Raw genomic sequence first — 144,179 nt, 5'->3', positions numbered from 1 at the left:
TAAGCAGAATCTTTACTTTCTAATTAAACTTAATGAACGCAAAAATCAATAATGTTCACTTTTATAAATTTACTGAACAAAAACTCTTACAGAATATTTAAAAGATACGTTATAAAGACCACTTTTACGTATTTTATAAGCAATATTCTTTATAATAAAAAAAATCCCGTTAAAAGATAATTAATACCCTTTAAAATACACAAACTATATATATATTTAAAAACATGTTAATCTTTTGCGCTATTTTACGAAATAAAATACCGGATAAGTAAAATAAAAAGAATACAAAAAAAGTCCGATCTTTTTATTTTTATAGTGTGACTGCTGCAGTTTCACACACTATTGATGCTGCAGCAGTAAGAAAAAATAATAGTGACCGGAAATGTAATGAACGGAAGTAACAGAAAAAACTTCTGAGTACCGCGATTTTTTTCAAATGTCGACGTTTCAAGAGCTCTCCTAATCCAAAAAACACAAAAGATTAGAAATTTCCGGTAGATGTTTATTCTTACGTGTGTATGTCTGTTGTATTTTTATTAACATCTTTGGACTTGCTCACTATAAGAACTTCAACAAATTTCTGTATACGGTATAAAGTGATGGCATTAAATTTTGAAACGAGTTAAAAATTCTGAAGTGACTTCCTTGTACGCCTATTAAATTAATTACACATTTTTTAATAGGAAAAGTACATAAAACTTCATTAAAAACTTTTGATATTTATTTCTTTTTTTGTTAATATTGAATTATTATTCATCGTACAACCTTTATTTAGAATGAGAGATTAATAATTCTTATTAAATCGATATATTTAAATTAAAAAAAGTTAAAAAAAAAAAGGAGATGAAGTCTGATTCGAACCTATGTGTCTTCCCCTAAGATCCAAATATTTCATTAATTAAAATTTTATTCGGCTATAACTCTGGAACCAACGAAAATAAATACCACTTATGTATATCGTTGAAAGGCTCTCAATGAGGACATATTACTACAGTTAAGAAAAAGTACAAAATCCAGTTTTTTGGGGATTTTGGGCATTTTTTGGACACGTTTGGTTCAGTCGATTGTAATAAAAATGGGAGGTGCACAATTAGATGTTACTACAGTCATAAATCCAAAAATTCCAACATCCTACAGCTAATCGTTTTTGAGTTGTGCGAGATACATACGTACGTACCACATGTCACGTCGAAACTAGTCAAAATGGATTCAGGGATGGTCAAAATAGATATTTCCTTTGAAATCTGAAAATCGAAATTTTTCGCGATCGCAACACTTCCTTTACTTCAAACACGAAAGTAAAAAAGAAACTGATAGTTTTCCCTTTTCTTTATTTTTTTATTTTTATAGTAGTCGTAGAAAACTGATCTTTGTTACAATGAAATTGTTTGAAATTCCAAACTTTAAGTTAATCAGACTTAGAAGTGAGTGGGATATTCAAGATTATTTCGAAATAGATTTTGTCTAATGTATCAAAAACCCGGAGCCAAAAAAAAAGAGTTAAAATATGGCAAATAGTATTTTGCTATATATATTTCAGTTTTTACCTGATTTAACCCCACCCCCTCGATGAAGAGATCATCACATTCCTTACATTCAGAATGATTCATGTACTTTTACCGGTGCTTTCTGATCTCATTATACTTTCCTTTCTTTCTCTCTCTCTTTCTTTTTCCTGTTTAGCCTCCGGTAATTACCGTTTAGATAATTCTTTAGAGGATGAATGAGGATGATATGTATGAGTGTGAATGAAGTGTAGTCTTGTACATTCTCAGTTCGACCATTCTTAAGATGTGTGCTTAATTGAAAAACCCAACCGCCAAAGAACCCCCGTATCCACGATCTAGTATTCAAATCCGTGTAAAAATAACTGGCTTTACTAGGATTTGAACGCTGGAACTCTCGACTTCCAAATCATTTGGGAAGACGCGTTCACCACTAGACCAACCCGGTGGGTTGAGCTCATACTAGTTATACTAGTGAGTGGTCATACTAGTTATACTAGTGAGTGGTTATACTAGTGAGAATAATTAAAAAAAGTTCATATAAACATGGGTAATGAAACGCTCTGTTAACGAGTTACGGCTAGCGAAAAATCTCGCCCTGGTTCTTGGACAAAGAGCGAAATAAAACCGTACTGAAATTCTAAGTAACTCAAATTAAGGAAAAAACTTTATGGCTTTTGACCTGACAAATTGAAAAAATAGATTCCAGAACCATATCTTCAGTAGTTTTTATAATATCCGAAGTAAAACGAAAACGTTTGACATTTAAAAACATGTTTTAAACGTGTTTCGGGGATCAAAACGACAACTAGAATTTAAAAAAAATCGCCTAACACCAATTTCTAAGGTAAATAGATTACTTGAACCCTCGTAAAAAAATGAAATTTAAATTTTAGCCAAGGATAACTTATACGCTTACTTCGGTGGCTAACCTCGTCTAATTAAGGTTAAATATACAAATTATGTATGTTATTCTCCAACACTTGAGGTGATTTATCAAATTCACAGCATTCAGCATGCACAGATGGTGAAAGCTGAATAAAAATATTTTTAATGACGATAGGGATAAACCACCTGAGCATTTATTTGTATCGTTACAGTTCATCCACGCAGTTAACGTATTCTATATATCCTAATTGGCTCTTTCAATTTATGAAATGTCAAAAATTTGATTAAATTGTTTTATAAATGCGGTGAATTTGATTAATCGCTTCCAACGTTGGAGAATTACATATATAATTTGTATATTTAACCTTAATTAGACGAGGCTAGCGAGCGAACCAAGCGTAGGTTACGTGTGACTTAAATTTATACTTCCCGTTTTACTTCCTTGTACCAAGTAAAAGAAGTATTGTGTGATCGCGAAAAATTCCGATTTCCAGATTTCAACGAAAATAACCATTTTTACCAACCCTGAATCCATTTTGACTAGTTTGGTGTGACGTCTGTACGTACGTAAGTATCTCCCATAAGTGAAAAATGATTAGCCGTAGAATGTTGAAATTTTGGATTTAGAACTGTTGTAACAACTGGTTGGCATCACCTCTTTTGATTGCAATCGACTAGACAAAGAGTGTTCAAAGAAGCCCAAAATTCAGAACAGTTTGGATTTTGGACTTTTTCTTAACTGCAGTAATAAGCCCTCATCAAGAGCTTTTCAACGATATATCATAAGTGACACTTATTTTCATTGGTTCGGGAGTTATATAGCTAAAGATAATTTTAATTAATGAAATACTAATAATCTTAGGGGAAGGCACATCGGTTCGAATCAGACTTCATCTCCTTTTTTTTAATTTAAATATATTGATTTATTAATAATTAATAAATTGTTAATAAAATAATAATTAACTAGCAGTTAATGATGTTAAAGAACAATTTAGATTCGGAGTAACAGTACAAGGTGAAAAGATAAAGATGCTACGATTTGCTGATGATATAGTAATTCTAGCCGAGAATAAAAAGGATTTAGAAGAAACAATGAACGGCATAGATGAAGTCCTACGCAAGAACTATCGCATGAAAATAAACAAGAACAAAACAAAAGTAATTAAATGTAGTAGAAATAACAAAGATGGACCACTGAATGTGAAAAGGAGGAGAAAAGATTATGGAGGTAGAAGAATTTTGTTATTTGGAAAGTAGAATTACTAAAGATGGACGAAGCAGGAGCGATATAAAATGCCGAATAGCACAAGCTAAACGAGCCTTCAGTATGAAATATAATTTGTTTACATCAAAAATTAATTTAAATTTCAGTAAAAGATTTTTGAAAGTGTATGTTTGGAGTGTCGCTTTATATGGAAGTGAAACTTGGACAATCGGAGTATCTGAGAAGAAAAGATTAGAAGCTTTTGAAATGTGGTGCTATAGTAGAATGTTAAAAATCAGATTGGTGGATAAAATGACAAATCAAGAGGTATTGCGGCAAATAGATGAAGAAAGAAGCATTTCTTGTCAGGGTTAAGTATAACTTTGTATTTAATATTAAAATATTTATAAAATAACTATTTTAAAATTTGCAAAAATAAAAATTTATTAGGTATATTTTAATGATTTTGAAAACACTAATATCATCATAATAGTTTTAATATAATTTTGTACCAGAAATTACAAAAATAGTTAGCAGTTGTTCATAATCAACATTAATTGTTTTTTTATTTTAATACACCTTGAATGATATTTTATAAATATATCAAAAAAGTGATAGTCCAACAATGATTTTCTTCGTAACCTCTTAATAGGTAGCATGAACATCTTTTTACATCGTTTTAATAATTTATAAAAACGAGATGAATCAATCTTTTTCCAAAATAGATGGATAACATTTCCTTTCTTCTTTCTTCTTATAATGTATATTATATATAATTTATAGATAGGTCATTTTGTAAATTTTTATTCAGACTTTATGAAATTGGCCGATATATGGCATGTTTTAATTTGTCGTTGGTAATCATTAACGAATTATCAGTTAATAATAACCGAAGCAATTCGTTTTATCCTTCATCTTAATATCTTCAAAACTAACAAAAAATTGAGATGGGGGCCCACCATCTCAACGTGAATATCACGTTGTAAACTGTTGCTTATGTTTAATATTACTTTTGATATCAACAGTCGGTAGTGTTATTATTTTTTATTTGAAAAGTCAAAATTATAGTGAAATTTGTTGATTTTAAACCATTTTTTATTTAATTAATTATTTAATGTTAAAATATTTATAAAATAAAAAAACTATTTTAAAATTTACAAAAATACGAAAAATTTATTAGCGTATTTTTATGACTTTGTATACATTAATCATTATAACAGTTTTAATATAATATCGTACAAGGAATTACAGAAATAATAGTCGCTTGTAATCAACATTAACTGTTACATTTTGAATGATAGTTTACTTTATAAATATTTATGTCACAAAAGTGATAGTTCAACCGTTATTTTCTTCGTAACATAAAAGCATTTAATTCAACGCCTTTCGTCCCGGCCTCGTAATAGGTAGCAATTCATACACTTTTACACCGTATTAATAATTTATAAAAACAAGATGAATCAATTTTTTTCCAAATTAGATGGATAAAAATTCCTTTCTTCTTTCTTCTTATAATAAATATTACATATAGTCAATAAATATGTCATATTATAAATTAAAACATGCCATATATCGGTCAACTTTATAAAGTCTGAATTATAACCGAAGCGATTCGTTTTATCCTTCATCCTAATATCTTCAAAACTAACAAAAAATTGAGATGGGGGCCCACCACCCCACCTCACTTAATCCCACCCCACCATTATTGTTATGGTTCAACCATTTTTACTGTTATTATTTTTTTAAGTTATCTAACTTTTATATAAATACCTTTTATTATTATTCCTTATTCTATTTCTTTGTTGTTATCTTTAACGATTCTTTTTTTCTTGAGTTTATTTAATTTCGATTAGGATTTCTTTTTGTTGATTGTATTCCCCTTTAGTTCAAATTGCAGTGGATGTTTTGGTGTTATTTCAGTTCTCTCTTTATCTGTGAACTTTTTCTTCTGGAATTCTTTTTTTTCTTCTATATATTTCTTTTGATGTAGTTTTTAATAGATTTGAATCGGGTAGCAGAGATCAGGAGATCAGGTGTAATTCTATCAATAACTCTAATAGAACTGAATTAAAAATTAAATAACAGTTGCTTAGAAACTGTCTAAACAATGCATAAATATAAATTATCTATATAAATAAAAATGTAAATGTTCGTTTGTTCACACACACACACGCGCGCGCACACACACACACACACACACACACACACACACACACACACACACACACACACACACACACACACTATTTTTCACTTTTATTTGAGGCCTAATAAATTTTTTCTGACAAAAGATATCGGCATCAATGAAACACATATCGATTCGTAATGAATAACAGTATACAGTAAAAATAGTTTTTTGTCAATCTGAATAGCCTTTTAAGTGAGGGGATTTTTATAAAACGTAGTTTTTACTGAATCTCTTTCATTTATACTAACATATGTTACTTTATTGTGCGAGTGAGTACGAGTGAACTGCAGTAAGTAACTTACTATCGCAAACCGGCGTTCCGTTGGTAATATATTATTTCATTATTTTTTCAAAATACATCGGTTTTTTTTTTATTCAGTGCGATTTTTTTCACATATTGGGCGTTTTTTTTAAATTTGTGATTTTTTTTTATTTGCCGTAATTTTTTTTTTATCGAGACAATGAATGACGAACACATTAGGTTTGCTCTTGACGAAGGACTTTCAGATTATGACGAAAATGACAGTGACGACCTTGAGGGCTTGGACGACATCAAAAATACTGAAATTAGGAGTAACGATTTTTCGGAACCGCATCTCCTGAATTTTAGTAGCGACGATGATGATCCAGGTCATTCGATTAGTGATACTGACACGGAACAGAAAATAAATGTAGCCGGTTCAGTTCTACATCCACATGCTGAAGGAAACGGTAATATATTTCATGAAATCCATTATCGTTCTCCAGTGCAGTTGGATGTTGAAATGCAACCAGCTGTTGATTTTCCTCTCCAAGATGAGGAACTTGACACGGCGGAGTTACAAGAAAATCCAACTGACCGGGCTCAAAATGACGAAACAGTTACAGATGACGAAGGTTACGAGTTGAAAGGTCGTCTGCCGGTTCTTGGAAATCCCCGGTTAGTTTGTACCGATAGGTGTAAATATGACACACTAAACAGTTTGCCTTTTACGGGTCCGGAACCAGGTGCATTTGTAAAGAATCCCGACCTTTTGGCTAAATCCGCTCCTCATAAGAGAGGTCGGCCTAAGAAGCGTCGTAGGAATTTACAGAATGTGCCTGAATATATTCCTGATCCCCGTATTCATGGGCAGACGCCGTTTGCCGTATCTATGTTGTTTTTTGGGGCTATCCTTGAAAAAGTAACATCACAAACTAATTTGTATTTTCAAAGCCGTAGACCTGATAGACCGTTACCTAAGGACAGAATTCAAGGTGACGTTAGTCTTGACCAGACGAAACGTTTCTTTGCAATCATCCTGGAAATGGGTCATACTGTAAGACACACTTTACAAGAATACTGGTCGACTGACGAGGTTTCACATTTCGCTTGGTTTGGGAATACATTACCGAGAACTGTCTTTCTTCATATTTTGAAGTATTTACACTTCGCTAACCAGGATCCACCGATAGAATCAGAAATGCAAACTGGTAACTATGACCGTCTCTGGAGAGTACGCGAAATATTTGAAATTGCTCGTCAGAAATCTCGTGAACTCTGAAATCCACGACAAAAAATTGTAGTTGATGAGGTTTTATGCGCCTACAAGGGTAGAGTCTTGTTTCGGCAGTATATACCTAGTAAACGAAAGCGCTTTGGGATAAAGGTTTACAGACTTTGCGATAATTCTGGGTACACATTCGATATGAATGTATATCTCGGGAGATAACGAGAGGAACAAAATGTGAACGAAACGATTACTGAACGTACAGTTATCGATCTAATTGCAGGTTATGAAAATTGTGGATATCATTTGTATATGGAAAATTTTTTTTCATCCCTGCAATTATATCGACGACTGAAAGATGTGGGAATTCTAGCTTGTGGAACAGCTCGATCCAATCGTGCTGGAATGCCAGCTGAATTCACACGAAACAGACGTAAACAATTAGGTTTGACCAGACACCGGTTAGCCTGTCGTACGACACTGGATGGAATATCTTGTATTCTATTCAATGACAAGCGAATGGTAACACTTCTGTCTTCTATTCATGGGCCTGCTGAAGAGGGTAAATACAGTGTAACAATTCGCGGTACAGAAAATGTCGTGAGACCTGTAATGATTGTAGATTACAATAATTATATGGGGGCTGTTGATCTATCTGATCGTCTGTCTTCAAGCTATTACTTACATGACGCATGACAAAATGGACGAAAAAACTTTTTTTCCACATTTTTGATATGCTCCTTGTCAATGCTTATACGGCTTACAAGTCAGTCAATAAGATTGAGAAGAACCAATCCTTCAGATGGTTTCGAAATGAGGTTTTGAAAGGGCTTGTTTCATCATCTCCTACGAGATTTTCTGCACGAGGATCTTATGTAAGAAATCGTGAATTTTTACGTCTTGAAAGTTGTGAAGCAAGACATTTTCCTAAACGTGAGGGAACAAACAGTTTTAGACAATGCGTTGTGTGCTCGGCAAACGGAATTCGCGTAAGATGAGCCTGGAGGTGTGTGGCTTGTGAGGTACCACTCTGTATAGACGGATGCTTTCTCGTGTATCACACATGCCAAAATATCACCAACTAGGGGTAAGAGCTTTTTATTTATGAATTTACTATCTCATTTTATTTGTTTAGGTTATTTATTATTTGTCTTCTATTTCATTCTTTTGTTTTTTTTGGGGAATCTCCCATATTGCGATTTATATGTTGGTGTAAAAACTAGTGCGCGCTCGTAATTTCTTATTTTATATATTATATATATATAATATATATTACGATTTTATATACATAGTAACATAAAAAATACCTGCTGTTTGTACCGAATAGCTTGTAATTACTGGGGTAATTATTATGCGTTTCATGAACTCTATTGCCCCCCCCCCCCCGTGGCGTGTAACAGCAATACTCTGTTGTAAAAAAAGTTTTTTTACGTTATAAATGCTCTAAGGAAGTCTTATAATTTTTAAAATAAATTTTACATTATATGAAACGCTAAGAAAAAATAAATAACTATAAAAATTTCTCGAAACTGATATGCTAATTAATCTGTAATTTATGACACGGGTTTTTCATCATATTTTGCCCAACTTTCAACCGATTTGCTTGAAAGTATTTTTTTTTAATCAGCAAACTATGTTTCATAAACACAAATCAAAAAAAAAAATTTTTCGCTAATAAAAAACGCGGTAGAAATGCGCAAAAAAATTCTGCAATTAAATTATCGTAATTTTTGTACGGTTTCAATTTTTTTGTTGTTACAGGCATAAAAAATATCCAATCGTAAGGTTTTTTTTGTCAGAATCTGTTAAATCTCGTTAATATACTGTAATTTTTGAAAATTTTTTCACAAGAAGGTAGCATAAGACTATGAAGAGAGGCAATCAGATACCAACATATTTTTGCGGAGCGCTAAGAAGCGCGGAGCATTGTGATGGGAAAAGGTTAACTAAGGATTAGCTAAGTTTTTAATCCGTCTTATAAATTCATCATCTAAAGAACCGATAAAGCCGGTATTACTTTTTAACATTTAACTGTACGTTTTGACATCGGTTACATTTACATTTATTACTTTCCTATTTTTACGTACAACTATTTCATTCAAAATATTAAAACGAATGCGATGACAAGATAACGTGAAATGAGATCAGGAAAACAACATTTTCATCAGTACGACTCCCGTGAGATATAAAACATATATAATATATTGACACGCACGGTAGGAAACGTGTGTTTACGTTGATGTATTGATTAGTCGAGATGGTTTCTACTCTATTTCCTTCTTGACCGTCTGCGAGGGGTCATTTTAGAAGATAATGTGCCCTGTCTAAATCACGAATTAGGTGGTTATCATTCACCATGGTCCTTATCAAGAGCTTCACCGGTTATAATACGTAAGCATTTTGATCGAAAGTTTAACGGATTAGAAAATATAAAAAGGTTGATCTGAATCGATAAGTTGTTATTAAAACATATCGATTCAGATCAAATGGATAATTGTTTTTTTACGGAAAATTACAATTTTAACGCAACGGATACCGTTTACTAAACAGAAAGAAAAAGTTATTCTCATTTATTCACTAGAAAGTTACATTTTATACAAATTTTTGAAATAATTAAAAGATAAGAATATAAAATAAAAGGTTTACAAAAAGAATAATAATAATAACTACACAGATACAAATAATACTGAATGGTAATTGAAATAAACTGCAGAAAAAGATCTTTCATAAAAATAAAACTACATAGTCATTTCGATTATAAACGATCATCATCAGTAAACACTAAGAAAAAGTATACATAAGATAATAAGTAAAATAATTAAGCGAAAAGAGAAGAAATAATAAAAACGAAAAAACCCACTATCAAAAGAGTTTTTTAACAATGGCTTTAAAAAAAAGTAAAATTATTCAAACAAATAATACATTTTAAGCAATCCCAATAGAAAGTGAACTTTTTTCCTAAAAGTATCTGAACTACTGAAACTTCCTCCGCCTTCCGGCGGCCGAAACGGATTTTTTTTTTCTTATTTTGTGCTTTATATTACTGAAGCGGATGTTATATCTAAACAAAATTTTCTATAAATAAATAGGTTAAGTTTAACCTCTGTTTTCTTAAAATTTAAGTTTATTTCGCTCCTTTAAAATTTTTTTTCTTGGATACACATTTTTTACTTTTATTATTAAATATTTCTTTAGTATTTTTCTTCAGCGCTAAAAAGAGCTGTTAAAAATTAAATTAGCTTATATTAAAATTAAAGTAACTTTGGCATTTATTTTAAATTCCAGATCCAAAATGAGAAGCAATTTTTTTCGTTACTCGTATAAAAGTTATACTTTATTTCCTCAATATTTTTATACAATTTTCTTTTAAATTAATTTCTTTATTAGGGATAACTTTATAGATAAATTTTTCCTAAATTTTTCTCACGGATTAAGGAAGATCCTAAATACAAAATATTTTTTTTATTCGAAATTTGTGAATTTTGATGCTGGACTCAATTATTTTGGTAATCGCTTGATTCGCGTAGCCGGGAAAATCAAGTAATATTTTCACAGCTCTTTTTTTATAAACGGGTTTTAAACATAAATTATTTTCCGGTTCATAAAATTGATAAAATTTAAAAAAATAAAAATAATAAATTTTCATAGCGTTTTTTTTGTTTTTTTTTAATAATAAGCTTTTTTTAAAATTCCTCTGAAGAAAATCAAGATCGGATTTTTCGTGATATCCCCACTCCCTTAACGAATCTTGAATAAATTAGTACGATCAAACCCGATATATTTTGCCCCAGACGTTTGTTTGGTCGATCCTGAGATTTAAGGCTAAAAGGAGTGCCATTACCTACGTAGTATGCACATATATATTTTATTTTGATCTAGATGAACTAGTCGGATCCTAAAAAATAAAGATTTGCAAAAAAATAAAATACCGATACCCCGTCTTTGAAACGATCACCGTACTTTCATAGCTATTCTACATTTAAATATATCAATTCCATACCAGACTGCAATATCCTCATCTGAATTATTACATTGTAATAAAGCAATCGTTAAGATGAGTTAAATTACATTCTTTAAAAAACATATCTGAAAAAAAAAGATTATAATTCAGTTTGTTTGTAATATATTGTGAATTATAAGATTTAACACGCGCATTGTAATTATGCAATATTAAGGAGGTTTTTTTGTAGAAATTTTGTTAAAAAGACGGAATAATCCTCTGTTGAACTGAAGCATAATTAAATAAAATTTTTATCCTGATCGATTCATAACAACACATTATAATAGATGATTTCATAAACGGTACTCGTATACTATTCCGTGTAAAAAGAAAAGGAACTGTGTCAGCCTATGCCGGATGAATCGTAGAAAGCCAAGGTAAAACCATCCAGATTAGCGTCACAAAATAACCGTTTACATGTATTTATATTTTAAGTTTATTAATAAGAAAGTGGAGATTGAAATTCCTGGGTCGTGTGTACAGAATGGACGAACAGCGACTAAATAAACAGATTTTCATTAAAATCTGTGAACAAAAGAGCGACTTTGGGACCTACAACTATGAAAAAAGAATTACAGAACTTAGGGATCCGTGAACAGGAAACGAAAGATAGAAAGTTAATCTGACAAAAAATACGTAAAATTGAGTTAGAAATGTGCGATGAAGGAAAAGACATACCAAAGTGAAACGGTCAAAAAAAAATAAATGCCAAACATATATAAAGAACAAAAGAATGTTGAAGGAAATGAAAAAGAAAGCGGAAGAAATGACATTTGTGTGGTTTGTAGTCGGCCTAAATGCAAAAAATAAAAACATGAAATAATGTTATGGTATTTTAATGGAGATACAAAGTATAAAAAATAACTAACAATTTAGAAGGCATAACGAAAATTATTTTACTCCATATTTACGTACATATTAATAATAAGCTGAATAAGGTGCAGAAAATTTAGAGTTTTTTAAACATTTTCAATTATTATTTAGAAATTTATTTTCAGAATTAATATTATGTTTTAGTAAAACAGAATATTTTAATTCTATTTAAAATAAATTGTCGGGAGAAGTTTTAAAACGATTTGGTAATCTATTTAAAATCGCAACAGAAGCATAAGGCCCTTTGTCGTAAGCCAAAGTATTGCGCTGAGTTACATGAAACCGGTTCTAATATCGGCTATAGATCTGATTACGAGATCATGGATACCGTCGTTCTTTGGTGGTTGGGTTTCAATTAACAACGATCTCAGGAGCGGCTGACCAGAGACTTTAAAGAGTTTAGTTCATTTACATTTATACACGTCATCCTCATTCATCCTCTGAAGTAATATTTTACGGTGGTTCTGGAGGGTAAACAGAAAAAGAAAGAAGTTCTTTATCGGCATTAACCGGTCGGGGTCTAGTGGTGAACTTATCATAGTGAATCATTTGATTTCGAAGTCAAGAGTTCTAAGATTCAAACCCTAGTAAAGGCAGTTACTTTTATACGGATTTGAATACTAGATTGTGGATACCGTGTTCTTTGATGGTTGAGTTTCATTTAAACACACATCTCAGGAATAGTTGATGTGAGACTGTACAAGACTACACTTCATTTACATTCATACATATCATCCTCTGAAGTAATAACTTACAGTAGTTCCAGAAGCTAAACAGAAAAAGAGAGTTCTATTATCAGATTTGATAGCACGGATATTGTTATTTTTTTAAAAAGGGACTATCTTTGGAAAAGAATGCACATTCATAAATATAAACTCAAGGATAACTAAAAATATTTCATTTTCTAAATATCAATCTACACGATTCATATTTATCGTCGCCAAACAATTTTCTAACAGCCTATTTATGCATTTTGAAAATTTGTTTTAACTTTTTAGGGAAACCGTAAAGAGGTTTACTATACTTTAAAATTCAATATACATAAGTATAGTACATATTTAATAATTGTCAAGCGTAAAGTTTTATAAAATACTTCATACGTGTTTACTTTGCCGTTTTTAATAAATTATCAAACGATTTAAAAAATCTTAGCGCCGATTTATTTAAAATACAGACGGTTCAAACAGCGACACAATCTCACGGAAGAATGTTTTATTCTTTAGTTGCAAGTTTAATCAGGTAAAACGGGTTACAAAATGCAGCAGAATATATTCGTCGCCTCCCGATACATTAGACGTGCCAGTTACGCCCAGACCCAGAACGCCTTCACAGAAAAGTAGTTCTCCATCAAGCGGCAGAATCAAGAGACAGGGAATGCGATAGACGCAGCCAAAAGCGCTCGACCGAAAACGGTAGCATCAGAAAAGTCGATCGACGTGCAAGCTTTATATTCTGTTAGTGCCAAGAAATCTGTGCGACGTCTATCTAACCGTTTTGATCTTTTTTGGTAACGCCCGCACGGCATGGAACAAGCGTTTAAAGATGCGTTCACGCAGAATTGCTGCCGTTCACGAGTCGTTACCTGAAGACACTGGAAAAGGTGTAGCTTTCTGTCAGCGGTTCACGTCATAACTCGGACGGGGATGAATTGGACGATCGGTTTCGATCCGACGAGGCACGGTTCCAGCAATACGGAACTACCATGAACGCACAGAATTCACGCATCTCGCGTACGGAAATCCACATCGGTGCACTAGTCTCCTCTCCGCGGACAAAAAATGGGAGTTTCGCGTGCAATCGAAACAGCAGTCGAAACTTCATACATTCTTTCCGGCACTGTGAAATATGAGTGCTACATACAGACGGTGCAACAATTTGTAAACACTATACCTGCAGACCGGATAGATTACACGTGGTTTTAATAGGACAATGCTACGGCTCATATAGCCGACTTTCTTGTATCGGTGTTTTCGTGCACAATAGATTTCGAAGGGATTGTGGCCCCCTCGGTCTCCTGATTTATCCTTTCCTGACTTTTTCTTGTGGGGGGATACCTTAAGGATGCCGCTTACAAAACTCATCCTCACACCGTTCCTGAATAGCAGAGCGAAATTAAACGATGTGTCGCGAAACACATCGTTTAAAACGATGTTTTAAACGAAAAATATCTATTTTTCGAAGCGAATGAATTATCAACCCCTCGAATTACAAACCGGTTTATTTCAGTATATTTTTCTTCAATCTAATGTTTTAAGTAGATTTCAAAAGATAGCTACGTATTGTAATGGATACAATGATTTGATTTCAGGAAAATTTCGACATATCTTGGCGTTTCACAGCCTCAGACCCCAAAACCACCGTCAACTCAAAATTTTATATATGTATATTTCAATTTCTTGTGAACACGATAACTGCCGTAATTTTTCAAATTGTTCCTTAAAACTAACCCGTCAGAAAATCTCGGTCTAGTTCGTTAACGGCCAAAATCGGATCATGGGACTGGAAATGGGGGAGGGCCTTTCGAAAAAAACAAAATATCGCTGTAACTGTCTTATTAAGTAAAATATCGAAAAGTTTTTACTATTCTTTGGATAAGGATTTTTTTAAACTTATCTAAGTAAAGTTTTATGATATTACTTAATTTTATATTATTTTAATTTTTTTACTGATGCCTTTCCCTCAAAAATTATTGCATACCAGCACGAAGCCGACTAAACTATAGCTGATATTCGCCCTGAATTTGGTCTTTTTACTCTGTTCATCGCATCGAACGGTTATATCGTGTCATAATAAACGTAAAGAAATCAACTTTATATGTTATCACTTATATATCTTGCACGACTTGTATAACACAGAAGTCACAGATCAGGAATTTATAATGTAATAACTTGTTCAAACGCTTCTTCATTCTGTTTAGCGCTGGTAAAGAAGCAATCGATGAAAGACACGATGATATCGTCGTTTCCAACTTGTAATTCTGTGTTTTGTAATTCATTTTTTGTGAGCAAGCGAACAGTGAAACTAAAATCGGTAGATGATAATCTCATGTTCATACTAATATTATGAGCGCGACATGACGCCAGAAAATCAGAGAGAAGTGAGCCATACAGATTCAGATGATATTATTGAACTGAAAAACGATTGTCGCAACATTTCGGGAACAAAAGAATCTACTAACAGAATTGATGGAGCTTGGGACTGCAGCGATATCAGAATCTTATTATGAATTGAAGGATGTTAGACAAATCAAACGGTGCAGGCTGCTCTCTATGGCTGTTATTCGTCTGAATGAAAATGCATAATCTTACCCTGTAGGCCACTTAAAGACGTTAGTTGTGGGTTCAAGTTGGAGATTTTTATTATCCGGACATGCTTGAATACCTTCTCTTTATTAAGATAAAGATTGGTCTGTTAATCGGTATAATGAACTTACAAGGTGCTCAGAAATGGACGGGTGGTGGATTTCAAAATTCATTTCTACAAAAGTCGGTGTTGCGGTGCAACAAGACTCTCGGGTCCACCAGAGAGTGGAAAGCGACTAGACGAAAGTTTAGGGCAGATATGTTTGTAAGATATAGCGATCCAAATAACAAAATATTTAGACAACGTTTTTTTTTTTTATTACCAGAAATCATAAACATGCTACATTTGTCTATACATTGAGGAGCAAGGACTTTTCACGATAGCTTTAGATTTTTACTAAAGTAAAACTTGCCGGTTTTAACCGTTTGTCCTAACATCGCATAAGAGCCGAACAATTTTTTGTAATTAAGAATTACATTAAACCCGATTGAAGTTTAGATATTTATTTTAAAATGCGATAGAGGAACCGCAGCCGATACGATATTTATTTTTTTTTTCTACTTGCTTAGGAAAATTTTAGTATGAAAAAAAGTCAATAAAATAATTATAGACATTTATATATGTCATTTGCTCATTTGCCGTAAACAAAGGATCGAATGCGACAAGATACGTGATACAAGTCCCACAAGACGGCATTGCCGTTCTCAAGAAAAAAGCATTTCACGACGGGCATAATAAGGAAAGCGAGGGCTGAAGCGATTACCCGTTGTCTTCTACCCAGAGTAGGCCACCCCACTAAAACGCAGGAAATCTTTCACCTGTACAAGCGACACCTTCGCTCTGTTCAACACTAGGAGCGGTCGCGTATGTAAATCAATATTCTTAATGAAAGCGAAAGCAATTTTATCTCTTGCATCTGTTGTGCTTTATATGCATCACCGCATTTTGATTGCGACAGATTATGTAATTAAACAACTTCTGCTAGGTCACAGATAATGAATCGCAAAACGTACCTCACAGTCGCGAACAGTAACATCATGCGATGCATCGACTCCATGTACGAAATTTAAACCGTCACTTGACCTAAACATTCTCCCATCTAGCAGCCAAACGTCAGTCACCAGATGCGTAACAACAGAAGAGTTTTTGTAAAGTTTTCATATATAGCCCTATCCTTTTTCACAAATAAGTCACACTGATATCTATGACTAGATGTCTAACAGAAATTAGATTTTAAATAATCTCAAAACTGTAACCGATTTGTATAACAAAAACAGTTTACCTCATTTTGTTCTAAGTTAGTAACCCACCGGGTCGGTCTAGTGGTGAACGAGTCTTCCCAAATCAGCTTATTTGGAAGTCAAGAGTTCCAGCGTTCAAGTCTTAGTAAAGTCAGTTACTTTTATACGGATTTAAATACTAGATCGTGGATATCGGTGTTCTTTGGCGGTTGGGTTTTTTCAATTAACCACACATCTCGGAAATAGCCGAATTGAGACTGTACAAGAATGCACTTCATTGAAACTCATAAGCAGCATCCTCATTCATCCTCCGAAGTATTATCTAAACGGTAATTACCGGATGCTAAACGGGAAAAAGAAAGTTAAAATGTTCTAAATAAGTAATCGTTTTCTGTATGTCTGTCCAAATACGAATCTGAACTAGAATAGTTGAGAGAACTTCCGAGAATTAATTATAATTTAGATTTGTCAAATGAAAACCCCAAAGGGTGTAGCATAAAGTTGCTCGCTTCCTTAGGTTTCCGGCCTCGCAGAGGATGGCTAAAGGAGTTTGTTGCTCTAATAGACAGAGTGAAACCCGGATGGCTAGGGGCCGGTTTGGGCGTTTACTTCACCAAGGTAGGCGTTTTGGCATCGAGCCACGGTTAGTTTAGTTATTCGTCTTCAATACAGAAGTAGAATAAGTTAGTAATTCGGCGATGGAGCTAAAGTGCGGGAGGGTGAAGGTTTCCTCGTTCCCAAAAACGAATCAGAACAGAGTAAGTTAGTGTTTGTTTCTTGTTAAGATTTCATAATTGTCTTTGACAGACTGAGATGGATTTGGATATATGTTGAACAAAACTGTCGTTGTTGCAATAATCATTTATTAAAGAAGTATAAGAATAAAAATTTAGATGTTTCTAGTAAAGTCGAATAAAACTTTATATATTAGATAACGATGTCTAGTTTGAACCTGAGTTATGGAAACGGTTATTTTGTTACCTTCGGTCACAAAATAACCATTTTCCTGTTATATAATCAAAATTTCCCATAACTCAGTTAGGCGCGTGGATCACGCTTCCGCGAAACGGTTATTTAATTAGTTGAGAGTTTCAAATAAGAGTAGATGAGCAAAAATTTGGAAAAGCCAGTAACGAAAGGGATAGTAAAGTTGAATTAAAACACTGGAAATGTCTGCCCAGGAATTCGCATCGATGGTATCCCGACAGAGGCCAAACTAATACTGTGATACGTAATCAAAGTCAGAGGGTCTATAAGACGATCTCCGGTAAAGCCCATCAGGACTAGGAACGTAAGGGGTGTTATGGCGTCCGGGATCTTCCTCTACGAGGGTCAGGATGTACGTGAATGTATTTATGTATTTTCAACTTTTTCGAATGATAATAATTTTCGTCCATAATCCCTAATAAGAAAGTCGAGGAAATGGACTTTTACATTACGGTTTTACGTTACGGGTTTTTATCTTACTGAAAAATAAAACTTTTGTTTTATACGAATAAATATATTTGAGTCGACTACAAAAACCGTCTCGCTTGCCTGTTACTTATGAAGATAGAAATAATTAATTTTGTATTATATTTTCAGAACGGATAGCTTTTTTTTAAAGTAACAATGCAAAAAGGAAAAGCTTAAGATTGTATTGTAAATATTAATTATGACAGTCGTGTAATCATTGACTTTTTTCTTAGAGAAAGTAATTTACTCGGCGTTTTAAAATATCACTGCACGAATAATAAACGTTTAAAACTTGTGATTATCTCGATTTAAGTTACTACTTAAAAAATTATGAAGTTATCCAAATAAATTTAAAATTAAGCAGTTTAGATGGTAAAAAATACGTACTTACAGAACCATTTAGATCGTTTCAAATCATATAATTCACAACAAATATCGGTACAAACACACAGACATGTTTACATGTATATTAGGTACGACACAAAAATTTGAGTGTAACTAGTTTTCTGTGAAAATATGAATTATTCTACTGTTATTTTTTACCGCTCTTATATTAACTCGCTCTTCGACTATACGTGAAATTCACGGTACGGAACCTTCCGATCGAATTTTGAAGCCCTTCCGCTTAACCATTCGCTTTGTAATTTTTCATACAGGTTTGCTCCTGATAATGACATATTTTAACAATATTTACAAGTCTCTAAGACTCCCCTAAGCTGCTAACTGAAAAAAAAATGCCTCTCGAACTTACGCAACCTCGTTTACATGCATATTTTCTTAGTGAAAGAATTATCCGTGTTTAATTTATCCATTAAACATGAATAATTCGTAACATGATATTGTCGTTTCAATCGATTAGATTGAATGAACGTATTTTTTCTACCGCCGAGAAAAAAATTCAAATTTCATATAATCGCTCAAACCTGTGCGCTAGTGCAGCTGTAAAGTATCAACTTTTGAAGACTAAGAAGTAGAAATGAAAAAATAAATAAAAACAACTTTTTTAAAAAACAGTGTTATATTAAATGAACTAAAACATAGAAATTAAAAAAAAAAAATTAAACACATTACTCTTAAATTAAACGTGCTAAAAGGTAAAAAATAATTTTAGGACGATATCTCAGAATGGATTTGACAACAAGCTTTGATGATGATATGTAAGATTATGTGAAAGTCATAGCTTCAAGTTAAAAATTTGATGTTTTTGTCAATTTTTTCATACGCGTGATGAATGGCCCAAAGAGTGGGGTGCCCATGTTAAAGTACAAATCTTTGCATTATTAAGTAGTATATTAATTATTATAGTTTTTTTTTTTTTTTTTTTAATTAATATTGGTACCAATTTTAGGCAATTTTAAAAATGCTCAATACAAAAATCTATTTCAGTTAGATTTTATTTATCCTAGCTTTAAATTATTTACATTTTGTTACTAATAATAATATTTTACGTTCAATAAAATTTTAAACTAAAAAGAAATTATTCAGGATTATTATATATATATATATATATATATATATATATATATATTTTTTAATTAAAAAATTTCAGAGTATATGCATCCAGTTTAAACAGATCGAACCTCAAGTCCCATGCAAATACAATACAAGGAGAGAACGGCGTATAATAGGTATGTGAAATCAATAAAACCAGGCGTAAATGGAAATTCTTTGGAAATAACTAAAACCAACAATATATAATGAATTAAGAATAAAGAATAAAAATTTAATAACAATAATACTTGCCCGGTACTTGTACTTGTATTGTACAGTTTTACTTTATTCTAATTTACTTGTTAAGTTTTTATATCGCTAAATAACAAGCCTTTAATTCAATAGCAAACAATATATGGAACACTGAGGAAGTTATTTAAAGTGCAATATTTTAAATCTGTTTATTTACACAGATAACAACGAATGTGGACAGTTTTAAATTTGTTAATCGTATTTGATGCGTAACAACACATCTACTGTTCATTAATTATTTAAGAAAAATACTTAAAAATTGGCTTAATTTACAAACAGCAAATTTTGATCCTGACGAGCCATCTTGAAAACTTGTTTAGAATTGCAGATTCAATGACAAATATTGATAATTTTCTCAAATTTATTTTGATTAGGGTTTTGAAAAAGAATTTTTATTTTTATTATTAGAAACGAGTTGTTTTTAAAATCACTGAAACTTCGAGGTTTATGTAAGCTTCCGAAAAACAACGACAAATATTTAAATATATATACTTTTTCTTTTTAAGAAAGAACGAGTATAAACAGCTACGGTCATTAGCCCGGTGAAAATCGATAGCGTATGAAAAGTTACCGTAGCTGACCGGGATTCGAACCCAGAACCATCTCGCTATTTAAATATTGTTCTATTAAATTACGTGAAAAAAAGATTAATATGGCTCAATCTTTTAGTTAATTTTAATGAAAATATATTTGCAAATATACCGAACTAGATATTACATTTTATTATAAATTTAGATTTTTTTTAGATATAATTAACATAGCACAGTTCAAGAGAATTAATCTAAGTTATTTCAATTATGTCCATTTTATACACATCTTTTAATGGACTTCAGAAACCTATCGTACATACATTGCATTTTTTTTCTTTCACCTCTGGGACCACCGCTAGGTATTGCTTCAGAAGATGAGATGAATAATTTGTAGCGTGTGAAAATGCCATGTCTGACCGAGATTCGAACCCGGGACCTCCGGATGAAAGGCCGAGGACTACCTCTCGCGATACGGAGGCCGGCAAAAATTGAACTATTTAGATATCTCTATATGTTCTGCGAATATCTCGTCTGAAGCGTAGTAAAATAATCCTAAAATAAGATAGAGGCTGCCGATGCAACTTTTAGTATCTTTCGTAATTTTTTTAGGTTCAGTTCAAAATCATATTAAACTGCTATTCAAAAAATGAATTTTTCGATTATAAGCAGGCATTTTCAACAAAGTAAAAAATAAAAATAAAAAATGTACGTTTTTATTATTTATATACATAACGTTTTACATCCTCTGTATGTCCCGAAAGAGAAGTAATATTACATCGTATAAGTTAAACGAAATTTTAAGTTATCTCATTATATTAAACTACTAAATTTACTACGGGGTTTAACATTTAGGTCGCGTAAATGTTAGATACGGCGTTAAACTGATATTATGATTTTAAATGAAGGTATCGCAAGTTAAGAAAGGACGGAGTATGAAATTTTCCTATAGAAGTCGGGATGATGAGAGAGAAGAGAATGATGTAACGTGTGCGAAACAGAAAGATAGAGTGAGTGAGGAACAGGCATGAGACACGACTAAAATTAATGGAAGTAATGTTGCAGAATACTATAAAGTTATTGTAACTTCGTCTAGCCGAATAGCCGGACATGTCTTCCTGCCAACGATTCTCCATTACATCCAGCTAACTCAGCGATATACACGTGTTAACCTGTATATGTACCGACTTGTACATATGAATACACAAGTGGTATTGCAGTTGAATGTGCGTTTGTTCACACAATTATCTACAAGATAAAATTAAACGAAAGAAAGAACGAAATAGTAAGATTTGTGGAAGAAATTTACGTAAAAACTTATAGGCGTAAAATATTATAATATATTACTACGTTAATAATGAATCAAAATATTTGCATATATGTACAGTATAATAGAAGTTACAGAAACAATTAAGTTGCTATACTTAACGGCAATCGGATAAAGCTTACAAATTAGCATCTGAATAGTAAAGTTTTAAATAATACCAACATTTTAACTGATTTGTTAAGTAGTAAAATATTAGACTTATTCAACCGTACAAAGTACCAAGTTACCATAAATACAACCAAATTAATCTTAAAATTTACAGTTTTTTTTTTTTTTGTTTTATTCTTAACTGATTATTTTTAAAATTTTTTTATTCAATTTAATTTTGATTAGTGAAATGAGTTAAATTAACATACATTACCTGAAGAGTTAAACTGTTGAGTTAATGCCAAGTAGTAATTGATTACATTCAGCCTTACAATTTGTGTCTATAGAAAATTACATTATTTCCAACGTTTATAAAACTTAATATTTTATATATTAAATTTTTAAAAAATAAACGAAACTAAACAATTTTCGACATCAACAACAACACACGTAAAACGAGAAAATACATTAAACTCTATTACATATTAAACATTACAAAAATTAAATCAGAAACACGTAACACTACACGCACGTCTCATTGTTTAATTCAACAGTATAATAAGAATCCGGTAGACAGCGCGCTTTCAGTCATTCCCCACCCCGTCGTTGTTCAGTCTAATGTTACGTTTTGTTCATAGACAACACATGATACCTACCTAACTTTTGTAACAAGTAACTAACTGTTCTTTGTAGTTGTATAACCGCACGTCAAGCAAATAAAATACGAATTACTTTGTTTTAACATTACTCCATCAGTTTGATGTTCATCTTTATATTAGTAAAAAAAAAAAAATAAATGCCATAAATGAATTCGTAAAATAAATATAGTACATTAAATAATACTAGTGACATGTGCAAACATGTTAAGTTTAAGTGAGAGTTGTAATAAAGCTTTAATTTCTCTTTTTATATATATGTATATATCTACATAAAAGCGCAGGATGTAATCTTAAAGAAATAGAAAAATATATTAACTGCGTTCATGGCTTATTTGTTACCGTAGGAATACAAATGAAGGTTTATATAGTGTAATCACCCCTTAGTAAGACAATAACCGAAACATATAGTTACTATATTAAACGACTTAAGAATAATAAATTCTATATTTTTATTTATAACAATCGGTTCATACGATAATGAAAAAAATTTAATTTGTCTTTCACTACTCCTCAAAATCGTAATTAATGGCCCAAGTTTTTAATACGTGACCTGCAGATGAATTTCACAAAACTCTAACACCAAAACCTTTTCGTTAATTTTTTATTTGAAGTACTGTCCATCGTCAGCTGTTTTATAATTATTGAATACTTCATGTAGAATTTGAATTTGTAGTTTCTACAAATTACAATTTCTACATGAAATATTTTTATATCAGGTGACATAATTAAATGAAACTTGTACTATTTTGGTCGGATAATATATAAACGAAATACAATTCCCAAAAATAGAATAGTTTTTTCTTGCGATACCCATAGGGTTGGTCTAGTGGTGAATGCGTCTTCCCAAGTCAGCTGATTTAATAACTATTGAATTTAATAATAATTAATTTTTTTCGGATAAATAATTATTTTTATTATATAATTTTTATAGGTATATAAAAAATTTAAAGCTTTTATAAAGAGATGATTCAATTGAAATCAAAAGGAGTTATTTTTAGTCGCCTACAGAAATATATGACTTTTAATTAACTTTTAAAAAAAGAAAGTTTGCCGTAAAAAAATGTAACGTTTAACACAACTGTTATAATTATTATAGGCTTATATATATATATAGGGAATTTCCCACTGGGATTTCCTATTAAATTGCATATATAGATTTTTAAAAGTACATAAAATTTTATTTCATTATTAACTTTTTTTAAATTTTATTATTGACTTATTATTTATTGTTATTTTTTTTACAATCAGAGGTTAATAATTATTAAAAAATCAATATATTTAAATTGAAAGTAAAAGGAGATGAAGTCTGATTCGAACCGATATGCCTTCCTCTTGTAAGATCCAAATATTTCATTAATTAAAATTTTATTAAGCTATAACTCTGGAACCGATAAAAATAAGTACCGCTTATGATACATCGTTGAAAAGCTCTCGACGAAGGCTTACTTCGATTAAGAAAAAGTGAAAAATACTTATTTTTGATCGGTTCCAGAGTTATAGCCAAATAAAATTTTAATTAATGAAATATTTGGCGAGGGGGCGGAAAATCGCAATTTTTTTCGTTTTTAGGCCACATCTCTTGAACGGAGGGTCAAAACCTATGAAAAAAATCACATCGGCTAAAAAAGCTTAGATCGCCTTTAAACGCGTATATCCGACGTCTGGCGAAATTTTCGTTTGCGCGATCGACCGCAGACTCGGTGTGGTGAAAGTAGAGATCGGAAATTGGACTTAGCCCGTATCGGGAATACGAGTGCTGTTATCCCTTCCCTATCGGGGCTCGCTTGTCTGTATCGAGTTTGGTCCGAATCGGTTTGTCCGATCGCGAGTAAATGGGTTTTTTAATTTTTTTGAAATTGTATAACCTTTTTTTCGGACGAACCCTAAGGTTTACGCAATAATGTTACGGACAAATGTTTTTGGGCTTGCAAAAAGAAAATTTTTGGTTTTTTGTTTGATCGCGATCGGACGAGCGGTTGTCTAGATACGCGTTTCCGACCGTATTCGGGCAGGGGCCCGATTGTGGGGGGGATAATTTTGTTACCGATCGGAAGCCGAGTCGAATCGGAACGGCAGATTTTTTCACGTGTCGATAGGCCTAACGGTTGCCGAGTTATTGGCGGTGAATAATCGGCAAAAAAGCTCCCTTAGCCTAGAAAAACGCCCTTACCGCGTCGAAGCGATTTTTCCAAAATCGTTGTCGTCACAGTTAAAAAGTCGAAAAAAACCCAAAAAATACTAGATTTTCTGCTGAATTTTTTGACGGCAGGCACGTTTTTGTCGCGCGACGAGGGTTCGGGCAGTTAAGTTTTGAAAAACGGCCTTAAGGGCTGATTTATAAAAAAAATCGTAAACGAACGAACCGAGCGTCAGAGTAAGAAAAGGAAGCTACCCAGTAGGTAAAGTCGACTCGGAAATCCGATTTTTCAACTATAAATAGATTATCTCTAACCGTTATCGGTATAGAACAGTGCCGTTAACTGAACCGAAACCGATAGTAGGATCGAGTTGAAAATACGGTAGACTGTTGAAAGCGATCGGTCGGCCGGTTTTTCGGAAATTAAAGTACGAAATCCGATTTCACGTTGTCTCAGGCGAAATGCAAACTTACAGCGTTTCCGTATACCCGACTAAAAACGAGATTCGCCCAAGATAGGGTCAGGAATGATGAACTAAAAAAGAATTCTCAGCCGGCAAGACAGAATGCCTCGCTCTGTCCCTGTCTCTCGCTCTCTCAGAGAGAGAGAGAGCAAGTGTGTGTGTGTGTGTGTTGTGTTGTGTTGTGTGTGTACTTTAAATAGTCAATTGTCAATGTCTCTCTCTCACACTTTCTCGCTCTCTCTCTCTATCTGTGTCTATGCGTGCGCGTGTATGTGTATGTACACTATATATATATATATATATATATATATATATAGTGTACATATGTACTCTGTTGTCATATTCACTCTCTCTCTCTCTCTCTCTCTCTGTGTTTGTGTGCGCGCGTATTTCTATTGTAAATATGCTTACTGTAAACTAAGTAATCGGGAGTGAATGCGTTGGTGTGAGGTTGATGGATGTTGCCGGGCTAGACGCACATTTTTACTCTGTTATTATTGGCGTGGAGGGGATAACGTGATGCGCATTGCTGCTCTGCGCACCTCGCTGCAGACCGCTTAGCAACCGCAGCCGCTAACAACGCCTCTCCTTGTAATCTCCAGCTGTTCCATTGAAACGGCTTTTCTATAATTACCACCCTTTTCTGTTAATGTAATAAGATTAAATAATATTTAAATTAAATTATCATAATTCCCTATACGTATTCTACAGTATCTTATGATAATAAATAAATAAAAATATACATATAATCCTCATTCATCCTCTGAAGGTAATTACCGGAGGCTAAAACACGAAAAAGAAAGTATACATAATAACATATGTTTTGCATCAAAAATTACAGTTTATTATATATATATACTAGGACATCATCAGTCGTAATAAAATAAATATGTAAAAATAATAAATAAATAAAAACAGCATTATTTTATGTGAAATTGCAAAACCGGCAACGAGTTAAGTGTAATCTAAGATACTGAAGAGCGAATCTCTGTTATCATCGGCTTAATTTTTTATCGAATTTCCTATTCTGATTAGAAAGGTACTGAAGGAATTTGTGAGGGCGGTGTATAGTAACGCTTTACCGGACTATGACGGATGATAATTAGAGAAAACAAATTTAATTGACACACACACACACAGTGTTAAGATTGTCGAATTATACTATAAATTTCATTTTTCTCCCGCGCAACTTATATACAACATTTTTCACCAAGCACAGTGTGTAGTTGCTGTAGCCGAATGGTCTAAGTCGTCAGTCAACCCTATCTCACCAGAACATAGTTCGATACTTGGTGAACTCTTTTTTTTTTTTCACTTTAAAATCATTTATTTTTTTAATTCAAACCAGCAGCTGCTCATCAGCGGTAACAAACTTTGAATTAATTATTATAAATAATATTTAAAACGAAAATATTACCCAAGTTGACGCCCCTGCGGAATTACAAACTCCCGCCAAGGGAATAGGGAATTTCCAACTGGTGATTTCCTAATAAATTACATATTTACATTTTTACGTTTTTAAAAGTACATAAAATTTTTTTCATTAATTTTTTTTTTTAATTTTATTATCGACTTATTATTTATTGTTATTTTTTTACAATCAGAGGTTAATAATTATTAATAAATCAATATATTTAAATTGAAAAAAAAGGAGATGACGTCTGATTCGAACCGATATGCCTTCCTCTTGTAAGATCCAAATATTTTATTGAGTTATAACTCTGGAACCGATAAAAATAAGTACCGCTTATTATATATCGTCGAAAAGCTCTCAACGACGGCTTACTGCGATTAAGAAAAAGTCAAAAATACTTTTTGATCGGTTCCAATGTTATAGCCAAATAAAATATTAATTAATGAAATATTTGGATCTTACAAGGGGAAGGCACCTAGGTTCGAATCAGACTCAAAAAAAAATTATTAATAAAATAAAATTTGATGTACTTTTCAATTTAAAAAAAAGGATATATGTAATTTAATAGGCGTACAAGGAAGTCATGTGGTGTCCACATCAGATTTCTTAATTAAGTATTTCCAGCTGATTTGTTTATTATAATATATTTATTTATTTATTATAATAAATAAATAAAAATATATGGAAGTAAAACTTGGACGATCGGAGTATCTGAGAAGAAAAGATTAGAAGCTTTTCAAATGCGGTGCTATAGGAGAATGTTAAAAATCAGACGGGTGGATAAAGTGACAAATGAAGAGGTATTGCGGCAAATAGATGAAGAAAGAAGCGTTTCGAAAAATATAGTTAAAAGAAGAGACAGACTTATAGGCCACATACTAAGGCATCCTGGAATAGTCGCTTTAATATTGGAAGGACAGGTAGAAGGGAAAAATTGTGTAGGCAGGCCACGTTTGGAATATGTAAAACAAATTGTTAGGGATGTAGGATGTAGAGGGTATACTGAAATGAAACGACTAGCACTAGATAGGGAATCTTGGAGAGCTGCATCAAACCAGTCAATTGTCTGAAGACAAAAAAAAGAGAGTTCAAGTCGTTGTGCCGAATTCTTTTTACGCTACTTTGGAATAAATGAAGGGAGGCAGAACGCAAACATTATTTTTCTTTAAAAATCGTCAGGATTCCGCGGCTTAATCGTAATATATAAATAATTCTATCGATTAAATAACAAAGATAATAGATTCGCACCTACTAATACTTATTATAATTTTAACGATAAAATCAAACGTTTTCATATTTTATTTAAAAATTCAATATCCCAAATTAAATACGATAATTTTTACTTAAAAATTAAATATCTAATATTTTACTTCAAAATCTAATACAATTTGTTACACCACCCGCAAATAAAATTCTATTTGTCACGTTATTAATCGCTTTCAAATCTTTAAAACTTCTTTCGTTCAATCATCCTGCGAGTACGTAACCCACAAATTTAATTTTCAACTTTAAACGTACATTTTCCTATTTACGTTTCCAAAATTATTACCGTTAAGTAACGACGCTCAGATATATATACATATATAAAATAAATAAATAATAAATATATCTCAGAAATATATGTAAGACCTAATGGCTCTTTCAGTCATAACCTTTATGAATTATGTATTAATCGGCCAACAATTTTCTGAAACTTGAAATTATACGGTCAAAAATCATTTATTCTTCTTTTTTATAATTATCTGTTTTGTAAATCTCTCCGTTCTCAAACAAAGAAAGATCTGTAAGTGTCGTAGGTGACTACGTTTTGAGAATCTTAATACATTGAGAATGCAATTGTATAGTTTAGTTACAATTAAAGGGAATAAGAACGATGGCGTATATCATCATATCTACTCACAAATATTTGTAAAGTAACTTTTAAGTAACTCTTTAAATAAACAGTTTTTATTTAAAAACTAAATATCTCTAATTTAAACAAAAAATGGAATACCCGATATAATTTATTTAAAAATTAAATTCCCCGAATATTGTTTTTTATATTCGTATAAAGAATTTTATATGAAACCTCATTAATATTATCCGATTTTATTATACATTTAGAATATTATTAAAACGTTTACTGATATAAATTTAATATATAAATCGTTGTCTTTTTTTTTATCGTTTTCAGGCAAAGTAAGTTTTTTTAATATTCAAATATGAGTAAATGTAATACAGCGGCTGAAATTTTTACTACAGTATTAGCAATGGGTAACAGATTATTGATAAATGAGAAAACACCATTAAGGGGAAAAATTCTGTTAATATCGGCAATTATTTCATTATTTTGACGGAAGTTCCGTCAGCCTTCAAAAAAAGGGTTATAGTCATGATACCAAAGAAATCAGGAGCAGATAAATGTGAAGAATACCGAACAATTAGTTTAACTAGTCGTGCATCAAAATTCTTTAACTATAATTCTGTACAGAAGAATTGAGAGGAGAGTGGAAGAAGTGTTAGCATAAGACCGATTTGGTTTCACGAAAAGTATAGGGACAAAGGAAGATATTTGAGACCTCAGATTAATAGTAGAAGGAAGATTAAAGAAAAAAAACAGACATACTTGGCATTTATAGACCTAGAAAAGGCATTCGATAACGTAGACTGGAATAAAATGTTCAGCGTTTTAAAAAAATTACGGTTCAAATACAGAGATAGAAGAACAATTGCTAACATTTACAGGAACCAAACAGCAACAGTAATAATCGAAGAACACAAGAAAGAAGTCGTAATAAGAAAGGGAATTCGACAAGGATGTTCCCTATCTCCGTTACTTTTTAATCTTTACATAGAACTAACAGTTAATGATGTTAAAGAACAATTTAGATCCGGAGTAACAGTACAAGGTGAAAATATAAAGATGCTACGATTTGCTGATGATAGTAATTCTAGCTCAGAATAAAAAGGATTTACAAGAAACAATGAACGGCACGGATGAAGTCCTACGCATGAACTATCGCGTGAAAATAAACAAGAACAAAACGAAAGTAATGAAATGTAGCAGAAATAACGAAGATGGACAACTGAATGTGAAAATAGGAGAAAAGATTACGGAGGTAGAAGAATTTTGTTATTTGGGAAGTAGAATTACTAAAGATGGACGAAGCAGGAGCGACATAAAATGCCGAATAGTAAACGAGCCTTCAGTCAGAAATATAATTTGTTTACATTAAAAGTCAGGAAAGGACTTTTGAAAGTAACTGTTTGGAGTGTCGCTTTATATGGAAGTGAAACTTGGACGATCGGAGTATCTGAGAAGAAAATATTAGAAGCTTATGAAATGCGGTGCTATAGGAGAATGTTAAAAATCAGGTGAGTGGATAAAGTGACAAATGAAGAGGTGTTGCGGCAAATCGAAGAAGAAAGAAGCATTTGGAAAAATATAGCTAAAATAAGAGACAGACTTATAGGCCACATATTAAGGCGTCCTGGAATAGTCGCCATAATATTGGAGGGACAGGTAGAACGAAAAAATTGTGCAGGCAGGCAACGTTTGGAGTATGTAAAACAAATTGTTAGGGATCTAGGATGTAGGGGGTATACCGAAATGAAACAACTAGTTCTAAATACGGAATGTCGGAGAGCTGCATCAAACCAGTCAAATGACTGAAGACAAAAAAAAAATGCATTATTTTGTAGTATTATCAGTATTTATGTATATCGGAACGATTCAAAATACAGGCAAGCAATATTTGAAGATACTGTAACACTTTCCATAAATTCATTATTGTCGCACGATTACATTTTTATGACAAATAAATGTAAAACAATAATCGGTTTAACGAAACGTTCTGCGTTTAAAAAATATAAATATATGACTGCGGCATAAGTAAGTCTTTACATTGAGTCACCGATTTCAGAAAATATTTCACGCAACGGTGAACCGGTTTTCTCATTCTGCAGCGAAGAATTCTGGCAATCTTGCTTAGATCCGCAATTTCGCTGCAGCTTTCAGTTCGTCACTCGTGATGGTGTTAACGTTTTGAATGTTATGTAATTAAGAAAATAAACTGTAAACTTAGTATTAGTACTTATACTTAAACAAATGTATTTTAAACGTAACCTAAACGGATTGTAATTAACTTAACATAAGTATTTTAAACTGTAATTAAACGTTTTAAGTTATCTCAAGTTTTTTGTTATATTAATAACGAACGTAAACTGCGGATCTTATTCCATATTGCCAATTTACTAACATTTTTTGGTGACCCCGACGTGATACTTTTAAACGTTCAGTTTGATTATCAGTGACAATTAAACGTGACTATTGTAAAAAAAGGTCTTTTAATAAAAATAAACTTTTTATATAACGATATTTACAACTAGTTAAACATATTTTCAGTAAATGTTCAGTTCGATTTCATTCTTATGTTTTGATTTTTTAGAATTTAAATTCAAGGTTATGATCGAATCTTGTAGTTATTACAGGCTATAGTAAATTTATTTTGCACTATATCGTAGAGCTTATCATATGTGTATTTTTAAAATAAGTTGTTTGGGTTTGTTTTCGATAACATTTTCTCTCGGCGCCAGCTTGTCTGACTGTTGCGTCATTTTTAATAGTGTCAGCGTATTTCTATCACGCATTAATTATTGTTGTTGTTTAATCTATGAAATTTGAGTTCTTGTATTTTTTTCTTTATAATGATAACGAATATTATTTATTATTTTACATTCCACTATTTAAAGTTAATTTGCTTATGTGTCTGAATTTTATCAAATTATTGATTAATTATTTGACTACTTTAAATTAGGACGATCTGCACGGACGCTGAATACGAAATTGAAGAAAACGATTTGGCATCTTTCGAAGATAATTACTATGAAATCGAATCTAAAATTAACAACATCCTTGCAAATCAATCCTCACCCTCTCTTCCCCAACCCATCTCCTTCTACTACTGAACAATCGAACACGGCTAACATTAAATTCCCTGAAATTTCCTTGCCTTCATTTTCTGGAAAATATGAAGACCGGATTGACTTTCACGACGTTTTCGAGTCTACGATTCATAATTCCTCCAATTTAACAGATATTCAAAAATTTTATTATCTACGCTCTTGCTTAAAAGCCGAAGCTTTAAACACTATTAAGGAAATAAAGGTTTCTGCCGGTAATTACGAATCACCGTGGACACTTCTTAAGCAGCGATTTAAAAATACTTGATTAATAATAAAAGTTCATATACAAGGGATATTAACTTTCAAACGACTTGACAAACCTCAGTCTACCGCGCTAAAAAACTTATACAATACTATTAATAACCATTTGACTGCCTTAAAAAACTTAGTTGAACCAACTATCCATCAATGGAGTATGCTTTTAGTATTTTTAATTACAAATAAATTAGACCCCGAAACTAGAGATCGCTGGGAGGCGTATCACGCTAAGAATATACTAAGCTATAATGATGACGAAGATAAGTCTTCTGACTGCGAATCCAAACCGTATTCTTTTGAAAATTTAATGCGATTCTTATACAAACAAACAACGATCCAAGAAGTCCGGGAAGAAAATCGAACGATAAACACCAAAGGCCCGTCCTATAAAAATTTCCAGTCTAAACCGCATATTAATCGAAATGTAAATAATATTTCACGTCGTGTTAGCAATATCAAAATTTCCAAATCTAAATGTGCAATCTGTAATGACAATCATACAACTTTTACCTGTAAACAGCTCACTAATCTTAACTCGTCTCAAAGATACTTAAAGGTTCGCGAACTCAAGCTACGTATAAATTGTCTAAGGTCAGGACACAAGACTCTGCGATGTAAGTCCCCGTTGCAAACTTTGCGATAAGCGTCATCACAGTATTCTTCACGTTCTCAAGCTTCAACAAATGAGTTACCTAAGACTGATGTTAAAGAGTCTTCCACTCCGCAACAGTCTGTATCCGCCTTTTCCAATAGCGGTGATGAAGTTATTCTAGCTACCGCCATTATCCTTATTAAGGACTCTCAGGGCGTTGCTTACCCTTGTCGCGCACTTTTAGACAGCGGTAGTCGATCAAATTTTATTAGTCGATCACTAGTATCAGCTTTAGGTCTCAAACAATGTAAAACCCTGGCATCAGTCGCCGGAATCGGAAATACGGGAACGTCAACAAATGCCTTTGTAAACGCTACAATTAAATCAAGATTAAACGATTACGAGGAAGATATATCTCTGTCGGTTTTAAGGAAAATTGTTAACGATTTGCCGACTTCCTCCTTCAACTTAAACTTAAACGTAACTGATGACATTCAGTTAGCCGATGACGGGTTCTTTCAATCTAAACGAATCGACGTACTTCTGGGTGCAAGCATGTTTTTCGATATTCTGAGAGACGGCCGATTTAAACTAGGAAAGGATTTACCTACATTACAAAATTCAGTTTTTGGCTTGATCGCGAGTGGCAAGATCGCGTCCAACCACGCATTACAGAAAACGTCTCTGGCTCTTACCACGACTAGTAATACTTGAGATGATAATTTGCACGATCTTCTTTCTTCATTCTGGAAAACCGAAGAGATTTCAAATAACGATGACAAATCCCTTGCCGAACAAGCATGCGAGCAACACTATATATCAAACGTAAAACGCCAGTCAGACGGCAAATTCGTTGTAAAATTACCTTTTTCGGATGATCCCACGAAATCATTAGGAAGGTCCAAGGAATATTTGGTGGTCGGATTTAAATTAACCGCACATCTCGGGAACGGTCGAACTGAGACTGTACAAGACTACACTTCATTTACATTCATATGTATCATCCTCATTCATCCTCTGAAGTAATACCTTACGGTGGTTCCGAAGGCTAAACAGAGAGGTCGACCGTTCCTGAGATATGTGATTAATTGAAACCCAACCGCCAAAGGAAACTAGAATCCACGATCTATATAGTATTTAAAACTATATAAAAGTAACCTTTACTGTGATTTGAAACTTAGAATTTTCGACTTAGATATCAGCTGATTTGCCGTGACGAGTTCACCGCTACACCGATCCGGTGGGTCGATTCAAAGACGACATGCTAATATATAACAGTGTATTTGGTTAAATGAAGAAGACATAGGGAAATCGCTTCATTCGTTATCTTTATTAAGCCTGGCACGGGATGCTTATTATTTAAGAACGGTCATTTCATTTTTGTAGTATGCTTACGATTATTACAGTTACGACTTCTAACGTATGTGCAAGTAAAGCTTTTCCTTCGACTTCAGACTGTCTATCTGTATTCTATTTATTCAAAACCAGAATATATACTTGTAAGTTGCAAAGAAAAAATGCAGTAATAATATTAATTATATAATAATAATAATTATTATGCGTTTCATATACGTATTCATATACGTTGCTCATTTGGTTGTAATTTTTATTTTATTATGTTTTTGAATTTGTATATATTTATTTTGTATTAATTTCATTATATCTACCGATGATAATAGTTTAATAATCTGTTAAAAATCGATAATCCCTCCGACTATAAATATTATTTGATTACGTTTACCGTTCCCTGAGGTACAAATAGAGCTTAAAATGATTGCACTGCAAAATTTTCTAGCGATGCCAACTATTCGCCGGCTTTTTTATTACTTCCTTGTATGAAGTAAAGGACGTATTGTAATCGTGAAAAATGCGGTTTTCAGATTTCAACGGAAATATCCATTTTGGTCAACCGTGAAACCATTTTGAGTACGAATGTATGTACGTATGTAAGTACAAACATACCTCGTGTAACTTAAAAACGATTAGCCTTAGCGTGTTAAAATTTTGGATTTAGGACTGTTGTAACATGCAGTTGTGCTCCAATCCTTTTGATTGCAATCGACTTGACCCAAAAAAAGCGCAAAACGTAAGCAATTTGGATTTTGGACTTTTTCTTAACTGCAGTAATAACTGCTCATCGGGAGCTTTTCAAGGATATGTCATAAGTGGTACTTATGATATTTTTTAGCAAAATATTTCATTTTAGTTAATGAAATATTTTGATCTTACAAGGGTAATACACATCGGTTCGAATTTGACTTCGTTCCTTTTTTAACTTTTCTTTTTTAATTCAGATATATTCTTTTATTAATAATTATTAACAAAAGATTATTAGGAAAAAGATGTTTACAATAAATAATAATTCATTGTATAACAAAAAAGCAATGTTCACAACACACGACAGAGAATACCACGCCCAACGCACACAGACAGCAGACTGGCGACCGCTGATGACGACATTCTTACACAGCGCAGAACAATAATAATAAACAACTTGGATTGATAAGCCCAGTCCTAATGCGAAATCAGCAACACTGGGGTTTCTCTTAATAGTAATATTTTTAACTATTTCTCATACATTTATATAAAACAAAAAAAAATAGAATGCTTAAAAAAGCCTTTTTTTTACTTCAGTGCTGTAATATTATAAAGAAATATTTTTTATTACGAGTATATTGTAATATACTCACGGGAAAATAATTTTATACAAAAATGTTTTACGTATTTTTTTGTTTGTTTTAAAAATTTAATAAAGTTTCTTACATTTCCAAATGTACACAAGGGGTTGTTTTTATTTATGTTGTAAAAAATAAGGTGACTTTACCAGCCTTATGGTGACTCAACCGTAATTTTCCATCGGATTGTCTTTGATTAGAGGGATATTACTTCAAATTACATTCAACGTAACGTCACCATTTCTTATCTGTTAAATACACACACACAAATATATATATATATATATATATATATATATATATAGTACAGTATGTGGTTTTATTTATTTGTAACTGCTAATATAAAAAAAATGTTCAATACTACAAAAAAGGTAAAATATATTTTATAGGTATCCCGCTTTAACAAAAGCGGGATACAAAAGCGGGGTTTGCTATATTTTAAAAAAGGGCGTTATACATTATTTATATTTATTTTTTAGCTTGAGCGTGTAGTTTACATTCCTTTTTTTTTTAAAAATTACGTGCTTCTGGCATACATTAGTACATAGATAACAGGAAAGTCAGCCGGTAATAAAAGATCCCGCTAAATCTCTCTCGGCTAATCCAAGAAAATGAAAAAAATATATATATATATAAAAAGACAATATATCGAGTAATATAAAACGTTTTATATTACCCGACCGGGGGAAAAATATCACACAGACAAATCCCAAATATACGTGTGTTCATCGCATTATAAATTTTTGCGCAGTTTTTACACGAATACGATAGTAAAATATGTGCCTGAATCTTAAAGATGTTACTAGGTAAACACAAATTTGAAAATAAAATAAATTACGAACCAATAATTCAGTTTATTTTCAAATTAAAAAAATCCGAATCGACGTTGTATAACTTTCTCGGCATCTTCATCGACAGCGTTTTATTTCAAATACGCTATTGCGTATTTACATATTAATGGCTGTTATTTATTCTTAAACTCGGTCTTTCTACCGTTTAAAAATGTTAGAAAGATTAGAAAAAACCGAATGACAAATTTTGAAGCAGGAGAAAACCTACGATGTAAAACGGAACTGGAAAAATGGAACTTGGCAAAGCAAGCAAACTTGAGTTTTTACAGACTACGTCGATGAAAAAGTAGCAAAAGAAATCTTTCATTTTAAATGTCGGATGAGCAACATAAAAAACCAATCGATCCGGATCGAAATACAGTCGTTCGTGTTAACTTTAACGCCGCTACTGTTAGCGTCACTATTGGCGGGTACGTTACCGCTCTCGTCTATTATCTTCAGTGGTAAACTGTTAAAACGCCTTATTCGATCGAGGAAAGCGTTGCTATAGTGAAAATGTATGTGCGTTTTAGATCCTAAGCGGTCCCATGTTCAAAATCTAAATTTTTAAAGTACAAAAAAATGTTATTTCACTAATAACTTCTGATTTTTTTCATATATACATTTTTTTAAATTTAACTGTGGTGTTGACCGTTTATCCTTTTTTGCTCTCTATTCAATACTTGTTGATTTATGTATATCTTGTAAAGGACTTTGCGTGCATTTTTAGCAAGCGTGCTTTCTAGAAATGCTTTTTTATAAATGAAACAGTATAACAAAAAAAAAATAAATATATATATAATAAAATATGACTTAGAAAATTACAATTTTTCAACTTTATTTCATAATTTAATTTTTATTAAATATTTGTTAATACCAAATCCTCGCCCGGAAGACCACAAACGCATGTAAAGTCATTAGAGCTAGGATGGACTGTATGAAATGAAATGAAAACAACCGTATTCCGCGCCAGACGGGATTCTTCACTCTAATGAATGTGTAAAAAAACTGAATCGCAGGCCCAGCGCTAATAGAAACTAGGGCGTGGCACTAGCTGGCTCAAACTAGGAACGGAATAATATTAAAAACATAATCTTTAACTTAAAAAAAAAATATGTTTTTCTTAAAACACACACACACACACACACACACACACACACACACACACACACACACACACACACACACACACACACACACACATATATATATATATACATCGTTGCCAATGTTCTCTTAATACAGAAAAAAGTATCCTTCTTCTACCTTTTAACTTTTCCTAAAATATATATTTTTTTTACCTAAGTTTAGGTACTGTTCAAACCGTCTATCTCTCCCTAAAAGTATTCTTAATGTAAAGGTATATGATAATATTGCATAGGCAAATAAATGTAACCAAAAATTAATTTTGAATTTACAATTTTTACCATCACGTTTAGATAATTACATGTTACTTACGATTTGTAAAGTAAATCTTAATGCGACTTCCGGTTTATAGATAAGTTACTTAGTATGGAATATCAAGATTTAAGAATATTTATATGAAAGTTTAACGCGTTTATTTTTTATTAAAAATAATAACAGATACTTTAGGTGGAAAACCAGAAAAAATATTTGAAGAAATCTGGGTTACTGAGAAAATACCAGACGCCTGGAAAAATGCTCTGAGACATCGGCTTCATAAAAACGGCGATAAGGCAGATGTGAATAACTACACAGGGATTTCTCTTCTTTCAATACCGTTCAAAATTCTAAGCAAAGTTCTATTAAGCGGAATTAATGCGATCCGTGAAAATTAATTAGTAGAATATCAGAACTGTTTTCGATCAGGAAGAAGTTGTCCCGAACAAATTTTCAGTCTTAAAACAAATCTGCAGGGCAATAAATTTGAAATAAAAAATTTACGAGCAATTTTTGTCGACTTTAAAAAAAGTTTACGATTTAATTCACGGAGAATCGCTTTTCAAAATTCTCTAAGAATTTAAATTCGATCAAAAAAACCGTAAAGAAACGTTTAGAAGAACTTTTTTTCAAATAAAATTTCTAGGAGCGGTTTCTGATCCTTTTGAAATTACAACTGGTGTACGTTAGGGAAATGGTCTCTCCCCGATATTGTTTAATTGTACTTTGGAAAAGGTTATAAGAGAATGGATTAAGAATTAAGAAGCTCAAACAGTTAAACATCTACGATTCTGTAAAATTTGGTACTAAAAATAAATTCCTGTCGACCGATCATTTCGCTTTTGAGGATGATTTAGTAATCTTTGAAAACAACTCAAAAGAATGAAAAAATAAACTATTAGAATTATAAAAATGTGAAAGTAAAATAGGATAACTAATATCACATGAAAAAATGGAGTGGATTTCCAACAACAAAAGCTCAATCGGTATAATTAAATTATCTTCTAATAAAAATATTAAAACGTCTAAATTTAAATACCGTAGTGAAGTTTTTTTTTGTGTTCAGTCATTTGACCGGTTTGATGCAGCTCTCCGAGATTCCCTATCTAGTGCTAGTCGTTTCATTTCAGTATACCCTCTACATCCTACATCCCTAACAATTTGTTTTACATCGTAGTGAAGTAATCGCTCTTAATTTTCGGGAAATAGAAAGCGTGTAAACAAGATTACAAAAAACGTAAAAATCAAATCATGTAACGGCACAAATTTATAATAAAAAAAAAAATATCAAGTATTAGAATTAGGCTATATAAGACAGTAATTTTACCCGCATACCCTTCATATGCACACGAATGCTTGAATTTCTTTACAACCAACAAAAAAATTGGAAAAGTGGAAAGCAAAGATACTACGAAAAATTCAAGGTCCGATTCTAGAGAAAGAAATCCAGAATATATTTGACTTGGAAATCGATACTCTTTTTTCGTAAGATATTAGTAACTCTGTATTACTTTCACGATTTTCAAATTCTACTAATTTAAATTCTAGAGGAAAAAGGGGAAAATCTTTGCAAAAACTAGGAGAGAATTGATCATCTTTTGAGGAAAAAAAGATTAAAATTATACATTCATCTTTATAGAATGGGAAAAAGTAAATTGACGACACAAATATTTAACTTTTTTGAAAACAGGAAAAATAAACTCTTACGGCAAGGAATGACCAACATGTTACCGGTATTGTAAAAGATGAGGCTTGTCGTACGCTAAACACGTGAAACTTTTTTCTCATGCAACCGTTGTCGTATTGACTAAACTGTAGTTTTTCTTAACCTTAGGTTGAAATCTTTTTTATCCCTTACTTAGCACCTATGAAATCTACCTCCGCCTTCCGGCGTGCCGAAAGGGATCTTTTTTAATTAACAAAGCCGTTAGGTTATAGAAACGATGGGGCATTACGTGATCATCTGGTTTCAGTTCCAGAATGATCCGAGATCTGTACGGATGGTAAATTAAGTCCTACGTCAGTATTCTTTTAACCGTGCGACTTTAAAGACGGTGAACTTCTTACGACAGCAACTCACACAGTTTCATTACTGTCTGAGTGGAGGGTTTTTAAATCGATTTCCTCAAAATCGCTTATCCATATGTGTTAATTGCACGTACTGAAGGTACAAGATAGCGGTGTTGTAAATTAAACTGTCGTCAAAATTCTCTAGGAGTGCCTTCAAACCATTATTTTTACAAAAAGCTTTGATGGAATAATCACGTCGCACACCGCTACAAGTATCCACGATACGTAAATAGCAAGATAGTTTAAGCCGGCTTATACATAAGTTATTCGGTGCTGACACTTTCCCGGGCATACAAACACAAATTTCAAAATTTCCCGTTTCCCTGAATCATTCTGTATTTCATATTTATAATAAATAAAGACAACTCCAAAAACGGGTTATTTAAAAATATATATATATACAAAACTGAATATGCATTTCAATTTTCAAATAATAATTATTATAGCTAACAAAAATAAATGTAAATTTCCAAAACAAAAAAATAATAACCTTACAAAAACATTACGATAATTTGTATTTTTAAAATAAAAAAAAATAAAACGAAAACTACGAAAATAATACAGTAAGCTGTGATCAGTTCAAGCTGAACGCAATTTGTTAATTTATAATATAGTTTATACTACCAAACATTTCTACAACAGTCAGTTTGGGTGGAGAGTTTAGACTGTTTAGTTAGAAGATAGTACAGACTGTATTATACAGAGTGATTTTTTAGTCCTGTTACCCAATTGTTAATGGCTGGAAATTTTTTTCTAAGAAAGAGAAACTTTGTTCTGCGACACGAAGTTGGTACCGATATAGATACGGCAGCCGGTATAGATACGGCAGTGTGAGTTGATTCTCCTTGAGCTGTGTAAACTTTTGTACCGTTTCCGGTCGTGTTACGAACAGAATGTCTTTTACCACAGAACAACGAGTTTTCATTCTCGAACGATATTTTGTTACGAAATCGTACGCGAGTGTAAAAGAATCATTTCAAATTAAATTTGTCGGTGTTCCTCCGCCAGAAAAAATGTCAATTTCTAGGCTAGCAAACCGATTTCGAGAGACAGGTAGTGTTTGCGACAGAAAACGTAGCGGTCGACCGACTCGCTTGACAGATGACGTTTTAGAGAAAGTGAAAACAAGATCGCTCAATTATCCACGGAAAAGTTTACGAAAACTTTCCACGCAAGTCGGTTTGTCATATTTGAGTGTTCAGAAAGCCGCTAAAAAATTGAAATTGTATCCGTATCGCGTACGATTAGTCCAAGATTTTCAGCCTCCAGATTTTAAGCGATTGCAATATTGCCGTCGGTTTAGGTCTCTCGTAAACGATAACTGAATCGAATTTTTAAACGCAGTGTTCTTTAGCGATGAAGCTTGGATCCACTTCGACGGTTATGCGAACAGTCAAAACTGTCAAATTTGGGCGGTTGAAAATCCTAACGCTTTACAAGACAAATCTTTTGCATCCTGAAAAAATTGGTGTGTGGTGTGCGATATCTCGTCATCGTATAGTCGGGCCCGTATTCTTCGAACAGACAGTAAACGGTGAAGTATACAGGAATATTGTGCGCCAATTTTTGTCCCTCCTGGAATTTCAAGAACGGTATTGCTGGTTTCAGCAAGACGGCGCTACATGCCACACGTCCGAGAAACCGTGGATTTTCTGCAAGAGTTCTTTGATGATCGAATAATAAGCATGGACTTATGGCCTCCAAGGTCTCCAGACTTCACATCTGGCTACTTTTTGTGGGCTATATTAAGTCCGAGGCCTTCAAAAACAATCCTCACACTATCGATGAACTTAAAGTCAGTATTACAAACTTAATCACGAATATTTCCGAATACGCTGAAAAGAGTCCGTGCGTGTATAACCGCAAGCGGTGGGCATTTTGAGCATATTCTTTAACAATTATGTAAGTAATAGCTTTTTATTAAATCTCTTTTGTAAGTTACAAATACATTTTTTATTCCACCTAAATTTCCCTTTCTTAAATTAAATTTAAAATCGGGTAACAGGACCAAAAAATCACTCTGTACTATACACTCATATATGCGTATATATATTCTCACTCTATGCCTTTTTCTCTTTCATATATATGCGCTTAGCGTCTTTAATTACGTTACAGATTTTGATTACGAATCACCGATTTTTTTTCCACGTTCCCCTGTAAATCGTATGTACAAAAAAGTCTGACCCAACGCGCCTAAAGAAGTTTTCACTTCAGAAATTTCAACATCCTACGGCTAATCGTTTTTGAGTTATGCGGGATACATATATGTACGTACAGACGTCACGCTGAAACTAGTCAAAATGGTTTCAGAGATGGTCAAAACTGATATTATCGTCGAAATCTGAAAACCGAAATTTTTCGCGATCACAATACTTCCTTTACTTCGTATAAGGAAGTAGTAATGTTAAATTTTTTATTAAATGTTTGTTCGAAATATCCTTATTTAAATTTTATGAATTCTATAAAAAATTATTTACAAATATTGCAGCAATAAAGTATATAACAAAAATTTATTTTAAGTATATTTTTTTATCGTCTCGGTATTATCTTTCATTTTAATGAAACTACGGAAATAAATTATTAAAACTACCTGTAAAATATTACGGTTTTTGATTTATAAAATATGACTTTATTACAGAAATAGTAGAAATAAATTCAAAAATTTTCAAATTGCAGTCGACAGAGATAAATTAACACTCATTAATTACATGTATTAATGAAACTAATGCTTTTATTTATATATGCATTATACAGTGCGATTATTTTATCGCACAAACATCTAACGGGATGGGTATACTGGGTAATGTGTTATTTTAGTAATACAGCATATTTTCACTTAAGCGGTTACATCAGTAGTCAGTACAACAGATATTGGTCAACGTCAATTAATTTAATGCAATCTGAATTTGAGCCGACGTTTCGTCAGCTACACTGTGTCTAGGTAACGAAAGAAGAACCCACCGGGTCGGTCTAGTGGTGAACCCCTCTTCACAAATCAGTTGATTTGGAAGCCGAGAGTTCTAGCATTCAACTCCTAGTAAAGGCAACTACTTTTATATGGATTTGAACACTAGATCGTGGATACCGGTGTTCTTTGGTGGTCGGGTTTCAATTAACCACACATCTCAGGAACGGTCGAACTGAGACTGTACAAGACTACACTTCATTTACACTCATACATATCATCCTCATTCATCCTCTGAAGTAATACCTGAACGGAAATTACAGAAAATTAAACAGGAAATAGAAAGAAAGAAATAATAAATATTTGCAGTAATTACTGAATTTATTATATATATACTCAAAAATTACTGTGTTAATTAGTTAAGGTTAACGAGCAAAGCGAGCTTAGGTAAAGTTTGGTTAAATTATATTTATAAAATAAATAAAATACGGTCGAACTGAGACTGTACAAGACTACACTTCATTTACACTCATACGTATTATTCGCATTAATCCTCTGAATTAATACCTGAACGGTAATTCCCAGAGGCAAACAGGAAAAAGAAAGAAAGTTAACGAATTAATACCCCTAAACTGCTATAATTCTACTAATTCTTTTATCTTCATGTAATTTTAAACTAGATTTTTTTTTTAATACTTTTCCTCAATTATTTGATCATTTGGTTCTAATTTGACACAAACCAATTTTTTTTTTTAATTTTATTGCAAAACTAACAATACCGTTTAAAAAATCATTTTGATATTTACTCGAGATGAAAATATCTCTGTTTTAAAAAATCCTAGTATTACCGAAATAATTAACAAAATGACGGAAAATCCCATGTGGATACAGATAAAAATCTACATCTTAACATACTTTTTTTTTAAATTTAACATGTTTATTTTGTTACCCACCGGATTAGTCTACTTGTGAATTAGCCCTCGCAAATCACTTGATTTCCAAGAAGAGAGTTCTGAGGTTGAAATGTTAGTAAAGGCAGTTACTTTTATACGGTTTAAATATTAGATTGTGGATACCCGTATCGTTCGGCGGTTGGGTTTCAATTAACTACACATCTCAGGAACGATCGACCTGAGACTGTACAAGATTACACTTCATTTACATTCATATATATGATCCTCGATCATCCTCTGAAGTAATACCTTACGGTGGTTCCGGAGGTAAACAAGGAAAGAGCAACATATTTATTTTGTTGAAGTTACAGAGGTAAAAAATTTCATGTATCCGGAAAAGAGCGTAAATCTAGGTTTTCTAAAGATTTAACCGACATTTTTCTTAGAGTTTCAAAAAGTACTTATTCTATTTCAGAAAAACCCCTGAAACCTAATGATAATCTTTTTTTAATTATAGAGTTTCGTAGATATGAAATGAAAATTCCAAAAAAAACAACGTGGTTACGGGATCCGGATTTATTTGACGGGGACTTTAGCGTTTAAATTTGCTGTAGAGTAAGCAGACAAGAAACGGAAGAGGGAGAAGATGAAGATGAAGAAGAAGGAAGACCAGCCACTCGTCTCAACATCACGGACTGGAGTCCGGAACAGAGCCCAGCAGAGATGCGTCCTGAAGGGCAGCCATACCAGAAGCGGATGAAGAGCTTCTACAGAACCTCTCCTTTTTAAAAAACTTACAGTAAGACAAAATAACCCAGCAATCGCGACTCCTCCGGAAAAGGGGACGCATTGCTCCCTCCTTATAGATAGTGCCCCGTTATGGCGTATTCCTGCTAGCCTATTAAGAGTTAGCACCGAAAGGACTTCAGTGGACGGTCTGAAGGGGAATTACGTCGGGAGGACAGGCTTTATAAGCCTAGCCTTCCGCGGTCGGCCCGTGAAATGGGTTCGATAACGCCGGTTTAACAACGGATTGGAATGCAATTAAATCCGTCCTTAAAACACTAAATAATAATAAACAAAACTTGGAAAAAATTAGACCCGCTATTTAAAATTAACCCTTTTAAAAAACAAGCCCGATTAGAATGATCCAGCAGCAAGGGACTCTGTCCAGGTTCTGCGATGGAGTAGGGAGTAATAAACTCCTGCCAACTTTGCATTCCATTCCATTCCACAAGAAACGGAATCTTTGTAAAACCTCCCGAACAGATTTCAAGAATCCGTTAGACTTTCAGATTTCGATGTACTCATTTCATTATAAAGAATCTAATCGGTTCAAAACAAACGTAGAATCGATAATGAGAAAGAAGGGATTAAGAGTAAAAAAAAAACTGTGATGCGTAGCGAGGAAAAAACAATCGAACCTAAGAGAAACCACAATAAAAAAAAACCAACTACTCGGAGTAATGTTCAAGGTTTTGCTCAGGTTGCAGACACCCATTTCGTTAATTATTACTTTGGATATTGAAGAACTTCTTCCGAGACGGTTTGATTTTGCGTCGACCGGTTGAAACGCATGCTACAGGAAAATATTATAATCCAGGATATAAACCGTTCTTTATGATAAACGATAACATCTACTGTAAGCCGGTACTCTATTCTCCATAATTTTTATATATGATTTTGATTATAATATGGATCTAATAAATATACTATATTTCACTCAAAATTACTGGATAAACTAGGACAGTGGTTCCCAAACTTTTCGGAGTCGCGGCACCCTTTTTCGATTAACATTTTTCCACGATGCCCTACCCCTAAGTAAAAGTACGACTACTCGTAAGTAAGGGATAAAAATAAATAAAACTTCTGAATTTTCATTATTTTTTACCTTATTAACATTAAATTAATAATTTTAAATGTCTCGATTCAATTAATTATGAAGCTTTTACAATATTTCGCGGCGCCCCTTTTAAGAGGCCGTGGCTCCTCGGAGCGTCGCGGCGCACAGTTTGGCAATCACCGAACTAGGATATTATGGTATAAGGATATTAAGGTCGCATATCTTAAAAATAAATTCTGATTCCGTTAACATGTAGTTAAATTATATTACGATTTACCACAGGGAACTGTACTGTCACTTATTTTCTTCAAAATATATGTAAACGATCTTCTAAATCTTGATGTATAAAACGGTATAATTATTTCGTTTTGATTTAATTAATTATATTAATTATTTAATTTCAATTTTACTAATTGTAATACTTAAAACGATAGTTTCATTTTAAAAAAACAAAAAACTAAGTGCAATAAAACCCAGAAAACATTCACTGCAGGATTAACAAAAACATTATAGTAATTTTTAAACTTACAGTTCAATAATAATTAAAAATCACCATATACGAAATTACAATTTCTATCAGATTAAACAAACTTTTATCGATGTTTAAGATTGTACAAGGTAACTGAAATAAAAAATCTTTGTTATTTCTACTACATTTCATTACTTTTGTTTTGTTCTTGTTTATTATCATGCGATAGTTCTTGCGTAGGACTTGATCTATGCCGTTCATTGTTTCTTCTAAATCCTTTTTACTCTCGGCTAGAATTACTATATCATCAGCAAATCGTAGCATCTTTATCTTTTCACCTTGTACTGTTACTCCGAATCTAAATTGTTCTTTAACATCATTAACTGCTAGTTCCATGTAAAGATTAAAAAGTAACGGAGATAGGGAACATCCTTGTCGGACTCCCTTTCTTATTATGGCTTCTTTCTTATGTTCTTCAATTGCTACTGTTGCTGTTTGGTTCCTGTACATGTTAGCAATTGTTCTTCTATCTCTGTATTTGAACCCTAATTTTTTTAAAATGCTGAACATTTTATTCCAGTCTACGTTATCGAATGCCTTTTCTAGGTCTATAAACGCCAAGTATGTCGGTTTGTTTTTCTTTAATCTTCCTTCTACTATTAATCTGAGGCCTAAAATTGCTTCCCTTGTCCCTATACTTTTCCTGAAACCAAATTGGTCTTCTCCTAACACTTCCTCCACTCTCTTCTCAATTCTTCTGTATAGAATTCTAGTTAAGATTTTTGATGCATGACTAGTTAAACTAATTGTTCTGTATTCTTCACATTTATCTGCCCCTGCTTTCTTTGGTATCATAACTATAACACTTTTTTAGTCTGATGGAAATTCCCCATTTTCATAAATATTACACACCAGTTTGTATAATCTATCAATCGCTTCCTTACCTGCACTGCGCAGTAATTCTACAGGTATTCCGTCTATTCCAGGAGCCTTTCTGCCATTTAAATCTTTCAATGCTCTCTTAAATTCAGATCTCAGTATTGTTTCTCCCATTTCATCCTCCTCAACTTCCTCTTCTTCCTCTATAAAACCATTTTCTAATAGAGGTTTTCTAATAGAGGTTCTTAGAGGTTTAAATTTACAAAAATAAAAACGTAATCTCTCAATCCATCGCAAAATGGTGGTCTTGTAATTATTTTTATTGTTAATATCTTTGTGACGGCTGTTTTATTTAAATGTTGTAACAAAGAAAGTTAAGGGTATTGCGAAGAAAATGACATCTTATTTATTCAAATCCATTTTACGATGACAAAGTTACGGCAAAAATTCTTGAAGCAACTCGCACTACAAATAAAAAACGGTTTTCATTTTCTCCTAAAGAAAATAAAATAACTTGACGTGATCCCAACCGGAATAATTTTATTAATGTTACTTAGTAATAGATTAATAATTATGAATATTAATACTTAATATTAATATTAATACTTAATATTAATATTAATACTTAATATTAATATTAATACTTAATATTTATCGTGTAGTAGATTGGATTTGTTAAACATATCAGATTGTTATAGCACATCTAGAAGTTATTCAAAAGGCGTATAATGTAACGCGACTTTTTATAAACTACTTTTCAAGTTTCTTCTGATAATCGGTTTTATTTATTATTATATCACGACCGTATAGCATTGTTTCAAAATAATTTAACGCTGTAAAATTCTCATAATTCATCCGATTCAACACCTACCGACGACATAATTAGGAAAAAGACAAAACCGCAACACTTATTACGATTTCCCTATCGAATATACATAATGTATTTTTCACAGCGACAAAAAGAATTTCATTAATTTATTAATATATTGCATCTGTCTCGGTCTTTCTTATGTCAGCGACACGTGTAAAGTACTTGACGTACAAAAGGTACCGGTCAGATTTACTTTTCTGAACGCAAGTTCCCGAGTTTCTTTGATAAACAGATTAAAATTATCAACCTGTAACGGAATAGGATCGATATTCTGATGGAGAATAGTACATTTGACTTGGAAAATAATGTATCGCTTCTCTTTTTCTAGTAAGCCTGGCATAACCCACCGGGTCGGTCTAGCGGTGAACTCGTCATCGCAAATCAGCTGATTTCGAAATCGAGAGTTCTCAGGTTCAAATCCTAGTAAAGACACTTATTTTACACGGATTTGAATACTATACTAATCGTACATCGATACCGGTGTTCTTTGGCGATCGGATTTCAATTAACTATACGTCTCAGGAACGGTCGACCTGAGACTGTACAACACGACATTTCATTTACATTCATACATATCGTCCTCATTCGTTCTCGGAAGTAATACCTGACTCTGGTGGTTCCAGAGGCTAAACAAAAAAAAGAAAAAAGCAGATCCCAGTAAGTACTGTTATCGTGAAAAATTTCGGTTTTCAGATTTCAACAGAAATATCCATTTTGACCATCCCTGAATCCATTTTGATTAGTTTCGGCACGACACCTGCACGTACATATGTACTTATCTCGCATAACTCAAAAACGATTAGTCGCAGGATGTTGAAATTTTTGATTTAGGACTGTTGAAACAAAAGCGTCAAAAAAAGCCAATAATCCAAAAAAATTGGATTTTGGTTCTTTTTTTAACTGTAGTAATAAGCCCTCATCGAGAGCTTTTCAACTATATATGTAGTTATTATCATTTTCAGCGGTACTTATTTTCATCGGTTCCAGAGTTATAGCCAAATAAAATTTTTATTAACGAAATACTTGGATCTTACAAGAGGAAGGCACATCGGTTCGAATCAGACTTCATCTGGTTTTTTTAACTTTTTTTTTAAATTTAAATATATCGATTTATTAATAATTATTAATCCCTAATTGTAAAAAAATGTTTACGATAAATAATAATTCAAAAATAATAAAAAAAGAATATAAAAAATTATTAGTAAAATAAATAATAAAATAACATAATGGAGTAAGGCAGTGTATAAACGCAATAACTATTACACGTGATTACGTGATACAGTAATAACTATTCGGCCATTGCATATGGAAAAATGAAATTTTTATAAATGCTACAATTCATAACAATCTATTTTTTTATATGAGGCCACCATACTCAAACCCCCGTGGTCGGGACACTAAAAAGTTTAAATGGAAAGGGTAAGATTACACGTCATTTTTAAAAAACATAGTAAAACATTTCAAAATACAAAAGATACTGATAAATCGTATTTTATCTTTTATAAAACAGACAGACTGAAAATATTTGCAGGCGCTTACAAATAATCTATATTTAACTTATTTTGAATTTTCAGAACCGTTAAAATCAAACATAAGGTAATGAGGCTTTTGACACTTTTAATCGTATAAAGAATACAATTAAAAGATGGTAATCGTAAAAGCACGGAGGAAAACATTGATACCTGGATAAGTTTCTAATTAAAATCATTCTCTCAAATTTTAATTAAAATATTAGTAAAAGAATTGTTCAGATCACGTCAGTGGTTGTTGAGTTAGGATAATCTGCACACGCGCGTGCCCACACACACATGTGTATATATATATATATATGGTTTGTTACCGATTTAACAAAGTTATTAGGAAGAAATATGGCTGGTTTATGTACATTAGCAAAGAATACTATGAAGCAACTATAAAAAAAAAAAAACTGTAACGGAAGAGAGAAATAAAAGCAATGTATCTATCTCTTTTTATAGTAGACAAAACACTGGACAGTTGTCCAGTGTAATATTAAAAAAAGTCAAGGTTAAAAGTTTCGTATATCACGTACATGTGTCATACGTTTTAATAAATATATCTGTAGAGAGAAAGAGAGAGGAGTGAGAGCGTTGTTTCTCGACATAAAGGATTTATTACATTTAACTAAGAAATCTGTTCTCTTATTTTATTCTTCCCTTTCGGTTTTGTCTATGCGATCTAATTGTGTGTGTCATTCTGCTTCAATACAAACACACGCACGCGCGTAAGCAAAGCAAATAAAATGTTTAGACAGCAGAGTTTAAAGGAAAGGACTATTATAATAATTTTAATACTATACGAATATAATTTTATAAATGTGTCTTGATTAAATCTTTTTAAAAATTTCGCATTTCCAAGCGTACAACGTAGAAGGGATAAAATATTAAAAACCGCTAATTTTAATTAATTTAGTCTTATTATTTTTTATTAACAATATTTATTACGTTTAATTGAGGAAACAAAAACAAGCAAAAGTTATCACCTTGCATTACGGTGCAAATGTGTACGTATATCGGGTTACTTGTTTGCAATAACTCGATTGTTTGTCAACGGAGTTTTAAAAATGGGGTATCATTTTGTTCAAAATAAAATCCTTAATAAATCTTTTAATAATTAAACATTTTATCAAAGAAATAATTACAGACATTGAAGAATAAATAATTAAAATAGCCTCCGTTTTGGAATTTTTGACGTGACGTTTTCAGAATAATTTATTTTTTAGAATAAAAAATTAAGTTTTCTAAATTTAATTAACGCAGGTTTACCCGCTCCTGAAAAATAAATTTTTTGTTGAAAATCACAGAGTGGCGTCCAGAAGGCAAACAAGGCAATATAGGACTTGTATCGACATGAACATTTTTGCTCCTTTTGGCGCCACTGAATCGGTTGTGGAGTTCGGCGATTACGTCCCCCAGCACCGTACGTATGATCTAATTATAAATATAATAGAGAGCTGTATATTTGTTATTTCAGTAGCCGATAAAAAATGAACTGACCTGTGCTCATAATTAATTTACGAATTTTTATATTCCACTGAATATTTTACATTCAATTTATACCGACGTGAATACATTTTTCAAATAAAATACATTTAACTAATTATAAAATCGATTTTAAAACTAAAAAAAAAATAATAATAATAATTAAAAAACCGGTAAAATAATTAATAATGAATCTTAATTCTAATATATTTAAATTATATGTAATGTTTATAAAATATAATTTGAAGACAAAAATTATAAAAAAAAAAAACGATATAACAAATAAACCGTTTTTAGAATCATTTACAGAAATGTTGAAAATGAAATAATATAAATAAATATATATATATATATATTCCGACACATTAGGAAAAAATAATTACCTACTTTGAAGTAAAATATCAAGGAAATTTTTAAATAAATAGCAAAAAATTAAAATTCTTTACTGTTGAAAAATATAAATAAAAGAAAAAAAAAATTAACCACAATTCTATTATATTGACAGCATTTTTTTCGTTAGTTCCCGATAACCGCAAAATTACTGAACCGGAATAAAAAAATTTTACCTTAACTTTCTTATGACACCTGGAAAGTTAACCGCAGTTAAAATTTCATCTATCTCACTACTATGTAAATCGTATAATAAAAAAGCTTATAAATAAAAATGTCGTTGTCTATGTTAATATCGACTTCGTCAGAAAACAATTATGTTTTTTACTAAATTTAATTCATCGTCTATAAAATATTATTTTATATCGATATCATAATATAGGTAAAAATAAATTAATTTAAAATAAAATTATAGGAAATGACGACTGTGACCGTTTACAAATTTACGACTGTACAGAGTAAGACTGAATATTTTTAGTTCCCGAACTAAAAATTTATATCAGGGTAAGCCATACCCGTAATCGGCATAGATTCGACTTTCAATACCGCCTACGTCACAAATAGAAAAAAACTTGTAGGGCTACTAAAATTTAAAATCGTAGGCAACGTAAAATCTACGCAAGAACGTTCTCAAAGACTTGAAATGCAACGCATACGCTCGGCTCAAAATCAAATGCAAGCTTTGAGAAATATATTAAGTTTAAATCGGTTTTTGAGTTCTTGAATAACTTAAACGTCGTTCTGAACGCATTAAAAATTTGAATTCGGGAATCTGAATCTTACCTAACATTTTACTTTATCAGGAAATTTGAACGGCGATAAATCTTGAGGTCAACAGCCCACACATAATTACTAAGAAACTATTCCAAATTTTTCAAGTTCTCTACGCATACAAATAAAATTTGAACATTCTTTTAAAGAAACAGTAATGCTTATAAAATATTCTGACGAAGCAGATACTTCCGTGAAAATACTAACATCGAAGAAAAAAAAGTAAATTTGAATACTTTTAACTTCGGAGTCAAGAAATACGAGAAAAAAGTACGGGATGGTGGCTAGCTACTAAAATAATATTACATTTCAGATATATATTTGAATATTTGAGTCGAGCCAATATTTTTCTTTAATATATATATCTCAGTTCAGTTAAACGTATCGCTAATTTTAAAGTTATTTTTGGTGTTGATTTGCAGAAATGGAATTCAGTAACTTTTACAGGCACTTAAATTATGAATTTCTTTTTTCTTTTTCCCTGTTTAGCCTCCGGTAACTACCGTTTAGATAATTCTTCAGAGGATGAATGAGGATGATATGCATGAGTGTAAATGAAATGTAGTCTTGTACATTCTCAGTTCGACCGTTCCTGAGATGTGTGGTTAATTGAAACCCAACCGTCAAAGAACACCGGTATCCACGATCTAGTATTCAAATCCGTATATAAGTAACCGTCTTTACCAAGACTTGAACGCTGGAACTCTCGACTTCCACGCCGGTAAGAGTCTGCAGACGACGAAGTCGACGAACTACGTTTACGGTTCTAAACGTGACCTGACCTAAAAGCCAAGTAAAAACGGGGGGGGGGGAAATTAAAAAATAAGCACGAAAACATTATATTTCAGTTCGATTAGATTTATAACAAAGAATACTTTCAAAATGTACCTCGAATTTTGTCAGACAATTTATTTTTTCATTTGACAACCGCCGCGGGACTCGATATGTCATTTTTTTCATTTTTTAAGGTGACTTTACAATCGCGCCGTTATATAGCAGTACTTGATAGTACTAGATAGCGCACAAAAACTTGACAATGTACTGGAAAAAATAAATTTTAAAAGAAAATATACTACAGCTTGTTTTAATAGTAAATGCTGTTACTTTAATGAAAGTACTGAAGGTGAAACAATTTTGTATAATTCCAATCGCTTCTTTAAAAAAACAGTATAAGTTTACGAGAGATTATACAAATTTTATTAAAAAAGGAAAAATACGGTATGAAGTGTCAAAAAAAAAAAAATTGGCCGAGAAAATCAATAAATGTATATTGTTCTAGAAAGGCGATCAATTTTAATAATGAACCCGTTAGATAATAATAGTAATTCGTAAAAATAATAAAAGAATAATCTTAACAAAACGCAGTGATATCCCAAAAAAATTACAATTTTATTGTAAACCGTACGGTAAGAGTCTCGCAGATACCATTTATTCCGCTCAAAAAAGAAACATTTCTGTAATATAAATAAAACTGTTTTTAACAAAACGATACCGATATCAAAAAAGGTAAGACGCTACATTTCTATTATCAAAATCTGTTATTAATTTAGAATTTTGTTTTAAAAGAAAATTAAATATTTGTAATAGACGACAGATATACACAATAGATAACAAACAATGTTTAAGCGTTCTATATAATAAGCAAAAAATAGAACAATTTGTTACAAAACTCTTACCGGCCCGATTTTATTTATTAAACAACGAATAATACATATCACATTTAGAGAAATTATACAATCAATATCGGTATCGTTTTGTTAAAAACAATTTTATTTATATTTCAGAAATTTTTGTTTTTTTAGGCGGAAGAAATGGTTTCTCCGATACTCTTACCGTACGGTTTATAATTTAATTGTTTTTTTTCGTATTTTGCTTTTACTCAGGTTTCATTAAAGCTATTTATTTTTGTATTTTGTTGTACAATTTAATATTTTTATTTTGTACTTTTGTAGGCCTACAAAGCTCAAAAGAATATTAGGTTTTTGGAATAGGAGATTAAAAAAAAAACACTTAACCTATATAAACGAGAAAAAAAATCGTACACACCTCTAATATGAACAGAAATAAACATTTCGTCATAAAAATATTTACTTTAAAACAACAGAAATTTCATTGTCATATGACATTAAAACTCTTACGTAAAATTAATTACGATTAAAATCCTTTACTATCACGAGAGAACTATGGCTGTCACTTTCATCTACATTCGGTATAAAAGGTTGTACGTCACTCAGTAACGACATATTCGTCAAGTGCTGCTCGTGGAGTTTTTCGGCACGATTAATATACTTTTTCCAGCCTCAAACGGTAATTTTTTTTTAACGCGTTTAATACCGATTCTTTTACGTCTTTAACCGTAAACCTTTTTACGTTTGATGCCACCTTATCTCTTTCTTTCTTTTTCCTGTTTAGCCTCCGGTAACTACCGTTTAGATAATATTTCAGAGGGTGATATGTATGAGTGTGAATGAAGTGTAGTCTTGTACATTCTCAGTTCGACTGTTCCTGAGATGTGTGGTTAATTGAAACCCAACCGCCAAAGAACACCGGTATCTACGAACTGTTCAAATCCGTATAAAAATAACTGGCTTTACTAGGGCTTGAACGCTGGAACTATCGACTTCGAATTTTGTAATCTTGCCGGTTTTTTCCTAGGTCGATAATAAAAACAACTCATTAACTAGAAAGCTTGTTTGTAAATCTGAATAAAAAACGGAAAACTCTATAGCATGTGAAATATACTGTATTTAATCAGGATTTGAATCAGGGACGTCCCAGGGTCCTGCCGTGAATATCATCGGTTTGGTATTTGCTTCATGTATTCTGGTCGTGCGATCGTCTAAGGTTTTTACCTTCGATATTTACTTACAATATAAATTACCGATTCTGGGAACCTTAAACGGAAAGTCGACCGTTTTTGCTCAAAAATTACTATCGGCTTCTTTCATCTTCGATTTATTTTATATCGCTTTCTTTCGCATTTAGTCGAACCGGTTAATTTTCAATTCATTTTCTAACACAATTTAAAAACGATATTTTTGGCTTACTTGCTTTCTTATTGTCAATGTTTGTGCCCACGCCACCTTACATCCTTTCACCGGTTGAAATTTTACTGTCCAAATAATATATATATATATAAAATGAGTGTTTTATTATTTTTTTTATAAAAGTACTGGAGATGGACACTGCATTCTCGTCTCGCTTCTTAACTGTTTTGCAGATTTTCTTTTCGGTCTTTTATTTTAAACCCAAGCTACCTGAGTTTTGTTCAGATTATAAATAATTTTAAATTCTCTATATTTTAACTTTATATTCTTTACAAGTTTTTCAGTCTTCTTCCAAGGGATATTTCCAAACACCTACTTAACAAATTCCATGTACGTTGCTTTACTTATATTTATCCTTCTTTACTAGATAGATTTCAATAATTAAAATCGTCTTTCTCTTTTTTCAAACTAAATAAATTTTCATCAAACATCGCATCGATTGTAAATATTTGACGTCTGCTTTAAGTAAATATAAAGTATAAAATAATAAATATTATCAGAAATGTATACGCGATTTTACGTGAAATAAAAATCATCGCTGAAACAATCATTATCAAGATAATAAGGTGTGAAGTAGTTTCCGGTTGCTTTATCGAATAGAAAAAAAAGCCTTTACCTGCAGTCTCCTCAGACTCAGACTTTTCGTGTTGTGGCACTTACCACGCTACATGTTCCCCCTTCCGTTATAACTTATCCGAATCGACCTCTAGTAGAGGGAAAAGTCGGTTTTCAAGCGTATCGAGACACGTTGTTCCCACAAAAGTGTTCTCTAAGAAAAAAATATTGACCGTACACCTTTTCCCCCGAAACCGCACAAAAAATATAACTTTGGAAGAGTCTCTCTCATGCTGTCCAAATTCACGCGGCATCTTTCCGTACCCCGTCATTCTAATATCGATCGTAGCGGTTCACCTTCCCGCTTAAATGAAAAGTAGCATCGTCATTAAACACTAAGCGCGTTACAAAATAGTCATCTTCTTCCTCCGCCTTATTAAGGACGAATTCACAAAATTCCACTCACAAAATTCGGTGTTTTTGGTGTCACCTTCATAAAGAGATTGCGCTAACCGAATCGTGTACGGTTTCGTAAGCAAACGACACACAAAACAAACCGGATAGACTTTCTGAGAACGTTTACTTTTCTACCGGCACGGCGAGTTTATTTTCGGGGGCTGCTTGAGAAAGTCAGACGGATTCGTTCCATATATTCGTCTGACACACGGGGTAGTCCGCTTGATTTCCCTTACGTAGACAACCCGTGTCTTTAAATCGTCTATACGAGCCTAATTCTCTTAGCGGAAGGACGTTCAGCGCCGTACTCGCCATGGAAATCACACCGAACAGTAAATACGAACTCACGCTGTGCGAGAACAAGCGTGATTTCTGTCGTGAAGTCGCCATTTTTTCTAACGTTGAAGCGAACGAAGTTCTGGAGCTACCCGGCGGCAACCTCGTGAAATTCGAGAGTTCCCGCTTTTTGTAACGGTACTTTGCTCGATCAAAACGGACTAAAAGCTAAATAGTTATGAAATTTCAAAATCGGATGATCTTTTAGAAACACGCATATTATTTAACAGAAACTGTACTTACGTAAGAAGATATTACAGTTATAGAAGCATCATATGTAAAGTTATGTTTGGAGTATGCGTAAGTACGGATGAAACACCGAGACTAAGAAAAAAAAAGAGGCTTAGGAGATTTCAAATGTGAAATTGAAGAAAAAGACAAATTAACAACGAATCTGAAATCTTTAGATCTGCTGTCTGATGAAATAAGATAACAAAATGCGTCTCAAACTTGACTTCCGTAACAGAAAGATTTAATGAATATCTCAGCTTTTCGTTTGGAAAGTACTGAATTCAAATTCCGGTCAGGATCGATTTTTTTTCGTATAAAATTTCAATCGTTTATTTTCACGCTTATATAGCTAATTAATTTATCGACTAAAAAAATAATAAAATCTTGAAAGTAGAATCGAGAGTAGTATCGACGTGGTAAATTCACCAGAATAATAAGTACAAAACAAATAGCGCAATAATCTTCTTATCGACATAGGTAACAAATTTTTCAAAATTTGGGAGATATAGGAGACGGGTCTTTTAGTTTAATGAAATATAATCGAAAAAATAATCGGTCACGATTTATTTAATGTAGAAATGAATTTACAAATAATCTACATAGATAATCTATATTATTTAATCTATAGTATTTAATTTCCGATGAAATATAGCATCTTTCATCAGAAATTCCAGTACCTCTGTTTTGACGCGCTTCATTTCACACAGAAGAAATTTATAAATTGAAATCGCTAGAAATTAACTTGAAGTTTGCAATTAGTTATCATTTTTTATTTTAGCTAGTATTTAACGAAGAATTCGCTAATTAACTAAATTACATTAAAGCGGTTGTTTGTGAGAAAAAAATTACAGCATATATTTAGCATAACACCGATTATGTAAAATCAAAGAGTGCGCCTAAGAAGTTCTGTTCCTATCCCGATGTAATTAAGTATAAAGTTGTTTTCGTCTAGACGGTAAAATTATTTCAGACGGTGACAGGACAACAGACCTGTATTAAATCTACAAATATTTTGCACTGATAATGGATTATACAATTAATATCAAGAAAGGTTAAGGATGGAAATACATCGATAAAAAAATAACTCTTATAATACCGGATAAATCAAAGAAAATAGAGGTAAAACTTTAATTAGAGCGACAAATAAAATAAAATCGGATGCGGTGAGTCTATATTAGTTCTTAGAAATATTAAATATCTGCATCGATGATCGGTAGATTAAATAAAATTCAAAAAAATAAACAGCTAAAAGGCATTGAGCGCATATTACACAGCGATGAAAAAAACGAATTAAAAAATCATTGAAAACGGAATATTATTTTTTTCTGTAAAAGAGAATATTTTAATTAAATTAACGGTGAAAAAGATTTAACTAGATCTTATTAAGAACAACAGCAGAAAAATAATTAACTCCTTTCTTGTACTCCAAAGAACAAGTAAACTGTTCTATAGCCCGATTCGATAAAATACAGGTAATTTTGTTTTTTTTTTCTTTAGAATAAGTGACTACCGAATAGTGTGATGTTAAATAAAAATACAAGGATAAATTAGAATTGATCGTACAACGGTAAAGATGTTTGTTACTTACGAGCGCAAAATAAAGAGCACACGGGATACATTTGTTTCTTGAAAGCCTTTCATTTTGATGAAAAAGGAATGAAATAAATTTAAATCGATACATTTAGGTGATTTTTCTTACTCGTCAGATTATTTTTTTTACAGAAAATTCTGCGAAGAGGGTTAAAATTAACGATAACATTTTGAGGCAGATTATTAATAGGCGGTTAAGAAAAGCAAAAGAACTAAGGGGGTTTCCTACGTTCTATAATTTGGAGTAGGGACTACATTTCTATGGATGTTATAACAGAGAAATAAAGAATATCTGATGTCAGTAATGTGTGACCGTAATCGGTTTTAAGTAATTCCTTTATTATCGTAATAGCTATGACGATTTAACAATAAGTCATAAATCTTCGGTAGAGGGACCGCCGAGAAGGTTAATCTTAACACAAATTTTGAGTTAGGAGTTTACCTCCTTTATAACTAATTACCTAAAAGGAGGAGAAAATACACCTCGTATTGTTTGCTTTCATAAGACTATATTTACATTAAATATATTTCTATCTTAAATATTATATCTAGAACTAGTTGTTTCTTTTCGGTATACCCCCTACATCCGAAATCCCTAACAATTTGTTTTACATACTCCAAACGTGGCCTGCCTACACAATTTTTCCCTTCTACCTGTCCTTCCAATATTAAAGCGACTATTCCAGGATGCCTTAGTATGTGGCCTATAAGTCTGTCTCTTCTTTTAACTATATTTTTCCAAATGCTTCTTTCTTCATCTATTTGCCGCAATACCTCTTCATTTGTCACTTTATCCACCCATCTGATTTTTAACATTCTCCTATAGCACCGCATTTCAAAAGCTTCTAATCTTTTCTTCTCAGATACTCCGATCGTCCAAGTTTCACTTCCATATAAAGCGACACTCCAAACATACACTTTCAAAAATCTTTTCCTGACACTTAAATTAATTTTTGATGTAAACAAATTATATTTCTTACTGAAGGCTCGTTTAGCTTGTGCTATTCGGCATTTTATATCGCTCCTGCTTCGTCCATCTTTAGTAATTTTACTTCCCAAATAACAAAATTCTTCTACCTCCATAATCTTTTCTCCTCCTATTTTCACATTCAGTGGTCCATCTTTGTTATTTCTACTACATTTCATTACTTTTATTTTGTTCTTGTTTATTTTCACGCGATAGTTCTTGCGTAGGACTTCATCTATGCCGTTAATTGTTTCTTCTAAATCCTTTTTATTCTCGGCTAGAATTACTATATCATCAGCAAATCGTAGCATCTTTATCTTTTCACCTTGTACTGTTACTCCGAATATAAATTGTTCTTTAACATCATTAACTGCTAGTTCCATGTAAAGATTAAAAAGTAACGGAGATAGAGAACATCCTTGTCGGACTCCCTTTCTTATTACGGCTTCTTTCTTATGTTCTTCAATTGCTACTGTTGCTGTTTGGTTCCTGTACATGTTAGCAATTGTTCTTCTATCTCTGTATTTGAACCCTAATTTTGTTAAAATGCTGAACATTTTATTCCAGTCTACGTTATCGAATGCCTTTTCTAGGTCTATAAACGCCAAGTATGTCGGTTTGTTTTTCTTTAATCTTCCTTCTACTATTAATCTGAGGCCTAAAATTGCTTCCCTTGTCCCTATACTTTTCCTGAAACCAAATTGGTCTTCTCCTAACACTTCCTCCACTCTCCTCTCAATTCTTCTGTATAGAATTCTAGTTAAGATTTTTGATGCATGACTAGTTAAACTAATTGTTCTGTATTCTTCACATTTATCTGCCCCTGATTTCTTTGGTATCATTACTATAACACTTTTTTTGAAGTCTGACTTCAATATAAGTCTTAGTTTAAATATATTGCTTTAATATATTAACCCATTATTTAAAAAAAAAAATACAATAATAAATACAATAAATTACTATTCAATAATAATAATATATATGAAAAAAAAATCAGAAGTTATTAGTGAAATAAAATTTTATGGGATTTTAAAAACGTGTATATCTAATAGATTTGGTGAAGTGTCTGATTATTTAATATTAATTGAAAATTATAATTTATAATCGTATATTTTTGGATTTTCTACTTTAATTTCTGTTTAATTTTATCTACATTAAAGTTAATTACAGACTGACTGAAAAATAGACCCTCATAAGAACAACATATACACTGAGACATGCATGCCCGATCTTTAATAAGGTGCAAAAAATTTGTATCTTTTAGTTCATTACTCTTCTGATATTGTCGCACAATATTCTTGCCAAGTCGGAGCTGATCGTCATTTCGTTTATCTGTTTTTTGTTGGCGATCGTTTAATCGCTCTTTGGTTTCATATAATTCGTTATATTATACTTAAAAATTTACGGGCGATGTACTGTATATAGATATTTTGAAATAAAATTAATAGAAAAATGAAGAACGGCAAAGTTAAGATCGTCCAAGGTGAAACGATAATCGACAGAAAAATATCATTATCGGCCATAATGATGTACCGCAACGAAAACTAACAGAAAATTTTGAAGAAATGAAGCTTCAGTACATCGGTAACAAACACGCGGATGAAAAATCGCTCGATCAGGAGAGAGAGTTAATAGATACTAGGTCGATAAGGGGAAAAGCACAGATCAGGAATATTCTAACATCAGGGTATGGAGTAGGGAAAATTAATAATCTCAGTTAGTTTTTAAAATTTCAAAATACGATTTTGAGTTCTAAAAATTCAAAAAATAAACGATATATGGGATGTATCTTATTTAGAAAAAGGAGGGCTAAGAGAGTAGGATAATCGACTGTATGAATAATATATAACTGATATTTTATGCGACTGGAATAGTATCGACAAAAATTAGAATAAGGAAAAACAAGTTTTTTTTGTCTTCAGTCATTTGACGGGTTTGATGCAGCTCTCCAAGATTCCCTATCTAGTCTAGTGCTAACAAAAAGTAATGGAAATATTTATGTTCATTTGAAATAATATCGATCGAGAAATAAATTGTGAAGATTTTATTATTTAATCTAGCGATACAAATAAGAATTGTAAATATGTTTCTTTAGATGTTAATGAAAATTTAATTAAACGGATATAACAGAGATGCAGTATTTTTTGTCAAGTGAGCCGCAAAAGGAAAAAATAAAAATTATTAGGTATGTGGTCAAGGTCGCAGACAGCAACGTCGCCAGCAGTTTTGTCGATTTCGCAATACCGGCTAGAATTTGTCAACAAATGTGAACTTACCAACGAATTACACACGCAAGACTATTATTAATAGTAATAATTGGTGGGGAAGACGATGTTACCAATCTATCGAACATTTCTGTTCGTGAGGCGAGTACATAAACATCGGTTGTGGAGTGTAAATCTTTTGTTATCGATAAATCATCGCGCTAAGCTCTTTACAAGATTTATTTTATAAAAATATTTTATTTAATTCTTACTTACGGTTCGCGGCTGTTTCTGGATTGCCGGAATATAATAAAAAAAAGGTAAAATTAGATTTTATTATTTTTGTATTTGCGAATGTAATGTGTATTCGTTGCAGACTGTAATATTTTCTGTTTAGTCTTCTGTTCTTGTAGCGTAAATGTTATTTACCGTATTGTTTTCCTTTATTATAGTTGACGCGTAAACTCTTCTTGCGATTCTGGTATATAATTATAAATTTAACAAACTTTAAATAGCGTTTATGCGATTTATTATGTTTTTCTTTTATCTTACGTAACCGCTACCCGATCAGACCATCAGGAAACGATAACGAAAAGACTTTAAGGAATAGGAACGTATCTCATCGACCCCAATAATAGTAAAATTTTATATAGAAATAACCCACTACTGTACGCAAGAAAGAGTTGCAGGAATCCAGATTTTTAGACGTTAGCGAATTAAATTTTTATAAGGCTCGTATTTATGTATTGTATTGTAATCAGCAGCTCCCGGGTATTTTTGGGTGAAGGAGGAGTTAGTATTTAGCATATGCAAGCGTATTCCTAGAATAGTAGTAATTCTAACAGATATTACGTTAAAGTCTAGGTTTTTTATTTTTATATAATTCTTGCACTAACTACATAGCAGTGACTGAGATGCGCAGAGCAGCATGGCGCATCACGTGTCCCCTCTGCACCAATAGCAACAGAGTAGGGAAGCGCAGCTGGCCTGGCAGCACACACACACACACACACTTAACGAGAAAGATGGCGTCATCGAAGTAGCTATACGTCATTTATTATAAACATTTAAATGGCTATTAAAAATTAATATTAAAATTAAAAACCGTAAAATTCTACAATAAATCACAGAATCGTCCTAAAATTGATCAAATCACTTGAAAATGTTCACAGAAATATACTCTATGTCCTAATACTAATCGAGTAAATATTTAATTAATAAATATTTAATAAAAAACAGAAAACCGAGGGACGCGAAAACACGTGGTTTTAATACGGCCCTCTTACCTAAAATATATCCTTCTTTACACGTGAAAAAGATATTGTTTTAAACGGTTAATTACTTAAGAGTTAAAAACTACATGAAGTTAATAAACGAACCCGTAATTTAAATGTAAATCGGAAAAACAAATAAAATAAATTCGCGTGATGTACACATTATTAAACATATAATCAACTTTTTAATATAACCCTTAACTGGGCCCGCAAAGGGATCTTATCCACGAGTGCGTGGGGTCGCTTTCTTTCATTAATTAAAATTTTATTGGGGCTATAACTCTGGAACCGATGAAAACAAGTACCGCTTACGATATATCGTAGAAAACCTCTCGATCAGAGCTTATTACTGCAGTTAAGAAAAAGTCCAAAATCCAATTTTTTTAAATATTGGCTTTTTTTTGGATGCTTTTGGTTCATCCGATTGTAATCAAAAGGGGAGGTGCACAACTAGATGTTTTACAACAGTTTTAAATCCAAAATTCCAACATTCTACGGCTAATCGTTTTTGAGCTACGCGAGGTAATTACGTACGCACATACATATCTACAGACGTCACGCAAAAACAAGTGAAAATGGATATTTCCGTTGAAATCTGAAAACCGAAATTATTCGCCATTACAATACTTCCTTTTACGTAAAAATAAAAGTTGTAAATTATAAGTAAAAAATAACTAAAACACTTTAAGGAATATATCTTATCGATCCTAATAACGGTAAAATTATATAAATAAATAACCCACAGTATGCGATAAAAGTCGCGGGCATCCAAAATTATATAATGAACTAAGTTTTGATTAGTCTCGACGCACAGAATTTTATATAAGTTTAAAAACATTAGATTTAGATAAAATTAATTTGTCACCTGTTAAAAAGAAAAAAAAAATTATTACTAGTGAAATATCTATTAGAATTTTGTTATCGCTTGTAATTTTAGTAATCGTTAATTGTGTAATGTAATGTAGAATATTTAAATAAAGATCACTCGCTACCAGAAGAACGTTTATTATTATTTAAAAAAAATGTATTTTCAACGGAAAATGTTAACACACTTAAAAAGCGCGTAACATTTTTTAATAATAAATAATAGAATCCGTATTTATAATTTTTCAGATTTTTCTTTCAGCGGTAAATCTATTGGTTCTCTGATGTGTGTAATTTTCACGGGAATAAATAACAACAGACTTCGATTTTTCAAAAGGGGTGAAGGAAGGTAAAAAAAAAAAAAATTGCCCCTGCCTCCGGTTAATTTACTAAAAAAACATAAATAAAAATAAAAAATTTAACGAGATACGATGTACTGCCACCTCCAAGATTAAAAGAACCGAGCCAGGTTGAAACATAAAGTTCGATTGTTTTATAAATATTTCCGTTTGATATGCAGATTTCTTTAATTTCTAAGGCGCTATAAACATTTTATAAAAACTCGGAATTCGCAAGCAAAGAAATCTACTTTTTTGCACCGCTCAAATTTATTCGTTATTACGGGCAATTTTTCTTGAAATAGATAAAAACAAATTACGCCTTCCAAAAATTTACTAAGCATTTTTCAAAAAATAACATTTCAACGGATATAAAATTTATTTTATTACGCAAAAATAACAAAAAAACTTAAAATATGAATCCGATTTACCTATCTTAAAATAATAATCGCAATCTTGACGGGTAATTTACAAATAATATCTAATTTTTCATCTAAACTATTACTTACAACCAGCTCGAACAATATTTATCGTTAAAATTACGGCTTGTAAACATTACAATTACTTTCTATTTTAACTTTAACTTCATTGTAATTACGGCAGCTATCCTATTAATTTTGTCCGTAATTCAAACCTAATTTTTTTCTTCCGAATTTAGAAATAATTGCAAATAAAATTACTCTTTACTCGCAGACGATAATAAACCGATGAAAACGTTACTAATATGACACGATGGTGGATAAATTGAGAAAATGAAGACGGAAATGATCATAATTTTATAAGGAATACGTTTCCGTTCGTAATTTCAAAGAAAAATCTGTTGTTTAACTGAAATCCATCCAAATCGTTTTCGGTAAACGGACCGGGTGTTGCGTGCTGAACGGATTTTGATGTCGGTTTTGCTTGCATTGTTTTATAAAGGTGTGATATTTGTTTGATACGTTTACGACCGTCGCCTATCAGTTTTACGTACCTGTAGTTTACAGAAATAAAAACGCCACTAACTCAAAGATGGAAATCTTCTTTTAATTTACGGTTATTATCAAAACGATATCCACCTTTCCTTTTCCTGATTGGAATGAGTTAATCGATCTATGGATGTATTATGGATTTATTCTACCGAATGTTTTTTAAATCCCGTTAAAAAACGTAATAAATCTTTTAAAATGTTTAAAATTTCTACATCCGTTTATTGAATATAACGGAATAAGTAACGAAACGTTAATTATGTTTTAAGCACGATCTGAAGCAGAGTTCCAAAAATTTTAAGAAACTACGTTAACTGAATAAATTATCGTAAAATACGGTAAAAAATAAGAAATTATGTATTACTCGTATTTTAAAAGTTATGCATATAATTTCTTAAAAATATTGTTGCCTTTCTAGTATTATTATGGGGATTAAAAATTCCACAGTAGGAATAAATGTAGATTTTTAACGTGGATAACCTATATATATATATATATATATATATATATATATGTCTGATACGAGATAGTAATAGCGTATATAAGTAATTTAAGTGTTTATTGTGGCGATTTTGAAACCGGGATAAAGTTGTACATATTTATTATGCAGCATTTGTATGCTTATTATATTTAACAAATGTAAAAAAATATTGTGTTCTTGTGAAATAGTTTTCTCATTTTCGAGGTTTATTTATTAAACCGCTCGCTAATTTACGTAATTTATATTGGATTTTACTATAAGTTTCATTAATTTTTTATACTGTATTCACTTCTCTGTACAGCGTTTAAAAACAGCTGTCAAAAATGGGAAAATAGAATACGGGTAGAGTTGAAATTTAATAAAAATAAAATGTTGATACCAGTATTTTTAATAATATTCATTTTTTTTTCTCTTTCCGTAGGGGGAGGAAAAAGCTCTGCCAGCCGCCGTCAGGCCAGCACTAATGGCAGTGCGGGGTTCTCCCCCGCTAAAAAAACCTGCCCCCCTATCGTGCAGGGTCCGGATCTAAGCCATATGATATGTACAGTCCCTGCATGATCACACAGGCACTCTACTATCCGAATCCGTATGACCGGAAGGAGTACCCAGGGGGCGATCGAGGAGCGACGACTCCCGAAAACATCTATGTCCAGACAGGAGCCGGGTAAATTCGTAACCTGTGTTACCGTGCTTTCGCTCCGCCCAGTTCCTGACGTCGCTTAATAATATTCATTGTATGTACTGTTTAGATACGGCGTAAACAGTTTAACAAATATGTAAAGTTAGAATTATAAGTAAATATGAAAAATTAGTAATTTCAGCGATTAACATTTCTCGACCGATAACGCAAAAGTATATTTCGTCGAAATAAAGTTCAAATATAATTTAGGCAACAGGTCCTTTCGCCAACCGCGCGAGAAACCGAAAAAAGGATATTTTTATCCCTTTATAAGGGATTGAATAATACCGGAAAATATGTTCGCTAGGAAACATTTCTGCCGTTTGAATAAAATTTTGAGATACGGGATCCTTAAGGTCCACATCACCTTGCCTCCTTTGTCACCTATCGTGACAAATTAATCGCCGTCACGTACAAAAAATCATCGTGCCGATTTCATCCAAATCGGTCCATCCGATCGAGAGATACCCGGTTTCTGGAATTCTTCATCGCTGAAATCGTGTCGTTTGGTTAGAAACAAGACACGAACGGTAGCGGTTCGTAGCTAGCATTAACGAGGTTGATTTTCTTAGCCTTTTCAAGGCTGCGGTTAAAGTTTTCTGTAAAATAAAAGAACCGAAAATAAGAATGAATCGATAGCAGAAAGCAGGATAATAATCTAATTCTACATTTTATTATATTCAAGAATACGGCACACCGTTTCTAAGTACATTACGCTTAAAGGCGTATTCGGTTTAATCGAATAAATAATAAAATGTCAACAGGTAATATTTTTTAGTAATATTAGGCGATAAAATGTCCGCTTAAAAACACTATACTCCAACGGCGGTTTATTTCAATTTCTATGTACGCAGAAACAAATACGTGATTAGTTTTTACTAATTATCTTCTCTTTTGCCCTTCTGATTTGGCGATCAAAGAGCCCTTGCTTTCCGCCGTCTTCTGATCGCTACTGAAAAGACAAATAAACACTTTAGAATTCCTTCCGCGGATGATCGAATTAGAGAAGCGAACGAAAAAGGAAGTTTCCGTAAACACGTGGCGTAAAAAAAACTATCTTCCGCCGACACGCCAGGATGGGCTCTGCGGGAACGACAGTGCTTTCTCTTCCTGTCAGTTTCCTATGTGCGCATGCGCACAACAGCTAAACACCACGCCGCTGGAACTGTGAAGCGCACAATTCCGTACAAAGATTTTCGTATCTTTTTCATAAACTGGGGGATGGCTACTGACATTAAGCTTAAGGATTATTATATATTGTACAAGTATAAAGAAAGAATTTAAGAAAAAAGGACTCGTTATATCTAAATTTTATCGATAATATTAAGCGAAAACAGGTGGTGCTGGAGTCCACAGTGCCTATACGCGAGCCGCTGCTGGTCATAAAACACAAAGAATTTCAAAAATCCAGACACGCAAAATATGAGCCGTATTATTAAGTTTTTATATTTAAAAAAAAGTCAAGGAAATTATATTCATTATTTATGAATATTTTCTTAAAAAATAAATCGCAATAGACGTAAGATTTAAATCGTAATGCGTTTCTGAAATACGATAATCAGAAGGACAAGGATTTTTTTGTCTTGAAATATCAATTCCCGGGCGTTTAACTTTAATATGACGAGATAGATAACTAGTCGTCGCACCAGCATAAGGTATTGATATACGGCAAAGATTACACAAGGCTTTTCCAGGGCTTGCTTCAGAAATGCAAGTCCAGATGCGACTTCTTTTTCTGCAGCTAACATTTATAACTTTAAAAACAAATTATTCTTTTATAAAAATACTTATATTATATCTACTTATGTACGATTTAAAAAAATAGAATACCGATAAATCATTTAGGAAAATTCGGCTTCTGAATATATAAACTGAAAAAAATATATATATATTTTAGTTTTAGTACGTCGATGACAAAACCGTTTAAACTACCTTTTGTTTCCATTTTAAACTATAAAGCCTTTTTTTCTTAATATTAGTACTTCATTAAAAATAATACTTCATTTTCGGATCAAGTTACGAGAATACATCCGATAAATAGATATATAAACACATAAAAACAAGTTGTAATCTTAAACGTATTTCCATCTGTCCTTAAATAAGAAAAATAAATTTGTTGAAATTTTTTCTCTCAGGATGTAAGCTTTTTAATACACAAACAAAGAAAAAATCTTTATCTTTTACTAAATATATTGTAATGTAAATCGAAACTAATAATTTTTATTTTCCAAAGCTGTACGTAGAACAATCCAAAAAATCAGTTTAAATATCTCTTTTAACCGTTATCTTTTATTTATTTAACTTATAGCTTTTTTAAAGCAGAATAAATAGCAAGCTCGTTAAAAGAGCTTAATTTCACAAGGGTTATTATTAAATTGATACGACGTAAAGTAGCAGCAAACGAAAAATCTGTCACAATAGAATGAAGTTAAGTCAGACTATTCTCATGAGATATTTATTAAGGGGCTGATTGAGGCCGCTGAAGGAAAAATATTTAACGATTATAATAGACTACGTATAATATAATCTCTTCTTTTTCTTTTTTACAATCTTTTATAATCTTTGCTGATGATATAATTAACGGTAACTCCGGTAAAGATTCGTCGATACTAATTATAATACCGTTACGTGTAACAAATTTCAAACTTAATTGACCCACCGGGTTGGTCTAGTGGTGAACGCGTCTTCCCAAATCAGCTGATTTGGAAATCGAGAGTTCCAGCGTTCAGTTATTTTTACACGGATTTGAATACTAGATCGTGGATACCGGTGTTCTTTGGTGGTGGTTGGGTTTCAATTAACCACACATCTCAGGTATAGTCGAACTGAGAATGTACAAGACTAACACTTCATTTACACTCATACATATCATCCTCATTCATCCTCTGAAGTATTATCTAAACGGTAGTTACCGGAGGCTAAACAGGAAAAAGAAAGGATTCAAACTTAATTAAACGGTCGGTAAGCGAAGTGATATTCGGGGCGATAGAATGATAAAGATACATACTCGTGGAAAAATTTGCTAAATTTGTATATCTTAAGTGCAACAACATATGTTTTAATAAACCGGGAATCTTCGGCTGAAATTAAGATTTGAACCGAATTTCCTAAGGATGAAAACACTTATGCGGTCATTATCTTGAACCGTTACCGTCGAATGCGAACGGTTCGTCTTCTTGGTTTACAGTGCTGTTATGTCACAGAGATACGGACGGTCAAAACGCTTAAATATTGAACAATTTTAAATGTAGGTCGGCAAACGATTATGATATGATATTTGCAAAATTTTACATCTCATATTACACGACAAAATCTTTGATAAATATGGTCTTGAATAATTTTTCTGACTTAAAAATTCGAGAAAATTTTCGTCTTGTTTAGAGGTTTTATTCTAGAGGCGGTATCGATGACAGCCATTGTATGATTTTTAATTATCATAAGAAAAAAGTAATTTAAAAGAAATAATGTGTATAAATGCACTCCATTTAGAAATACGTTTAAAACGATATGTTTAATGATGGATAAACGTAATAAAATATTTTTTTATAGTAAGAAATGTTTTAATAAATAAAAAAATGGTTCAATCGACAATTATAAATATGATAAATAATAAAAATGTATCGGTCAAACGCTGACGGAGGACTACTTTGCAAAGAGTAATTTTAGAGATAATTATTTTTTCGTTTAATTTTTTTTTTAGTAGCTGGACGCATGAAGTAAAAGATTGTGTGACGGTGTGAGGGGGTAGGAAAAAACCCAGATGGCTTCCTTCGCTCTGATTGGCTACCGTAGGACAGTACTATATCACGTGATGGTTCGATTCAAATACAACCGTACACTTGTAACGGTCAATATTGCTATACGAGTTACAATGTTAATAAACCTATTTCTTATATACACATCCGGTATATTTAAATTAATTTAAGATTAGTCGATTATTTTATATCGATTACATTTTATAAAAATAATAATTAATCTCCTTTAATTTTAATAAATATATTAAAATATTACGATAGTTTATCGATTTTGTAAGGTAAAATTTTAATATTAAATAATAACAGATCAAATTTTTCCGATTTTATTTACAATACGACCTCGTACTATCCTACACGTATATTTTAAGGAATATGAGGTAAATGAAATTAACGATTTAAAAAAAAAACCAAATTCTTGCCTAGAATCAAACACGGGACCAGCAGATTTAGAAGGTAAGAACTATGTCGACTGATCGGCCGGTTTTTAATACGACAGAATGTTTAATTTATAAAACGAAATAAAACATTAAAGAATAAAACAAAGTAATCGGTAAAACTTGTAATTAACTCGATTAAATTTAAGGTTCTAATAAATAAAACTGTCGGCCAGATACATACAACAACGTTGCGTTAGACTCTAAAAACAACCTACATACCTACATTTATGTAATCCTTTTATGTTTATAAGTACAGAAAACATAATGTTATTTAATACATCAACTAAACAGTTTGCCGACCGACCTCGTAGGTAGGATCTAAGGATCTAATGTGTGGACGCGCGCAAATTGTGAGGGTCGACAGTTCATTTAATTCCTTACCAAAAATGCACTGCAGCAATAATATAGTTGTCGGACCTCCAGTATAATCATGCCTCATCATAGTTCTGTTAAATATTATAAGGAATAAATATAGCCGAATCAAACTTAATTTTAATCTGACGTATTTTTTATGTACCGTGTACCGATTGTTTGAAATTATTTCGTAAAATAAAAAAATTACATTACTTACTGTGACAGGAGAGCGATCCCATCTATATATTTTTAAACGTTAATAATTCAAATGGAAGTGAATATATCTTTAAAGAAATGTTATTCTATTTATTAGAAAGAATATAACTGATTTAAGATAGAAAAGAAACATTAAAGTAAAGAATTAGTATAATAATTTTATGTGTCTTTCATTAAATATTATTGAAATATTTTACATTTCCAAGCACACAACGTAGAAGGGATAAAATATTAAAAGCTAATAATTTTTCTTAATTTACTGTTATTTATTATATTTAATGGAAGAAATAGAACTACGTTGACAAACAAAACTCGATTGTTTGTCGACGTAGTTTTACGAGGTGTCATTTTATTCAAAATAAAATTCTTAATAAATTTTGTAATTGGTAAAAATTTTATCAAATAAACAATCACAAAGATATTGAAGAATAAAAAATTAAGATGACTCCATTTTGAAATCTTTGAAGTTGATGTTTTCAATTTTTTTTATTTTGTAGAATAAAAAATTAAATTTTCCAAATTTAATTAATAACCCGTTTCTGAGAAATAATTTTTTTGTTGAAAATCACAAAATTGCGTCCAGAAGGAAAACAAAGCAAAGCAGGACTTATGTTGATATGAACGTTTTTACTCATTTTGGTGTCCTGAATCGGTTTCTGGAGTTCGGCGAATACGTCCCGCAACACTCTGTACGTATGTTCTAATTATAAATATATTAAAATTATACATCAAACTGTATGTTTGATGTTTACAATCGCTGATAAAAAATGAACTCTAATCTGTGCTCATCACTGAAATATGAATTTTTGTATTCCACTGAATATTTTACATTCAATTTATTCCGACGTAAATAAATTTTTGAAATAAAATACATTTAACTAATCGGTCAATCGATCTTAAAATTAAAAATAAAAGGATCGGATAAAATAATTAATAATGAATCTTAATTCTAATATATATTTAAATTAAACGTAATGTTTATAAAATATAATTTGAAGATAAAAATTATTTTTAAAAACGATATAACAAATAAATCGCTAGCAGAATCATTTACACAGAAGTGTATTTAAATGTAATCCATAAATAGATTTTTTTATGACACATTAGGAAAACATAATCACATAGTTTGTAGTAAAATATCGAGAATATATTTTAAATTAACGGCAAAAAATTTAAATACTTTACTGTTGAAAAATATACGTTAACAGCAAAAAAAAAAATAATTAACCTCAATCTATACATATATTGACGGAGTGCTTTTCGTTTGTTCCCGATAACCGCAAAAACTACTGAATCAGTCAATACGAAATTTTACCTGTAACTTTCTTATGACACCTGGAAATTTAACCGCAGTTTAAATCTCATCAATCTCACTGCTATGTAAATCATTAAATAAATACCTTATAGATAAAAATCTATAACTTCCTTTACCAAGATTTAATGTCGTCTATGTTAATATCGACTTCAAACAGTAATTATTTGATTTACTAAATTTAATTCGTCGTCTATAAAATATCAGTTTGTATTAGCGCCATAATATACGTAAAAATAAATTAATTTGATAATAAAATTATAGGAAATACCGACAGTTTACAAATTTACGGCTGTACAGAGTAACATTCTGTATATTTTTAGTTCCCGAACTAAGAATTTACATCATCAGGGTAAGCCATTCTCGTAATCGGCATAGATTCGACATTCGATTCGGTAGTAATATTTTCATATGCCAAATTATGCATATAACGCGGACGAGGGATCCTAGTGATAAAATAAAATTTGACGATGAATTAAGGAAACAATATTACTTACAAAATGTCCTGATGCAGCAGAGACGTCAGTGAAAATAGTAACGTCGAAGAATAAAAAATAAATTTTAGTCGAGAAATGCGAGTAAAAAATACGGGATGTGTCATTTTTTTACTGATAAGAGAAGTACTTTCCTTCAGTTGTAGATTTAACAATAAGTAAAATAAGATTGCTGCAACTACTTACAAAACCCGACCGACTAAATCTATACCACATGTAAAGCGACTGAAATAATATTAGATTTCAGATATATATTTGAGTCAAGCCAATATTTTCCTTTTATATATATCTCAGTTCAGTTAAAAATTACGCTAATTTTAAAGTTATTTTAGCTGTAGATCAGCGGAAACGGAATTCAGTAACTTTTCTAGGTATCTAATTTATGAGTTTACTTAATTTTCCTTTACGGAAAGGATCCAAAACTTTCTTCAAAACTTAACGAAGAATTTACTATTCTGTTTAAAAATGAATAAGATGAAACGGGAAATTCGTTACAAAGAAAAACCTAGATTGTCACTGCCAAATTCAGTTCTCTTATCAAAATGATATTTTATTTAAATTTTATAATAAAATAATATACTGTTAACTCATAAGAAAAAACAGTTATACAAATGAAATTCTATTAAAAAAAAACAAACAAAAAAAAAAAAAAAACAGTACACGCGCGCTAGTAGATATAAAATGTTTAAAGCGTGAAAAATCAGTAATAAAACATAGGTTAAATGCATCATTAAATATTTTATTAGTTATCTGTTTGAGAATAGCTTTGTAATTACGTAAATCTTCAAAGAATCAGTCTTCTATCTCGCCTTAGAAGATCCCCCTTATCAGGAATCGATCCCAGGACTTTTAGTAAAAATGTTAAAAACTAAACCGTTCATCTAACGTGTACTTTTTAACGACAGTCAATGAAAGAAAACAGTAACGTATACACTTTTATAACATCAACAGGATATTAATAACTGCTACACAAAGCTTAGACAATATTAAAACGGTGTCCTCAGTCGAGATTTTGGTTACAAATATAATAGTGAATAATTATTAATAACGTTTGTTTTACATAGACCAAAATATTGTAATTTAAACTCATTTCAACTACATCTTATGTTACCTTAAGTCAGGGTTGAAACTATTCAAATTTTGTAAATTTTGACTACAGACTCATTAAACCTTGAATATTATTTATATTATTATCTTTTATTTAAGAAAATAAACAAGTAGCATATGTTCAGAGCCGGGCGCTAGTTTCTACTTATCGTTAAAAAAATTGAATACAACTAATATAGACGACAATATTTAGAGATATATTTTTCACTTCGATATTTCATTAGTTTATTAAAATCATACATAGTCTGATAATTTGGTACAATAAAATTCAGTCTAACTATAGTACTGCAACTATCAATTTTATTATACAAATAACCTTTTCGCTGTCTTCTAATTAAGACAAATTGGAAAATTAGTGCGAAAAGTACGGTCATTTTAACTTCATAGCAGAGTTAATTTCTCGAATTTTCGTTATTGTATATCGCTAAAATTTTATTAATACGCTGTTTTAACTAAATTTTATTTAAGGATTCTATTTCATTTCTTTTTAATGAAATAGGTTTTTCCACAAAAGTAAATCAAATTTTAACTGCAATTTTTTTTTTCTTTAAATAAACTAACAAGAGTAGAATTTTCTGAATTACAAACAATTAAATTAATAAACAATACGGTTTTGTTTTTTTTTTAGTTGCCGACCTAAATTTTAAGATTAGAAATATATAATTAAATAGTTCCCAGAATATGAATAAATAAAAAAAATTGTTAACCGATTAAAATTATGACTAATTAACGAAATTTCGTAGTATAATTTAAAAATATGATGTTTACTTAAGGTTAAAACACAAATTAAAATATGAATTCAAATATGAAAAACATAACGGCTGGGGATGAAAATTTACTTGATTTTTCACACGACGTATTAACGTCTCCTCTTTCTCGTCGAACTTTCGAAGGGATGACATCGTCATTGTAGATATTACGTAAAAATTACTAGGAATTAAGATAAAATTCTTCGCTTTTAAAAACAATACACAATTTTTAAAAGTATTTTCAATCAGTTGTTCAGTTTTAGTGTAAGACAGACGAGTCTAGTGATTTCTAGTGAAAATTTATCTTATACCGAATATCACTAGGAATTATATTGTAGACTATATTATCTATATATTATATTGTTTATTATTATCTTAGTACTGTCTCAAGAAGGAATATTTTTATTCGGTGTCGTTTTTAAATAAGCGACATAACCATCTATTGAGCGTTGCTACGGACCGTCTACAAGCTGTTATTCCTAGCAACAGCGAATCATCGCATGTAAACAATAACCTACTATCTCGTGTAAACCCTAATCTACAAGGTAATAGAATACGCGGCTTCTAAAGTGTTCTGATAGGGACCCCTCAATAACCGCGGTGTAATTTAATTAGAAACGATATTATCGATAACACGAGTGACTTTTCAGGAGCAGAGAGTGAAAGCGATATTACGGATTTTAGTGCAAACCCTTCCTGACAAGCAATACTAATATTGCGCATGCAAAACGAAAATGTTAGTCGGCAGAAGGATGAAATTCCAGCGGCAAAAAAAAAACGCCAACGTACAAATTATACTGAACCTAATATTCGCGTACAATCGACTAATATCGCGTATCTACTTTTGCTGTTCACATCAAATAAATTTAGTCTTCTTGAAAACACTGCTGACAACATAGGTAGACGTGCAGAATTATTAAAACCTGAACCTATTTTTGTAACAGGCGTTAATGCGATGACCGAACTGAAAAATTGTCTTTCACAATTATTTCCTAATTGTAATGTTATTAAATATAAACTGACAACAATGAAATCTGGCCACACGGTAAAAGTTCTGCCGGTTGATATTGAAATATGTAATATTATAACGTGAAAACATTATGTAATTTTACATATAAACTTGAAACATGAAATAGTATATAGAGTGGTCATGCGAGGCGTGCATCACTCGGAAGATAAATCGGTAATCATTGATGAATTGACGAAGTTAGGCCACGAGGTTAAAGACGTTAAAGAACCCGACCGCCAAAGAACACCGGTATCCGCGATCTAGTATTCAAATCTGTATAAAAATAAATACCTTTAGTAGGACTTAAACGCTGGTACTCCCGACTTCTAAATCAGCTGATTTGGAAAGACGCGTTCACCACTAGACTAACCCGGTCGATTACCTGGTCAGATTACAAAATGCAAATCTGTTTTTAAAATGTAATCTGATGGTAAAAAAGCATACATACTTTAACTCGATTGAATTTTTATTTTATTTTTTTACTCTAATCTGTTGTTGTATTATAATTTACATTATTACTTCTTTTTTCGTAATTTATTGTAACTCAAATTTTTCATTAGCACGATACGGGTACAATAGTTAAAATCAGTGTTTGTTAATTAATTCTTATAGGATGTTAGTATATTTTTTCCTAATCTATAATTGAATATTTTTTATTAAAATAGGAATGCAAGATGCATTTTTATTGCTAAATCTAACCTTTATTTAAAATAAAGTTAATTAACTTTTTTATTTTACTTTATTTTCTACCGTAATAAAACACTTGTTTTGAAAATAGTGCATTACACACGGGTTCGTTCTTACTGAACTGTGAATTTAAGAGAAAAAATAAATAAAAATTGCAGTTAAACGTTAAATTTACTCCATATATAAACATAAACGATTTTTAAAATCGTTATATTCATTTTAACTGTGTAAAATCCATTTTGACCAAAACACAAAAACATTTCATAAATTTAATCGTAATAAAAAAAATATAAAAATATTCAAAGTCGATAAATTAAAAACTTTAGTTAAAAAAATTTAGCGACGTAATTCAGATTCTTTTGTTACTTTATTTTAAATATATAAACTGATTTCAACGATTATAAACGCTTTTTCAAATAAAACAAAAACAAATATTAATTTTAAAATAAATGATTTATCGTTAACGATGACCAGTTCTTTTTATTCTCTCTCTTGCCGACACGAACAGTGGTCAGTACAACAAGCCTTTCTGTTACATAGTTTTTTACATATTTGTCCTTGAATCGGTTACATACAATAGCGTTTGCGTCTTTGTTTTAACTACTGTCAGTTTTAACTGATTTTTTTTTTTTAGCACAAGCGGCAGTGTAATTATAAAAAGAATTTTAGACTACATATATCTTACAGTTCTATACTTGTTCATCAATAATTTTATGTACATACAAAACTCTTGACCGAACAAATACAAAAAAAATTTCAATAAAAAATCCTTTTTTCAGCTTAACTAGGGAATATAGAATAAGAAATGAATTAGTTTCCTGTCTTCACAAAAGACGAATATATATTTTAAATATCGATATACCGATTCAAAATGTTCATTACGATCGCTAAATGGATTGTCTAATTAATAAACATCATTACTTTTATAGAAAATATTATCTTTTTTATAATCTTTATAAAACAAATATTTTAGAAAAAATTCATTTGTACTGTAAGTCGTTACACCTATTAAAAAATCCCGAAAACTGCTTTTTTCGATATGTATCTGAAGGAGTATTTGGAAGCCTCAATCTCGTTTAACATTGTCGGAAATGGGGAAAATTTGCAAGGAATGTTCAAATAGTATACATTTCATTTACAAAATTGTGTGTGTAACATAACATATTATGTTTAAAGAAAATTATAATACTATTTAGTAAGCTAATATCCACTACATGTAAAGAAAATTTCTTAGTCCTTATAAGTTGGCCGAGTGATATGACCTTATAGCATCTCAGAGCCCAACGGTTATTTGTAAGTACCAGGCTTAAATTTCAGCTAATTTGTTAAAATTCTTAATATAAGTCATATCCCTGCTTAAATTAGGTCCATCTAAAGAGATATTCATCAGTAAAATTAAAAAAAAAGTTATTTCATATCACGGTCAGCTAATGGTTAATATACAATTTATATTGCTTAACAAACCAATTTGTTATTTTGTAAAAAAAATAAATAAATAAAAATAGTATTTTTATATAGTATATTATAAAATGAAACACAGTTAAATGTTTTGTACTATGTTAAAATAGCTCATTACTATGTAAGAACGAAGTATAACTTAAAATCTGAACAAACAGAATAAATTTCATACATTACTTTTTGATAGTATCAATAAAAAAAAATTTCATATGAATAACAAAGGCAATTTATCTTTCTAAAATAGATAGCTAATTTATTAATCACCAAATGTAGACACAGGCAAAAGGTTTTGTTATTAACGTAAATCTAAACAAAAAAACAGAACTTCAAGAGACTATTGATACCCGAAATAATTAAGTAAAGCACATTTAAATAGAAATAATACGTAAATAAAACGTTTAGTCTACAAAAGATTCAATAACCCCTTATCTAGTGTATCGGTACTTACTTGAAATCAAATTATTTTAGTTACATATTTTTATAAAGTAATTTGTACTTAATTTTAATTAAAATAACAAGAATAAAAATATATGTGGCTAACCTAAAAATAATGATTTTGGCAAATTATGAAACGTTAGTTCATTAAATTCCCATAATTTCTGCCGAAAGTTGTTAACCAGTAATCACATTATTTGTGTACTATTTTTCTTATTACAAATACTATTATTTGAAAGAACTTACCTAGTTTACACGTAGAATTATTTTCTAAACGGTTTTCTAGATTCACGTAAAATACATCTAATATACTGAATACGATAAATACAAATAATCAAATAAACAAAATTTGATACGATTTTTAAAACAATGCTTAAAGAAAAAAACATTACTTACTGTATGACAACGTTATTCGTTAATAACACTTTTAATAGATTAATAAATTATCAGAAAGAAAATGTAAGCTAATATTATTGTTATGTAAGATTTGTTTATTTTTTCTACATCGTTGAATATAATGGATACAGCTAATAATATTATAAACAAATAAATTTTTCATCAACGTAACACACATTTTGACATACGCAGTTGTTTGATGAATTTCGACACAAACCAGATTCTCTCTGTACTCTCCCCCCTCTCTCAGTCACCAATACGTACAAACTTATACAGTTGTAATATTTTTACTACTGTTTTTAAAAAGAAGCCATCTTTTTTTTATACTGTTAGGTTTTTTTTTACTATTAAGTTCTTATTAATCTGCATTAATTAATTTTAATTTTCGAATTAATAGTTTTTTAAAAATATATTTTTATTATCTAGTAAAATTTGATACAGCAAAGGTTTTGTTATAACAGATTTTGACTGAGAAAAAAATTATATTTATATAGAAAAGTATATTTCAGTATTTGTATATAATTAAAATTGAAAATTATGCGCGCGTGTGTGAGTATACAAATAAATAATTTAATATATTATTTATTAAGAGATAATAATATTTACTGAAACTGAAAATTACTTAAAAATTATTTAAGACACCCGTTTGCGTCGGTTAATATACGGAGAATCTTAATATTAATCTTTGGAGCTTGTATAACAAATAGATCTAACATTAGTTATTGACACAGGTACGATGTTGTCATTTAACCTGACTTTTACTCCCCCCTTGGCCCTTGGCCCGCTAAGTTTGGCATCAGGTAACGTTGTGTTTTCTACTTATAACACATTTGCATAGAATAAACCTTCCAAGCTATGAATACTGCCGGTAAGGGAGATGAAAAAAAAAAATTTTAATTTTTACGGTAAATTTTATTTATTTATTTTTTTTTAATTTTATTAATGAATCAGTATATTATAATTTTACTATTATTTATATAAAAAAAAAAAAAAAAAAAAAAAATTTCTAAAATATTTGAAATCGATGTTATATTCTCCATTATATTCTCAAGCGGTGACAAATCTGAGAGAAAAGTAATTATTAAAATGCTGAAAAAAATCGCGTTTAACGAAGACTCAGATTTGAACTTATTAAAAAAAATTTACATTAGAAAAATTGAACTTTGTAGCGACCAAAACGAGTCGCTACATTAGTAGTAGCTACTAATGTAGTATTATCTCTAACTACTAAATTTATTATCTCTATTGTTATTGCCCTTACATCTCTAATGTTATAATACATCTCTATTGTATTATAGATGTGCTGGGTTGTACTGTGAAATACGGTGGTCGACTTATGAGGTAAATTTGGAAATAATAGTTTTATATCATAATCCCCTTATGTACTATTCATTAATATTTTTTATCATCTGTATTAAAGCAAATGATCCGGTTGTGTTTTTCTAATTAGTTACTAAAGAGGATACGGGTCTAAGTGCAATTATAAAGTACGCGTGAGTAAATTATATTAGGTAAAAAAAAATAATTGAAAACCTTCCTACCGTTTGGATTCCTTGGTTATGTTCCTTTGTTAACGTGTATATATACACTAAAACGTATATATACGTTTTAAAATTTGGTTTCAATTATTTGTTATAATTATAAGTTATCAAATGTTTAAAAAAATTAATATTAAATTAATATAACTGTACGTGTCGGTCGGTCGCTTGTTATGCGAGATGAAACAGTGCTGTGTATTTTTAGTGCACAGTTTAGACGGTGTGCTATTTTCATAATTTTGCTATGACGGTGGAAGAATTTTTTTTTTATCGTGAAGTTACAGTTGTTGCAGGGGTGGGGGTGACAGAGAAATTACGTATGTGACGGTATGGAATCCAGCGGTCATCTCGGGTTGATTGCCAGTTCAGTTTGGATCCTCATGTCTGTGTTCACTCATGTTTAACTACTGTTATTATTATATTTATACATTGCTTATTTTAAACAAATGATCCTCGTTGTTGATCGAGGTAAGGATTTCTTATATATATTATTTTAATGCAGTTTAAAATAAATGTCATTATTTTTGTTTGCTTGTTGTATCCAAACTTATCACGTAATGAATTTTAAAATACAATTTGCACTCTCTTATGAAACAACTTTTATCAAATTCTTTGGTTTCAACATATGTCTTCTACTCATTAACAATAAACAGAAATTAAATTTACAAATACCTTTTTATGATGAAATATTATTTTTGAGTTCTAGTATATTTACAATATAACAAATATGTAAGGTTTTTATTTAATTTACAATTTTGTTTCATTCACCATCATTTTCAACCGGTTATGAAGAACGGTAGAAACATAAAAGAAAATAATTTTTCATCAAATAATTCCGTGAAAAACTTAGTCATTTTTGTTATTTTAATTATTTTTAAACGCATTAAAATACAATGGACTGCAAATATTGTTCTTTTTAATTAGTCTTACATTCCTGAAACGTGTTAGATGTTTCTGTTGTATCTCACAAAAATTAGTTTGTGAATATTTTGCGAGGTTTAAGATTTTTTATTTTACATTTTTACAAGATTTTTAAAAATCTGTTAGATTTTGAAGCATCATTGTTTTTTGCCTTGAACACTCAGATGAAGATAGAATTAACAGGTATTTAAAGATTACTGTGGGTATCATAAAGGAATATAACTATACAATAATAACTATTATTAAAGTAAACATTACTTCGAACAAATAATTTAATAGAATTTTCCAAACTGTTTTAATTACAAAACTCCACCTGTGTTTTTTTATTTATCTATACAGGTGTTGTAATTAAATATAATATTTTTCTAAAATATCAACTTATTTAATAATTTTTATATTATCCTCAATGCTAATAATTTGTTATCCTCATGGAGTGTTAATCTGTTTATCATTTTTGAAAAAAAAATTATGAACGATGTGTAACATTAGAAAATTTGATAACATTTTAATAATTATTAAATTATTCTGAAAACTGCCTTTTATCTTAAAAGAACCAGATTTCTAGTGATTATATTCACTGTTTCAATCATTATTCGTAATTTTTAAATTTCACATAAATTAATTTCATTATTTGTTGTCTATCGCTTTGTAAAATGGTACTATTACATTTACAAGGTACAGTATTCCCTTCAAAGTGGAATCGCTGTATTCAATATAAAACATTGTTCTCACAAAAGAGGTGTGTTAATTCATGATCTATCTGTACAACTGAAGTACAAGTAGTAGTAATCAAAGTTGCTCTCTCTGAAAGTAATAATTATAAAGCCGGTCCTTGTGGTGAACAAAATGAAAGCATCATCGGTAGGGCTGAATATCAATTGCATTCCAATGGCTTTGGCGTCCTGATAAGCAGTGTTATATTTGGCTTACTAAAAAAGACAGTAAGAAACTAGTTCACTCCTCATTTTCCTTAGTAAGCCTGCAAAGGGCAACTGTTATTCTGAAAATGACTGTATCATTTTAGGGTGTTTTGTTTTACATCACCTACAATCACGTGGTTATGGCACCTAAGACACAAGCACACACACACACACACACACACACACACACACACACACACACACACACACACACACACACACACACACACACACACACACCTCACGCTTACTCACTCACTCACAAGCTATAGTTGATTTATTTTTAACCAAAACATTCTAGTATGTTTTCTACAGTGTTATTTTTATTTTGATATTTATATGCAAATATTTGTATTATAGTTTGCTCATAATTTTTCTTTTGTTTATAATTCATCTTAAAAATTATTATTAGAATTGTCTAAATGTAAACTTTTCTAAATTAATTAGTTTAATTTTTAAGTCCAATTTTATTAACATTTGTGTAAATTAATCCTCCATGTATTCTTTCTACCCGTTGCGTCTTCTCTCCTTAATTATTTCCATTATTAAGGTTATATATTAATATTTTTATAGTAATTCCTTCTGTAGTAATTTCTATCGTTTCTGTGATTTATTCAGATTTTGTCTGTACATAGTTCTCTTTTTATTTATCTATGTCCCATCTCTTTGGTCATAGTTTCTACTTGAATTTCTTTAATATTAATCTATTTATAATCATAATTAAATTATAATTAGGATCCATGTCTGTCACTAGATACAATTATCACTCCATTTCCTGATTCTGAGATCTATCTAAATGTTCTTTACATCCTTTTCTCACTTATATATTATTATCATTTTTCATAATTTTTTAAAATGGTATTTTGCAGTTTTGCAGTTACCGGTTTATGTTTTTTACAGAACTGAAAAAACCTTTATAGTTTCCTTTGCAGTTTCTCGGTCGATCAACTTTCCTTACCTTCTTTGATTAATATAGTAGTTGAGTTTTTTATTATTATTATGTCAGTATTATTATTAACCTGTTATTATTAAAACAGTATAATAAGGTGGCACAGTCTCAACGCTTGCCTTTCAGTAAAAAACAGAAGTAAACAGATAAAGGTCCAGTGAGGTTTGTAAATTTTAATATATCTCAGATAGTGTCTTCTGGCCACAATTCTGTCATCGGTTTTTAATCTCACTTCTTGGTCTCACAATCCAGAGATATAAATCCAAATGATTAAAAATTGACACGGCTGAATTGATGCTACCAAACTCATGAGAGACCAAATAAGGTGTATTGAAATATTCAAGTACACCAAAATAAGGAAACCAATTTTCTGTATGTTATGGGGTAATTAAACGATTCGACTCATCAAATCTCTGGGTAGGAAAGAGTACTACAAAATACTGTCCGCATTCAATGGATTGGAAATTATTTCCAATAAGTGAAGTGAGTTCCTCTTTTAACTCAACCTTATGGCATTTCATCTGTTTAGGTATTTGTGATGCTATTTTGGCTAAACACATTTTCTGATTATTGTGAAATTTTACAGCAATGTTCCTTACTACTACGCAGACTGATTTATGTATAACAATTCTTCTTAATTTTTTTTTGTTCCAAAATAGTGACTGTTAAAAATTATAAAAAATAAAAATAACACGCATGTTACAGTTTTTATTTTCTACACAAGATATATAATAACATATTATTATACGTTATATGTTAATTTAATTATTAAAATATAAAGTTAACTTACTATTAGAAAGAAAGAATAAAACATTGGTGTCCTGACTTGACCGACATAGTAGAAAAATACTGGAAACTGCATGAGATAGAATGTGTATGAAAGTCTTGTGCAAACTAAAAATCCTTTCCAAAAGAAACTTTTACACAAGAAACCTGAAAACAATCATCACATTAATGCTACACAAACTATTTAAGCTGAACGAAGCTTTCAAAATTAAAATCAAAAACCTACCTTTCAGATTTAAATCAAGTAGGAGCAGGAAGTTCCCTTGGGTACTATAGCCAAAAGGACTGAATGACCATTCCTCCTTCACTCAACCCAGTACTAAGTCTCAGCTACTGATCCGCTAACTAAACTGGAGTTAGTAGGGTGGAGACCAATCAACTTGTAGAGGACACTCCCAAAGATTTTCATCTCTCATCTCCAATAATAATAATAATAAAGCAGTTGATCTTATTGTTCTTAGTTTTTAGGTTACAACAGTTCTCTAACTTTTTCTATCCTCTCTGCTATATTTTACATTTATTCAGATCAATACAACCTGACCATTCTTTATTGATTTTCTTACAGTATTTTACTTTTTAGAGTTTTTGGAGAATCGGCTAAGGTACCCTGTTCAGTTGTAGGTTGTTATCTGCAACAGATACACATGTCTAGAAACATGTGGTTTGAAGATGGGATGTACATATGAAGTTTTGGATTGTTTGAATTAATATTAAGGATTCTGTAATATTTCTGTAAATAATCTAAGTTTGTTGTGTGGATATAACGTCCAGCATATTCATAATTAAAAGAAAGCCTGCCGCTGGCTTGAGACTCTGTATTTATCATTATTATCTATTGTACCTAAAAATGTTCCTATCTGGAATATAACAATTCTTAGTTATCTCACGAAAAGATAGAATGAATTTCAAGAGTCAGATTGCTGTTTGGTACCCGTAAAACATAAGTCATTTTGCCAGATGTTTAATAAGTTAAAAATTCTAATTTTTCATTATATTTATAATTATTTAAGTGTTACCTTTACTAAAACAAAAACAAAGCATAAATCACAATTAATTTTGAAAAAAAAAAGAATAACTGCAACTGTTAAAGTGAACAAAAAAATATTGTCACATGTTCGCAGTTGGACAAGGATACTGAGAGACTAACAAACATAGAAATTTCTTATAAATACAATTTAATTTTTGCAAGTATTATTTCTTTTATTGTTTATAAAAGAAATAATACACTTTATGAATAAATATAATACTGTCACTTCAACTACCGTTTACTAACTCACCGAACAACTTTGTGTATTCACCCACTGTCCACACAGGAACACTTGTGATGTACGCCTCACTCGTTGTTGCCATACACTTACTGATATCACTGTTATCACAACCAAGTCGAACTCAGGCTTGTAAAACTACTCACTGTTATCACAATTGCACTGAACATGGCCTCGCAAAACCTTTGACTATTCCAACCGGTCCCTGTTAGTATTCATATCCCTGGCCTGCAGAACCAGTATCTGACTTGTTTCTTTAATTACTGAAGTGTAATAATTTTCATTGTCTGCACTCTTATGTTTTTCTATAATTCTTAGTGCCATTGTTTGTATTATAAAGAACAAATTGTTAAACGAACCCATTATTCTATGAAAAGAATCCTCTTTGGTTTTTTCTATATTCTTCTTTATTTTTTCTTTCTTCTTAATCGGAAGAAACCTTGATCCATTACACTGGTGCTATTAGAATATTTTCATGTAACACAGCTCAAAATCTTGGCTTCTAAGAATTGTAATGCCTTCAGTTACCATTTTTAACAAATTACACAACCGTCTAAAAGAAATTCCCACCGATACAAAAACTGAATTTAAATAATTATTCTTTCCCAAAACCAATACACCCAATCAACTCTATTGAAGAGCTAATAAGTGTAAAATTAATACTAATATTTAAAAATAATGCATCTTTGTTTAACACATACTAGTACAATTGTTTCAATTAATGACTTGAAACTTGTAATTATATTTTTTAGTGATAATCACACAGGGAAAGTGCATAGTGATTCAAGCACCTACAGAGTAATTCAGTGTTAAAAGATGTACATGGTATGTTCAATCATAATATGATGAATGAGCAGACCATACATTAGTATTAAAATAAAGGTTTAAAACAATACTAACTAGCCAGTTGATTTCAATCTTGAAAAGGTGTATTTCTTATGTCAATGTCCGTCTACTGCCCTAACCAAACACTTTACAACACCATAACTCCATAGAAATAAACAAATTAGTTGATCCATCTTGCTGGATTCAATGGTAATTGAACAAGTATCATTTTCAAATACTATATACTTTCGGCCAGCATTCTATCGTATGCGATATCCCTATCGCAACCTTCATAAATCGCTGTTCTCATCTCTGCCAGCAGTGATGCGGGAGACATTATAACAATGACTTGTAATGCATCGTTCGAGACTGATCTGTAGCACATTGATATCCTCAGCGCCATCTTGCGCTGTACATGTTCAAGCAATCGTCTACTTCTGGCTGACTGCAATGCTCTTCCCCACGCCGGTACAGCGTACAATAAACAGCAGTTTGTCACATAACCGTATAACGAGCGAGACCCTCCGACATTGCGAATAAGTCGAGTCAGTTTGTTCGCCAGTATTTCAGTTTTATGGGAAATCTCCTTAACGTGACGGGTAAAGGCCCGTCTCCTATCCAACCGGACCCCTAGATATAAGGCCTGGTCCTTTGTCTGTACCTCTGTATCCCCTACCCTACAAAAACTATTTACGGTCTTGTAATTAAACGCGTCCTTAAAGCTTATATGCTAGTATTTGTTTTTAAAGTTCATAAATGATACGTGACGATATAAAAATAGTTGAGCCGATAAACAACTGTAAAATTTATAACATATCGAATGGAATTATCTTTTTATCTTGATTGTTTTTTAGTAAAATGCCTCTCGGGTGTGTTTCTAAAAATTATTTTCGGTAAGACTAATTTTTAAATTCAGACAGAGCTCAGACTTCAGATAGAGTTAAGAAAATTCAACCGATTATATTAAAGTCTGTTTAAATATACTTCCGTTGTAAATTAAAAAAATATAAATTTTAAAAATTAGTAGATAAATCGAATAAATTAGCTAAATTAATTTTTTTTTCAAACGCAAAAAATCGTGACAAAATCATAAATAATTTTTTTTTTTCTTAACGGTACACTATAATATTATAATATAAATCTCTTCAATATAAGGCAAATTGTAAATATAAAAACATAGATTATAAGATAAATAAGAGATTAAAGTCCAGATTAATTATTTAAATTATTTATTATTTTGAGCCCATATTTACGTACACGCTCAACAGATGTGGATAAATCGAGTTTTTTCTTTTTGATTAAAATTACTTAAAAATTCATCGACAGAAAATATTGTTTCAGTAAAAGTTTTTTTTTTAATTGTATTTTAAATAACTGGTGTGTAATATTTATGAAAAAGGGGAATTTCCGTCAGACTTCAAAAAAAGTGTTATAGTAATGATACCAAAGAAAGCAGGGGCAGATAAATGTGAAGAATACAGAACAATTAGTTTAACTAGTCACGCATCAAAAATCTTAACTAGAATTCTATACAGAAGAATTAAGAGGAGAGTGGAGGAAGTGTTAGGAGAAGAGCGATTTGGTTTCAGGAAAAGTATAGGGACAAGGGAAGCAATTTTAGGCTTCAGATTAATAGTAGAAGGAAGATTAAAGAAAAACAAACCGACATACTTGGCGTTTATAGACCTAGAAAAGGCATTCGATAACGTAGACTGGAATAAAATGTTCAGCATTTTAAAAAAACTAGGGTTCAAATACAGAGATAGAAGAACAATTGCTAACATTACAGGAACCTAACAGCAACAGTAACAATTGAAGAACATAAGAAAGAAGCCGTAATAAGAAAGGGAGTCCGACAAGGATGTTCCCTATCTCCGTTACTTTTTAATCTTTACATGGAACTAGCAGTCAATGATGTTAAAGAACAATTTAGATTCGGAGTAACAGTACAAGGTGAAAAGATAAAGATGCTACGATTTGCTGATGATATAGTAATTCTAGCTGACAGTAAAAAAAATTTAGAAGAAACAATGAACGGCATAGATGAAGTCCTACGTAAGAACTATCGCGTGAAAATAAACAAGAACAAAACTAAAGTAATGAAATGTAGTAGAAATAACAAAGATGAACCGCTGAATGTGAAAATAGGAGGAGAAAAGATTATGGAGGTAGAAAAATTTTGTTATTTGGGAAGTAGAATTACTAAAGATGGACGAAGCAGGAGCAATATAAAATGCCGAATAGCACAAGCGAAACGAGCCTTCAGTAAGAAATATAATTTGTTTACATCAAAAATTAATTTAAATGTCAGGAAAAGATTTTTGAAAGTATATGTTTGAAGTGTAGCTTTATATGGAAGTGAAACTTGGACGATCGGAGTATCTGAGAAGAAAAGATTAGAAGCTTTTGAAATGCGGTGCTATAGGAGAATGTTAAAAATCAGATGGGTGGATAAAGTGACAAATGAAGAAGTATTGCGGCAAATAGATGAAGAAAGAAGCGTTTGGAAAAATATAGTTAAAAGAAGAGACAGACTTATAGGCCACATACTAAGGCATCTTGGAATAGTCGCTTTAATATTGGAAGGACAGGTAGAAGGGAAAAATTGTGTAGGCGGGCCACGTTTGGAATATGTAAAATAAATTGTTAGGGATGTAGGATGTAGAGGGTATACTGAAATGAAACGACTAGCACTAGATAGGGAATCTTGGAGAGCTGCATGAAACCAGTCAAATGACTGAAGACAAAAAAAAAAGTTAAATAAAGTAATGGGTCGGGTAATTTATTAAAAATGGCAACGAAAGCATAATAATGCCCTTTATTGTAACCCGAAATGTTGTGTTGAATTATACAAAAATAGTTTCGTTGTCTAGTTTGGAAAAGATGGATGTTTTTTTTTTTTTAAGAATAACTGACCATTCTTTTAGCAAAGATTGCACATTAATAGAAATAAATACACGGATAAACCTACATATTTGTTTTTATAAATGTAGTTATACACAACTCATACCAGATAATGAGCTGACAGCCCATTTTTTGATATTTAAAACACGTTCTCACTTTTTGTAAAAGCGCTTAAAAGTGACATTATATATATATATATATATATATATATATATATATACGGATGATCATTTGAAAAATTACCACATTTACTATTCAACACCTATCCGTCCCATCGTATTTTTGTTTGCAGACATGTATACCATTCGCAGGGGAATCTTTTTAAAATTATTTTCAAAGGGGAGGAATCCACCCTCTCCGCTACATCTACCCCAACTCAAAAATCTTAAACGGCAATGGTACATTTATTTACGCTAATTGACAACCTGAAAAAATAATGATTTTTGGTGAAAAGTATATTAAAATTACGTGTTATAATTTCTAAAACCATTGGAAATAATCATAATCTGTGGATTAAAACTGTGAGAACTAATTTTTAAATTTCCAACACAAAATTTCGCCCTTAAAAGTTTTCTAAATTTTCAAGGTTGAAAACTTACTTTTTTAAATAAAAATTAAAAAAAACTACAACTCCAAATAGTTTTTTATCTTTTATAAATGGTTTTATATATATATATATATATATATATATATATATAGAAGTCATATAAAGAAATTATTTAATAATGAATGAAATAAAATTTAATAATGAATGAAAACCTTAGGGTTTATTAAGACGCTTCAGCGCAAAATAGTAAATTACTAATTAAATGAATTTGAACATCCCAAGAGAACTTGTCATATAATAAAACAACCGAAATTTCGCTTTGCGGGCTACAGAAATAGTATCATTATTAGTGCAATCAAGAACAATCCGTACAATCAAGAATGTTACGTCTACCTGAGAAGTAAAATGCAACTATTTTTCCATATTTAAAGTTATACGTAGTTCGGAACGAAGTAAAAATAAATTTGGGAAAATGACTTGTATACAGAGACTCCCACGACGAAACGGAGAAACTATCAGGCCATGTTTAACCGGTGAAAATAATGAAAAAAGTTCTGTAAACAAAACGCGCTTTGTTTTCGTGTTACGGCTAGCGAAAGATTTCGCCCGGATTTCAACACTTCTAATAAAAAGAATCCCTACTGTAATTATTGGGACCCAAAATAAGGAGTAAAGTTTGTGGTTTTTTTGTAATTTGAGCTGGAAAATAGGATAAAATAGGTCCCAGAACTGTAACTCGAGTAGATTTTAAGATATCCGACGTAAAACATAAAATTCGGTATCGAAAAACAATTTTTTTTAGATTTGTAATGTAATGGTTTTGTGAAATCCCTAATAAATGCGGGAGATTTAGTAACAAAACTTGTAGGAAATTTAATTCTGAGAAATTTAGTGTAAATACAGCCAACAAAAAATAAATAAAAACTTTTAAAAATCTGTTTTTTTTAAGAAAAAGAGACGAAAAATAATCAGAAAAGTACTTAATAAAGATTATTCTTAATATAGCAAAACAAAAAAAAAAATACATGAAAGGATAAACGGTTACATAATAACAAACAACAAACCTCAGTTACAGTAATTGTTGGAAAGTCCCTCATCAAAATGTACATAGCACAGAACTCTGCCCGACGGAAATTATTTCCGGTGCTTTCCGTATCATCTCATGATCGTTTCGTATAAATTTTCCCAAAAGCCGGCAAATTATTTTTCAAGAAATATTATTATTTTTCCTTCTACCTGTCCTTCCAATATTAAAGCGTCTATTCCAGGATGCCTTAGTATGTGGCCTATAAGTCTGTCTCTTCCTTTAACTATATTTTTCCAAATGCTTCTTTCTTCATCTATTTGCCGCAATACCTCTTCATTTATCACTTTATCCGCCCGTCTGATTTTTAACATTCTCCTATAGCACCGCATTTCAAAAGCTTCTAATCTTTTCTTCTCAGATACTCCGATCGTCCAAGTTTCACTTTCATATAAAGCGACACTCCAAACATACACTTTCAAAAATCTTTTCCTGACGTTTAAATTAATTTTTGATGTAAACAAATTATATTTCTTACTGAAGGCTCGTTTAGCTTGTGCTATTCGGCATTTTATATCGCTCCTGCTTCGTCCATCTTTAGTAATTCTACTTCCCAAATAACCAAATTCTTGTACCTCCGTAATCTTTTCTCCTCCTATATAGGGAACATCCTTGTCGGACTCCCTTTCTTATTACGGCTTCTTTCTTATGTTCTTCAATTGTTACTGTTGCTGTTTGGTTCCTGTACATGTTAGCAATTGTTCTTCTATCTCTGTATTTGAACCCTAATTTTTTTAAAATGCTGAACATTTTATTCCAGTCTACGTTATCGAATGCCTTTTCTAGATCTATAAACGCCAAGTATGTCGGTTTGTTTTTCTTTAATCTTCCTTCTACTATTAATTGAGGCCTAAAATTGCCTCCCTTGTCCCTATACTTTTCCTGAAACCAAATCGGTCTTCTCCTAACACTTCTTCCACTCTCCTCTCAATTCTTCTGTATAGAATTCTAGTTAAGATTTTTGATGCGTGACTAGTTAAACTAATTGTTCTGTATTCTTCACATTTATCTGCCCCTGCTTTCTTTGGTATCATCTGTAACACTTTTTTTGAAGTCTGACGGAACTTCCTCTCTTTCATAAATATTACACACCAGCTTGTATAATCTATCAATCGCTTCCTCACCTGCACTGCGCAGTAATTCTACAGGTATTCCGTCTATTGCAGGAGCCTTTCTGCCATTTAAATCTTTTAATGCCCTCTTAAATTCAGATCTCAGTATTGTTTCTCCCATTTCATCCTCCTCAACTTCCTCTTCTTCCTCTATAACACCATTTTCTAATTCATTTCCTCCGTATAACTCTTCAATATATTCCACCCATCTATCGACTTTACCTTTCGTATTATATATTGGTGTACCATCTTTGTTTAACACATTATTAGATTTTAATTTATGTGCCCCAAAAATTTTCATTAACTTTCCTGTATGCTCCGTCTATTTTACCAATGTTCATTTCTCTTTCCGCTTCTGAACACTTTTCTTTAATCCACTCTTGTTTCGCTAGTTTGCACTTCCTGTTTATAGCATTTCTTAATTGTAGGTAGTTTCTTTTACTTTCTTCATCACTAGCATTCTTATATTTTCTACGTTCATCCATGAGCTGCAATATATCGTCTGAAACCCAAGTTTTTCTACCAGTTCTCTTTGTTCCACCTATGTTCGCTTTTGCTGATTTAATAATTTCCTTTTTAACATTCTCCCATTCTTCTTTTACATTTTCTACCTTATCTTTTTTACTCAGACCTCTGAGTATGTCCTGAAAAATATTCTTTATCTCCTCTTTTTTTCTTCAGGTTTTTAAATCCCAATTTACATTTCATTATCAACAAATTACGGTCGCTATCAATGTCTGCTCCAGGGTAAGTTTTGCAGTCAACGAGTCGATTCCTAAATCTTTGCTTAACCGTGATATAATCTATCTGATACCTTACAGTATCGCCTGGCTTTTTCCAAGTGTATATTTTTCTATTATGATTTTCGATCGATCTAACAATCAGATTATCCCGGTGAGGTGGTTGTAAAACTCTTTACCCGAAACGAAAAGGTTGCATTTTGTTTTTATCCGGTATAGGTTTAAGGGCTTTAGCGATTTCCGTACCGGTTTTACCGCTACACCGAACGTCAATTTACCATCGTCAATAACTTATATTGTACCTAGCGCACGGTACATCTCGAACAGTATGTATTCAAAGGCCGACCGAGGCAACGTCTTCTAAGCGGTTAAAAATGGTACGTAAACAAATATCGCCTTGCTAGAGATGGTTTCTGTTCAAACCTAAGTAATTTTCACTAACGATGAAGCTATTATCTCTTTTACACTCGTTCCGTGAGGAAGGAAAAGTAATACGAGGAGAATTATTTACAATGCTACGATCGATTGAAGCTCCTGTTAATTTCCATGCCGATTGTGTTTTTTTTTTCGCGAGGATGGGAATGTAAGACGAAAAGGATTTTTTTGGGGAGGGAGTTGACTAAAATCGACCGATGGAAGTTAATCTAATCTAATTGATAATCGATTCTGGGAAAAAAAGAATCGTTTGAAAATTAAGAAAATTTAGTAAAATCCACAAGGCGTGAAAAATAAAATACTATTTTATATTACTAAGCGTTTATTAGAGGAAGCGCACGTAGAAGTCTATTACATTATGTTTTATTATCGCGAATTGAAGTAGGTATTCATAGCATTATATGGAAAACATATAAAGTATAAATGTAATATACATAAAGTTTTATTATTAAGCGAGTTGTAGTATAGTATTATGTTAACGAAAACAAGATATAAGTCCTACTCACACAATTCTTAGTTCTTTGTTACTTAATAAGTTTTAGTAAAGGTGAAGGTCATCTTCGAGTCGTAAGAAGATACCTAGCACACGAAAATTTATCTTCAAAACCGAAACGAAAAGTCAACGCTGTCGTGCACGTAGTGAGTAAAAGAAATACTAATTAGTCGATTCTGTATAATTTTGTTTAAAGAATGAATAATTTTACCTGCGGTCCTTCAATTTGATATTCTGTTATTAGATATATTTCACGTAAATTTGTATCTTGTCAATTCAGAGCGTATCTTCTTTTAATACTTTGCTGTAATCGTTATGATTCTGTCTTATATGTTTGCGACCGGTGATATTAAAACCGTCGTGTTAGATAAATAAACTTATTTTATGTTCGTTTTAATAATTTTTAGTTCGTGACAACACAATCTATGTAAGTTCATTAGTTCTTTATAAATTTGAGTATTGTTCGTAACGTAAAAACTAATATTTGCCGGTGTCACTATAGGTTGTAAATACTAGGATTCGTTAAATTTAGTTCCCGACAAAATCTTTTTCTTTGATTATTGATCGAAGTAATTTTGTTTATTAAATCTATTTTTTACGCGTGTCTACTTCTAGTAATGAATTAGAATTAGTATGACCGTAAAATATTTCAAACGGTGTTAATTTAGTGAAGAATGAATATTATTGCTGTGTATTTTTACTTTCTATTTTTTTGTTTGTTTTTAAATTCTTGCCTGTTATTAAATATCCTTTTTTATACGGTTTCCTTTCCTGAGTACAGAATGATGCCGTGGAAATACAAACGATGCGATATATCGGAACGAACAAAAACTTCTATCGGTTAAATTAAATTCGATTATATATTTAATAGTCTGTACATCAGACGAAATTATTTTTTTTGTTTTTGGACCGTTTTAACTTAAACATTTCAATCTCGGGTTCATTTATTTAGTTCTGTAGTTAATTTACATAGTTTTAAGTAAAATAGTATCTTGTTCGTGTGTATAGAAAGAATTTTACATTTCAGGCAAGACGGTCGTATTAAAACCCCGTGTTTTCGCTTCCTCGGGTTTCTGTTTTTTATTAATTAAAAATTTACTCGATTAATATTACGTCAGAGTGTATATTTTTTTGAACATTTTGAAGCGATTAGATCAGTTTTAGGACGATTCTAAGATTTATTATAGATTTTTATAGTTTTTAAATGTAATATTAATTTTGCGAATAGACATCTTTCTTCACCGTTGAGAGCGCGTGTGTTGTGAGGTTGTGTACGTCGCCGGGCCAGCTGTACTTCCTTACTCTGTTGCTATTGGCGCAGACGGGATCACGTGATGCGCGCTGCTGCTCTGCGCACCTGGCTGAATACGGCTAAGCAACCCTTGCCGCTAACAAGAGCCTCTGCATTTATTCACCAGCTGATCTATCGTAACGGGTTTTCTATTACAGTAATTATCCTTTCAGTTAATGTACTAATTTTATTAATTAATATTTAAATTAAATTATCGTAATTCCCTATAAGTAAACTACAGTATCTTATTATAATAAATAAATAAAAATATACATTTCATATCCTCTTCAGTATTACTTGAACTATATTTACCGAAGGCTAAAACAGGAAAAGAAAGTATACATAATAATTAAAACTACGGTTGGCTGAGCCACGGCTTAGTCACAGATTGGCAACATATATTTTATTGAGAAAGATAAAATGTTTAAAAAGATTGGTGAAAAATATGGAACACTTGTCACGGATTAAATCTAAGTCCAGATGACTTAGTAGCCTATATATATATATATATATATATATATATATATATATATATATATATATATATATACAAACACACCGAGTTGTTGGCGATGAAAAATCGGCAAAAAAGCTCCCTTAGCCTTGAAATCCGCCCTTACCGCGTCGAAGCGATTTTTCCAAAATCGTTGTTGTCACAGTTAAAAAGTCGAAAAAAAAACCCAAAAATACTAGATTTTCTGCTGAATTTTTTGACAAGCACGTTTTTGTTGCGCGACGCGGGTCCGGGCAGTTAAGTTTTGAAATTCGGCCTTAAGGGTTGATTTATAAAAAAATCGTAAACGAACGAACCAAGCATCAGAGTAAGAAAAGGAAGCTACCCAATACGTAAAATCGGCTCGGAAAACCGATTTTTCAACTATAAATGGATTATCTCCAACCGTTATCGGTATAGAACAGTACCGTTAATTGAACCGAAACGAAAGTAGGATCGAGTTGAAAATACGGTAGACTGTTAATTTGACGACCTCCAACAAGGCGGTGAAATTTGAAAGCGATCGGTCGGCCGGTTTTTCGCAAATTCAAGTATGAAATCCGGTTTCACGTTTTCTCAGGCGAAATGCAAACTTACAGCATTTCCGTATACCCGATATATGCATTATGACGGAGAGAAACCGTTCACGATTAAAAATGAGATTCGCCCAAGATAGGGTCAGGAAAGATGAACTAAAAAAGAATTCTCAGCCAGTAAGACGGACAGCAAGCCAGACGGACAGCCAGCCAGCCAGCCAGGAGGACGGACAGACAGACAGACAGACAGACGGACGGACGGACGGACGGAGAGCCAGCCAGCCAGACGGACAGATAGAGAGACAATCAGACGGACGGAGAGCTAGCCAGCCAGCCAGCCAGCCAGCCAGGTTTTTAATTTTAATTGACCTCGATCTTTAACAATTAAATGTCTTCATTGCTAAAACGTTTATTAATTTAAGAACTTTAATTTTTTAATTTTCTTCTAAGAAATACAATTTTATTTTTATTCTATAGTCGGGTTTTTAATTTTAAATGATGTCAGCCAGTTAGACGAACAGCCAGCCAGAAGGACAACCAACCACACGTTACTGGAAAATCCTACAACTACGTTGTCAGCGTTGATTTGTGGTAGGCGTTCAATTTTCATTAAAATTGACAGGAGGGAGAGAGCGAAAGAGTATCAGAGAAAGATATAGGGTGAGTAAGAGAGAGAATAAGAGAGAGAGAGAGAGCGAGAGAGTAGACAAATAAACAGAGAGAGAGTGAGAGGCAGACAGACAGATAGAGAGAGAGAGAGAGAGAGAGAGAGAGTAAGAGAGAGAAACTGAGAGAGTTTATTTATTAAATTGTCATCAAAAGCATCTCTTGTAAATTCTGATGCATATCCAAGAAACGCGACGATAATATTCAGTAGCAACACGCGACTCTTGCATAGGCAATGTCCATAGCTCACATTACACTTGTACGGTCGGCAGACTGGTGTAGCCGCGAGACTTAACTTACAATGTACCTAGTCAGAGGAGTAGTAGAGGTAGCATCGGCAGTCGGGCCAAACTAAAGTACTGTAATTTCACAACTAACTTAGAAAAAATTTCACTTGTATTGTAGGTAGACTGGTGTAGCCGCGAGAATTCACGCACCAGGTTCCTAGTCAGAGGTTCCGTACTAGCGTCGAAAGTCCGGCCTAATCAAACCCTTCTAATTTCACTATTTACAAAGAACAAATTTCACTTGTTTGGTCAGAAGACTGAGGTAACCGCGAGACTTTACGCACCAGGTACCTAGTCAAATGTATAGCAGTGACAGAGTCGACAGTCAGGCTTAACTAATGTATTGTAATTTCACAACTTACATATAACAAATTACACTTGAATTGTCGGCAGATTGGTGTAGTCGCGGGACTTAACGCACTAAGTACCTAGTCAAAGGTGTTGCAGTACAGGCGGCGACAGTTGGCCCTAAATACAGTATTGTAATTTCACAACTTACATAATCATATATCACATGTACAACCGGGATACTGGTGTAGCCGCAAGGCTTAACGCACCAGGTTCCTAGTCGAAGTTTTTGCAGTGCTACCGTGGACAGTCGAACCTATTTAATATATTGTAATTTCACGACTTACATAGAACTAATTTCACTTGCATGTTCGGCAGTCTGGTGTAACCGCGAGATATAACGCACCAGGCTCTACTCAGAGGTATAGCGGTGCTAGATTTGATAGTCGTGCCTAATTAAAGTATTGTAATTTCACAACCCTAATAGAACAAAGTTCACTTCTATGCTCGGCAGCTGGTGTAGCTTCGTGGTTTAACTCTCCAGGTACCTAGTGAAAGGAGTGGAAATCACTAGTGTAGCCGCGAGGCTTAACGCAGTAGGAACCGAGTCAGAAGTCTAACAGTGGTAAATTATCGTAAATTCCCTACTTACATAGAATAAATTTTACTTTTATTGTCGGCAGACTGGTGTAGCCGCAAGACTTAACTCACCAGGAACCGAGTCAGAGGTTTTGCCGTGTTAGCTTTGAATTTCGGGCTAATTAAACTATTGCAATTTCACAGCTTAAAAAGAATAATTTCACTTGTATGTTCGGCGGACCGGTGTAGCCGCGAGGGTTAACGCTCAAGGAACCTAGTCAGACGTGTAGCAGTGGTAGCATCTCCAGTCTGGCTTAACTAAACTATTACAGTTTTATTATTGTTTCATGACTTACATAGAACAAATTTCACTTGTATAATCGGCAGAACGGTAAAGCCGCAAGACTTAACGCACAAGGCACACAGTCAAATGATGTGTAGTAGTACAACCGTCGACAGTAGATCCTAACTAAAATATTGTAAGTTCAGAACATCCATAGGTAATATTTCACTTGTACGGTCGGCAGCTAGTGTAGCCGCGAGACTTAACGCATCATGTACCTAGTCAGAGGAGTAGCAGTAGTTTTTTTTTTTTTTTTTTTTTAGGGCGAAAAACGGTTGAACGTTATCATCGCCCGGAAAATAAATAAATAAAAGTAATTAAGGTTGCTAGATAAAATTAAAACTTAAATCTACTATCACAAAAACAAAATCCGGAATGGGTGTAAAAGGCCCATTCTCGGATAACAAAAACCCTAATATGTAACTTAAAACTACGTTAAAAACTATCACATTAAAAATAAATAAAACTTAAAACTAAAAAAGGAGATAAAACTTAAAACTATTACGTTTAAAGTCTTACAACTAATATCACAAAAATCTTACAACTAATATCACAGACGAATTTAAAAAACAAACAAAAAAACAAAAAAAAAAAACAATAAAAACAAAATTCCGATAGGGAGTGTAAAAGGCTCGTTACTCGGATAACAAAAACAATACATAGGACAATACATACAATTACAAAAGAATACATACTTATTAAATTTTTTGCAGTAACCCAATACTACGTAAAAACATAAACATCCGGTTTAAAACCTCCTTATCGTCACGCAAGATACCACGGATGTTACTAGGAATTTTAAATTTACGACGCAATGCCGCATAACATATGCAGTCCACGAGTATGTGGCGCACAGTCATGCGGCAGTTGCATCTTGCGCATAGAGGTGGTTGTCCTCTTGTAAACAGGTACTCGTGTGTCCTATCCGCAATCGACAGAGAACTACTTCCTCACGCCGGGGTTTTCTGTATGAGGAGTTCCATGGTAATACAGAATCTTTAATCTGACGGAGTTTATTATCGACGGTAGCTGTCCAATCACCTTGCCACCTTGTTCTTAATAATTGTTTTACATAGTTAATGAAGTCAGAAGTAGCAACTCGGGTGGTGAAAGGAGGCTGGTTACATGCTTCTTTGGCAGCGGAATCTGCATGTTCATTACCTGGAATCCCTACGTGGCTAGGGACCCGGCAAAAACTTAATTCTGTGTTGCGATTATTCAACTCAGCGATTGCGTTGTAAATTTCAATGACAATAGGATGTTTGGAATAAAAGTTTTTTAAGGCTTGGAGAGCGCTACACGAGTCACTGCAAATAAGAATTTTTCTATATATAGGGTTAATGATGTTTAGAGCCTTATTTGTATCGTATAGTTCAGCGGTAAACACACTCGTAATACCGGGTAGACCAAACATATAAGTTCTCTCATTAACAACAAATGCACACCCAACTGTATCGTTTTGTTTCGATCCATCAGTGTATACAACCGCGTCTGGTTTCATCTTGGAGAGAACACACTGAAACATTTGCTGAAAGACAATAGATGGTGTTGATTGTTTATTGTATGTGGTCAGGTCAAAATTAAAATTTATAAGGTTTATTCTCCACGGAGGATATGAGCAAGGATATATAGGAAAGAATGACGGTTTGTCAACATTTATATGCTGCAGCAGACGCCAGGTACGGATACCTACCGGTGCAGTACGACGTGGATGGTCCTCATACTTTCCTAGATTAGGATTTCTAAAGACCGACTCAAGAGCCGGGTGATTTGGTTGTTCTCTGTGACGAGCAAAATACGATAATAAAAGCTGGTCTCGTCTATCCCAAAGTGATGCTTCACCACAGTCTACAAGTAAGCTTGCGACAGGACTTGATCTAAACGCGCCTGTGGCAAGCCGAAGGAAAGCATGATGTACACTATCCAGCATTTTAAGCACGGTTTGACGAGCTGAAGAGTAGGCTACACAACCGTAATCTAAACGGGAGCGAACAAAGGAATAGTAAAAACGTATCATACATGATCTATCGGCTCCCCAGTTGGTGTTAGTAAGGACTCGCATCATATCTAGAATTTTGGAACATTTTGTTTTCAATTCTTTTAAATGTTTGACCCAAGTAAGACGGCTATCAAAAAATAAACCTAAAAACTTGACGTAAGTAGAGATAGTAATAGTCTCACCGTTGAGAAAAATTTGCGGAATAGAAGGGTTTCGTAGCCGAGAAAAAACTACACATTTTGTTTTTTCGGATGAAAATGTGAAACCAGTAATCCTGGACCAAGCTTCAAGGTGAGATATAGTGTTCAGCAGTAGTCTCTCTGCTGTAGGTGCCGAACGGCTTGCAATGTAGATAACAAAGTCGTCAGCAAATAGAGAGCATGAGACAGGAGCCTGAACACATTTGGTAATATCGTTTATGGCTACAGAAAATAAGGTGGCACTTAATACACTACCTTGGGGCACTCCATTCTCCAAGATGACACTATCTGAGAGCGAATCATCCACACGAACACGAGCCGTTCGGTGATTTAAGAATCCCCGGATAAAAGCAAGCATATTGCCCTTGATTCCCCATTTTTTTAGAGTGTTAAGTATACCAGGCTGTGTCGTACGCCTTTTTTTATATCGAAGAAGATGGCGACGAGGTGCTGCCGATTTAGGAAAGCGTTTTGTATGGCTGTTTCCAGTGACACTAAATGGTCAATAGAAGATCGTCCTTGTCGAAAACCACACTGTTTTGGAGATAGAAAGCCATGTTTCTCCAGGTACCATGTAAGTCTGCGGTTTACCATTCTCTCCATTATTTTACACAAAACGCTTGTTAATGAAATAGGGCGGTAGCTTGAGGGGTTTGTTTGGTCTTTACCAGGTTTTAGTATTGGTATAATAAATGCTTCAGACCAGCCGGGTGGTTAGACTTGTTCGGAGAATAAACCGTTGAAAATATTCAAAAGTTGTTGTAGTGCCGAATTAGGAAGGTGTGAAAGCATGGAAAGGCGAATGTTGTCCGGTCCAGGGGAAGTGTCCCGTGAATTTTTAAGTGCATGCAACAATTCTTTAAATACGAATGGAGTGTTTAATTCACCAACCGAATCACCAATGTTTAACGATAATACTTCTATTTGTATCTTGTACCGTTGAAAATCGTTATTATATGATGAGGTGAGAGACACCTAGCGGAAAGATTTTGCTAGACTATTTGCCACTTCCGAGGATGATGAAAGGAGTTCTCCTTCATCAATAAGACCAAGAATAGATTGTTTCGGTGATCCGAAGATTGCACGAATTTTCTTCCATACAGTAGACGTGGAAGTAGTGCGTGAGATAGTGCTCACGTATTTCGTCCATGAATTCCTCTTAGCGTCCAAGAATACTCGACGGCACACCGCTCTAGCCCTGCGGTATAAATTTAGATGTTCTGTTGTAGGCCTACGATTAAATTTACGTAGTGCCTGCCGTCGATTCCTAATAACATTTTTGCAATCATCGTTCCACCATGGAACGAAAGGACGTCTAGGATTACCCGATGTTTGTGGGATATATCTGTTGGCATTCTCAAGTATCATGAACGTAAAACAAGAATATTGGTCGAGGATGTTCGCTCCATCGTCATACTGAGATTGGAATGCTTTATGGTATCCGTTCCAATCTGCCTTTTCAACAATCCATCTCCGTGGCCTTCTTTTAATCTCGCAGTCTACACCGAAACTAATAATAATTGGTCTATGATCACTGCCGTGAAAGTCATCACAAACCGACCAATTAAAATGAGGGAGTACATTCGGTGAGCATATGGAAAGATCAAGGTTAGATACAGTACCAGTTGATAAGGACATGAATGTGTGTGATCCATTATTCAGTAGGCAAAGGTCAAAATCTTGTCTCAATCTGTTTATCATATTTCCTCGAGTGGAGCAGAAGGTTGAGCCCCAGGAAATATGATGGGCATTGAAGTCTCCTACTATTAACGATGGAGATGGTATTTGTGTGAGGAGATTTGAGACATCTAAAGCACTGAACTCAGTGTTCGGTGAGAGATACAGATTGCAGATATGCAATTTGAAGGGAGTAGAGACCTTTACTGCAATAGCAGGAATGACAGTGGTTAGTTGAATTCTTGTAGCTGACACCCCATTCTTCATGAAAATCGCTACTCCACCACTCTCCCTACTGTCTACTAGGCAGTCGTATCTCTCGCAGAAGTATCCTCTAAGTGTAATTCGGTCATGTTGTAGAAGGTGAGTTTCTTGGAAACACATGATTAGTGGATCATGTGTGTGCGCTAGTACTCTAATATCTTCAATGCGGGACCGAATACCTCTAACATTCCACTGAATAATGTTCATAAGTGTAAAAAATAAATAAAAAAATAAATTTCGGAAATTATATAAAAATTAGTTGTACGTGATTCGGTTTTTCTTTTTTGTATTTTTTATTTTAAAGAACTCCGATGCCCTAGTGTCTGGTGGTTCTTCAACCATATCCTCCAGTATATGAGGTGATGGTGGAGGAAATTTATTTGAATGGGATGCTGTAGTTGACATCCCAGAAGAGGTAGTTATGTGGGTTCCCTTTATGGGGAGCTTATTAGGTGGCTTACTGCCAGCTGTGATAGTCGCTATTCGTGGCGGTACGACTTTGGGAATAGGAACTTTCGTGTGTATCATACTGTTTGATTCACTAGCTGCGACGGAGGACTTTTTATTCATTTTTGTCAGCTCTGAGATAGTGGCTGTAAGTGAAGCTACTTGATCAGATAGCATCTGAACAAGTTTTTTAAGCTCATTGCAGGATCCGCACTGCTGATTATTAGCATTTGTAGGAATTTGTTTAGATGTAGCGGTGGCAAAAGATACGTCTGGTTTAACCAGGTTCCGTGAGTTGTTTATCTTTTTATATTCTCTACGTGCAGCCGGAAAAGATAGTTTTTGCTCCGTACTGATTTTGAGAATTGGCTTTTCTTCTTTAAAAGTTGGGCAATCTCGGGAGCGGGCTGTATGTGGACCACTGCAGTTTGCGCATTTTTCACTTTCTTCGCAGTTAGTGTCATTGCGACCTTCTTTAGCACATCGAGCACAGATCTCGGTTTTTGTACAAGATGTTGTAGTATGACCAAAACCTTGGCATCTGAAACATCGCCGTGGGTTGGGTATGAATGGTCGTACCCGAACCGAGAGGTAACCCACTTTAATCTTCTCTGGTGGAACAGGGAGATTGAATGTTAATATAAGAGACGGTGTCGGTTCTTCTGTTCCGTTCTGCCGTTTCATTATACGTTTCACTTCGACAACATCTTGGTGGCAAAGCTCATCAACTATTTCCGAGATATCTATATCTAGAAGGTCTCTACAAAAAATTACACCCCGGCTCGTATTTAACGTTTTGTGGCATTCTGCACTTATATTTATACCACCCATATTACGGAGACGTAAGATAGATCGACTCTGTTCATCGTTGAATGTTTCAACCAGAATCGATCCGTCGCGTAATTTCCTGATATTCTTTGGGGAGCCACTTGCACCTGTTATGGTTTTGTTAATTAAGAAAGGTGAAACCTTTTGAAGGGAGCCACCTTCCTGACTATTTCTGAGAACAATGAATCTAATATTTTTATATTTCGATTCTAAGAAATTCTCTTCAGTAGGACTTTTATCCTCGTCAGACGAAGCTGATCGAGGTCTCTTCGCAAGACTTAATTTGGTGGTTTTTTCAGATGGACCACCAACCATCATTGTGTTTGTTGTTGGAACTGAAATTTTGGTCCCACGAGTACCGGCGAAAAATGGACCACTCCAGCAGAGCGCACGCGTACTGGAGCTAGAGCTAAGTACAACTGGGTTCGCCCTGGTGCCCAGAGGACATCGTTCGAGACTCACTACGTAGAGCCATTCACCCATCGGCACGATTTGTTCCCACCTTGGGTTACGGTTGCGTTTCGTAAGATGTTGCAACACCACCGAGTGTTAATGTAAGAAATATCAGTGTAGGATGTTGTTGTGTAATTGTGTGAGTGTGTATGTTGTAATTTATGTAGTGTTCTTGGTGTAGTATATGTGTATAATGTAAAGTGTTCTGCAGCTCACTGTATAGTAAGAAGAATAGCTGCAGAGGCTAGGCCCGTGGGGACGCCAATCCCCAAAGTCTTAAAGAATAAGACTCCCCATCGGGGTGAGTAGCAGTAGTGGCGTCGGAAGTCGGGCCTAGCTAAAGTATTGTAATTTCAGAAATTGCTTAGATCAAGTTTCACTTGTATTGTCGGCAGACTGGTGTAGCCGCGAGATTTAACGCACCAGGTATCTAGTCAGTTGAATAGTGGTGCTAGTGTCGACAGTTGTGCCTAACTAAACTATTGTAATATCACAACTTACATAGAAAAAAATTCCACTGTATGGTTGGCAGACCAGTGTGGCCGAGAAATAACGCACCAGATACCTAGTCAAACATTGCTTTGGTCGCCATTCTTCATCAAAACGGTTTTTAAGCACATTGTGCTTAAAACCGTCAATCGATAATTGAGCGATAATAACCATAGATTGATTTGAGAAAATATATTAGTAGTAAATTTGTTGAACTCATTTTCATCCATTTACACCACCGGGATAGACTAGTGGTTATATCGACATCGAAAATCAACTGATTTCGAAATCAAGGGAGTATAAAGTTTCAATACAAGTAAAGGTAGATAATGGAGGTATAATAATCGCAGATGGGTGTGAGAAAATGCTTCAGCAGTAAATTTGTTTAAATCATTTTTTTGGCTAGAAAAATATTTTTTGGAGCAGCACCACCGCTAGTTTTGTCTACAAGCCTTGATTGCTTTTTTCTATTCTTCTGAAGGAAATGAGATCTTTTGTGTGATTCAACAGAAATATAAGAACACGAAAGATTTTTTATAATATTGTTTTAAACTAATCGTAAATGATATAGCGGAACCAGAATAGGAGATCCTAATCTTATTGGGAGTAAATAATATCGTGTGTTCGAGATTCGACAAGGATATTAAGAGAAGACAGAGAAAGACATACACACACACACACACACAGATAGAGAGAGAGAGAGAGAGAGAGGCATACACACACACACAGCGAGAGAGAGAGAGGACTTACACACACACAAACAGAGGAAGAGAGAGAGAATTGGTCAAAATGGTGTCTCTGAACATAATGTGTGGTGTTGGAAGATAAAACTTTTCTGGTTTTACTAATGCCTGCCTAACAACATTCTTCTCTCCTACAGTTAGTGCCTCTCTCTTTGACACTGCTCTTTTATATAATGGTTTTTCCTATTATCCCTGCTATCCCACTCACACAAAAAGCAACAGAACTTAGTGTATCCAAGTTGCAGTACAAGTAAAAGCACAATTGCTTCCAGATCTCTACAAATATGCCATAAATATTTGTTTGAATCTTGCTCATACAAGTTTCATATTTTCATAAGACTCCATGTGAACAGCATGCTAATGGTATTGATGGGTATTTATTTCTAATATGAAGTAGAACAGTTTTCAAACTAAGCTTTGATGAGTCAATAAAAAGTCGCCATTTGTCAGGATGGTGCATATGTTCCAAAGCTTCCAGTAAAGAATCCATATCATTACAGTATACTAAGTTTTCATACTAAGAAAGGAAATGTTCAAATTCTGATTCTCATAGAAATCACTTATTTTAGTGTTTGGTTGTAAAAAATGTCATCCTTTCAGTCTTGGTGATATTGGTCTTGGTGGTATTCTTGCTTGATTATTTGTTAAATTTAAATCACGAACCAGATCATTTAATTCTGACTGATTAATTAAATGGGATTCAGTAAATCTGTTTTCTAAAAATTTTGGATCTCTTTCTTCATCGCCTGATAAGTCAACACAAGATTCAACATTTTCATCTTCATCTAAGTTCCATGTTTCTGAAATTGAAAGCTCTTGGCTATGACCGCATGGCAGAGGGAATATCAGGATATTAAACAGTACATCTAATTTTAGCTGTTATTCCAGATATCTTTATTTCATAAACATAACAGTCTATGGTGTGATCCTTTAGTTCTCTCCAAACCACTGGAATTGTAAACGGTACATGATGAAATCCATTTGGCCAATCAGTCAACAATATTACACAAGAAGCGCAGCAAATCTGAGGAGCCCAAGATTGGTCCTGATCACTTAATTTACATCCAAAATACAGTTCATATGACATTTTTATTAGTGAAGTTATATTTCTTTTCTGAGAGGGGAGTTATATTTCTGTTTAATTTTATAAACATTAACGTTAACTACAGAGTAACTGAAAAATAGACCCTCACAAGAACAACATATACACTAATCCATACATGCACGATCCTTAATAAACTGCAAAAAGTTCATTACTCCTCTGATATTGTTGGACAATGTTCTCCCTAATTCGGGGTTTATCATCGTTTCGTTTATTTGTATTTGGTTTTGATCTTAATTTGTGTACATGTTCTCTAGTTTTCATATTTTCTCTGTCTTTATAATCATCATCCTGTCTTAATCTTTTTATTCTTTTCTTGGTCTTAACAATTTCTTCCTCTTTATAATTATCATATTCTCTTAATGTTTTTATTCTTTCTTTGGTCTTAATGTTTTTTCCTCTTTATATTTATCGTCTTCTCTTAATTTTTTATTCTTCCCTTGCTCTTAACAATTTCTTCCACTAATCGGACCACTAATAACAAAAGTTATGAGTGATCCGATGTTTGAATGACTTGTAGGATGCTGCATGAAAATCATTTCAAAATGTGGTAAACAACTTCCTTGGAAACCAGAAAGCCAGTAACTACAGAGAACTTGTGAGAGAACTCCTTCAAAACTACAAAGAACTTTGGTGTAACATGTTACTCAAAATCCATTTCTTACATTCACATTTGGATTTTTTCCCCTAAAAATGTCAGCGCCGTCGGTGATGAACACTGAGAACGCTTTCACCAGGACATATCTACAATGGAAACACAACAACAGGGAAATTGGAACCCAAAAATGTTAGCTCATTATTACTGGAATCAAAAGAGGGATCTACCTACAGCAAATTACAGCAGAAAATCCAAAAGAAGTAGATATTAAGTGAGTACAAAATGCATGTAATGTATTGTCATATTACGTTCATCATACATTTTTTGTTTCAAAAGAAATTTCAGTTACAAAAAACTGAGCCCGATAGAAAAAAATCTTACGTATGTGAAATTAGCATTAAAAAAATACTATAAGAATCAGCCTCTTGCTCTCATTTAACAAACAAAAAATTAAATTTTGTTGACCACTGTAATTAAAGTGATGGAGAGGATTTGATAAGAATATTTAAAATTAAATGTAATGAATGTGATAAAATTTTATTGGTAAAACTAACATCTTTTAAAAAGAGATTTATGGAACATTACAATCCTTACACAAACGGAGAGGTATGTTTATTACTGCCGACCATTTATTGTGTAGGTATAGTATTACTGATTATAAAAACCATTTAGAAATGTTGGAAATTTGCAACAACAGTAATACAATGGGTATACTTGAAAAATATTGTATTTATAAATTTAAACAAAAGTACGAAATGATTAATCAACAGATAGTTTTTGAAGATGATTTAAGGACATGGTTGTAGCAGTTGGTTACAGTATTTACAAATGTAGGCCTGATGTTTTAAATTTGTTTCAAGTTTTGTGGTTATAAGGGTTTATATTTTGTAAATTTCTATTTTTGCTTGTAGTAAATTAGGAAAAATTTGTAATTTTGTACCGACTGATGATGCGGAATTCCGCGAAAGTCGACTTTTGGTATTAATTTTTTAGGTTCTGTTACTGTGTTTGATGGTTATTTTGTTATTTGAGGTTATTTGGCACAGTGGTTAGTTATGTTGATGAATTATTTAAATTTGCACTAAGATTATTTATTATAGTTAAATATATTCCAATCTGAAGGATAATATCACCTTTTGGAGCTTGTCTTACATTTTGTACTTTTATAAAAACAATTGTACAAAAAATTCTAATAGTTAAAACAATATTATACATCATTTAAACAACTTTCGGCATTCTACTTCTAAAATTGTAATATTGTGTAACAGACAAACGGTACGTAGTAAATAAGAATCAGTATGCAGCAACTGCTACAATGTTGTTAATGTTTTGTAAAAGTGAGGTTAGTTTTGTGGTACGTGATTGAATTTACCATCTTATTTGAACTAAAAGGTGTTTATTTTGTGAAAAAATATGATCATCTTTTATTAATTTTTTTGATAATCGTAAACATTTAAGTGATGATATTTTGGATGAGCTAATTAATACAAATTTTGAAATGACCGGTAGACAGTGACTATAATTAGATTTGCGAAACAACTTCTGTTTCGGTAAGTAAACTTTGAGAGTATTAAGACACTGTAATAGTCAAAGTGAGGTAACACCTAGATTTAGTAATGTGAATTTACCAGACGTTTTCGAAGATAAAAATAATGAGGTTAAGTTTGAGAATCAAAGTAGAACCACAGTTAGACAGTTAGGTATTAAATTTCAGAGGATGATATGCATGATTGTAAATGAAGTGTACTCTTGTACAGTCTCGAGTCCACCATTCCTGAGATGTGTGGTTAATTAAAACCCAACCACCAAAGCACACAGATATCCACGATTTAATTCTCAAATCCTTATAAAACTACCTTTATTAGGATTTGAACCTTAGAACTCTTGATAGGTTAGACCTATCTGGAAAAACCAAAGTATTTGAGGCACTGACCGACATTGATTTTTCTGGTAGCTCATACTTATCTGATTTTAATGATTTACATACTTTATCAAGCCAAAATTAAATTTTTTTTAAAAAATTTTAATTTTGGCTTCTAATAACATCTGATGGGTCTGGTGATAAAAATCCCATATTTGTACAACTTGCAGTGTTTTTGTAGATGTTTATGGCAAATAAAAACTTTTCTTGTGTATTTTACTAATAAAAAAGTTATAACCTCTTAATAATAATTAAAAACCTGTTAAAAGTGATACCATTTTGACTCACTAAATAAGGGGGTTTCATGTCTTCTTTGCACTTCACATTTTTTTATATATTTTTTTATATTTAGCCCCTATGTTGATGATGTTGACGCTTTCAGTATTTTTAAAATAGTTCTTTTTAAAATTATTAATGATAGATTGAAGTAATTTAATAACTTAACCAATACCAGTAACATAACAATTTTGATTCAAACGTGCTTGTAAAACTTACCCAAACTGAGATTTCAATGAGTAGCCTACATCTTTTTTCAAGAATTCATTTTTATTTTTATGTTAGTTTATTTTTGTAAACACTATAGAAGAAAAAATAAATTGGAATTTTAATTATTCTTCAATTAAATAGCCAGATTTTGTGGCAATGAAAGTTCATTATTTAGTGTGGTTAACCAACAGCTGTGATATCTCTTCTGATAATTCTCTTAAACTTGTGTGAGAACGACCCATCACTGTAGTTAGTTCAAGTGGTTAGTTCAAGTTCTCAGGACTTTGCAGATCGGTACCCAAACTTTGTCTTGTTGAGATTTTTGAAGTGATGATGATGATGATGATGATGGTCCAGCTGGGTGTAAAAAATGAACCTGCGCATCATCATTTTCGAAGCTAATATCTACCATTGCTCCTACCCACCACTGATCATCATACACATAAGAAATAGAGTCTTTTTCCTTAAGTGAAAGTGATACAATACTTGACACAGGATGGTCTTCATATTCCTTGGAATCTGAAGTAAAGTAACATCTTACAATGCCTTCTGACACAGGAACGTACTTTTGGTAGCATCTAGTACCAACAACTCTTTCACAGCAGTCAAAACAGTTTTTTAGAGTTTCTGAATCTTAGTTATCTCATCTGATTTAATCAAAAAATACTTTGTTTTTCAGCTTGTGACTACAAAATGAATACATTTCATCAACGTGGCCTTTGCCACCTCTTTTTGTTGTTCCTTCCACACCATTCCAGGTATTTTTCCCATGGGATGATCCAAAGAAGTGCCATTCGATTTCAAGGTCAAAGTCTTTTTTGTGACTGTACAAATAAGCAAAATTCTTTTTACTTTTATACTGACTTGAAGCACCATCAATAAAACAGATGAGTTTTTTAATGTTCTGATGTACTTTGTTGATATGGTCTGTTAAAAGTTTTTGAAAGCAATAAAATGTTAGTGCATCTTGCTTCAAGTGATAACTTAAAATACTAACACTTTTGTGTTTTAATACATTATTTTCCTTGAAATAGAACACAAAAGGGTTGAACTATGACTTGGCTGTTGACCCAGTGGAAGCTTTGTATCTCATCTTGAACAAGAATGAAAGGTTTTCTGTGAAGTCTGCCAACACCAAACATTTTTCTTCAGCTAGTTATGATTTTTTTTTTTTTTGAAAAATTGAGCTTGAGATTTTGACATGAAATGGTAAGTTTTCAGCTTTTCCAATTTTTCCACTAATGATTCGAAAACTCATCTTTGGTCTGAAGAACAGTAATCATCTCTGCCCTATCAGCTGTTACCCACTGTTTGTACATTATTTTATCTGGCAACACATCATACTCTTCGGAAAAGTTGAGCATGTCAAACACTGCCTGCTTACCTTGACATTTGGTGCACACATTCATCATACAGCTGTAGTTTTCCTTGTCACAAACAAAGATGTCTATTAAGTCCTTGTAATCAAAATTAAGTTTGGGACCGTCAATCATGAGTTTGATGTTCTGGTGACAGACACAAACTGTATGAGTACCAGATGAACCAGCCAAGATATATCATTTTGGACAGAGTTTGCAGCACATTGATCTTCCAATTTTTCCTCATGGTTTACACTTTTAAACGAGACATACAATTCATTTAAGTTTATCAGAACAAGGCACTTTTACTTATGCACTTTGACACCATCACACGTGCTAACACAGTCCTTTTTATTAGGACATAGCCTGCTATTTTGTCATCTTCATAAATAACAATTTTTTTAATTGTGTTGATACTAATTCCTGTTTTATATCTTTTACCTCAGTAGAATGCTGTGTTCATTAACTAATTCTCTAGTAAGTCTAACCAAACACTCAGATATATTGAACTCTAATATTATTTTAGATATGGTCCAAGATTTTTGTCTCACGATTACCAACAGGTATACTTAATGCAGTTTTTTTTATCCTATTTTCAAATGTATTCGGAATTTCTGCATCACCTACAGATTTTTTGTTATTTTAATTTTTTAGAAATATTTTAAAACATTTTTTCATCCATTTTTCCATTGTCCAGTAAAAGCTCCTAGAGTATTATAAATATGATGGAATCCAATGAGCTAACTCTAAAGGTAGCGTTGCTATTGTTGTGCAGGTTCAGACATGTGTAGACATGGACATATATTCATCAGAACGATGCAAGTTGTGAGATAGTAGTGAACCACTAAACACGTCCTTGTGAATGCTTTGTGTGTCTGAATTATTGTGTATTACATATTTTACAACTTTATTTCTTTTAATTAGTCGTTAGTTACAAAATGCGTACAGTTTGTTTAAATCATCGTAACAATTTTTGTTATGTATCTATTGAAGTGACGCTCAAGTCCCAAAGGCAAAACCTTACTCCATTAGTAATAAAGTATTATGAACTTTATTTTGGGTGTAAAGTTTGGGGACTATGATTTGCGGGAAACCCAAAGATCACTCTTCTGACTGTTATTTCTGCTTAACAAACATTAAAGGGATTACATCAAAATCAAAACATACAGAATCTGCAATGAGACCAGTTCCACACTGTGATCAGTTGCCTGAATATGTGACATTAGACGAAGAGAGCTCAGAGTATGATTGAACTAAGGAAGAAAGAGAAACAAATTGTGGACACAATTATTGAACAAAACAGTTCATCAGAGCCTCATTTACCACTCAAGAAAATCTTAACGATCTCATACGAAATTTAAAGTTATCCAAAAAACTGTCAGAAATGTTTGCTTCCCGGCTAAAACGAAGCCGGGATTCACATTCATATAGTTCTTTGTTCTGCTTAGAAAAAATACTTTTAAAACTACACGAAGATACTTTGCAGGAACTAAATTTAAATTTGGAAAAATGTGTTCTTTAAGAATTGTCTCTAATGTTATATGTCAAAGTTTTTCTTAACTGTTTTTTTGAGTTCTCTAAGGATAACAACAGAACTGTCTATACAGGTGATATTTATAAGCACTAGTGACATCTGAATTAACACATAAAAATATTAGTTGTTTTTCATCACTAAATTCACAAATTTTAATAAGTTCTGTTGGCACTGTTCTACACAATGTTTCTTATTCTTCACTCACATAAATTCCTATGGAACATTATTCTTTCATTGTTTTGTGTGAAATTACTTGAAAATAATGTAAAAATTTAACTGATTTTAAGATTTGCAATTATAATATTACTAAGTAAAACTTATTTATTTAATAAACACTTCCAAACACAGAATGAAATTTGAGACACTCTGTAAAAATGTGAACAGGTCACTGACTAATGTCAGACTGACCAGTCTGTAAGTGTAAAGCTAAATGATGCAACAAACATAAATGAACATCCTGCAACATGAATTTTCCTACTGGAAATGATTTCAAGCGCCTGTTATAACATGGACACTGCAATTGAATGGTTCAAACAAGTCTATTTCGACTATAGTAAGAAGTTTAAAAATATTAAAATGCCAAGACAAGAAACTCCTGTGGAGCACTTATTCGGTGAGTCAAAATGAGTTAAAATTATTAAATAAATTAATTAAAAATCCTAACTTGATTGTAATTAATGTATAAATGAAATCCATTGAGCTTATATTCATGTAATATATTTTACAGACCTTGACAATTTCTTTTTTTATGTAACACCTCTTAAATTGTTTTTAAACTATGTGCTTACAACTTATAATTGCATAAGAAGGTATATTCATATTTTTGTAGCCGATCAATTCATTACATATTGTCAAACAAACTTTCAGCCTGATTAGGAAAAAACTACAATTTCCCAGTTGTTAGAAAGTATTTTAAATTCTGTAGTTAGTGAAAAGATTATAATTTTTTGCCATCTTATTAGAGGAACTGCTTACATTTGGTTAAAATTATACCTTTCTAATTGTAAACAGGTAGTGAAATTTCATCTTTTTATAAGAAAACATGTGTAAAAAGTACATTGTCACTTCAAGATGACAATGTAATAAAAATCCTAAATCGATTATATGTAAGCTAGCTGGTTCTAATTTCAATGGCTTTTGTGTGCCAATTGATAATATTCTTATACCCTGTTTGAACTATAATGGTTTATTCTCCCATGAACACGAACAAACTGCTTTCTATAAATCTTCACTCTACCGTACAATTTCAGGTTAAAAAAGTCATAATTAAAATAATTTTAATTATTTTCTAATGATATGTAATTAATTGAAATTAAAAACAGATGATCTTAACATTAATACAATATAATTCAAATCTGAGTTTAATTGTATAAATTTACAGTTTAATTTATTTCTCATTCACATCAGGTTACAACACTTCCAAAAAAAAAATTTCAACATATCTCCTGATTATAATTTATTACCTTAATTGCAATATAAATATCAAATATATTTTCTTTATAAAAATCAAATTTTATAGTTAATAATTTATTTATAATCGATAACATGATACAAACTGAATCATCAGGAACTCATGCTCTATAGCGTAAGATAAAGGTAGCAAAATATAATTTAAGTCAATAATCAGGCATTTCTAGATTACGTAGATGTAATAATGAGAATAGATAACCTGTTTTTCTATAATTGATTGTTCTGGTATTAAGAAATATTTACAATAATCATCCGACATTCATGTATTGCCAAGTTATTAATGATGCAACCAAAATGGATAATCATGAATTATATGTAGAGGATCACATTATATAGGTTTGAGAGTAAGAAAGCCTGCAAAATTTATAAAATCTGGAGGAGAATTCTCAAAATATAAACCATAACTATGCTAAATCTTTTCACAGCAGTAATAAAGATTTACATTTCATCATTCAGATGATAGAAGAATTTGTAATGGGAGATGTTTTAATGAAATGTAATCTTAGTTTTATAAGCAGAAAGAATCATATTTTGATAGAGACTATTAAAATATATTATTTAATGACCCGTTGAAGTGAAATGTTCTTTATTATCCTTTTACTCTCTGTTATGCCATTTTCCAGTGGAATCGGTTTCAGATTCATTCTACTTCAAAATACTTGACAGACAGGATGATCTAAGTGAGAATATTTACACGATGAAAATATTCCCAAAATGGCCTGCTCATATCCCAAATGGTACTTCAATATAATACGTCTAGAAATATATGGGAAAATGTATTTTAGGAGTAGACAACTCTCCACAGAACTTTAATCGGCTTTAGATATCTTGCTAGGTTTATTGAATCAGATGACTGAAAGAATTAATGAGGGACATTCAATAATTAACGAGACAAATTGATGTAGAGAAAAAACAGTTCATTCGATGACAATGAAACTTTTTGAGGGTCAAGTTGGCAATCATGGGAACTTATTTAATCTTAACATATCTGTTTTTGTTGATTTCAGAATGTCAGCTCTGCTTGAAACATGTACGCTGGAAGAGCAACATTCAGTGATAAGATTTTTGCTATCAGAAGATGTGAAACCGGCGAAAATTTACTCAAGAATGTTGAAACAGTACGGTTGAAAGTATTTAAACCGCAATAATGTGTATAAGTGGGTAGAACAATTTAATTTGGGTAAAACAAGTATGACTGATCTCCATCGCTCTAGAAGACCAGTATAAGTATCGACTATTGCAATGCAAAATTGTACAAATGATCTTATTCACGAAGACAGGCGAGTCAAAATTTCTTAAATTGCTAGTTTGTGTAATATGAGTGTTGGATCTGCACATTCAATCATTCATGATGTGCTGAATTATTGTAAAACGTGTTATTTGCATTTGTCTTGAGCTAAAAGAATAGTTTGAAGCAGAAGGTAATCAATTTCTAGATCATATAATAACCTTTGATGAAATGTGGATACACCATTTCGAGCCCAAATCCAAACGGCAAACTCTTGTGTGGAAACATCCGAATTCACCCACCATGCAGTCAACAAAAATGTTTTAATGTAACTCCACACAATACATTGTCCTACAAGAAAGAGCTTTATTATGCTTCTGTTGCTATTTTTAAGAAATTATGAAACTATTTAAAAAGCTTTCTTCCAAATTTATTTAAAATACACTTAAAAGATTTTATTCTACAAAACCAATTCTATGATTTTTTTAAAATTATACTAATTATACAATTTTTAAAAAGTTCTGAATCTCCTGTATCTAATTCAACTGTTACTTAAATTATGTACACAAATTTAATTAATGCCTACTGAATTGTGAATTACTTGGTTATATATTTTTTTTATCTTCATGTATTTACCTTAAGATTATTTTATGTGACCATATTTTACATAATTAATATGTATTTTAATCATATCTCTTTCTATCTTATCTTATCAGACAAATGCTCGGGAAGTTCCTTTTTTTATCTGGTGAGTACCATATCCCTTCTCATCATTAATTATAAAATGTATTACTATGTACTGATTTGTTTTATTTTGCTTGATAAATTAATTCACCGCAGACACTTTGTACGTGGGAATATGAAAATCAAATTTTTTAGCTTATGAAAAATGCTATGCCTTTCCACAATTCAAACCCAGAATACCCAAATGAAAAGTCGAGACATTACCGCTCATGGAGATCACCAAATGAATAGAATTATTAGAACCTTGTGTTTTTATAAGACTATTATAATAAGTTAATATTTTCATAATTACAAATAACAGATGAAAAAAGAACAGTGAATTAATAATAAGAATGTTCATTAAGCTGCTGATGATCTTGGCTGCCTGTAAACAGGAGTATAGTTGCTTCACTTAAATGTAAAATGGAGTACACATTTTGTACTTAAGCCTAAGTACAAATATCTAGCGGTTTGCTGTACCTGAATTTCTTCATCGTGATTGAGTACAATAAATACTTGTCTGCTGAATAGCACTGTGAAGTGACAGTACAATTTCTTAACCAACACCCAAGATTCTTAGCACTTGCTACAAAATTTCACGTACTTACAAAAAATAAGTTAGAAGAGTAAAACAGAAAAAAAGAAAGTTTAATGCGATATATAAATTAAAGTTTTTCCATCAAGTAGTTTGTTATTTATAACTAATCGGAAGGCACACTTTTCTTTCTTCTAGATTAATTATAGCTGAATGTTCTGTGATATTCTTACGTTTTTTATTTATTATTTAAAAAAAAACCTTCTGAAAAATATTTCCTCTCTGTTAGTGGTTTCAAGTTTTAATCGTTTTGATTGTTATTATGGAAAGCTTTTTTAAAATGCATCCTTAAGAAGTTTATCACAAAATCCTGTTGCCATTCTTTGAAATTTAAAATTATTAATATTGCCTTAATTATTGTCTCGAGTTATTTTGTTTCTTTCTTTTTAATAAAATTAAAGTACTTGAGTGAACAGCATGGTAGTGTGCAACTTTTAAATTCAAAATAATTATTTTTATAAAAGTAATTTAATATTCTTTAAACTGTGGACAAGATCGATAAATTTTTTATACAAAGACAACCTATTATTATTTCATTCACAAGATAAGTTCATAGTTCACCCTGTATGTATCATTAAAAGAGATCAGCCTTAAAGACTTTCCCGTACTTAAATATATTTACTATTAACCCGACATATTATTAGAGAGATTTTGGAGGAATTAAGCATGTAATTTCCTAAAAATGTAAGAAGGATGCATTTTGTTTAACAGAACCACTTTTTCTTTTGGTAACGTAGTATAATGTACAGCTTATAACAACAATGAACTAAACATTACCTTACCTGTCTTTCACTTGTAACTAAAATAATCAAATTACAATTCAAAATAAGTTCCATTATTAACAAACAGTAGTACTACCTGTAACGTAATTTATTGAAAATTTATAGGTCAAAGATTTTTTTTTTATAAATGTATAGCCAGGAATTGAGAAAATAACTAAATTTTATATTTATAGCTGTTATGTCTGTAAAATTTATTCTTACCTTGTTGAATAAAAATTGTCCCATAACACAAGTCATACCGTAAGAATTTAAACTAGCACAGTATGCTCCAATGTACTTCCCATTTCCAGAAAATTCATTATTCTGAAAGTAAAAGATATTATGATATGTAACGTGATAATTTCAAAATTATTATTATCGTAATAATTATGTAATAACAATTTTTATTACTGAATAAAAAGTACAGGTAGTTAATTTATATTTTCAGTTTATACAAAAAATTTGCCTTTTATTTTGTACAACTACAAAAAAAGGATTAAGAAGAAACAGGAAAATAAGGGATTCTTTGTCAAAAACAAAGTTCTGACAATGTTTATATTGTTTTTTTTTCACAGGACTGAAAACGAATCCTGTTTACCCTGTATTTGTATTTTCAATACTTATATTATTTTGTTCATATGTTTTTATTTTTGGTTAATGGCTGAAGTATACTGAAAAGGTAGAGAATCAAATAAAATCTGTAATGTATAATATAATTTTATTATTAGAATTTGTATAGTGGATTGTGCTAGTATATTAGATATCGGAATTTTCATTGCTGTGAAAACTCACACAAATACTTAGTAAGCTATCTTTGGAACATTTTTATTTATTAATCACTTTTTCAAAATCTCATCAATCCATAATGTTACACTTAAAAACTAATGTTCAAAATAACATGATTAATTTAAAGAAAAAAATATTTATTAAAAAACAATTTATTAAAAAAAAAAGTTATAGAAATTTTCATAAAAATGTATGTGCATGTGTTGGCCAGTATTTTGATTAATCTCCCTGAACTGGCTTAAAATAAATGCTTTAAAAATAGCTTTAAAAGGATATATATATATAGAGAGCATCCTTGTCCTGTACCGTACAGGATAAGGATGCCACTGACCGAGTAATTATTACTTCTTGGTCACCCGTGCTATATGGTTACTTGTGTTTCATGTCGTGGTCAATTTTTTTTTAAATTTTAATCAAATAACTGGAAGGAGTTGCAGTCAGTCTTGTTGCACATACAGTAATAGTGACGATGACTGTGTTGGTTGAGCCACAATGTCATACACCATTGCACCCCTTAAAAAATTGGAATTCAATCAAACAATACCGAAAATGGTATTTTTATATTTATCCAAAAAATATTTTCAAGCCTAAATTTACTAAATGTGCGTTTGGTATAATTGGAAGTGGGAAAAATTTTCAATCGTTCAAATTTTTTTATTTTTCTCATACCTTTCAAGGTTGAATTTAAAAAAATCTAGAAATTGGCTTTTAGATATTCACATGAATTTTACACATACCAAAACTAAAGTTGTCATGTTTATTTGTTACTAAGAAATAAAAAAAGTAATAAATTCATTGTTGTTCCACTTTAAACGCTTTAAACTTGTAATTCAAAAAATCCTTTCTTAAAGTGCTCTTACACTGTAAAATGTATACAAATTTTCATCAGTTGATCTTGATTAGTTTTTACTGGGTGTTGATTATAAACACCGTTCATATGTACAGTCTTATAAATATAAAATAATACATTACACATATATATATATATATAGTCTTTTTATGTAACATTGCAACATATTGGACCAAATTATTAAAGTAAATAATTACTCTGATAAGCTTTTAAACCCTAAAAAGAAATCGATTGAATGGATTGCATTTAATATATCATTTTTTGTTTAATTTAATTTTGAAGACTGAAAATTCAAATATATTTAATATTAATGTAGATAACATAGGAAATTTTACTTAAAAAAAAGGAATCCCATTGTCCCAATTTAGAAATTTTAAAAAGTTTTTGGATTTTCTATAATTTCTGATAGATACTTTATCTGTTTTTCAAGTTGCTGGCTGTTATTAAAAATGTTACATGAGGTAGCTGTCGAGCAGGCAGATAAATGGGATTCAGAATTACATTAAATATTTGATTTTTTTATAGCAAATATACACATCTCAATCTTGGTATGATTTTTGAACTTATCGGACAAGAAGCTCAGTATACCTTTTTTTTTAATTATAATTTTTTTTATTGAATAACATTGCACCAAATTGAACCGACTTATTAAACTTACTTAAGTAAATTTTTAAACCTGGATATAAAATTTCAATTCTTTAAACTAATTCTCAAGATTGAAAATCCAACCGCATCTAGTTTTAAGGTAGACATAATGGGAAATTTTCTTAAAAAAAAGGTTCCATTGGGTCCGACTTCAAAATTTTTGAATGTTTTATTATTTATGATCTTTATGTCTTTCTAGTTGTGGCTGTTATTAAAAATGTTATATGCAGGTTGCTGCCAATCAAGAGTTTCAAGTAGTACTCTAATGTTTTTCTAAAATTTTTATTTTTTTAAAAATTATACTCTAAATAAGTATGATTTTGGTGTTAAAATGATCATTTGGTCAAGAGGGACTCTTGAGTCAGTCACTGGAATTCAAAATTCTTTACTAAGAATTTTTATTTTTTTTTATTTTTTTATTTTTAATACTGAATAATTGTTACGGTTAAAAGTTATTTGATCAAAAGTATATCAGACCCAAATGTTTTACTAAGAATTTTGATCTTTTTGCAGTTGAGCTGTTAATATTGCATAATTAGTTACTAACATTAAAAAATTCTATGGAATATTTGAAATAAAAAATCTGCTGAGGGCAAAGCCGGTTAAGAAAAGGTAACGGAATCTTAAAATTCTATTATTCTAGAAACAGTTGTAAAACAATACTTTTTTATGTGTAATTTTGAATACCAAATTCTTACAGTTTTTCTTCGAATAAGTTGAAATCCTAAAACAGAACGCAAAATAAAAAGTTGTAATAAAGCTATTTTTCATTTGATCGGTTTATTTTTTAAAGCTTTTAAAAGGATCTTTTTTATGATGTATACAGTAGATTAATTTTAGGGTTGAAAATGAAATGATTCTTAAAAATTACAAATATTTTTAAGTATTATTAACTTGTTTATATTTAGGGGAGGAATTGGTTTTGATATAAATTATATAAAATAATACAGCGGAATAACTTGTTTGAAAAGCTATTTGTACGTTTATTCACCTTAGTGAGTTATAAGTTTTTTAACACGTGTAAATTGTTACAGGATGATTCACCATTAGCCAGTCTACCGTTGCTCGGTTATTCGATATCTACCCCGACTGAAAAAGATGGGATACATAAGGATTATGTATTCAAATTACAATTTAAAAATTGTGTATTTTTCTTCAGGGCAGAAAGTGAATACACGTTTAGTCGGTAGGTATAAAGAGCTCATATGATTTACGTAAACCCTTTACATGGTAACAGTTTCAATAGCGTATTTGAAATCAACACCAAAATTAAGTAAGAAAAGTTGTGTAACATGTTAAATACAAATTTTGTATAGACTAATATAATGAATACATAGTATTATCAACAATATTCATCTTCAGATAATTTGTGATGATATGTATCATCGCAAATGTGCAGTCAAATAAAATTCTATTATAACTTATAATATTTAGCCGTTGGCATGCATTTATTTACCATATAGTATCAGTTCATAAAAGCCACTGTACAGTTTCTATAGACTAAAGAGATTTAATACCGATTACTTGTATACAACCCTAATAAATTTTCTAAATGAATTCAGCTTTCTGGTGGAAACCGCTTACAAAAGAGATTAAAATGTTAATTTTTTAATCTAAATTTATCCCTAAATGCTGTTGTGTATGAACATTTATAATGTTTTGATTTTATGATTTATTAATAGATTACTTGCATTGACTTAAACAGCTTGTAACAACATCGTTACAATTTTTATGATATTAAATCCCAGTTTATATGGTAAAGAACCATTCATTTGCAGTCTTGAAGGCCTCTTTTATCTGACATTAATTCCATCATAGAATCACACTGAGTCAGATTATTATGGGCAGATTGTTCCCTTAGCGTATATCCTGCTTTTTTATTTTTCATCTCTTCTTCCTTAGGGAGATAATATTACATTTCAGGATGAATTGAAGGCTCGTGAGATACTTTTAATTAGCTATTTGCAACCCCTGTCTAGAAAATGAAGAAGACAATCATCTTTCAGGTTGAGTTATCAATATATCATTCCCGATTAGCCCCAGTAAGAAATTAGCTGCTCATATGGCTGGGAAAAGGATGTCTCAGATAAAACCAGAATAGTGGTTGGCCTAATTTCCATCATATCTATTCAAGGAGAAAAGGATGAAGAATACGGAACGGGAAGTGAGTGTGAGGATGATGATCAACACTGGATTTTCTCTGATCCAGCTAGGTGAAATGGCATGTAGAGTATTTCTTGGATAAATGTCAGCTGCAGCTGCAGCTTCATTTGTTGGAAATTCTAATAGTTAAGCGGACAACTGCTTCTTTATTGGGATTTGATAGATCAGCGACTCTTGCTTGCTTGCTACACTGTTTCAGGATTCTGTTAAAGCATAACACATTTTGATTAATGACTAACATTCCTGGTAGTTAAAAGCTGGCCTTTAGTTTGTTATTAAAATTTATATCTAATATCATCTTGTTAAAAATAATTTATCTTATAATCTTCTCATCGAGCCAATCATTATTACGCATAGACAAATGAGTTTTCTTATACCGAGTGACTGTATTTGTTTCTATAGATATATTTCTGTTAGGCGTGTGGAAGGAGATTACAGTATAGAAGTATATTTACATTATAAAATGTTAGTTTTTATATTATGCGATTTAAAATAAAATAAGTCGTTATAATATTTTCCACAATTTTTTATTTTTTAGATGGATGGAAGTGATAAGTAGTGCTACACAGCATTCAAATAATAATCGAAGCAGATTATTATGCAATTTGGACAGCTCTTATATGAATGATGAAAGCCATGCATGACAGTGTATATTGATACGTCATTGTGAGTAGTTACAAACAATTAAGAATAAAGATTACAGTATGAGAGAGTGTAATATATATCCATTGGTGATTCCAAGGTTATTGGCGAATAATTCACTATTGACATAAGCTCCAGCCAGATAAGCCAATAACAGACACTTGTACCATATAATTCCTATTTTTTATCCATAAATCTTTTTGATATCATCTATAATCATGGAAGAGTTACAGATATAAAATTTATTATTAGCTTTTAATAAAATATAATAATAATTATGTAATTTTAACCGCTGATCAGTACAATTAGTTTCCAATTTAACTGGTCTTGTCCAATTTCTAATGGAACCCAGTAAAATGGTAAGAACTGCTAGCTATAAATAGAGGAGGTTTTATCTCTGACAGTTGTTACTTAATGAAATATTTTTTAAATTATGATGTGTTTTTAATAGTTTTTTGATGATATTAATGTAATGCATAAAAGAAAATTACTGTAATATTTGGTATTAATTAAACCATTTATATTTTCTGTCTTGATTGTTTAGTATTCATAATAGTAAATTATGAATATTTACTATTAGGGAAAGGGAAAAAATTTCCCTTTTTCTCAGCAAATTGATAATTATATAAAAACTATTGATACAAGAGTTATTGTGTTTCACAGCATCAGATTAAAATTATATATACATAAATTCATGGTATGTTATGTTGAAAATATTTTTTTTCATAATATCGGTCGACACCAAAGATTTGAGTTAACATAAAAATTAATGATTGTACAACAAAAAAAAAGAAAGAAATTAATCTAATAAATTATTATTTTTTTTTTGTTTCAGTTGAAGATTTGAAGATTGTTCTATTGACTGAACATGTACCTGTGAATCAGATTATTATATATATATATATTTTTTTTTACTATTTGCATATAGTATTTTATACTACCACTTTTAACTATTAATAATTTTAATAAAATATTTTTAGTATTATAATACTATTTAAAAAAAAATATATATATGTATTTAAAAAATACGGTGAATAATTTTTTATTAAAAAAAGTAATAAGGTTACATAGAATTCGATTTAATCTCCTACAAAGTCCTGTCCTTGGCTAGCAATGCACTTAACGTTGACTCCATGACTGGAGGCATTTCTGGAAGGCGTCTTTCAGAAGGGCTTTCAGCTGCTCGGTCGTGGCCCTCTCAATGTCAGCAATGGTGTCAAAACGTTTTCCTTTAAGCACAGTTTTAATTTTTGGGAAGAGCCAAAAGTCGCATGGTGCTAAATCCTGTGAGTATGGCGGATGTGGACAGACAGGAACACTTTTTTCGGCCAAAAACTTGCGAATGAGAAGCGAGGTGTGACACGGCTTGTTGTCGTGGTAAAGAAGGAAGCCATCGGTCCATTTTTCTGGTCGCTTTCTTCGTACATCGTTTCGCAAATGTTGCAGTACACCCTTATAAAATTCAGAGTTTACAGTTGTTCTCCTTGGAACGATCTCTGATCGCGCATTATGCCCTCACTATCGAAAAAAACAACGAGCATGACCTTGATGTTGGATTTTGACTGACTTGCCTTTTTAGGGCAAGGAGATGAACTGGTTTTCCATTGGGAACTCTGAATTTTGGTCTCAGGGTCATAGCCATAGACCCGAATTTCATCTCCAGTTACAATTTTGGCCATGAAGTCCGGATCTGCATGAAGACGACTCTTCAACTCCGTGCAAATTAACACACGATTTTGCTTTTGTTCATCACTCAAAAGTCTGGGAACAAATTTTGCATTCGTCTCATTTGCAATTCATTAGTTAAAATGCTTTGAATGGATCTGTACAAGATGTTAAGGTCTTCCGATAGCTCCAGAATAGTCATTCACCTGTTTGAACGAACCATTGTTTCCACTTTTTGCACATTTTCAACTGTTTTTGAGGTTACTGGACGTCCCGCATGCTGCTCGTCTTCAACAGACTCATTTCCGTTTTTAAATCGGTCATACCACTTGTACACAGTCTTCAAAGTTACCGCATTATCGCCGTACACCGATTCTATTATTTCGTGAGCTTCTTTAGCATTCTTTTCAACTTAAAACAAAACTTAATGGTAATGCGTTGTTCAAAATCCATGTTGCGCGACAGACACGATAAACACAACCTCACTCTAGCGGCTCTAGCAGCTGATTGGCAAGCTCGAACATGTTACAACTTGTCCCTGCCTTCTTCTTTCTTTCTTTTCCTGTTTAGCCTCCGGTAACTACCTTTTAGATAATACTTCAGAGGATGAATGAGGATGATATGTTTGAGTGTAAATGAAGTGTAGTCTTGTACATTCTCAGTTCGACCATTCGTGAGATGTATGGTTAATTGAAACCCAACCACCAAAGAACACCAGTATCCACGATCTAGTATTCAAATCCGTGTAAAAATAACCGGCTTTACTAGGACTTGAACGCTGGAACTCTCGCCTTCCAAATCAGCTGATTTGGGTAGACGCGTTCACCACTAGACCAACCCGGTGGGTTAACTTGTCTCTGCCTGTCTATATAAGTTAATAGAATATAACAGAATTTTATAAAAATAAAATAATTATTTTATAAAATAAAATCATTGTGTAATTAAATACTCACCTCTGTAATTAAATTTTTAGCAAACACTGATTGAGTACATGAATCTAGCTTTTCTTTACAATCAGCAGTTTTTTCTACCATTTTTGAGACAATATCATTTTGTCTTGTTTCTATAGACCTTGCTTCATTCTCCAGTTCTACCAATCTGGTTTCAACAGCCAGTAAACAAAGAAACCCAAATATAAAACAGTTTATTCTTGCAACAAAACAAGTGACAACAAATATCCCTAATAAGTAATATACTGGCTCAGATATGTTGATGACAATTTTATTGTACTGATATAATGCAAGCTAATGTGATCAGTTATTAACATGTATCAAACAAAATTCACTCTTTCAAAATGCCTCGAACTACATAATCTTACAACTATCATTTTACCTGAACAACACTTGGAAGTATTTAAATAAAATGAAGTACTTAGCATACATAAAAATACACAACGCCACGTTTTTTTAATCAGTCTAATCAAAATAATTAAAAATAATAAATAAATGTATCTAATATGCGAGAAAAGGTTGTATAAAATATAATCTTAAAACAAGAATCAAAAACCACAAATATAATAGTCCTTTCCTTTCTTTTTTCTTGTTTAGCCTCCGGTAACTACCGTTTAGATAATTCTTCAGAGGATGAATGAGGATGATATGTATGAGTGTAAATGAAGTGTAGTCTTGTACATTCTCAGTTCGACCGTTCCTGAGATGTATGGTTAATTGAAACCCAACCACCAAAAAACACCGGTATCCACAATCTAGTATTCAAATCCGTGTAAAAATAACTGGCTTTACTAGGACTTGAATGCTGTAACCCTCGACTTCCAAATCAGCTGATTTGGAAAGACGCGTTAACCACTAGACCAACCCAGTGGATTAAATATAATGGCCCTGGAATATATAAACTAAACTGAACATCTATCTTGTTCCACATAAGATACATTATTTAAAAAAAAAGGAATTCAGGAATATTGCCTTCATTTGTGATAGTGATTTCTGAACTGTTTTTTTTTTTTTTTTTTGTATTAAAAGTTACATAGAATCCATCCTTTTCTTAAATTATTATCTATTTTACTGAGTTTTTGCTTATTGTGTTACAGTGATGTATTTATTATTTTTGTTTTTATTTTTATTTACCACTGTACTGTCGCCCTCCATGATGGGAATTGTAGCATCTCTACCTTTTATCCAGAAGGTTCTGGATTCAAATCCAGTTAGACTTGACATTTTTCATACAAGTTGTTTCACATTAACTTCTTCATAGACTAAATATAAGGTTGTACACATGCATGCAAAGCCAACCAAAATTCTGGTGATACACAGTCTTACAAATGATGCTTTCAGTCTGTTCATCATAGGGAATAGCAGTATACTGAAAAATATTACTCAGAGAAAAGCAACTCTGATCAGTGATTCTAGAAGCAACCTGCGCGCACTCACATGCAAATATACATCTACACCCACACACACTAGATTATGATAATGACTATAACAGAGAATGTAAAGCAATAAAAATTAACATACTTTTTTTGTTGTGAAATTATTATATCCAATACTTAATGTTTTTAACTCGGAGCAGGTGACTCTTGAGGTAGCTCAAAGTAGTGAGGACCAAAATTTTTTTAAATATAAAAAAAAATACTCCAGTAAATTGAAAATTTAAAAAGCACTGTACTTAAAAAACAATTCTGTTTAATTTTGTCAGTAATAATTATTAGTTTTGTATAAATTAAATTTTGCTGTTAGTTTGAAAAAAATATTAAACAGGTTGATATATGGGAATGAGCAATTTTGATCATTTAGCTAAGCCATAGTTTGAATTGGCAGATCTGTTGAGTATATTTTGTTTCCCAGTCACACAAGTCAGTCAAGAAGTTGAAAACTTAACTGTTTTAGCAGTCTGAAGAAATCAAAAACTTCCTGCAAAATATTTGAATGATAAAGTCAATTTTCATCTAAATGATATTCAAGAATACTTTCATACTGCTGGGCAGTATACTATCATTTAACCCACCGGGTTGGTCTAGTGGTTAACGCGTCTTCCCAAATCAGCTGATTTGGAAGTCGAGAGTTACAGCGTTCAAGTCCTAGTAAAGCCAGTTATTTTTACACGGATTTGAATACTAGATCGTGGATACCGGTGTTCTTTGGTGGTTGGGTTTCAATTAACCACACATCTCAGGAACGGTCGAACTGAGAATGTACAAGACTACACTTCATTTACACTCATACATATCATCCTCATTCATCCTCTGATGAATTATCTAAACGGTAGTTACCGGAGGCTAAACAGGAAAAAGTATACTATCATTGACTTTACACCAGCAATCATTACAAAATGAAAATTATCAACAGAAGGAACTGTTAGGTTTTTAAAATATCTGCATGTCTTCAGTAAAATCAATAATTATCAAGTGGACATTATCTTATGATGAAGTCAAGACTTATAGATAAGCCCAAGAATATCAATTTACAAGATATTTTCTGTAACCGCATCTTGTCAATAGCAATATAATGTTGCCTGTGAGATCAGATATTTTGGTGATTTTTTTTACGGAGATCTTTAAAAATCCAAATGTTCTCTAATCATCCATGTAGCATTCATGAAAGAACTAAATGACAATCATTAAGATGTTACAGCTAATTACAATGATTCTGCATGAATACTGGTAAAACCAGTAAACCCTTTTTGAGTAAGTAATCAAAAAGTTTTACCGTTAATGTTAGGAAGACGTTTCGGTAAACAATAGTGACATAGTTTTAGCCTTTCAAAAACCATTTCTTAGCAACACCCTTTCAATGATTTGAATATCTGATCATTATACAACTTATACAGAACTTTGTATTACAGTAGAGATAAATTATTCAAATCTACAAATCTAATAGAATTTTAATCTAAAGATACAGAAGTTAAATCTAAAAAAAATGACCTCAATATACTTTCTCATTTATTAAACTTTTATAAGTTAGCGGTATGATAATTTACCTCTTTGAAAAAAATACATGTTTTTAGTGTTCAGTAGCATAATAGTTTACAAATGCCTGCACAACAAAATTTACATTGTGGAGTATTGGTAGTACCGTACCCGCTTCCAAAGAGAAATAACAAACCTCTGAGGCAGGAAAACAGCTATCTCAAAGTGGCTGAATAATTTACCAGTATAGGTTGTGTTTTTTACAGTAGAATTGGTTTGTCGTTTTGCTTAAGTCTCTTTGCTTTAAAAAAATATCGTTTTTGTTTTAGCAGTATTAGATCAAATGCAATTGAGTTTCTCCTACTTTAATTTTTTTAAATAGTTTGTAGTAGTGTTTCACTGTACTTACCAAAGTATTACTAGTGACATCAAAGCAGTTGATGTATTTGAAAAAAATACCAGGATATTTTTTCAAATACTAAAAGATTTTCTTTTTTATGTAAAAACATCTGCAATGAATGATGAGATTACTTTTTTAGAAAATATTACGGTTGATCGCCTGTAGACTGATGTAGGAGGAGATCTAAGTAGATCAAATACTACAATAAATTCTGTAGGTAGTCTTACACTAGAATTCTCAAATATATAGGTTGCTGATTCATCAAGTTATTCGCTTTGTTCAAACAGGACATGTAAGAAGCATATAAATGTACAGTTAGAAAATGGTTCTGAAAACTAGGATTTCATTGATTTTAAAGAGACTCATGGTTTAGATGCTGACAGAGTATCAGCCAGAAACACCTAATACTTCTGACCAATTAGCCACCCCATATCTGACAACAGATAAACCAGATGAAATAAGTGATAGTGATCGGTGACTGACTGGTCAAAATCAAACAGGCCACCTGCTGTATTTAATGTAATATCAAAGGTAAGACTGTACCTACCATACTGTGCAAATCTATATACAGTTTTGTTAATATCTAGCAATTAATATTTTCTCCTTTATTCTTAATCACTTCACATATACGATTTGGCATCGACTCAACATATTTACTACACTTTGTTTTAATTTCTTCATCGTGAAACCATACAGGATATTATTATCTAATGAGGTCAATTTTTGTGATACAATTTCCAGAGTTGTTTTTTGACTATTGACGAGAGATTCTCAATCGGGTTTAAGTCTGGGGGCCTACCCATGAAAGCACTTAAATATTTCATGCTTTAAAAACTTTTCCCACTTTTTTGGCAGTTTGGCATAGTGCCAAATCTTGTTAGAAACATCCCCAAAACATTTTAACTGATTGTTAGGTATGAGCCGGTATATATTTTCATCTGATGTATTTCTAATAAATGGAATCCTTTCCTCCTGAACATAAAAATGTGACTTGTCAGAAAACATAACATTTTTCCAGTCTAGTATTTAGGTCCAATTAGCATGTGCTTTGGCCCACAAGAGCCGTTGGTGTTAAATTGTTGGTGTTAAAAGCTGCTTTTTAGTTGTCTGAAGAGGTTTCTGTCCAACTGCAAGAAGTTTTGCATCTAACAGTTGTCATACGTAAATCTGGTCTACTAGCTGCCATTCTGCTGTGGACAGCAGATAATTTTGGATCAAGGTTACTTTTTCTCACCAATAACCAACACAGAGTTGGACTCTAATTTTTCTTTTATGGCCACATTTGTCTTTCTCTTTTGAAGTGAAAAGGAACCGGTTTTTTAAATAGTTTTAAAATAGCACTCACTGACCCTAGCCCAACTCCACGCTCGGAAACTATTTGTAATTGTGTCATACTGGTATGCTCAGAAAGAGAAAAAATGTTCAAATGTTTTCTTGGAGTTTTGTTCACTATTATTTATTCAAGACACAAACAAAAAAGTAGTAAAATTATTTTGTAATAAAAAATGAAAAACTTTCAACAAAAAACTGTAACATGCAAATTACTAAATAACCAAAGAACAGTAACCTCACATTATATAGTCAACTTAAAGAGTGGGTGTGGTCAAGCAATGTAGCTACAACATAGAAAAAAACAAAAGTTCCCTGTGCCCAAGATTAATTTTCACACAACTGTAATTGAAAATCTAATCTTTTTGAAATCGTTTCACTAATTTTTTCTATAATATTTGCCAATTATATTATTCAGAAGAAAAAGTCAAAATGTATAAACTTAAATTTTTCTACTGATGAATGTAATGTGTTTATTGGCATGTTAATAATCACGGGTACTTCCGTGTTTAAGAATGTATTGGAGTTTAAAATGAGTTTGTTAGGAACAACAGTAAGATAACTAGTTTATTGACACTATGATTATTTTTAATAATTACAATTCTTGTATCTGAATGCCAATTCACAGATGCCAGCAATGACCCAATCAATTTTGACAGACTACAAAAATAAGGCCGTGATAACTATTTAAACATAAAACTGGTAAACAATTTTATCCATCTCTCTTAGACAAGAACATGATTACCTTCAACGACTGTTCAACATTGAAACATATGCTCCTAAAACCCATCAAAGTGATTTTAAAATCTGGACAATAGCATGTGCTATAAGGAGATATTTAGTGGCATTTAAAATATATACTGGAAAAACCCAACAGGCGATACAAAAAAATCAGAACAGACTAGAGATGATATCCGAAAAAGAATTAATGAATTCAAAAAATGAAAACAATGAATGAAGAGAAACAAGAATGTATATTCTTTCACCATTGCAATACGGGAGTACAGCTAATTTCAGGATATTCAAACAGAAAAGAAAATATAAGTGAATCCAAGAAAACTACTAAAAATTGTAAATATTGGGATTCATATTCTAGTGGTGGTATCTTTCAGGGAGTGCGCCTACTGTAACAACACTAAAGATGCACAAACGCATTCAAAATCCTTTTACGTAACCATTGTAATGGCTTTGTGCAAAATGTGTTTTGCTCCTTACCATAAAAATTAATGAATAATTGTTATTTACTTTTTTTAACATTAGGCAAAGACATGCCATAACAGTATTTTTTTACTTGAAATATACATTCCTGTGTAGTGTAAAATAATCTATTATTTTTACAACACCAATTTTATATATATATATATATCTGTCTCGTGTCCAACACTTTGTTCCATATATAAGTGCGGGTCTAACCACTGTAGTATACATTCGGCCCTTAAGTTTTGGATGCATACGCTTGTCACAAAGAACAGCCGGTGATTCGATTATTCACATGTTGCTCACAGCCGCCTCTTTGATTCAATATAGATCCAAGATACTTAAAACTTGTACACTTCGGCATAACTCGACCATCGATCATAACGCCAGGCGATGGTGCTTGTACATCGCTGAACGGCAAGAACATATATTATGTTTTGGATTCACTGATCTTCAGACCGTGACTTTCAAGTCCACATTTCCAGCGACTAAAAACACTCTGTAGCACCGCAACACTTTCACTCGTGAGACCCACATCGTCAGCAAAAAGTACGCTCAGCAGCAATTCATCCACGATGTGCGATGTCAGATAATTAATAACAATGTTAAAGACCAGTGGGCTCAGCATGCTGCCTTGGTGTACCCCCATGCTCACATGAAAAGCGTTGATGTTCCTGCCATGCAGCTCACCTTTGTGGTCGCATCGCGATACATGTCCACAATGATTTCAATCTATCGTTCTGGAACACCGTGACTTCTCAATGCCGTCCATATCAAATCTTGCGGCACTCGATCGAAAGCTTTCTCAAGGTCTATGAATATCATATGCAAATTCCTAGCAGCGTCTCTAAACATTTCCAACAGTAATTCAAGCACAGCTTGAATTGCATTCACTGTTGATCTGCCAGACACGAAACCACATTGATTAACTTGAATTTTTGACAGTACAATTTTCATCAGGCGGTTGTTAATGACTCTTTCCCAAAGCTTCATAGTGTGTGACAGTAGTTTTATACCTCTGTAATTGCCGCATTTTCTGGAGTCTCCTTTGCCTTTGAAGAACGGCAAGAGGAAGCTTTGACGAAAAGCCGCAGGCATCGAACTTCCGTTTTTAATTTTGTTGAACAAAATACAGAGAAAGAGGATGCCGATCGCTCCATCAGACTTCCACAGCTCTATGGGCACTTTGTTCGGTCCTACTGCTTTACCTCTTTTCATTTCTTTAAGTGCAGCTTCGACCTCCAATTCGGTTATGTCTTCCACTTCTTCGCCTAAGACGGGTTCACATGATGGGTATTCGGTTCGTGGGAGCTCCTCGTTCAACAGATTATCAAAGTAGTCTCTCCATCCCCGCGTTATGTCGTGGTCGTCAGTAAGCAGCCTGCCATTTGCATCCACAATAGACTTAGGTGAAGTTATTGCTTTTGTATTTTTTCGACGCTGTGCCGCCACTTTAAAGATCATCCCATCGCTGTCCGGAGATTCGAGATCTTCATAAAACTTTTGACACGCAACAGCTTTGGCTTTAGCTATTTCTTTTGCCGCGGCTTTCTTCGTTTCAACTTTTTGTTGTCGGAGTCGCTCTTTTTCTGTTGTTAGTAGTGGATCACATTTCGACCATGCCTTGAATGCTCCTCTCGTGGCTGCCACTGCCTTCTTGACAGTCACCTTTCCAAAACCAGGCTTCTCTTCCGTTTTTCAATCGACCTTTCGACACTCCAAGCAGTTCTTTAGCTTTCAACAAACAGACATCTTGGAAAGCCTGCCACATCTCGTCAGCATCCAGTTCAGCCTCTGCTTCAACAACATCATGAATCCAGTCTTGCAATTCTGTCAGAAGCTGCGTCTGCAGAACAGGGCGTCTGTTCAGTACCCAGTCTTTGCCATCGAATCTTTTCCACTTTAACCGACTTGTCTTTAGTTCAAGAGACGGCCGGAAGGCGCACTTCAGTCAGTAACAAACGATGTTGATCCACAACGTTCTCTCCCAAGATGACCTTACAATCCCTCACAAGCTTTCTCAAGTCGGCAGTGCACAGATGGTAATCGATCTGGGTCGTACGACCCCCGCTGCTGTAAGTGATCAGGTGACGGGGCTGTTTTCTGAAGAACGTGTTCAGTATCGCTAACTCATGAGCCTTGGCAAGTCGAAATATCTCATTTCCCTGCTCACTTCTGCAGCCATATCCGTAACCACCTTTTATCGCCTTGATTTTGTGTGCCGACATGTACATTGAGATCCGCACCCAGAAACACCTTCTCGTTCTTGGGGAGTTTTTTAAGTAAGTTCTCCAGTTCAAGCCAAAAAGCCTCTTTCTCTGCTGCTGGACACCCTATTTGAGGTGCATAGGCACTGATGTTCCAAATTCCCCTGTCGATCATCAACTTAATGCTCATCAGGCGGTCACTGACTTTTTCAATATCGACAATGTTGTTTTGTAGCTCTTGACATAGTATTATGGCGACTCCATTTCGATGATTCTCGAGCCCGTGATAGTGTAGTTTAAATATCTTTGTGTTCGTATCCAAAAAACTGGTCTTGTTTGCTTAGTTACGCCACTTTGTTTCTTGGACACACAGAACATCCAATCTCCATCTCTTCATCACATCCTCCAGTTGGTAGCTCTTTCCGTTCATGCTACCTACGTAACATGAGCCAATGCGCAAAATCCTGGGTCCAATTGGATGCTTCATTTTGCTCGCCCCCGAAACGTCTCGAGCTCTGATCCGTCCACGAATGGACGTGCCGGAATCACGAACCCGAAGGCTAGTGCCCGGCGGGGTAGTGTTATTTATTTCAACCATCATTTCCATAAAGCATGAATCCATTCTTTTGAACCTGTCTGGGTTTAAAAGGTTTTGTTTGTTTGACGTCTTCATGTTGCCTATAATCAAATTCGACCTTTCTTTTCTTTCCACCGGTGGTCTACAGTCGTGGTAACCCAAGGCCTCGTGACACTGTTGGGATCAGTGCTTAAGGTGTTAATGACGTCGCAGCCTCATCTTATGGTGTTCACTTTGTAGCTGAATTTGATTCAAAAAAGGTCATTAGACATGACCCCCACCCTTCTCTGTCTGCCGTGCCACCTGGTAGGTCTTGCGTTGCCCGGATCACACCACGGGAAGGTAGAGAATCGGATAGTTGACCGGTCTGGAGCTATGTCGTTTTCTTAATAAACGATGTTGGGTACTTAGCCCTGCACTCCGTTTCAACCGGCCATTTCGTGTTGGACATGATACGAGCAGTTTGATCGAGATCTCACGACCGCAGAGATGAAAACGTGTCGAATGTCTCTTGGTGTGACTAAGTTGGACCACATCAGAAGCGAACGAATACGAGGCTCCCTTGAAATAAAAGAGTCAGTGGCGGAGAAAATCTCTCGAGAGCGAAACGATTGGTTCGAAAAGATTGATTCTCAGCACCCTACAATGTTACAAAAAAGATAATGGCTCTTGATATCCCGCCAGTCAAGAAACGAGGAAGACCGAAAAATAGTTGGTGTAGGCAGTTGGAAGATCGACGATTGAAACATGGCAAGAGAAGGACGATAGAATAAACTCCAGAATGACTCTCCGTTCAATGAGACCAAATTGAATTGAAATTTTACTGTTTTACTCCTTACCCTGTAGACTTTGTCTCACAACAGATATTATATATGTAATATTAGTCATTATGTATATTAATAAAGCAAGGAAGAAGATATATCTGTCTGTCTCTGTCTCTGTCTGTCTGTCTGTCTGTGTGTGTGCTTTTTACTTTTTGTTATAAAATTACCTTATTTTAAAATTAAAATAAGATTAAGCGTAACATTTTCTTATTATCTGTTGACATTATTTGCTTCTAATATTTTAAGCATGATAAAATATGCATTTGTAATATGTGCAACATCAAAAATACTTTGCTGATTAAAATTAATTTTTAATAATATAAATTCATTTTATAAATGAATTTATTATTAATTACCACACAAAATTTATAGTGGTAAATTATTTTAACAGTTTATCTTTAGGATAACTTTGTTAAAGTCAGATTTAAAAAAAAAAAACATTGGTATAATAATCTACCATCCACCGTAAAGTATAATATTATATTATCAGTTGAAAAGATTAGAGATCATAATTATTTGATGGTAAATGCTCTCATAGAAAGTCAATAAGTATTTGAAAACAAAATATTAAATTATAAATGTGGATGGATTGCTTATGTCCTATAAAGAGTTAAATTTACTTTATCAGATCAATTAGATCTAGTCTAGAATAACAATGGACTGAAATTCAAACCATATCAATCCAGATGCAATGGTACTGTATTGCAATAATTTATATTCTATATTTTATACACTTACAAATGTGTGTGATTTAAGCCTTTTCTGATAGTACTTTTTCCCCTGAATTCAAAGGTGAAACCGATTTTTCCCCATCATGCAAGGGTCTTTTCGAGAAACTGACATTTGTAATTTCAAATATTTTAATTATACTTCCTGCATAAATAGATGCAGAAAGTATTAACAGTATTAGCAGAAAGTATTAAAGTATGAAAAATACACAATATTCAAATATTTGCTCACCTATAAAGTAAGAAATGAAGATTTTTTGCTGTATTTCACCTGTGGAGCATCCTTCTTGATGGTCCAAGCATATTAAGATTACATTTGTCTTGATACATCTATTCCACACCTGAAATCTCCTGATGAAAGTGTTCCCAGTGCTCCCCCACTGCGCAAAGATTTTCCAGGAAGAAATCTTGGTGCACGTGCAGGAAGTGTACTTCTAAGGACATATTACAACCCAAATTTTTATAAGATCATTGACAATATCACAGAAATCTTTTTGCCTTTAGATTTCCCAAATAACTCATTCATTTTTGAATGCTTGCCAAACAACTTTTTCCAGTGGATTCAATAGTTCCTCAGACTTTTCATCATGCATTAGTAATCGTATTTGTGACCTACAGATTTTCCTTCATTATATTTGCATCACTAATTTTAGGAAACTTTTGTTTTAGGTGCATAACACCAGGGGTATTGTCCATGACCTTGACAAAATTCTTCATTAAACCTAGTTTAATATGTAACAGAGGTAGATGATACACATTTTAGGATTACACAATGGGTCATGCTTAACATTTTTCTGTTCATGAATGAGCGATTCTCGCGTAGGCTATTCTTTCCTAATGAAATGTTTTTTTTTCTGTCCCTACTATTCCCATTCACACAAAAAACTAATAGTACTTTGTGTAACCAAGCTGCAGATCAAATATAAGTCCAATTACCTTCAAATCACCACAAATATTTCATTCATATTGAAGTTTTCATTTGTTTCTTTCATACTAGCAGAGTGAGCCAAAGGTGCTGATGGGAATTTTATTGACATTATGCAGAAGCAGAGCTTTTAAACTAATTTTAGAGCAATCAATGAACAAGCGCCATTCTGTTGGGTTATGTTCATTACAAAGTGTCTCCATAAGAGAAGAATAGTAATTACAAGATACTAAGCTATTTTTTTTTTGTCTTCAGTCATTTGACTGGTTTGATGCAGCTCTCCAAGATTCCCTATCTAGTGCTAGTCGTTTCATTTCGGTATACCCCCTACATCCTACATCCCTAACAATTTGTTTTACATATTCCAAATGTGGCCTGCCTACACAATTTTTTCCTTTTACCTGTCCTTCCAATATTAAAGTGACTATTCCAGGGTGCCTTAGTAGTGGCCTATAAGTCTGTCTCTTCTTTTAGCTATATTTTTCCAAACGCTTCTTTCTTCATCTATTTGCCGCAATACCTCTTCATTTGTCACAGACTTATAGGCCATATACTAAGGCATCCTGGAATAGTCGCTTTAATATTGGAAGGACAGGTAGAAGGAAAAAATTGTGTAGGCAGGCCACGTTTGAAATATGTAAAACAAATTGTTAGGGATGTAGGATGAAGTGGGTATACTGAAATGAAATGACTAGAACTAGATAGGGAATCTTGGAGAGCTGCATCAAACCAGTCAAATGACTGAAGATAAAAAAAAAAACATATAAGACATGTTACATAAAATACAGAAAAAAAATTACTAACATACATTTAGTCAAAATCAAACAAAATTTCTAACATTTTCAGGAAAAAAAGGTTACTTATATTGTTTTCAGAACTACACAAAAGATATTTAAGATGTTGCACGAAACAGGGCAATCCAGAAGTAAAAGGATTAAATTCATTTTCTGCACCAAGTACTGTACCAGACAAACTGGATGTAATTCGCCTGTAAACATCAAGAAACATGCAAAAAATCAATCTTTCTAAATAACTTTGTAGAAACAGAATATACATATAAAGACAATAACCACATCATGAAAATTTTACATGAATGTTAACCTGCTGGGTTAGTCTAGTGGGTAAACTAGACATCACAAAATCAGGTGATTTTCAGGTGATATAAAAGGGTGTTGTTTTTATATGGATTTTAATGCTAGACTGTGGATACAGGTGATTTTTGTTGGTTGGGTTTCAGTTAACCACACATTTAAGGAGTGGTTTGATCCGAGTCTGTTCAAAATTACACTTTACTGGTATATTTACATTTACAAGGTGCTATATCTGCAGCTACATCAGGCCTGGCAAGACAGCAGTGCTGATTGCAGACTTGACAAGAGCTGGAAAATATTTTTATGTTGCACACAAAAACAACATCGACATTTTTAAAAATTTACTCAATTCTAACCAAACCCATATAAAATGAACAACAATATATTTGCAGTTCAAATGCATTTATCAGATATATATTTTATTGCCAAACTAAAGAATAAAGAGTAATTAAATTTCTTGATTACACAATTTAAATTTATACTGGCCCATGTAGAAAAGATGACAAAATTATTCTAGAAATGATTTCTTTTGAAGTCCATAACATAATCAGGATAGTAATTTCCATTAAGTAGGTAAAACAGCAGAAATTTAAATTTGAAAATGAATATGTAATACATATACAGTTTCAAAAAAAACTGTTCTACAAGTAAATATAGAATTTTTAAAAAATTTTTAACGTGGGTCCAAAAACATTTTCAAGTTAAAGCTTGCAAAAAATTTCATTCAGATTCTTGTTGCCAGGATAAATGAAACCATACAGAAATTCTTATGGTTTTTGGCTTTTAAAAGGAAATAAAAATTTCCCAGAACATTTCCTAATTTTCTAAAAACTATAATTTTAATTTTAAAAAAATTATAATTTTCTCAATTATGTTATTGAAAAACAAAAAATTGATGTCGCAAAACATAATTTTTTAAGTTTGATAAGTGAACAAATACAATTTTGAAACAAAATTTAATTCACAGTATTTAATTTTGTGAAAATTTATTTAAATAGTCAACCAGAGATTAAAAAAATAATAAAAAATTGATTAATTAGAAACAGATTGAAACCTGATAGAAAAATACTGTAAAATTTATTACTGAAACAAGAATAATTTTAGGATTAAAAAATATTCAAAATCAATTATTAAAAATACATAAAATAATTCAATATATCCTTTAGTATTTTACACAATATTTTAATTTAAATTCCTTAGATGGCTTTTTGACCCATCTTCAGGTTTTTTTCTGTATAATTTCAAAAGTTCTTGTGACTACTAGTTTTACTTCCTACTCGTAAAATTTCTTTAGACCCCACACAGACAGTAAAAGTCTATTGTTATTAGCTCAGGTGACTTAGGAGTTTTTTTTATTTTTTATAGTATTGGAATGACTCTTGTTTAAATTTAATATTATAACACAGTATTTATTTCACATTTTACAGTACTTTATTTTTAATAAGTCAGATTTTTTAAATTCTTCTTAAGGACAGATGATGCAACTTAGAACAGACTTTCTCACAATTAAATTTTCAAATTAAAAAAAATTATTTTGCAGTAGTAATGATTTTAATTCCTGAAGTTCTAGGTTCCATTTTATTCAATCTTTCAAGCCAAAAATCACCAAATTGATCCCTTAATTTTAGTTCCAAAATTGCAGTATAACTTCATTTTACTCTAAAAGTAGAAATGAGGGTGAATTTTTTCCAAAGCTAAAGGGAGTCATGTTTATATGAACAAAATTCCTTATGAGACACTGTACATGTATTAAAGTATTAAAGTAGTAAAGTAAATGTATTAAAGTATAGTACTAAAGTAACTGTAAAAGTCAGATTTTGTGTAGCAAGACAGACTTATAGCAGTATAGCAAAAGTAGGAATGCAGTCCAGATATATATTTATGAGTAACTATAGTGTGTACAAGGTACTACAAAAAAGTATTATCACATTTGTGTAATTTTTTTCCATGCATTCAATTCCTAGATGCATTTTTCTCTGTATTTAACAGAGAAATTTACGCATTTCAAAAACTTTTTGTGTTTTCAAAAATCTATGAGAGGGGGATGTTAAAAATCTGGAGTTAAGCTTCCCTCATCGCCCCTAACGCATGGACAAAAGATACAATACAGCCTATTTTGATGACAAATTGCCTGTACTACCCAGTAAAATAAAGATCGATAAAAAAATTCCTGTTGAATCAAAGCTTTTCTTTGAATAGTGTTTAAATTTTCCAATTAATGTACTATTTTTTCTTTAAATTGCCTAGTTAGTTTTAATTAACTAGGCATAATTAATATCAGTCCATTTAGTTTGACATCTGGAAAATTGGCGCCCCACTGTATTATCTTTTCATTATACCTAATATGTCTTTTGACCTTACATGTATATTTTTTGATTACATACAGTTCATTTCTTAACTCATATATATATATATATATATATATATAGCCCACCAGATTGGTGTAGTGGTTAACTTGTGAAAAATCAGTTGCTTAACTGCTGCTGTTGAAGGTTCTCAGGTTCAAATTCTAGTAAAAAGTTAGTTGCTTTTATATGGATTTAAAAGTTAACCTCTGGATACTGATGTACTTTGGCGGTTTAGGTTTAATTTACTATATATCTCAGGATGGTAGGCCTGAGTGTACAAGACTACTGTTTATATATCATTCTGATCTCATTCGGGCATGGTGGGATTTCTTTACTGTTCAGTTGTCAAACAAATTGCAACATACACTTTGAGAAAATAAAGTGTATAATATATATATAACCATTGTAATATTCTATTAATAGTAAATTCATATAAAAATAAAATTAAAACAATTTTCTTCTTTTTTAGCTAATTTTGTCATAATACTGGATTTTTCTAAAATTTTTAGCAAGACAGTTTTTAATGGTATTTACTACCAAAAATATTTATTTTTATGATATGTGATCTGTATATAAGTGTTACTAATTAGTAACTGTATAACTAAGTTACTAAGTTCCAGTCAGAATAAAAAAAAAAAAAAACATTTATTGAAAATTAATTAGTTTCTAATGTGTTTTCTTTATCTTTTTTTTTTAAGGAATCTGAGATCTTACTGAATGATGATGTTTCACCACAGGTTAATCTTAATATGAAAAGCAATGAACTTCAAATAAATGATTTTCGCACAGTGAAGACAAAAAATGGGATGGTATTTTATCCATGTCATATAAGTATTAGCCATTGGCTATTTTAACAAACATGATTTGTCTCTTGTTAATTTCATTACTGTGTATATATTTCAATGTGTTTACCCGGGCCTTTTGATTCTGTGTAAAAAAAATTATGTTGGATTCTGTTACCAGAATAATGCATGGAACCATGTGTGATTTTTTTTAGAATAAACTTTACTTGGCATTCATCTTAAAGGAATTATTTAGGAAAAAAATCTTAAAATGGCAATTTGAGTCAAAATGATAAAAATCTTGATGTCAAAAATTCTATTACATTTTAAAACCAAATTATCCATTCTTACGTAAATGGGTATAAATAAAACATCAGATGTATAACAAACTGGGGATCTTTCCACAACCCAGAATAAAATAAAATTGCACGTAAAGTGCCATTTCAAATTGTGATAAACTATTTCAATAGTACTTTCGTGTTTTTATTTTGGTTCTATTTAAAAAAGTTAACAGCAAATTGGGTTCTGCCTCCTGTATGCAGAATTACTTTGTTTTTGGTCAATAATTTTAAACTGCAGTAATGGTGTTCAAAAATACTGACAATCACCCTTCCATAATCATCAAAACTCATTTATTTTTCATCTGTTTTTGGATGAAGTTTTGTTCAAAGGGAATTTCTACCATCTGCTATGTGAAACAAAAGTGGAAGGTTTACTGAAAGTTGAATAAAAGTTTTTTCCATCTCACCTTGAACATCAGTGAGTTTTGAAAAAATGTGTAGATGAACTTTTCTAAGAATGCATTTATACAACATTACTTGTATACTATTGCTTGTCAATAACATTAGCAGGCTCCTAACTCAAAATTTAAAACACAAAATAAAAATACTTTAGGAGCTTTGCAATAAATATAACAAAAACTTACAAACCATATCATATACACATAATGAAATAATTATCTTTTCATACATATTTTTATAAACTGACTGGATACAAAAATACTATATTTATAACATTAATGCTCAATATTTCTTCATTTATTGTTGATGTATTAAATTCATTGCGACTAATTAAATAATGTATAACCATACAAAACTGTTTTTATCCAGGCAGGGCGCTGCAATGGTTATGCTTATATTGTGGCAGAGAGAGAGAGAGACAGTCTTATAAAGAATGGTTCAGTGACTTTTACTGGATTTATATGACTAGGTGATGTCTTATACACACTGACTAACAAAATTATGGCAAGAAATATCTTTATTTGTCACATAAAATTAATTTATACTCGATATTGATGTTATTTTTTTTTTAGTTGAATTTAAAGGTTAATATACTATGAATTGCTACTATTTCATAATAATGAAGTCCATATTATGTATATTTAACAATTTTAAAACAATACAAGTGTTAATTATTAACACATGTTTAAATAATTAGTCAAATTAAATGTAATATAATTAATATGTAATATTCCTGGAAATAATAATAAATATTGCATAACAAATAATTAAATTAGAAATTACAGAATAGTTTTGAAAGATTATCATTAACATTTTAGTGTTTGTATAACACTAGTATATGTAGTACAGTATCATTGATGACATAAGTTTAAAAAAAGCAAACCACCAGTTTTGCTATTATAACTAAAATAACTGCCACTAACTATAAATAACTGTGTTCTAATTAATAAGTAAACATCGAGAATAAATCAGTTGCACAGATGTAAAGTAAGAATAGTTGTTGGTTTTAATAAACTTAGGTACTAGTACACTGACAGATGTGTTTATTGGTAAATAGTGAATCACATGCTTTTCAGTAGATATTATCCTAACTTTCTATTCTCTGGTCCTAACTATTTTTTTTCTAGTCTGTGTGCATTCTAAGAACAGTTCTGTACATTTTATATGGAGATGTAAATTAAATTTCAAGATTTTACTACCTGACTGTCCTCAACAATAGTGTTTGTTGGAAAATCTATCTATTCCATTTCAAACCTTTGTGGGTGAATTTTATAGCAATTCTCGATACTTTAAAAAACCTTCCTTGCTAATTGTCAGGTGTTTGGATTTACAGTACTGGTGATATTGAGGTATGTGATTATAAGTGTGTGAGGACTTTGAGGACTTAGACGCATGTTAGTAAAAAAATTATTCCATTTTTGTTTTATATTATGGCCAAACAGTTGAACTTTTTATCATTATGATGAAAAATTTGAAACAAAAATATAATAAATACAATATTTTAAACATTTCTATCAAAATATTTTCATTAGTTTTTATGGCCATTTGTCTGTTCTTACCCTAGTGTCACTTGATTTTATTTGGTTTTTCATAGTTGCACATCCATGTATTTAAAATGTAGAAAAGAAGTGTGTCAGATTTGAATTATGTCTGCTTTAATAAATCATTTTTCGGTGTTAATATTTCATAAATTTTGAGTTACTAAGACTTGAATATAAGTTTTTTGTAGTGTCAGCAAATTTCTTCATTCTGCACATAAACAGAAAGAATCAAATCCTAACACGCTCAAACATTATAAATTACTTAAATATATAAAATCACATAACAATGTAACAGAGATGTACTTAATGAAGAGACAATTCATTTCCAACATACTATCTGCTTCATTCAAAATACGTATCTGTCCCTAATTAAAAAAATCATCCGCAATAACATCCAGTTGATACCAGGGTGAAAACAGCAAACCAGTCACTTAAATGGACATAAGAGTGACTGAAAATATATTAAGTTTTTAAAAATGTTATATTTACTAAATTTGGTGTGACTTGTCACTTCAAAACTTTATAATTTTTAATAACTTTCACTACCTTTTGTATAAAATAATTTTCCAACCGGTCAAAAACAGAAAAAATACATTGGTTGTTTATTTATATTAGTTCACATCCAATTTGTCTTTCGTTAATTAATTTGGCCAGTATCACAGGAAACAATATATGCTAAATTTGTCAATTTATGGGTTTTTGAGACAAAATATAATTGAGATATGCTGAAATACAGGTGTTTATATTATTACTTGTTAGAATATTACTTAATTGTTGAACTCAATTATATTTCTTGGTTTAACTATACTAGCTAAATGATAATATATTATGAAGCGATATTTATAATGAATGATATAAGATGTACAGAAAGATAATGTGCTTTAAGCTAGTTAGCTTATACAATTGTAATTTAAACAGTTGTTTAATTTAAATTATTTATGACAATAATAAATAGAATTGCACTGTAATTATTATTTATAAGGAATATTAATATGTATAATTATTGTTTAGTGTATATATTTTGCAATGTTTTATTTTTAACAAGTTATTTTTTACTGTAGTTTAGTTTTAAAACATCTTAATTTAATTAATAAATTGTACAGTTATGATTTATAATTTTACGTTTAAAATATAGATAAATTTATAAAATTAATAAAATTTTCTTTACTAATTTACCTTTCTTGCATTAATTCATTCTTCTTGTCAAACATTTTTGTTAATTTGAAGCTACTTGTATTGCAACATTTACAAGGGTTGGTGCTAAAATATAACACAAAGTAACAGTATTGTTTTCTTGTAGTTTCATTTCTCTACTACTATGTTCTGAAACTCGTTGACCCATTCTCTCTTTATTACATGTGTCACCATGTTATGAAGCACGGCTGCTATGTTATCACATCTAAAAGAGCGTGCAGTGATTGAATTTTTAACAGCTGCAAAATTGAATCCTAGTGATGTTCGTTGTCATCTAAAAGGCATTTGTGATGATGAAATTATTAGTTGAAATAGTGTGATTTTCATTTTCTGATTTTTCATCAGAAAATTTAAAATTGTAAAGGGAATATTGAGGATGAAAACTTCAGTAGTCAACCGGTTTCTGTAACTGGTGAGAAGGACCAAAAGGAAGTGGATGAATTGATTCAAAATGACCTCCACATCATACAATAATATATAATATTTTATTTATATGAACGTTTTATAATTTATGACACCTGCCGAATCTACCGGCAACTCTTCCCCTTTGTAAAAAGATCTCCCACTCGGTAACACGTACATGTACAATTGATTGATGGGTATCTGGCTCTCTTCTCCATTTGTGTAAGTGGCAGTTCAATATAGTGAATGGCTGTGGTATTGTTTTTAAGGCTGTTATTAACCTTCAGGACCACTGTTAGATACTGCTTCAGAGGATGAGATGGACGTCAGTGTATCATGGGAAAATGCCATGCCTGACCGGGATTTGAACCCAGGATCTCCAGATAAAAGGCCTAGACACTACCGCATGTGTCACAGAGGCCGACGATATCTAGTCAGGGTTTGCAGAAGTTCCCTAAAATCATGTTTAATCTTTAACAGACTTCATGTTTTCAAATGACATAATTAACAGCGTACGTTTGAGAGATACTGTTATGTAATTTGGGTATAATTGAAGTCCATATTAATTATTTCTCTTTTTTTTTAAAATGAAAAGAACATAAAATTCTATTTCATTAATAACTTAATTATATATTGTAATTTTTTACAATTAGAGGTTGATGATTATTAATAAATCATTATTTAAGACACCGTTGTGTCTTCCCCTTGTAAGATCCAAATATTTTGTTAATTAAAATCTTATTTGGCTATAACTCTGGAACTACTGAAAATAAGTATCGCTTACGATATATTGCTGAAAAACTCTTAATGAGAGCTAATTACATAAGTCCAAAATCTTTATGGATTTTGGGCTTTTTTGAATACTTTTGGTCCAGTCAACTGGAATCAAAAGGGGAGGTGCACTACTAGACATTACAACAGTCCTAAATCCAAAATTTCACCATCCTGCGGCTAATTGTTTTTGAGTTAATGCGAGATACATGACGTACAGACATGACGAAACTAGTCAAAATGGATTCAGGGATAGTCAAAATGGATATTTCCGATGAAATCTGAAACCAAAATTTTTCACGATCACAACACTTCCTTTACTTCGTACAAGGAAGTAAAAATCATATGAGGGACAAAATTGTAATTTCCTTTTCAAGCAATTTCCTTCATAGATTTAATTTCAAATTCACATACAAAAACATTAAAATTTAACACTCAGTATTTACTCATCCAATTATCTGGTAAATCAATTAGTTTATTGTATACAGTAATTCTGACTAATTCTTTAATGATTACTAACAGAGTCAGGTAATAAAAGAATTTCTATTATGAGTCTTCAAACACGTGATGTGATGTGTTTCCTGGTTGATCAGTGATTTGGTATATGATCAGTGGTTTAGCATTTGTTATTTTTTTCGTGTAATTCTCACATCAATATTGATAGTAAATAAATAAATAAATTGGCTTTTTATTACATGTTTGTCCTCAAATCTTGCATCCTTAATTTAACATACTTCCTGACATTGCCTATTGATGAAATTTTGCACAGTTACTAAGGTCAGACTAAACGCTTTATTAAAGAACCTAAAAATAAAGATATATTTCTTTTTATTTATTACACATAAAGTGTATGTTACTTTGTTATATTTACTATATCAAACAGATATTCTATATATAATAAAGGCATATACATGCTATTTATTTCTTGATCGAATACCGATTGGAGCTAGAATTTGTCT

General features: G+C 31.9%; 2 long non-coding RNA genes across 9 annotated transcripts; one reads left to right on the top strand and one right to left on the bottom strand.

The window, feature by feature from the left end:
• The first annotated feature begins 60,605 nt into the window (after positions 1 to 60,605).
• On the top strand, positions 60,606 to 121,680 carry LOC142318484 (uncharacterized). Of its 8 annotated transcripts, none has more exons than XR_012754949.1 (5): positions 60,606 to 60,980; positions 113,252 to 113,524; positions 118,867 to 119,018; positions 120,534 to 120,661; positions 121,473 to 121,680. It is a non-coding gene; the product is annotated as an uncharacterized LOC142318484 (long non-coding RNA). The 8 variants fall into 8 exon arrangements; XR_012754947.1 differs by lacking the exon at positions 60,606 to 60,980 and adding an exon at positions 79,492 to 79,679; XR_012754951.1 differs by lacking the exon at positions 60,606 to 60,980 and adding an exon at positions 105,665 to 105,746.
• Positions 115,789 to 133,854, bottom strand: LOC142318485 (uncharacterized). The gene is made up of 3 exons (XR_012754954.1): positions 133,659 to 133,854; positions 123,256 to 123,400; positions 115,789 to 115,875 (listed from the first exon to the last, which is right to left on the bottom strand). It is a non-coding gene; the product is annotated as an uncharacterized LOC142318485 (long non-coding RNA).
• Positions 133,855 to 144,179: the final 10,325 nt, after the last annotated feature.

Source organism: Lycorma delicatula, chromosome 1, assembly GCF_047948215.1.
Source record: "Lycorma delicatula isolate Av1 chromosome 1, ASM4794821v1, whole genome shotgun sequence".
NCBI lineage: Eukaryota > Metazoa > Arthropoda > Insecta > Hemiptera > Fulgoridae > Lycorma > Lycorma delicatula.
Note: the sequence above shows the minus strand (reverse complement) of the source record. Positions and strands in the feature narration are given on the sequence as shown.